General features: G+C 44.5%; 6 protein-coding genes and 1 long non-coding RNA gene across 9 annotated transcripts; 6 read left to right on the forward strand and 1 right to left on the reverse strand.

Moving 5' to 3' along the window:
* The first annotated feature begins 1,160 nt into the window (after window positions 1-1,160).
* LOC129385171 (uncharacterized) lies at window positions 1,161-27,212 on the forward strand. Of its 2 annotated transcripts, none has more exons than XM_055071412.2 (7): window positions 1,161-1,966; window positions 3,179-3,327; window positions 6,254-6,372; window positions 9,657-9,750; window positions 17,285-17,395; window positions 22,145-22,264; window positions 24,019-24,572. In XM_055071412.2, exons 2-7 carry the CDS (start codon window positions 3,309-3,311, stop codon window positions 24,036-24,038), a joined length of 483 nt encoding a protein of 160 aa, XP_054927387.1. In that variant the 5' UTR covers window positions 1,161-1,966; window positions 3,179-3,308; the 3' UTR covers window positions 24,039-24,572. The 2 variants fall into 2 exon arrangements, with proteins under 2 accessions (XP_054927387.1, XP_054927386.1); XM_055071411.2 differs by lacking the exon at window positions 24,019-24,572 and adding an exon at window positions 24,744-27,212 and having other exon boundaries at window positions 1,176-1,966.
* A 633-nt stretch (window positions 27,213-27,845) lies between these two features.
* LOC140218634 (uncharacterized) lies at window positions 27,846-64,163 on the reverse strand. 2 transcript variants are annotated; one of them, XR_011894851.1, is made up of 3 exons: window positions 62,399-64,163; window positions 36,752-36,957; window positions 27,846-28,971 (listed from the first exon to the last, which is right to left on the reverse strand). It is a non-coding gene; the product is annotated as an uncharacterized lncRNA (long non-coding RNA). The 2 variants fall into 2 exon arrangements; XR_011894852.1 differs by lacking the exon at window positions 62,399-64,163 and adding an exon at window positions 62,180-62,268.
* On the forward strand, window positions 29,868-42,475 carry LOC126531712 (uncharacterized). Its single transcript, XM_055071410.2, has 5 exons — window positions 29,868-30,021; window positions 30,472-30,607; window positions 36,828-36,973; window positions 37,957-38,080; window positions 42,174-42,475. Exons 1-5 carry the CDS (start codon window positions 29,985-29,987, stop codon window positions 42,418-42,420), a joined length of 690 nt encoding a protein of 229 aa, XP_054927385.1. The 5' UTR covers window positions 29,868-29,984; the 3' UTR covers window positions 42,421-42,475.
* Window positions 53,065-58,661, forward strand: LOC126531713 (uncharacterized). Its single transcript, XM_050179397.3, has 2 exons — window positions 53,065-54,994; window positions 58,099-58,661. The coding sequence occupies exons 1-2, from the start codon at window positions 54,937-54,939 to the stop codon at window positions 58,611-58,613; spliced, it is 573 nt and encodes a 190-aa protein (XP_050035354.2). The 5' UTR covers window positions 53,065-54,936; the 3' UTR covers window positions 58,614-58,661.
* Window positions 64,164-79,280: 15,117 nt separating the features above from the next.
* LOC126531716 (8.6 kDa transglutaminase substrate-like) lies at window positions 79,281-86,990 on the forward strand. Its single transcript, XM_050179399.2, has 4 exons — window positions 79,281-79,388; window positions 81,769-81,829; window positions 85,058-85,181; window positions 86,817-86,990. The coding sequence occupies exons 2-4, from the start codon at window positions 81,777-81,779 to the stop codon at window positions 86,943-86,945; spliced, it is 306 nt and encodes a 101-aa protein (XP_050035356.1). The 5' UTR covers window positions 79,281-79,388; window positions 81,769-81,776; the 3' UTR covers window positions 86,946-86,990.
* A 13,256-nt stretch (window positions 86,991-100,246) lies between these two features.
* On the forward strand, window positions 100,247-107,316 carry LOC126531714 (8.6 kDa transglutaminase substrate-like). The gene is made up of 4 exons (XM_050179398.3): window positions 100,247-100,346; window positions 103,743-103,800; window positions 105,977-106,103; window positions 107,009-107,316. The coding sequence occupies exons 2-4, from the start codon at window positions 103,751-103,753 to the stop codon at window positions 107,162-107,164; spliced, it is 333 nt and encodes a 110-aa protein (XP_050035355.1). The 5' UTR covers window positions 100,247-100,346; window positions 103,743-103,750; the 3' UTR covers window positions 107,165-107,316.
* Window positions 107,317-113,875: 6,559 nt separating this feature from the next.
* On the forward strand, window positions 113,876-118,133 carry LOC126531718 (uncharacterized). The gene is made up of 2 exons (XM_050179400.3): window positions 113,876-114,031; window positions 116,797-118,133. Exons 1-2 carry the CDS (start codon window positions 113,908-113,910, stop codon window positions 118,035-118,037), a joined length of 1,365 nt encoding a protein of 454 aa, XP_050035357.1. The 5' UTR covers window positions 113,876-113,907; the 3' UTR covers window positions 118,038-118,133.
* The last annotated feature ends 8,549 nt before the right edge of the window (window positions 118,134-126,682 follow it).

Here is a 126,682-nt window from a genome sequence, read left to right on the forward strand (position 1 = left end):
CATCATGATTTGGATTCACTTAAAAAAGATTGTACCCTTCTGCTGGCCGGAACACCACCGGGATTCCTTAACTTCTTTTGCGGGTCACGAATTTGAAAGGTTCTTCATCACACTCGATGGCTTCATAATCGCTTAAGTCATAGTTTGAAGTTCTGCCATTCTCCTGATTGGGTGTTTCATCAAGACGAGGTCTTTTGCTCTCACCTTCATGGGTTCCCCCAAGGTCATCGGAGGCGGGCCATCAGCGCCTTGATGTTTAAGGACTAGCTGTGCCGGCTTGATAATGTCATGCGCATGGTGTGTGTTGGCACAATCTTAGACACGCTCCTGCGTTTCACTCATGCGCCTCAAAACACGCTGGCGATCATAGAGCTCGTGCCACTGTTGAGAGTGAGCCACGTCCTGGGAGGCCTTCAACAAGCCATAATAATTAATGCGATTGTAGATGAAATGCGAAGCGTGGTAATGCGATATCGTGATTAAGTCTTAAAAAATTAAGTCGACTATATTGTGGGCACGAACAAAGATGCTGTGACTGCTATTTTAAAAACAATTTGGATACGCAGCGGATGCCTGCAAACTTTGTGCGCAGAACTTTGACGGAGGAATTTCAAGACCCGGCAACTGCACCAGTGTAATGGTAGAGGTTATTGTAAATGTAAAGGCAAAAATAAATGATAATGGTAATGGCAAAATTATGAAACAACTCGAAAGAACGCGCTGTTGAAAACGTGAGGGCATCAATCGTAATAAGGACTGTTTCGAAAAACGAAAGAACCACGAAACTGGGCGTATGAAAGAAGAAGGGCATTACTTCGACCATGAAAAGGAGTAACCGTTGCCAATAATGGTACCAACCTCGCCGTGATTTCATACGAACAATAAAAAAAGAAGAACAAAGCATACATCAGGCTGCTATCTTTCTTCTGAAAGCATGGTCGGATACTTTTCAGAGAAACTTCGAATAGCTATAGGCGGACGTCGTTCAATAACGCTTCAATACAAATGAATCCTTCCTCAGGCAAGGTGATCCTCTAGCAGCAGTGAGTTTTCTCACCCGTATAGGCTCTACCGGATTTTTCTTCCTTTTTAAAGCTTAACTGATGCTATATCGGACAGTCAATTTATAAGCGAAAATTGCCAGTGCTATCGGTTAAGATGACGTTATTCTTTCAAATGGAACATTGGCTCATGTATACAATTCAATAAGTCAACAACCCTCCTTTCAGAAGGTATATATACATAGCGTGACACACATGTCGACAAATACATTTGCAAGATCTTCTAACTACAATATTGAGCCACGCATATTTGACATTAAGAAACAAAGCCCTTGAGCAGGTTCAAGGTCGCTCGCTCACGCCTATCGATCAGAAAAGTCATTAAACGAAAATGTGTTCACACGCAATGCGGAAAACTTTCCGCATGCATGACCGTAATCGAACGAGCGCCCATGACACATAATACCGCGAATCGAGCACTCACTTTCTCCGAACTGGGCACGTGATCACTAGGCTGGTGAGTTTCTGCAAGACCGAAGGAGAGCGACAGAGAGATCGAAATGCCTGAAGAGTTAAAAAAAAAAGGAAAGAAGGAAAAAAGAAACAGAAAGGAAGGACAGCGAAGGAAAGAAACGGAAGAACAACGCCACAGCAGGACGTGTTTGTTCTACACTCGCTTTGGAGCGTGTCCGAGCGAAATCAAGCCGCCGCAGACTGCGTTGCAGCTGCGCCAAGAGCAAACAGAGTAGAGGGGCGAGGTCCTTGCTGTATAGTTGTCACGTCGAGTGGACGGGCTACGCGAGTCGTTTGGCAGCCTTTGTATTTAAAGGCGACCCCGAGCTAACAATGCGGCAGCAGCCAAGGAAGAAACGCCGAACGAGCGGCTCGACAGTCCGGAAGGCTAGAGGCGAGTCGATCGAAGTGAAACGTTCGGTGGCCACCACTGGGCCGCTCTTGCCGCCGAGGTGAGCGTGACGCTGCTAAGAGAAACCACGCCGCGCGTGCACACACCGTGCGTGGCAGGCGTGTCCCGCACAGCGTGTATAGAAGCCGCGCCCTTTCATTTATGGCGCTTAGGCACCCGTGGACATTCTGTGTGCCTATACGCTTGCACGTATACGTTGTGTGCTTTGAGCGCAGCTTCGGATGATGGTCTAAAGCGGCACGCGTGTAACAGACGGGCTACTTTACGTGGCAGACAATGAGGGACGCGGGCTTGCACAGGATCAATTTGGACATTGAAATAACGAGAGGAAGCCGTTGTCGTACCGTCAGAAACGAAAGGTGAAAAAAAAAACGACAGCGTAAATTCTGTCGGAGAAGGGCACGTCGGTGCACTGAGCGAGAACGCTAGCTGATAGACGGGCAGGTTTAGCGAACGCGCGTTTTCACGTTAGCGCCATGTGGCGTAACGTCTCTGCGTCCGGCGGGCGCAGAGAGGTGCAGTGTACATCGTCCATCCGCAGTAATTAAAAACAGGTAGAGCAGCTGTTGGCGACGTTGCTCCCTACGGCGATGTACCTAAGCATCATGTGGCGTGATGTCTGGGTTACTTGACTAAAAGAGAGATGCTAACAGTGCTCTGCCTGAATGTGTTTTAGGAGTTGTTATAGCGGACGCCAAAGATTACCACAATGCCCGTTCATCGTGTCGCTGAAGCTTGCATTAGTCAATCGTCTTTGTGGAGCGCGCACGAGCGTCTGCCTTTTGTTAAACCACTATTTATTGTTGCGGCTTGCGCCGGATGGTGAACAATGATGGTGCACTGTCACCACCACGAAAGTCGTGCGACGGCAGCAGGCCATGTTGTCGCGTTTTACTCTACAAATGTTCCTGATTGCAGCTTTCCACTTTAACGCGCCACGCAGCTGTATTATTTTACTTCACTTATTGACTGTACGGACAGAGAAGGCAGCCGCTTAAGTTATGATAATCTGCGCAACCCTATGACGCAAATTATTCTTAGACCTCATCGGCGCGGCGCTTGCTATACTTAACGGCTCGTCGTCGGACAGATGCCCACAGAGTTCTATATAAGGCGCACATGCTAATGAATCACACTGGCCGGTCAACGGCTCATTAGCGTCAATGTTCTGATGCATCTGCGCAAACTAGCCGGTCAGCCAACTATGGCGACCATTTTGAAACTTGTTCAATTTTTTTTTTCGTTGTTTCAGCGTTATTTTGAACCTAAACAACCTGTTATCTCAAGGGCTGCGACTGAGTACTCTGAGCTATAATGCCTATGAAATAATGACGATGCGAATGACGGTGCTTAATGAAAGCATGTTGCATGGACCATGAGCTATGAATAAAAGAAGAAAAGGTATGTACATCTTTTCACGCGTAGAACTTACACTGATCTAATGCCAACTAAAAAAAGAAAACTGCATTCCTTTGCTAAGTGCTTTTCATTCATTAGATAATAACCGCTTCTATATCGGCGAAATTTCAAGAAATATACTACAAATATAATTGTGAACTACATATAACTTCTAAATTTATATATACCAAAGCTGCTAGCTGGTTACGCTATTGTTCTTTAACGTGACGAAACGTGAATGGCATTTTGAAATGTGGAATTAAAATACATTGTGAGTTCATTCAGTCAGATCACAAAGCCTTGGCCGGCGAGCTGGGCTTTAGCTGTGTGTTCTCGATAATCAATTTTATTCCACCTTTTCGTAGATGGCGCTTTAATTCACGATAGTTGTGTACGAAGGATACGACCGCGCATAAATAATGACTGAACGCTGTCGAGCGCAAACACTAAACGTCTTAAATGCCGGATTTATAAAAGCCGCACAATTATTTGATTAAAAATGTTTTGGACAAAAATTTGTCTGTTGCCTGAATGAGGATTGTTTGCAAATCCCGACATAAAAATTGCCTGCAACTGTTTAAACTGTGAAGTAGCTTTTGATTTCTTATTGAATGCGATAGAGCCATTAGCTGTGTTTATCCTTATTGGGTGCGTAGCTATATTTAGAGTCGTGGCTACCTGAGCGACATCATTAGATACAGTTCCTTGTACTTATATTTATTTAAACGATAAACTATAGTTTTGTCATTATACTTCAAACGCATATTTCCGTAGCCCAGATTGTCGGTCGAACTTTTCAAAATGGTGGAACGACAGAAACTGAACAAATGTGTTCGTGCTGTATGTTCATCAGATGAAACTGAAACAGGTGCTTGACGTTTACAATTGAAAAGATAAATCTTTGAAGTCCGGGCGCAAATTAAAGACGACAGCTTAACGATATTTATCAAAGCTCTTCTTTGGCCTTCGCAGGTTCTCGCTGCGCTTATCGTTCCACCCCTGACAGTGTTTCCGTGGTGCTTGATTAATTGATTAAACGGCTTTTTAAGAAGTGTAATTTACTGCTTTGTGAAGTATGCTCCAAATCGAGAACGGTCACCATTTATTGTTGTTTATAAAATTCATTAATTTGACTGACCACAGCAACACGCATACTTGCGTAAAACAAATGATAAGTATCACGAGCTACGAGAACGATGTTGAAAAAAAAAACTTTAACGCTATTTTATTTTGAGAATGATACTGAACACGGTAGCGCCTCACGCTGTGCAATTAATTAATTATAAAACTGCACTTTGCTGTGAACAGACACGCGCCACAAATGTTTCAACACTGCAAGACGGAAACGGGGAAACAGTGTTGCGCTAGGTAAATGAAAACTGCATTGCAAACTTCGGTGAAACGGCGTCCTTTCGATTGGCAACGTCGTAAGGCACGCAAACAGTCAGAGAAAATAGTGCAACTCTAGTCCTGCATCAGCATCAAACTGCAGGGAAACCCGTCGGCTAATTCGCTCTAACCCTTCCAACACGAGGGCAGAAAGAAAAAAAATCAGGCGAAGGATGCGACGTTTGCAGGTGCGCCCGTTTACTCTAACTTCATCTGTAGTTCAGGCTAACTCAGTTGATACAAAGAATGCCTTGGTCAGGCAGGGATCCCGGCTACAACAAAAGTTCTTTTTTTGAAGTACCTGTGAGGAGAGAGAGGGATAGATAAGTGAAAGGCAAGGAAGTTAATCGCACTTAGCTCGGTTTGCTTCTCGGCGCTGCGGGAAAGGGAAAGGACAGGAAAGAGATTGTGTGTGAGAGAGAGAGAGAGAGAGAGAGAGAGAGAAAGAGAGAGAGGCCGTAAGGAAAAGGCAGGGTGGTTAGCAAGACTGAGCCTGATAGGCTACCCAAGGGAAAGAAAAATCAAGAATTCCTGTTCACTTGAGTTGTCAATGTAATTGTATTATCAGCATCGCGCCACAGACGGTCGCTCACGCCGGTTGACTTCAGAAAACTCAGCAGTACTGTTGTGGCCTTCAGTAGCTGTGATATACAATAGCATGTTCCCCTGTGACATGAGAGGCCTTGTTAAGTGATAATGGTCTCGCGTTTACCTGGTTTGAAGCGCAAGTTGTCTTTGTAGCATTCCGCCATTCACGTGGATAGGAACTTTTCGTTAGTTGTTTTCCCCCAGCAGGTTTCCGTAAAGGTTACTTAGGTAACAGATAATTATACGCTGTAGGTTGCATATTTTGAAAGAATTAAAGCAAGCTAACATGCCTGGATATTATCGGGTTTCCTTGCTTTTGGTCGCGGCGGAGGACAATGGTTAGCACAATGGCAACGCGATGGGAATTTTACGATAGCAGGCTCTTACGTAGCCTTTCTTGACACGTTTATGCACATAAAAAAATGTTTTTCATGTAGTTATATACGCGGCTCAAAAATACAACTTCGACGCGCTGGAACGGACTCGTCTTCGAAAATAAGAGCTAAATAAAAGCAAATATAGGGGATAAATTGAGGGTTTCACGCAGCGCACAAATTTATTCAGGTGTTTAAGAAGCTTTCCCGAACACAGTAAGCACAATGGAGAACAAAATCTGAGAAACCGAGAAAGAAGAAAAAAATACAAGTAAATGAGCAAGCAAAACCTCTACCAAACTACTTGTGCTCTTTGACGTCCTTAGTGTTGTTCTTCAAACCTCAGTCGCGATGTATGCCTCTAACTGCAAAAAAATTTGGTTGATTCCGCTTTTAGAGGAGCTGGCCGTAACACGAAAGTGAAACTTGTATTCCCGCGAGCCGTATAGCGTCTTTGTTGCACATTCACAAATTCAGGTCCACAAATGTGCACAGGATTTATTTAATTACACTTTCGGCTCGAAGGGAGAAGCAATGACATCAAAAAGCAAGCACGCGAGTCATATGCTGCTGCGCAGCGGGAGCGGCACACCGGAGGCTACGAGGCGCCCCAGGTACAGCCACGTGTAATAGCACCTGCAACAGCGGTGCCAGTGATCGAAGGGGCTTCAAGACTGTACGGCTGCGCAGCCACAGGGTAAGTCACACACCTAAACACAGCTTAAATTAGTGGTATTTATTAAACCGCCATTTCACATGTCAAAGCCTCCGCGCAAACCTGGAGCCCCTTCGAACATGAACAAGGGTGTTGCAAGTCATCCTGCACGCGACTGTACATATCCGACGCGATGGTAAGCGCGCGTAGCGAGTGGGCGTTTGTGGCGAAACTGCATCACTCACCTGCCCATACGCGTGTCCGAAGGTGAAGCAGACGCGCGGTGACCATCGGTGACTATTGTAGGGAAAAGCAAGGAATGCGCCATGAACGGCGTCGCCCGTGGACGCCGACTAAGACCGCAAAGAGTCAGTTCCAAGCGCTACCGTCTTTACTACCCTTATAGGCGTCCAGGCTAGCGGCCGTGTTTCTCACAGAATTATTTAGTGACAAAACAAATAATAGTTAACTATCTTCATTGCTATAGGTATGCGTCCCCAAGAACACAGCGCATTTAGTTAAGTAAACTTTTCTAACCTTTCTATGCCTATTTTCCCTAACCATTAGGTAGGCACATAACCATGAGGTAACCCATCAGGTAGGCGCATAACTCCAAACTGATGCCATTCTGTAAATTCATTCCTAGTAGATACGCTTTGCAAACTCACCGGCTACAATTCGTAAATTACAACATGTTCCGTAAAGTAATTAATTCAGAAGATACTTAGTGAACTTTCGTTAATTAGTTGAGTATATGTTTCGATTTCTTGTGCAAGTAATGTTCGCCTCTCGGAATATTCCAGCTCAAGGGCTAGAATTATGTTATCTGCAACAGGAGATTTAAAAAGAAAGAACTGAAAAAAATTATCACCCTGTATATGGGGTTTACACGAAAAAAAAAATCAAGAATAAAAGGAACACAGTGAGCCTATTCTAGAACAAAATAAAAAAAAATATATGAAAAGAAGAGCGCGCGGACACTCACACTTACAAGAGGTAAAAAAAAAAAAAAAGAAACGAAACACAATGTAAGCGAGCCATTGCACAATATCTTCCTAGTATTTCGAGTACATGCCCATACTTATGAAAAAGCTTTTTAGAGTACTGAATGCTATTTTTTAAAGGCCTCTAACTGGCCATGCTCCTAGTATTGTCCCAAAAGACAATGGACGATTTCTCAGAGCTACAAGTTAGAGCACATCTGTTGCCTTTGCTGGGCGTACCTAGGGTAGTCCAACAGCACGTGGGCTATGTCCTCGTTCGTCACTCCGCATGAATATGACGTGGAGCTTGCGCGATTAATTCCATAGAGAAAATGCTTTTTGTATACTTCGCGAAGGCAAAGGCGGTGAAACAGCGCTTCCACACTTCGCGATATTTTACCATATGCACTGAACTTCAGCTCAAGGTGTACGGGATACAAAATAATCTTGTGGACTGTTCATTTTACCATGTCGCAGATAATCTTCTTGTTGAGAGTCCTGGTAATGAGTTTCTAACTTCACGGCTGAACAGCGGAACGTTGTATTCTTCCCTATGTTTGTGCGCACGCTTCGCCGGTTCGTACGATCGTTAATTTCCAGTTAATGCCGCTATGAGCAGGAACCCACTATAATGCAAAATTCGCGGCCGCGAGTTCCCACAACGAGTGCAGCAATGTGCTCGCGGGTTTTGAAATTTAGCTGCGACAGTATGCTGATTTGAGCCCTTCAAATCAATCAATCAATCAATCAATCAATCAATCAATCAATCAATCAATCAATCAATCAATCAATCAATCAATCAATCAATCAATCAATCAATCAATCAATCAATCAATCAATCAATCAATCAATCAATCAATCAATCAATCAATCAATCAATCAATCCCGTGGTTAGCAGGTCAAACGGCTTGTCTTGGTTATTAAATAGTTGGCATTGCACGATAACACCGGCGCAATCCATAATTGGAGCTGACATGGATTTGTGACGGATTAGACTGGGATGATCACACATACAGCGTAATCAAATTCGTTGAAGGTGGGCTCGTCCTGATAACAGTGCACAATATGTACACCATGGACGCTACAACGCAAAGCTATTCCAAACTTTTCTATTCCAATTCTGAAATCAGTCCTCCATCATTGGTGAAAAAATTTTAGGGACACCCCCACTTCGCCTGTCTCTCCGCGACGTCACGAAAACAACAAAGACGCCCCATCTAACATTATGTGTGCACACTGATTATGCATGATTAGACCGAAGGAAAGAAAAATAATTATTTCTGATTTAACGCCTTTTTTTCGCCATAATAGCTGCCATTGATCAAACGTTTTCGGGCTGCGCCCACTTCGCCTGTCTGTCACGCGACGTCACAAAACCGCGAAAACTCACCGCGTCAAAGTGACGTGTACGCGTTAAAGAGGTATTATTATGCCGAACAAAACTGAATTTTTTCTGTATAGCCGGAGACTGCCGCGTTCCGAAAGGAATAGAAGATGGCTGCCCGCCGTTTGCTCTGTCACTAGCTACTCGGAGCTGCCTGCGAGCATGGGTTTATTTGCGTGTAATACACAATTTTTCGCGGCATGTAACGTTACTTAGCCATTTCGGAACGTATACGACATCACTTTGCCAGCTATTATTTGCTGAGGATCCGTTTTAACAGCATTTTTAACGTTCCGTTGCACGCCGCCGCGATTTTTGACCAACCACGGCAAGCTAAGCAAGGGATCAATCACTGACGCAGGCACCACCCTCCTTATTCGGTTATCTACTTTCACTGTGCTGGCTTGGCCCCACCAAAACCCTTTCCACTCGAGCGTGCCGGTCGTCTCTTGAGCAGCCATTCTGATAAGAAAGTCTCCTCAGTGTATACGCAATGCTATTCGCTCTGAAAGCAAGAAAGTGAACTCCTATAAACGAGGAGCGCGTCTGATTGGGCTTTTCAAACAGCGCTGCGGGTTACCGCCCGATGCTTGCGTCGGTGGTTACGTAAATTTGACATCCAGAGACTGGAATAAAACAGACTGGAATAGTTTTACGTTACGGGGCCCCATATCCTGATACCCGAGCGCGATGTAACAGTGCACGATGTGGTTTTAACGTGATTTGTAGCGCGGGACGGCCCCGGAGGCACTGCAACGTCACAGCCCTCGCACCTATGCGTCATTGCAGCAATCGAAAGAGCTAATTCCTTTAGTGTTCCCAGCGACATATTTCAACGTGTCTACTGGGAAGCTGTCACTTGACTTTGACAGTCAACGTCCCACAGTTTCTTCGCATATATTTTCACTATTTTCACCATGTGCATAGTGTATACACCGGTACTCTGCTCACCCTCCTAGGTGGCGTTTATGGCGCTGTTGCTGCGGGCGGCCTGCGCAAGCCTCTCACTTTTCCTCTGCTGCGCGGTCCCCTTGGCGCTGTCTCCTTCGAAATGTAAGTGGGCGCAGGATACTTCAAGGATCGCAGTACAAGCATATTACCCCAGGGTAAACTTACCGAGGGCGAACTGAATCCCGCAAATGATAGTGCGTTACCAGCCAGCAGCTCGTTCAGGGATAAAGGTAAAAAGTGGAGCGCCAGAGTCACTCATTTCTAACTCGACAAAGCATACTGCAGCTTATACCGTCACCTGTACGAAGTTTGCCGCCCTCTGCCATTTAACTCTGTAATGCCCAAAGATGTACACATCTAGGATAGTTAGAAGAACGTCCTCACCCTTATTTCTAGCCGTAGAGAGCACATTTGTATATATATAAAAAAGAACAGCAATGAGATTTTATTTCAGCTATAAGTTCTTTGTACATTAATTAATTGGTAGTTGGTTGAAACGCGACTGAAAAACTCTCTCCAGCATATCAGAAACGCTATTATGGACTACGTGTTAATTTCTCGTACCCAAGTCAAACTCTTTAAGTTGTGCAGGCGGCGCGAAGTAGCCACCGCGGCCACGATCCATTGACGCCGATCAGCCGCGGTGCCGATGGCTCCAGGGGGCGCTAGTAAAACACGGCCGCTCGGGCCGGGTGCGCTAGCGTGTTTTGTTGTTCTTCTTCTGAGTGGTTGTGGCATATACCAACAGTGGGGGATTAGCCATGAATCGGCTTGTTAAACTAGGTGTACAAGAACAAGAGAATAAACAATTTGAAAGTTGGAGCTTAGAAAGTAAATTTTCTTTTGTGACGGAAAAAAAGCAATAAGAAGAACACCCTTAATAAAGAAGAAACTAATAATAGATAAAAAGATAGATAAATAAATATATGTATAAATAAATGTATAAATAAATAAATAAATAAATAAATAAATAAAAGAAAACTACGGTGAGGAGGGGAGGGGGCAGGACCAGTCTAAGAAGGTAGTCGATTAGTTTCAATCAGGTAATTTTACATTGCCATGTAAACATTTTTGTGGTGCAACCCAATAATGGAGGCTCAGAAATCATAGGCACAGATAAATGTAGGCGAACATTGCGAAGCGGGCTTGCCAGTAACTTTTGTTTTTCTTATAACAGAAAAACGCCTACAAGAACGCGAGAAATGGTCTACTGTCTCCGCTTCGCCACAGAATGATCATAATGGTGAGGGGACCTGACCAGACCTGCGTAGATAGAAGTTTAGCGTAGGTATACGGCAGCTCAGCTTCGTGATGGACACTTAAATTTCTCTTGTTTTCCAAACATCAATGTGCCAAGGATGTAGAAAATATCAATAATCCATAGAGTTAGTTACTGCGGAGCCTGACATTGCCTGCATAATGGCACTCTTGTGAAATCTAGCAGCAGTGGCATGAGAAATCAAAGGACAATACGGGAGAATCAGGCCACTTATCGATGCCTTGGCATAAGAATCTTCAATTTAATTTATAATTAGTCCTTTATGGCGAGGCAGTCAAACGCACTTTTCAAGTACCCACGTACCAATGAATGAAACTTCCTCATTACGCGAGAATCACGAGAAGCAGTAAGGGATGAGCACAATAATAATGAATCAGTGACCATCACGGCTGACGTAATTGATGTGCTGAATTTGCATAGAGCCAGCACCCATGCCATGAATTCGGCTAAAAAGATAGGTATAAAATATGGCAACCGAAGAGAAAATGCCCAATCAAGAATCGGCGAAAATATACCTACAGCTGACTTTTCTTCCTATTCCGAAGCATTTGTCCCAATTACAGTGTTTGTTTGAAGGTTCTGCAGATGATCTTGTAATAGACCGCCTAGAATACGATGTGGAAGTAATTCTGCATCATTGAGAAAAATGTCATCAAGTTGAATATCCATGATAGGTGCTTTGTCGGGAATTGGAAGGACATCGTTTATGCGCACGTCTAAAGGGTCAAGTAATTTTTGCGCGAATGTAATTTTCGGAGTATGTAATGACGGCCAGATGACATCAAAAAACAACAAAGGCTGCGAAATAAATATCGTTTGAGAACGTCGCAGTAGTGATTCATAACTTCTCAAGAACGTCTGCACTGTCAAAAGGCGGAACCTGCACGAAAGAGGAAGAAGATGGGATTCTAAATAAAGAACACAATTTGCAACAAATTTAGGAAGCTCTCAACATAAACGTAATGCTTCTCTTTCTGAGAGGATCAGAAGGCTGGCGCTCCAGAGAAGAGCACGCAACCAAATTCTAATAGAGGACGAGCGTACATACCCTATGTCATTAGGAGTGTATCTCTTCTCAATCCTATTCAACGACTGCTCGGCCTACACACTATGCCGATTGCACGGCTACCTTTTCCAGTCACATGATCTATGTGTGCGCGGCAGTTGAGAGAGGCTCTATATATCATTCCAAGGTATTTAACAGGCTCTACCTGTGGTATGTCTTGAAGGTGGCAAGACAATGAGATGTGCACTGCGTCATGTATCGGAAAGACGAGAATGACACATTTGCTGGCATTGACTAAAAACTGATGAACATTTGACCACCTCTCCAGGGTACAAAGGTAAGTTTGCAGTCGTTGGTATAGCGTGTGGATGTCGTTTGCAGATGCGAAAAACGCGATATCGTCTGCATAAACAAAAGCAGTTACTTCCTCATGATGGGGAAGTGTTCTCATGGGAAAATTAAAGAAAGCATCGGGGAAAGGACTGAGCCTGGCGGTACTCCTCTCGTTTGTTTATACATAGAGGAAGAAAAGCCGCTTTCGTAGCAATAGAATTCTCTTTCGCCTAAAGATGAGTGAATCCACGCTGCTATATACCCAGGAACACCACAATATGTTAGCCGATATATCAATACAGTGTGCTCCACGGTATCGTATGCTTTAGCGATATCGAGCGTCACTAAGGCCGCGTATTGCTTATGAGGTCTAGCGAGTCGTTTTCGGCTTTCTAAATCGACGTGGGCATGTCAGATGGAGCAGCAGGCACTGAAACCAATCTGACAGGTACAAAGAATTGAATTATCATAAGCAAATTTTATGATACGAAGGTAGCCTCTCAATTAATTTTACTACGTTGGACGTAAGCGTAATGGCCTAATGTTCTCCAATGTACACCCTCCGCCTTGTTTCTTAAGCATCATTATTACTTTGGCGAGCGTCAACTGCAAATGAATACTAGCATATTTTATTGAATAATTTACCAGGTCTAAAAGGACTTGAGGCGATTCCTGTAACGATATCTTTAACATTGCATTTGCGACTCCGTCAGGGCCAGGGGCTGTATTCGGCAAGCATAGTGCAGTCTGATTTAGCTCAGACAGTGAAATTGACGTGAAGCAATCCCAAAGTTCTACTGAATAGCCGGAAGCCGGGCTGCAAATCTATTTTCTAAATCTTTGGAGGCGCTCATTTCTTGCGGGGTAAAATTGATCTAGGCTAATGCTAAGGGCGTTGGTAGCACCTTTCTAGCACGGAGAAATCCGAATAGAGCACGCTTGTATTGGTATTTCGATAGCTAATCGTAATGCCTGATATCATATTAATCTTTGGCGCGATTAACAGCACACCTATATACACCAGCACGAAACCGATAATTTTTCCGGTTTGTCGGGCATTGAATATGAAAAAACATTTTTCAAGCAGCTTCTTTTTCTATTGTCACGCGTACACTCATCATTCCACCAACGACAAGCAGTGCCTTTAGCCAAAGGGACGACAAATTCAGCTTGCTTCCGGGAACCATCTAGAACCGAACAAATGGCTGAAGCGATCTCCTTATCATTGGCATTGGCAAGTTTCGAAACGACTAAACGCAATGAAGCCTTAAATATATTGTGGTTCACAAATGTTCATGCCTGTAATCTAAAGATGTTCTTGGACAAATGATTTCTAATGACACAGGAAGACGATCACTGTTGGTTGCTGAGTGAGCCGCTGACCACGACGAAACGTTGATGCCAGCGCTACAAAAATGTTAAATCTATAACACCGAACCCAAGTGACCTCTAGCAAATGTTAGGTGTCCTGTGTTCCACTCCCATAGTCGCTTACTACATAAGTCTGTTTTTAGATCCCACGACACGTGATGCGAATTAAAGTCCCCTGCAAACAAAATTTCTTTTCTACAAGCAGCCACACCCCTATCAAGCTGACACGTACTTTGCACATCGTTGGGGAAATAAGTATTTATAATTGAAAATGAATTATACTCTGGGAGTCCTATACGGAACAAAAGAGGTCAAACTTTTATTTCTGACGGACACCTACCCACAAACGTGGCAATACCTTTAGTCGGAATCCTCGCGTTATTTGCAAGGTGGTTGCAACGGTAAATATCAATGATCGCTGCTGTGGAGAGCTTGTACAGTGTCTCAGTTTGACTTCAGCGGCAGTCTACGTCCCGAGCGAGATCCTTGGTGCACGCAATGTGAGGTGGGATAAAATCACTTACTGTGGTGGAAGCGAATGAAGTGCATTTCAGTAGTTTTTCAACACAAGTCTGGTTTGGTGACCGACACTCTATACGTCCCCGTCCGAACGCTCACACGTCACTCATGTTTTGGAAGTGGTTGGACATGGTCTTAAGTTCCTTCCGGACAGCTTGTGGGTTGGTGAGCCTGATGGAACCTCCATTGGTAGGGGAGGAGGAAAGAGAAAAGTAGAAGGCAGGGAGGTTAACCAGAATAACGTCCGGTTGGCTACCCTACACCGGGGGAATGGGAAAGGGGAAAACAAAGATCACATTGGTAGGCACAAGCGCAACAGGAATGGTGCTGACGCCATTGCGAAAAATTAAATCTAGAGGCAATTCATTCGGTGGCAGGGGTGCTGACCGGGCGGATCGCGCCTGGCCAGGAGAATTGTTCGACATCCGCCCAAGACGGCTAATGCAAGGAATGCTAATAAATCATGGACTAAAGGAAGGTTAGTGAGAAACCTAAAATCACCGTATACTCAGCCAAAACACCCTTTCAGGTCAACGAAACGCTTTCGAAACTGCTTCAATCCGCCAGCTGTTCCCGACTGTACTTCCGGATGATCGTGAGCCGTCGTCTTCATGACCGGCGCTGGGGGCAATAATAGCGCTAATAACACTAGGCATTACACTAGGCATTACAGAGTTAAGCCACGGACAAAAGGGTCCGTGGAGACAGCACCAGGTTTCCATGCACGCAATAAACAAAAAATAGATTCTGGGGTATTACGTGCCAAAACCATAATTTGATTATGAGGCATGCCACAGTGAGGGACTCCGGATTAATTTGGACCACCTGGGGTTCTTTAACGTGCACCTAAATCTAAGTACACGGACGTTTTCGCATTTCGCCCCCATTGAAATGAGGCCGCCGCGGTCGGGATTTCGATCCTACGCCATCTGGCTTTAGTGCAAGGCTATAGCCACTACGTCACCATGGTGGGTTTTCGTGCGCGCACACGAATGCAGTGGTTTGTATACGAGAGGAGTGTGTGGGAGGCATATATACCGTTAGCATTTAATGTCAGGAAGGAATGCGTCCACTCTATGATGCAGAAGCGTTTCGGAGAGGCTTAGCACTCAATATCACGAGTGTCTCCTAGTCATACTAACGCAGTCGAAATATTTAGCTCATATATTTTCCATTGTACCCTGCCTCTATACTGCATGCCCCGATGAAGACGTCTTCGTGCGAAAGGGGCCCTTGTAGTCTGCTCATTCAGATAACAGTCATTTGCCATGGTTAGTAAAGAAACAGATTCTCAATTACTCTACGTCTCCTGTTCTGTGTTCAGCTATTAGGCCGCGGAATCACGTGACATGGGTTTCGTTACACCTGAGCAGCTTTTAGCGAATGAGGCCATTGTTATTATCGACATTGCCGTTTTATGTCCAATGAACCTGGGCTTGACAGTTGTATTGTCAGACGCTATGTGAAAACGTCACGGCGGCAGCAGGTAAGACTTACGGTTTTTGCTTTCTTCTTCCATGCGACTGCATCGGAAGCACAATAGTTGTACTTTTCTTCTTTACACGAACCTTAGTTATTCATTATAATTTGCCATCCCGATGAGTAATCTTTACTGATAATATTGTAGGCAAATCGACTGTTTGGAATTTTCGTATATTGCACGAAAAAAATAAATAGATAACGTTGAAAACAATACGAATTTGCGAGTTGAAAATAAACTGTGAGTGATTGGAACAGAGCGCAGTAGTTTTGAGGCAGCCTCTCTTCGAAAACAAACCTCTCTCACGGCTCCGTGATTGCGTGGATATGAAGATGCCCGTTGTTATAAGTGAAGGATTGTTGATTTCACTAAGTTGATGGTTGGACTTTAACTTTGCATACGGTTTCAATGTTTTAAGTGATTATTTTAATTTCTTGCCCCATATGGATGTAGGCACTTTCGTATTTCTAAATGTCACACGAGGTGGAGCGCGTCACGCACCCCATGTGCCACAATTCAACGAACCATCTCGTCTGCACACTATTATGTCGCGTAAAATAGGGATAACATGTATCATTAGAGAGGATGTATACGAAGGAGAAGAGAAGGGGTTCGCAACGAAGACTACAATGCTGTAAAAATATTTTGATCAAAGGCGACTTTCATCGCAGCAGCCGCATCTAGTGTTGCGTGTGGCTCGGTCTATAGCAGCGCGAGTCACTTGAATGTGAAATGAAATTGCGCTGCACAAGAATGGCGAATCATAGGGGTTTCAACTTACGCATGATAGCAGCGCACGGCAAAACAAAGTAACAGAAAAAAAAAAGAAAATGCTGAGTTGTCCGTAATCGAGAGTAGATGTAAGCGTGAAATGGCTACCGGCAAAACAGATTGCTTGGAGATGATACTAGCCACAATCTTAAAATGGGTGTAGTGCATGTTCGCAATGGCACACCCCACAACACCACAACGCACCACACCGCACTACGCCATACTCTGCACTGGTTCATATGGACGCAATAGTTCCCTGTCACAGACGGAACATCATTACAAGTCTCGGCTCGGTCAAACAGCCATCCGCGGCGTGCCGGCGCTGCCTGCGCAGTGGTTCTCACGGACTGCTGGCGTTGAAAAGAGCGCAGGCAACCCTGTCTCAGCGCCAGAAGACGACAGTCAAGTGTATAGCGCCCTGTATCTGTCTTTTGAACGACCGCCCATTGGAAATGACAAATAAAACTTCAGCGTACTAGAAGTTACAGCTTGGGTGACAGTGAAAACAAAGATTAGGAAGGACTCGGAAGTAATATTTTTGTAACTTGTTCAGGCAGTAACTAGCGTATGTAATGCGGTCCTGTACAAAGGGGTGGGGGCCAAAGACCGAGTCTTTTAAGGATTTGACTGGTTGACCGGTTGTTCTCCTTCCATTCGCAGTTGGAGTGCGCGGATAAGGGCTCAGGATTTTTGCTCAATGTCTCTTGAAGGAGGCCGACAACAGGAGCTAAATCCATTCCATGCTAAAAAGTCTGGACAAGGCCTGCCCACTCTTTTTTTTTTGCCGTGCACTTCTAGCATGTCCATTGGGCCTTGAAACGATAGCTCCTGTGTGTTCGTGCTGAAGCGTTTTAAAATAAAATTTCGCACTCTGCAGATGCCGGGAGCATGACAGCGCGAACGCTTTACAATGGCAGCGTTCACCGTGAGAAGAGGCAGCTCTCGGAAATCGTGTACGCCCTGACTTCGGGAGCCAGGCTCATCATTGGTGCGTTGTTATTTTCTTATATAGGCATATGCGTATATGACACGTTCTTTATTACTCAATCAGTTGGTCAGCACAGGTCTGTACGGACCATTGGGCTAGTTGGTTCAACTTGCTCAAGGTGGCAGCTACGCAAAGCACTTCTACAGAGGCGCATGCGCAATCAGCTCTTTGGGGAGCAAGTCGCTGAGAGCACTGGCCAATGCAACTTTAATTTCTCCCCGAGTACAAGCAAGCCATAACAATGACCGATCAAAAAGGGGCCTGAGCGCCTTTCTCGTGAGATAATGAGATTTAATTGAAACAGGAGTTGTTTGCATACCTGTAGGCCTGACATGTGACAGCGCCGATGCAGAGTGGCAGGCGAAGAGACGCACGCAAAAGTACGCAGACCCACAACCGATGCTAAGACGTCAATACTACCTAGAGCATAGTTGGAAGTGCACACCTGTCAGCGTTAAAGTATTATGCTTCTTTGTCTATGCGCAACGTATACGAACGAACATCTTGACGCCAGACCGCGATTTTGCTACCCCTTTATCGCCACTTGACAGGGCCGCTGGTTTTAGGCAATGGAATGCTCCAAGTAGAGTCTGCCACCGCGGAGGACCCCTCGTAGCTGCCGCTTTGCTTTTTTTCTGCATTGTGCAAATTCTACTCCTTGTATGCCGTACCATGATTATACACCGCTCCAGAGTGCGCTGGTTCCATCTGGTCAGTGGTCCGGATAACTTGATTCGGAGCAAGCGTTACGTGATAGGCAAGCTTTCGTTACAGGCGCGCTTTACGTTGCATGGCAAAAAGGGCCACTGCTGCTTGCGACAGGCCACGCATGGCAACAAGGCGCATCGCATAACTTCGCAGTTGCACGGCTACCAACGTTCTTCTAGCGTACAGTGGCTTCGCGAAAGTCATCGCAGAGCGAGAGGGCAAAGGAGCTGCAGTGGCGCTGATAGGCCCACGCGCAGGGCAGACAGTCTCGAAACAGACGCCTGTACGGAGACGGCGCAAAGAGAGAGAGAATGAAGAGGAAAGGCAGGGAGGTTAACCAGATATGAGTCTCTGGTTTGCTACCCTACACTGTCTGCATTGAGCGTATAGCCTCGTTCAGGCGCCATATTCCCAATCGTGCGCGCAAAATAGGGCATCAAAAGCAAGATCATTCATAAAAATAATGATACCTAAAATGTGTCGCGTACATTCTGAATCACTTGTGATTGGAACTGCGCTGCAAGATTGCATAATATGTGTAAAGCGTATTGAGTAAAACGAATTTGAAGGTATAGACTGCTGGGTGTTTGCTGTAGCTGTCAGTATGTCGAAATTTAGCCGGTTCACTTCTTTCTTTATTCTTGACAATGCTTTTCATCAGGCACATTTTTCAAGTAGCTGGATCAATGCTTTCCAAGCACGTTAGGCGTCTTATAGTTGATGTTCCTAGATGTGACATTCCTGTAGAGTTCTCGCACAAGGTCGACTACCGTAAACTGGACAAAACTCACTGAAAGCTTTAAAAGTCATAATACGTTCTGCAGATGTAAGCTTTTCATAATTCTGAAGGCGCAAGAAATGTAGCAGAACTGACGTTCTGACGGACAGAATTACTTGGCACCTGTAGAGAGCTTACTGCCCGCTTATTAGAGGTACATGCCCATACGCTATACTAAATGCTCCACACAGGTGTGCTGGACGCTGCACATGAACACGCAGGGCATATTACAATATATTTTGGCCAGTCAAGGCGTACCTAAAGGATACGCTTGTCATCCGTACCGCTCCTCCCCCAAAATCTTTCTATTTCCATCTTTCTATCTTTTCGTTTGCGAGCGCTCTCTCTTTGCAATCAAAAGGGTGCTTTCTCGTGGCGGCTTTTATTTTCACTAAAGCAACATACACTTTGACACGAACAGACACAAGTAATAAGAGCAAGCAACTGAAGATCAGATAAAGGTGGACGATATATTGTTTCTGGGGCCATTTGATTCGCTAGTTTCATTTCAGTCTGAAGCGTCGCGTTAAGTTTGAGTGTCGACGAATCCACGAGGTTTCTCATTAGAGGCTTGTCCTTTTCTATCGCACATTTTCCTTTTTTTTGGACAGGGCTAAAGTTCCGCATCTGGAGCTGAGTGCCTATCGGATGCATCGCGAAAGCTAACTCGGCGCCCTATCGTCAGCGGTGCTCTTACAAGTCGGCGGCGCTGTATAGGAGCACAGGCTTTTAACTCTGCCCTCCCTCTTCCAGACTACGTGTTTCTTGGAAACCACTTTCGCAAGGATGTGGTAATCAGATGCGCCTAGTGCATTAGAAATGCCGTCGGCAGCCGTAAGGCACTGGCTCAAAGGCGCTCCCTTTTTAAGTCTGGAGTCTTTCACCGAGGCTGTGTTAACATTGTTACTCAAATCTGGTATGTTCAACTACGGCTACATGTAAGTTTGAGGTTCGCCTCGGGATGAAGACACCGCGTTAACGCTGGGCAGTACATGTGTACGTCGTCACAGCTTATGTTTGCAGAACATTGTCTTTTCCTGCAAGAAAAGGTGCATTTCAGGAATTTGGTTCTTTAGCTTTATATGTTTTCTTCATGGATGGGAGGGGTTCGGTAATGCGGGTGAGGATTCATCCAGGTATAAGGTTGTCCGGCGTTCAGCTAAAACAACATTCTATATTTTCTTAATATTCTTAATTATTGTGAGCGCAGTCCGTAATACAGCTGACCATCGCATTAACTAAAGTGCTTGGAGATATTGCTGCTTATTGAAAGGCCGTTAATGCTCATGGGCATTAACGGTCCATGAGCATTAAATATCCAGAACAGAAGAGTTTCTGCTAAAAAAAGAAAAAGAAAAAGATAATGCTGCAGAAATGCTTAAGCATTCTTGGCTCGGCTGCTACTTGGTTTTTGCTTACCAAGCTAGTTTTTGCATGGCTATCCATCGCTACCAATAATCTGCTATTACACTATTATAACGATTACATGAGCTGACTTGAGCAATATGTAATTATTTTGCAGATATATTGTATCAACTGAGCCGAAAAGCCGTCACAACCGTTTTTTCTTTTGCCACACCACAACTCTTTTTTATTTTCCTTCTCTTATTTTTTGTTGATGTTATGTTGATGTTATGCTATCTGCTTGCGGCAGGTAGCAGAATTGTTGTCCTTGAACTTGATTACTCCAAGAGGTGGACATTACTAGCGCGAAAAATTTAGACATGTATTTAACGAATTAGCAATAATTCATTAATTAACGGTTTAATTAATCACACTGCGGCACATATATCAATTTACGAATTGTAGCCTATGAGCTTGCAAGACTTGAAATGAAACTCCAGGATGACACCTGGAGTTTCGAGATAGTTTCGAGATATTATTTCCCAAATATGGGACGAAATACATGGGTGTTGCAGTTACCTTTGTGCTACATTGCATAAAAAAGTGGTTTCTTAAGAGAGTAAGTGGTACGACAGTGCATCTTTAGCGCAAGTTTGACGGCACATATGTTGTAAATGGTGTCATCGAGACAATTTTCAAATAAGTATGCCTTGCAGTCTCATCCGCTAGAATTTGTAAATTACAATATGTACCATAGGTACCTAGTTAAAGACTAAATTAGTGAATTTTTGTTAATTAGTCGATCATACAGTTCAACTTATTGCTGCAATCGTTTCTCTTGTTGCTATTTTTGCCTTAATTATATATATATATATTTTTCTGTACTGCTTCGTTATAGCATGTATATTAGTGTGAATTGTTACTTTTTGTTAACTGTACTAAACAAATACATACTGACATATTTTGTAAACAGTATATCATAAGAACTTTATATACTGAGTTTCCGTAATCATGACCTTATGCTCTTCTTAAAATTTATGTATGTAAGCTTTTTGATTTTCGTTTTGTTCTCGCGCGAATACCTTGCCATCTTATTATTATTATTATTATTGTTATTACTACTTCACTTCCAATTGACACTTGCTGTGTTCGGTTCAGTTTTCCTTGCTTTCGTGTGTTTACACTCCCATCAGTAGTTGCAGATATATGCTACTAACGTGTATTCTTTATTGGCAGGAAATCCGCCGCACTAAAGTTACCTTACTTCTAAAGAATTCTAAGTTTTGCATGCTCACCTTTATTGCATAGGTAATAATGAATCAAGCAACCAGAAATTGAGCATATACCTTCGAACTCTCCCACTACAAGCCGTTATTAAACATTGTCAAATCATGAACATCGCTGGAAGCTATGCAACTCGGCGAACTAAAGAAACAAAAAACGAAAGGCGAAGAGAAGCAGATATTTCACACTCTTCTATGATATGTACGGCTCTCGGGCACCATGCCTATGATATAGTTGCTTCTGCGAAGAAACCTGGGCCTTTTACATCGGTGAAGATTATACTCCTCTACGTGCGCTGTCCCATTCCAAGACACTTTCTTTTCTATACATCAGTGCACGTTGTATGCCAAAGGGCTACCATTATTTACAAGGTCAATCAATCAATCAATCAATCAATCAATCAATCAATCAATCAATCAATCAATCAATCAATCAATCAATCAATCAATCAATCAATCAATCAATCAATCAATCAATCAATCAATCAATCTTAAATACATTTATCTAAGACGTTCACATGGCTCGGTTAAGGTAAGTACTTCTATATATAAGTACATCAGTTTAATCACATGCTCTATGTTTGTGCTACGAAACATTATGCTGACACCTTGTTCCGATCACTTTTCTGTGCCAAGGAGCTGGCGTGGGATTGTTGCAGTCCATTGGCAGAATAGGAAAGGACGTGGTCGGTGAATCGGACGGCGGTCTTTTAGGCCTGCTGAGTTCGCTCTTCACTGGCGTTAACGTCAGCTTAGGTGAGTGGCTTTCTCGTGCTGCACTCTGAGAAACACCACTTGGTCAGCGTTAAACAATACACAGAGCAATGGAAAAACGCTCCTTTGTGTTGGAGGCCTCGTTCTGTGCATTTTTACTTATAATCCGAAGTTACTATTGTGCCAAAACTTCGCTTGTAGGAGAACTTTGATTCCCACTTTGGCAATGATTCTTCTAAATATTTCCTATTCTCATTTGTCAATCTTTGCAAGTACTTTGTAAGCACAAAAACAGCCCCAAAACCTCATTGAAACTCGCCCTTTTGTTTGCTTGGATTACTCGTTTCACCCGCCACCTACCTTTCCCTTTATTTTCCACTTCCCCTTTCCCCTGTGAAGAGTAGCAGGCTACAGACACGCTTTGCAGGCCGACCACTCCTCCTTTCTCTTCATTAAAATCTACTCCTCCTCCACTGTTTCTCATAGAGTTCGTACATGGGCGAGTCGGTGACTGCAAGCGACAAAATCAGCCTTCGAACAACTTCGGAATTTGGAGAGCGGACATTTTTGTTGCTCGTGCGTCCGTTCTCCGTGTTTCGTTGTCGTTCATGGTGTTTCTGTGATATCACCAGCCGCGGCTTCGCAGTGGTTGTGCTGTTCTCCTGCTGAGCTCGAAGTGATGGGTTCGACTCCCGGCCCGAATGGCTACAATCCTGTTGGGGCGGAATAAAGAAAAAAAAAAAAGCGCTCGTGTGCTGTCCCTCAGGTGCACGTTAAAGAAGTTAATGCTGCTAGAAATTAATTAGAAGTCTTCCCCTACGGCGTCTTCCAGAGCCCGTGTGTTGCTTTGAAATGTTAAACATCCAATTTTTTTTATATCTAGATGGTCGTTTCTTGAGGAAATTGAACTCCGCAATATTTTCGAGAGCGCCGTATTTTGGAAGGGTGCATTTTGCACTCTGTGAACAAATAAGACGAATGCTTTCTGAAGATTTCAACAAGGTGACGCATTGTGTTTTGTCAGGCAATACGGAATGCGGCGACGTTATTGTGAAGCATTTGACGCTGTGTACGTACATGCCTTCGCAACAGTGTCGTTGTGGGAATTACACCATTTCTGTCGACAGTCTAGGATGCTTAGATCGAAGTCGTCATTTTGAAACATGAAAGTGTACTGAAACATAATATGAGGTTATTTACAACTTAGCAACGAAATTGAGCTTTGAGGCAAGGCTACTGCGCTTTCGTCTTTGAGTTTCGACCATGGTACGCTGTGCTGTATTGAAGATGCCGGTACGCTGAAGGATGCATTTATAACTCTTGAAACTTATGCTAATCAGTTCTGCAGTACACCTCCGAGACCCTCAGGCTGACGTAGTTATACTTCTCTATAGGAAACAGGCGTATTGCTTGATGTGAGAAAACTACTTTGAAGGGTTGTATACATTTTTTGATCTGTGCTTAAGTTCCCCGAAGCATTTTTTGAGAAAGAGGGATGACAATTTCCTACCGTCATATTTGCAGCGCTGTTAGCATGTATACATTAGTAGAAAGCTGGTGTACCGAGGGTTACATGATGCATAGAAAGCCCCAGGAGATATGCAGCTGATATAAAAGTTTTCTTGACGTAGAAGTGACGAAAATTTATTTTTGTGGTGGCTTAGGCATCTAGAAAGGGTTCATTGTTGATGTATGAAAGAATGGTAAGTGCCCCGCCCTAAATGACACTGTTTTGTCTAATGCTCTGCAAACAGATTCACAGAAAATTTCGTTTTTCTCTCTTTTCGTGGCTTCAGGGTTCCGAAAGCTACTGTGAAGAGCTGTGCAAACATTCACCCACAGCGATGGACCTGATAGCTTGAAGGCCAAAAAGTTATAACAAAACAATAGAGGAAGGAAAATATTACAAAGCGTGAGATGATACTACTGTATGTGGAAGAGGCTGTTCCTGAGCTAGTTGGTTCATTTTGGCTTGTTCCGTAGAGACGTACGTACGGCTGCCTAAACCTAACATACTAATCAGTCTTGAACGGGAAAATTGGCATCCGCTTGATTGCAGCACTACTCTACAAAGGAAACCCACACGGGTTTCTGAAAAGGAAAGCATCGCAGTTGAGGAAAAAAAGAGGAAACTAGTCAGTTTTCAATCGTGTTCTGTTTCTTGATGTTGTTCTTGCTGCATTATGCTGTTTGAACCAAGTCAGTACTATATGATTTAGTAGGATATCCGCCCTAGAGCACTCTCTTACCACTTGGTGACCAAGAACGCAGTGCATATTACGTAGCGACGAACACGCATGGTTACAATGGTGTTCTTTATGCCTGTAATTAAAATTTCTCACAAACTGTTCATGGCTGAAGTCACTTTTTTCTTACAATCTGCTCATAGATGTTGTGAGGACATTTTACCGATCGATAATAAACAGCCACATGGCTCAGAAGTCGCAGTTTGCCATCAAATAGGGTGTTACCCACTGTTAGATAAATAAATATTTTTCGATGTCACTTTTTGACGTTCCAGACCTCGTAAGGAACGTTTTACTGGCTGTGCTCGGAACGAAGGACATTCTTCTGGGCACGCCTTCAAAGGACGAGCTGACCGCGGCGGCAGATCCTTTGGTCGACCACAACTCGTAGAGAGCATGGCGCTGCTGATGGAACGCCGGATGACGCGTACGCGGAAGACGCTCGTCTCTGGCAGCCCAAAACATGGCTTGCGTGCATTGTGTTTTATCCACCACTCTGCGGAGCCTATATGGAAGACACCAGCCATAGCTTTTGGTTTACAAGGAAGGCGTTCGAGCCCTTCAGGTCGCATGAAAGCTGAAACGCTTCTTTCTAGGCATCATTATGCAAGAAAAGGTGAGGCGTGCAGACAGGACACAAGAGAAGAGAAGTGGACAACACGAACGCCGACTATCAACGCGCCTCACCTTTTCTTGCATAATGAATCCTTACCAACTAGCTCAGCTTTCTGTCGTTGTAAGCTTCATTTCTAGGCATGTAGCCAAAATAAAAGCAATGATTTCTTTTTGTTAGCGACACCTTGTTGGTTTACATTCAAAATGCGATGTAACGAAGTATGTTATAACGAACTAATCAATATCACGAAGTGATTGTAATTTCCATAAATTGTTTTTAAAAACAAACGCACTTCAACTCTCCTTCCAAGGGAGCAAACATATTATTTCAGTGGTTGTAATAAACATGCAATAGTTCAGAATGAGAATATACTGAATTTCACGCTGTTTACGTATTGAGGGACACTACGTCCTCGTCTTCAATCCCGCGCAGTCCATTTTTTCCCTCGCAGTATGAACCAACTTGCGCAACAACAAGTCCTATTGATTACGCTAAAGTCTGGAGGCCCTCGACGTTGCTATACCCCGTTCCATACAGAGCAGTCAGCGCTGCGGAATCTGCGAAAGAATTTCGGCCAAGAAAAGCTGTCACTCCGTGCATTCCGCCCATGCTTCGCTGCGAGCCAACATCGTTTGCTCGCGCGAGCAGGCACGTAAGGCTCCTCGCGACGGGCTGCAAATAAGCAACCCGAAAAAAAAAACAAAAAACAAAAATAAAAATGATCTAAAAGGACGCATTAGCAGTCGTATACCGCAGTGTGTTTGTTTCTGAGGATTTAAACTTGTCTCATTCAATACTGAGCCTATATAAAAAATAGTTGCGCACAACTGCGGTCACAAAACATCGAACTATCTCCAATTGCGAACTAAGCCAGTGCAAGAAGTCTCTCTAACCTCCACAGCGTTGACGGCTATGCGTGGAACGGAGTATCGTCTGATGTAGCATTTCAAAACTTCCACGAGCTGTCGACCACCTGGCAACGCGCCAAACCGGACGCGCTGCCGCGTTGGCAGCGCGCGCACTGCAACCGGCCGCTGCCGTCTCGCACACCACGCTCCCGACGCCGCCGATTACCGCATTCGCTTGCGCTCCGTGGACGCAGCGTTGGTCGAAAGTCGGGTCAGTCGGGACCCTACAAGCCGCCACGAAGCGGGGACAGCGCGCGGCTCGCGCTGTGCGCGGGTTCTCGTACGCAATTCTTCAACATAATTATTTTCACTCTTGTCGCGGCCGCGATAAACTGCCATACACGTGCAGTCAACGAGCTTTCTCCGCATGCACTGAGGCCGTTTTCATGACAAGGCATTTCGTTTTCCATTCTGTTTACCTTTCCTCATCATCTCAGGCGAAGCCGCGCCGTCGTTATCGCCTTGATCTGGTGTTTGGTGCGAAGGATAAGAATGGCAAACGGAATCGATCGTTAAATATAGTACAAGCCCCGGGAATCGACCACTCCGCGCAACGGGAGATAAAGAAAGAAGGAGAATGAAGTGGAACGTTACAAATGCAGGCCCCGCTAGTGTTCCCGGTCACAGTTCTGCCACTCTACTTATCAGCTTTCGTGAAGCCTCCGACATTACGCGCAATGCCCGCCGCGTAATGCCAGCGACGAGCATGGTACGAAATCGAAGCGCTCCGTCGGCATGCTAAGCACTGATAAGAGCTGTTACAGCGCTACATGGGCGTGCGTGATGGCAGCAAAGATGGATTAACGTCGACAGCTGCAGCTGTCACCTCGTTCACGATTACGCGACATAGAACAACCTCTCGCGGCCGCTTTTGGCGGTGCGCTTGGTGCTTTTGCATCGTTTTACCTCGTTATAAAGTAATGCGGTGGCATACGAACATGTGAGCGCAATTTACTTCTCTACGCCCCTCCCTCTTAAAAAGAAAAAAAAAAGACGAAGATAAAGAACCGGATAAATTGCTGACGTGACTTATATGAAAAAGAGCCTTGAGCTGTGCGAAACGTGCCCATTAGGCTGCGAATTGTCCTCTGCTTGGGATACTTGAACCATGTCATGTTATTCTCAGTTTCCCCTTTTTGTGTGCTTTTTTTTTGCACCTTCATCACCTATGTGCTGCCCGTACATTCCATGCTTCCGAATAACATGTTTCAGTAGCGTTCGCCCTGTATCGTTTTTTCCTCGTCCGCCTACATCAATAACCGCAGAAAACCACTTACTAAAAGAAAATCACCCCTATTATGACTTCCGCTCATTTCAGACCAAGCACGCAACCAACCAAACAAGCAAGGAAGCAAAGAAGCAATAAACGAGTGTCACAGATCTAACAAGAGTACAGGAGATGCAGTTCACATGAATGAGAGGCCAAGAAAATCATTAAAGGACATAAAGTTGACCGGCCTGAAATCTTACGCTTTTTATTGTTTCCGACTTATACGGGGTGTGTTTTTTTTACACTATACAATTATTATAAAAACGTTATCAGCTTAGCGAACGTGTTGTTCTTGCTGAGAAGTTATTGAGCGAGGCGAACGTACCTTGGCACTAAGAATGTGTTTCAGAAGACTACTGACCACCAATTATTAATTCGCTTTTTTTGTTACAGCCTTGGGCACAGTTACGTAAATAACAAATTTGGAGGCTGTTACATTTTAATGCATTTCCACCTTATAAATATCTTGAAAAGCGCATCTAATTCGAATTGATGCTAAACGAATTTTAGCGCTCAACCTAGTTAAAGTGGAAACCGAACGAGTCCCGCTGCACATCAGACGGAAACGACTCATTACGAAAGGTGTGGCGAAGTTTGAATGATGGCATGCCGCGGAAAATACTGATATGGCAGGTGGTGGTAGATGATTGCCAGGCAAAACGTGCCGTATTAGTATCTGCCGCCGCTGGCAGTTCCATTCAGATTTACGTCGTGCTTCAGTCACGGGCCGTTTCCGTTTGATAGGATAGTATGATAGCAGAGGCGCCGTTTCTGCATTCCCGGCGCTCTGTTTCGATAGTGCATAGATTCAGCCCTTACGATCAATGATAACTACTTCGAATTAGGTGTGATTTTCAAGATTCCTCGGAAATAGGTATGCTTTGAAAATTGACTGCGTCCAAATTCGCCATTCAAGAAACTTCCCCCAAAGCCGCAGAAAAATAGTTAAACTAAATTTTTGTTAATTATTCTTTCAAGACTCACGTTATTAGCGAAAGAGTACGCGAGTCTCAGCTAGAAACCATCCTGAAAAAAAAAATAACGCAACGTTCGCTACGCTTACAATCTTTTAATAAAAATTTTGTACAATAAAAAAAAACTAATTTTGCAGCAATTCTGGCCTGTGAAAAAAATAAATGGTTCCTCTCGGAACCGAGAATTTCTTCCCACGTTTTCCAATTGCGCCATCTAGTGATTCCCGTATTGCCATAGTGCAGGCACATTTGTGCCGTTGAAAAGTTTCGTGAGAGTGCCTGTATTTTGATGAAAACAAACTCGTTTAAGTTCACCGCGCACGAATCACAAATAAATGAAAACTTACATATTGCAAGGACTAACACACTGCATTCTTTTGTACATCAAGTCCATATAGTTAAGGTTAGAAATTCTTCTCAAAAATATGAACTTTGCATTGTTGCGACTAGCCTCTGTTTTCTCCCGATTTAGTCGCAAACGTGCCAAGCCATCACGCTTTGTTGCATTTTCGATCCTCGTGCGGTTGCGCCCTCGGGAAGAATTCAATGGATCATCGGAACCTTTCCCCGTCGGCCGTCATTTATTCAGCGTCTCCGAGATCATTAGCCATGCTGCCGCTGACAGACTGCCTCGAGGGCAAAGCGCGCACCAATGGTGTCGGCCATACTCGTTGTCAACGAAGAAGTAATCAATACTTGCGCTTCCGTGCCAGCTGAACCAGATGTCTCCTGCGCCTGCGAGGACATAATAGAGACGGGTCGGAATTTTTTCGCAGCCGTGGCGCTACAATAACGACGCGAATTGATTGAAATTTAATAAAAGTCCCCCCCCCCCCCCCCCGCCAGAAGAAAGTAGAGTGGGATATATGAGCGCTGTATTGAGGAATTAAAGTGTTATAATGTAAAAGGAACGTTACATTATAGGATTGATATGCGGATCATTCTACCGATGCACTGCGTATCACTTGACTGCTTTCTCACAAGTGAGCAAAGGCCGTGACAACACGAAGAGATGAAAAACACAAATCAAGGTGCGCAGTTAAGCGCAAGGTCACTGGACGAACATAAATAATGCGTGTAGTAAGCCGGGAAAGAGACAGGTTCTGACAAAGATGAAAGGACGCCTAAAATTTTTTAAGTGTTCTACAAGGAGAAAAATAAGCTTGAAAAATATTCATATTGTGCAGTCTATGTGCACAAACTTACTTGAAGGACACTTGAAAGTCTAACATAGTGGTAGCTGTTAAGAGGTGTTTGCCTACATGATGATGTCTAGGATTATCACAGTTTTTTGCTAGACTACGCCAAAATGTAATAAGCTTTGCGTTTTTTCACTTATTTCACTTTATTTCTGCAACTGGGAATAGGGGATACCGGGGATTATGGTTGAAGTATTCGTTAGCAGCGCGCTTGTGACACGCATATTTTAGAATGCAACGAATGCACACCGGTACGAAAGCTTCTACACGAGACAATCACTCGTCGTACTCTATGGCCATCACTGTCAGTGAGAGCGGGGATGTACGAGTACATCGCCAATTCCGGTAATTGTATCGCACTCTCTCGAGTATCGGTTTCCAACGCGACGGCGCCACCTCAACGGCAGCTCGTGTGAACAGAGTCCTGCCTGGGACTCGTGGGCATCGGATCTGCGGTTTTCGACGACTCAGAAGACGTCTTACTTCCCGCATGTAAAGGACAAAGAGCCTGTAGCGAAAGTAGAACAGTGTTCCAATCTTCCCCAGAACATGAGCAACTTCGTCACCATTTTCCTTGCTGCAGCAGGTGAGTTTCCGCGAAGGTTTAGACTCAACAATTCAGTGTCCTATTTATCAACTGTGGCAGGAAGGTGTTCAGACAAAGTGATGAAACATAAGAGAGGTGTAGTATAGTAGCCGGGATACATGGCCCGTTAAGGGCTCAGTTGTCTTTACAAGTAACCCTTTCAACAAAAAAACAGCAGCAGTTCAATGTTGCTTTTGGCTGGTAGCGCAATTCGGACGAAGAACTAGGAGAATTACTTTTTCTCACGTGCGCATCCATAGAAAAAAGAGGCGATAGCCTTACGTGAGGAGGCGCGGAGATTGCACGATACTATAAGAGTTATTTTCGAAGTCGCTTCTTGGCGGAAACCAGACCTTGTTTTTGTACTCTTTAACGCGGCATTCCTTTCGCAAACGCCATTTATAAATAACAGCTCTATACTTTGTTTTCCATGACGTTCTCCATCACCAGCGCTGTCGGCGTTTGGGGCTGCCGATGCGTGCCAACCGGAGAGCGTGGACCGATGCGTGAAGGGAGTGTACGACAGCTCCAAAGGGGACCCGGCCTTCCTTCCGTTGAGCACCGAACAGCTGTCGCACTTTTGCACGTTCGTATCGGTGGGCTTCGTGCCATATTTTTCTCATCCTAACGTATTTATGTAGTGATTTGCAATCCAGTGAATCTAGCAGCTACTCCCACAGGTTGAAGCGATGGTCGTTGACAACTTAAGACAAAAACTATACAAACGATGAATTCAACCACCCCTCACTCGTGCGACAAGTGGCTGACGGAAACCGACAAAAGGCTGTGCAGAAAGCATCGACGATGATTGCCAAAGCAAGCGAGTAGCCGAGCGCTTCTAGAAAGCTATTCACCTTATTAAAGAAGTGATGCAGGTGAAGAAGTATATTTTTTGCAGTGACGATAATTAGGTGGCGTCTGTTGTTCCATTACGTAATTTCGCAAAGAGCCATTAACCAGCCCATCTGCATAGATAGCGCAGGCGGTTATACATATAAAATTCGTAAATGGGGGCTGTTTCTAGCGGCTCGAGCCCCGGAGTGAATGAAGACAACCATCCTCCTCTCCCTCCACCATAGGCCTCTTCGGCAGATGCAACAAGGGAGGGTGGCGGGAGAAGAGGAGGGTTGTCCTTCCTGACCGGTCCAGCGCTGCATCGGCCTCAAAGCTTTCGTGCGACCGCACATGCGTCTCAAATAGCTGCAACAGCTGGCATTCCGTGACGTGTGCGCCCTGTAACTCCTTTGCCTGAGGCCACGTGCTCGTTGCATCGGCGGTGAAAGACCAAACGCCACCGACAACCGAGGAAACGGGCGAGAGAGTCAAATAAATCTGTTCGCTGTAGGGACCACTTGATGATGCCAAATAAAAATCACCAGGTAGTGAGCAACACTGATTAGAAAATAAAATTAAGTTGGGAACGCTCGAGATGAGAGTAGGAAGATGAAGAGAATTTAGACAGTGCAACTGCAGTGCGTAGAAGAGATGGCCACGAATGGGAGGTGTCACACAGTAAGTCGCATTGCGTACTAAAGACAGGGAGGCGTAGCAGGAGGATACAGAACAACAAATGCAGTGACGTGAAGAGAAACACAGTGCAAGCCTTCAATGTTGGCGCTCTTCGGCCAGGCAGGCGCCATATCGGAGCAGATTATGATTTTGCGGTGAATCGATTATTGTCAGAGACACTATTGTCACACACAGAATTGAGAATATTCGGTCTCTTTCATGAGCGCTATGCCAGTGGCTTAAGTGCCGAGCCGAAGCATGGTTTAGAAAAGCTTGACAACGAACGGCAAGCAATTAAGGCGAACTGCAGCGGCTTCCAAAATGCGTTGCTACCATATGGTGTGATTTTTTGTCGATTTATAAAAACAAGGAGTTTCATTCTCGCAAGAAAGAAGTATTTGTTTCTTAGGCACTTCAGTGCTTACTTATATGCCTAGTTATCAAAAGCAAGAAAATGAAAGTCATGCATATCGAACGCACATTTCCAAATCTATGTGAAGGGAAGCTTTGGTGAAGCGGTTAATCAAATGCTATAAATTTAGCCATTTCATTCCTGCGTCTTTGGCATAACGGAACTGGCGCGCGCGCATGTGCTCTCGCGAACCCGGGCTACGAAACGTGATGTGACAACTCTTGCATTGCCTTGTACTTCTTCGTTCCGTCTTGTTTATTTTAAGTGTACCTCCCGCTTCCTTGCTTATCCCCCGATGTGGGTATGCGCCATAGTATGAAAATCACCATCATCAACACCCGGCGATCATCTCAAGGACGTAGTTGGCGGTGTACTTGAAGCATACATACGATTCTGTCTTAAAGGTAAGAAAAGTAGGCACAAAAAGGTTAAAAGGTCTGGCTTATTAAATCACTTGCACACTTCATGATGCATATTTGTTGCAATGTGGGATATTTAGGTATCATTTGCTTTATCGCTTAGTAATTCCGTAGAAAACAAGGCCAGCAGCCTGGACACCTATAAGGGTAGCTAGCCTTGGCAGCGGCAGCAGCAGTGCAGAAATTACAATCCTGCTAACCTTCTTGCTTCGCACCTACAGTTATCTACCGTGCGCTACCACAGCCGTATCTGGTAAACCCGCGGCTGCGCCACAACGTAAAGGACCGCTCTACCAAGGACAGCTGATAGGGTCTCACCGTCCTGCGCCTACTCAATCTCGGACGAGCTATAAAGGCCATCCGTTCACAAGCTCCTGCGCTCTTCGTAGCGGCAGCAGCAGTGCGGCAGTTACAAGCCTGTTAAGCTTCTTGCTCTGCCCCTACAGTTATCTACCATTCGCTACCACAGCCGTGTCTGGTAAACCCGCGGCTGCGCCACTACGTACGGGACTGCTTCTACCAAGGACAGCTGATAGGGTCTCACCGTCCTGCGCCTACTCGGTCTCGGACGAGCTATAAAAGCCACTCGTTGACAAGCTCCTGCGCTCTTCGCAGCGGCAGCAGCAGTGCTGCAGTTACAGGCCTGCTAAGCTTCTTGCTTTGCACCTACAGGCATCTACCATCCGCTACCATAGCCACGCCTGGGAAACCAGCGGCTGCGCAACATCCTACTGGATCGCTCTACCACGGACACCTGATATGGTCTTACCTTCCTGCGCCTGCGTTTGCTCTGTCTCGAACGAGCTATAAAGGTGACCCGGTATGTACCATCTGCTACCACAGCCATATCTGGTAAACGAGCGGCTACGCCTGATCATCATCATCATCATCATCATCATCATCATCATCATCATCATCATCATCATCATCATCATCATCATCATCATCATCATCATCATCAGCCTGGTTACGCCCACTGCAGGGCAAAGGCCTCTCCCATACTTCTCCAACTGCCCCGGTCATGTGCTAATTGTGGCCATGTTGACCCTCCAAACTTCCTAATCTCATCTGCCCACCTAACTTTCTGTCGCCCCCTGCTACGCTTCCCTTCCCTCGGAATCCAGTCCGTAACCCTTAATGACCATCGGTTATCTTCCCTCCTCATTACATGTCCTGCCCATGCCCATTTCTTTTTCTTGATTTCAACTAAGATGTCATTAACGCGCGTTTGTTCCCTCACCCAATCTGCTCTTTTCTTATCCCTTAATGTTACACCTATCATTCTTCTTTCCATAGCCCGTTGCGTCGTCCTCAATTTTACGCCTGACCATATCTGGTAAACCAGCGGCCACGGACACCTGATGGGCTCTCACTCCCCTGAGCCTGCTCTGTCTCGGAAGAGGTGTTACGGCCACCCAGTGAGAAGCTCCTGCACTCTTCGCAGCAGCAGCAGCGGTGTGGCAGTTACAAGCCTGCTACAGTTTACAGTTTGGTTGGCTTGCGCTTTTTGTAGCTAGATATATCTTTGCCGTTACTGCTGCTGCTGCTGCTGCTGTTACCGAGATACCCACAACCGCAGAACTTGCAAAACCCATTGATCGAGTAGAAAATGCGTTCAAAGGAAAGTTGGATGATGTATTCGAATGTGTTACTGTCAATGTTCATGCGAAATTTGGTGACGAGCCTTGTTGCCGAACCTTGTTTTGCTGTCCGTGGTATAAAGGAGGCAATTGAATTGGCGAAGAGCGTCAGTTTTTGAACGCTTGAATGGGAAAGTTGACGGCTTAAAACGAGGAGCTAAAGGCGGCCAACAAAGCTCCGAGCCCATGGAACGGGTCACTTGAATAAAGACAGCTTAACTAGAACAGTGTTTTAGAAAGAAATTAGGCAGATCCCACGCCCTGTGGGAATCGATGTTATGCGAAGCAGTGTGCGGGGAGCCTACCAAGTTAACGATACGACCATGAGAGCACCACGGCGTAGGCGGCTGTTTTGTGACCTACATGACAAGCATGTCATGACGTTCATGTCATGACCTATCATTTATGTTCGTCCTATACTCTTGTCATACTATGCCCGTGTTGGTACATACCAAGTTAACAAAACGACTATGAGAGGCCCCAAAACGTAGGCGGATAGATAGATAGATAGATAGATAGATAGATAGATAGATAGATAGATAGATAGATAGATAGATAGATAGATAGATAGATAGATAGATAGATAGGTAGACAGACGTTCGAGAAATGCTTCGCATTTAAATGTCACCGACGATTAGGATACTCCCTAATGAGAAATTTGAGCGTATATAGCTCTATACGTGTTCTCATTTCGTGATGTGTTGGCTGGCGCGGACAGTCGGCCTCGTGCGGCACGTTGAAAACGGAGCGAAGTGTGGCACGTCTGCATCGCTAATCTGAAGATCGCGAGCGCCAGCGCATGGGTGACGCGTGGGCGCGATCCACAGCAACCACCACCGACAGACCTTCCAGACGAGGCGTGTTACTCTGGCGCCATCTCGTAGCTATCGTCGCCACACTACGCTTTTCGTTTCACCCTTTCGCCTCCTCGGCTTTCCACATCATGGTTTCGCTGCACCCTGTTCCTCCGCTTTCCTCCTCGCGTCTTTCATCCTCCGCTGCGATCCGCGTTCGCTTTCATCTTTCGCTGTGTTCGTTCACTCGGTTACACCGACGCTCGTTGCAAAAATGGTCGCCCAATGCGCTCTAGAAATATATTTTTTTTGTTTACAGGGCACTATTAGACGCCAGAAATAGGACTTCCGTGTACGTAAATAAAGTAACCATCTCGTCATGTGTGATATAAAAGCAACTTCATTTTCATTTTCCTGTAATTTCATGTTGTTTGAAACGTACTTCATGAGTGGCTTCCATCGCATTGACCATATCATACCAACGGCCATATCAAATCTGCGTAACATTTATCGAAAGTTGGTTGTAAGAATATGTTCAAATCCCTTCCATGCAGTTCCACGTTCATCTGACATCATATCCGGGGTGATTACGTGGCGTAATATCTTGATAGTTACCTTGCAAAAGGACCGAAGGCATTGTGAAATATTATATACAAGGGTGCAGATTTGCCAAACCATGACATCTGCCTGTAGCACGTGTAAATCTGTTACATTTGCTCACATACTCAAAATTTCTTGTGCCGTGATAAGTTTCTCTTAACCTGAGAGCACTACTGGCGCATATAATGGGCCAATTTGTATCCCGCGAGGTTGTTTCATTGCTTGAAAAGAACCAGAACATGTAACACACAACGCCTTTCAACATTTCTTAGCACTAGGCGTGCGATGGACCGGTTGGGTGGGGCCCCTATGGTACTCGCGCGAGGTAATGCAAAGCTGTGGAATCTGATGGGGAAGATCTTGCTCACCTTGAAAAACTATGTTGTGCTGAGGGTTTTATATGCGCTTCGCTGTAACAACGCGAGTCATCATAAGGCTAATCCTTGGGAACTTTTGAATACTGCTGAACATGAATAGCTAAATGGAAACTCATTCAAATCACTGAAGCCGATGCATACGCTTAGGCTAAAATAGGTGAGCGTACGAGCAAACAGTACAAATATGGACTCGTGAGGAAGGGATACATTTTATTGTTCTAATCCTGTTACGTCTCCGAGTTTTCAAATCAAGTATATGGGCTGTCCAAGAGCCCACGATGCGGCGGTGAGGCTTGGCCTCCCGTCCCAACGTGAGAGAGGCCCGCGGCTTCATCACCTCCCTGAAAAGGGGGCGTCGGAGCCTCTCAGATCATCAATAAAGTTTCTTGTTTGTCTGTCTGTCTATCCTGTTATGTTACGTTAAAATACCACAATGCGACATACGTACTTTTCATACGCTTTGCAATTGCTTCTGTGTAATCTTTCTGTTATGCATGGTATAGCATGAGGTCCCATTGCAGTTTTCACTAAGTCACTTCTTCCTGTATGTTCTACTCCATCTGCATATTTCTAGAAGTCTGTGAGCAATAAACTCGTCAAAAAAGTAATCATGCGCATGGGGTACATAAAACTAGGCTGTATAAAAGGGCATGAATATTCCGAATGTATAGCTAGTTTCCATGCAAGCTGACAAAGGAGAAGGGAATATCACGAAATTATCGCACACATTTGAAAAAAAAAATCGCACAGGAAACCGAGGCTTCTAAATTGCCGCTCGCCGCAGGAAATATCGCCATGCAGGCACGGCTCAATTTACACAATTGTCTTTTCAGATGGTACTTAAAAACACCAGTCCTCTAAAACTCCCGTTATTGTTTCAGCAGACAAGAAAGGTTTCTGGCACTGCAAAATATAAATGTAAAAATGTATCCATTGCGTTCATATTTAGAATAAAACCTGGAAATTATAGTTTAGTCACTTTTGGGAAGTAAGCATGCAGATTCATTGTCGACGTGATGCTCAAGTATTCCGACGTGGTGCGCATGGTCTTCCAGGAGAGTGGTTGAGGCAAGAGGCTGCATCATGAGGGAATCAGAGGGTTGTCCGGACAGGGCGAGGTCATTCCTAGAAGCCACCATGGAAGGTCTTAAGGTCGCCTACGAAGACCTCTGCAAGAACCACCATCTGCAAAAGAACGCTGGTACGTCATTCCTGCATCGCCTGATGATCGTGCTTGATGAACAAATCAAGAGAACCATCCTATGTGCTGCTTTTGTATTCTGCCTTGCCTGTGCCATCACAGCTCTTCTTGTGCTGTGGGTGGAAAAGGCTGAATCATTGGCGAGACTAACTCAATAAAACATATGTGCGTGGAAACCGCAATTCGTATGTTTAATTTGTTTACTTATTTAAACGAGCTAGTTTGTTTGTTGTAGGTGGTACAATAGAGGTACTGTCCAGTGTCAGTAGAATAAGTCGCCCAAGTGGCCGATTGATCAGCTCATCTTATAGGAACGACATTCAATTCAATCAAATTAGCACACTGAAAAAATTAAACTGTCCATCGATTTACATGCAAATATTTGTAGAAACTGATACCAGTGAGAAATTTTTTTGTGTGTTTTCTGTACACAAGTGTATACAGAGTAATGTGTAAATAAAGGGCGATGCCGTTTGGTTTGAAATGAAGTCAAGGGGGAACGCGCGCCAGTTACTCTGTGCTTGCAGGTGTAGCCGACGTGGTTACAGGCCCAGCGACATAACATCTTCTGCTGGCCGTGCAACCGTTCTTCTTAGTATTTGCTTTCCTCAATCCCGACAGAGGCTTCCCTTTTGATCTATTTCATGCTGTAGCGTGCACGATTTATGTACCTTGCACATTGGTGACCACTATGTTAAACTATGGAAGGTATGCTATGTACGTTAAGCTGTTTTCATGTCATCTACGAAGATTATTTTTACTTCTTCAATCTTGTAGAAATGGGGACAACAGCGTACCAACAGATTTAATAAATGGAGATTAAAAAAAGAACGAGTTTAGTTAATAAACGACGTTCATACCAAGGTGCAGTATGTTTTCTGCATTTACTTAATATAATATAGAGATGAATATGCAGTCAGAATTCTCAAATTTGTTTTGCGCCGTGGACTCTACTGCCTTAAATAACCTTTCTATGTTTCCAGTGTATCTCCGGACGGCGCAATGTATTCGCCAGAACCCTGCCTCGCATTGTATGTACTTGTACATCAACCAGCTTGACTCAATTGTTGGCTCCAACGTGACAGCCAAAATGCAGATGGCCTGCTGGTGGGTCGACATTTTTGTACCCTTTTTATGACGACTTTATTACCATAGTGTGTATGTTCACTAGAAACTCTAAGAGGTGGAAAGACAGCAGCAATAATTAGAGAACTAACGGTTAGTGGTGGTATTCACACTAAGATTAAGAAGAGGAGTAGGCTTGAGCAGGACACGTCACACATAGAGGATGTATTGGAGTTAGAGTAACGGAAGAAAAACGTAATATTAGGTCGCAAAGCAGCAGTGAAGCGAGAGAGAAATTCTCACTTTTGCGTCGTTGGTGAGGCATCAAAGAATAACTGGCTACTGTAAAGAGTGTTGTTGGGTTTAATGGCAATTCGGGGATGACATTAGCCAGGCTGTTAACCCGACATGTTGCTGCAGAATTCAAATGGATGACGTGTGAAAGAAGTGGCACGAAGACTGCGATGGATTTAAAACGGCTGGCGGCGTATACTACGATCGTCATTACGAGGCCAAGTTCCCTGTACGGCGAAGGTCTTTGCCAGCGATTTCCAGTCGCATTGGCTCTGCTTCGCCCGACCCCATAGGCCTCTTTCTGGCACGTGAGCACTACCAAAGGCCGCGCAAGTGCTTATGGGAAATGTGTGTACGCCTCAGAGACGGGCGTTGCACTTCCTTTAGTGGTGCGTCGTGGGAGTCCCTCTCTGCAGTCATAACTGAAACATGTTTGACAAGGTGGCGCCCGTTAGTGCCAAACTCATATAAAAATGACTTGTTTATTGTTTAGCTCCGACGGCCACTCGTCTGTTTGAGATGCCAACCGTCTATATATAGTGTTCCCGCGTGTCGCTGTCTTTTTTTTTTTTTTGTTACAGCTTAGCTGGGAACCCTATTCACCTATTTAGTGCGCACACCCTTCGACTCTGAATATAATTCCGGGTGATGGCCAAAATGGAAAATTATGCATTATAAACATTGTACAGATTGAATACTAAACCCAGTACCATACTAATGGCTGCAGAGACGACTTTGATGTAGACTTCATTTATGGTCCGCCTTGTTTATTATTCCGTTTTTAGGAGGGAACATTATTTGACGTTTTAATGCGAGATGGAGGAAGAGAAGGTTGCTTCACAGTTTCTTGCACAATTTTTACAAAACTTAATAAAAACAATTCATTTCGTTCCGTGTTTGTTGTGCGGTAATGCATAAAGTGCAATATTTCGTGAATGCCTGCGCAACGTCTCAGAGAGAAAATGTTGTTTTTTAATGTGCTATGCGACGTTGTGCAGGTGGTGTGATGAAGCATATCGCTTAGCTGCGATTAGTGGTTCAATGTTTGAACCATGCTGCTCATAGCACGTGCCCAAAAACTCAAGGAAAACGCCCTACTTAGTTTTTTGAAGCAGTGTAGCTGAATAGATTCACTTTGAAATTGACTGTCCCATGGAAGCAGCAATCTCGAAGCAACATCGAAGCGACAGGAGAAGAAGCATAAACACCTTTTCCTTTAGGAAGCCACAGTCTCTTTGTTTACGTGCTGTCCGGCAACGCGCCATTCTGTAAAATGAGTTTTAAACGATGGTGGCGATATGTTTGCGGCGGAGCTTAGCTCTCCGCGAAAGGGCGGCACCTCGGTGATTACAGCCTAGCAGGCGTTATTTATTTCCAATTTCTTGCGTAGCGACATTAAATAAAGGGATAGAGGTAACAAAATGAAATAAATATAGATGCTTATGGGCGTGTGTACTTATGTCGGGAGCCTGCTCTCTCGACGTACAGTCAACCACAAAAGTTTACGGACCACGGGATCTCGGAAAACGTTCAATTTCTGAGCAGCCTGCGACAGTACTAGTGAGTAAAACCGAAAATCACAGTGTTATTTATGTACTAGTAGAGGCTCTAAACGCGAGTACTAGGCTCTATTGTGAGGCTGTGCAGATGTTCCGCTTTCCTCAGATCTCGCGTTCCGTAAAATTTTGTGGTTGACTGTACACTCTTTCCCTATAGTGCACCGCGTGCGCACGGGCCACTGCGGGATTGCCTGAAAAAGGTCCATTGCGAAGTTTAATTGTATATATAATATATATATATAATTATATATATAATAATTAATTATAATATATATATATATATATATATATATATATACGAGGTCAGTTAAACAAGTATCCAACCTTATTTTTTTTTGGGAACACCTGATGGATATGAAACAAGTGCGCTTGCATCAGCCGACCTTGCACATTCGTGCGCATTCGCGAATTTTTTCCCGCCTACCGATAGCGTCAGTCGCTGGGACGGTTTGAGTGAGGTAGTGTGCAGTTCTCTCGTAGGTTTTTCATTCCAACGAAAATGGCGGAGCGACTGGAGCAGCGCTACTGCATCAAATTTTGGGAGGAACTGGGCGACAGCCAAGTGGAAATCATTCGGAAGATTCAGACGGCTTTCGGTGACGATGCTATGAGCAACACACATATTAAGGAGTGGTACAACCAGTTTAAAGACGGCCGCACATCGGTGGAGAGCGAGCCACGCTCCGGTCGGCCATCAACATGCCGAAATGACCAGGTCATTGCCGAAGTGAACCATGTGGTGATGCGGGACCGTCGTGTGACTATCCGAGAAATTGCGGAAGAGGTGGGCATCAGCACATTTTTCTGCACATTCCATTATGACCGAAGATTTGGCGATGAAGAGAGTTGCGGCGAAATTCGTGCCGAAGCTGCTCACGGTGGAGCAAAAGCAACTACGTGTTGAAGTCTCACAGGACATGCTGGATTCCACAAACAGTGACCCCGACTTCATGAACACCATAATCACTGGTGGCGAGTCTTGGGTGTACGGGTACGACCCGGAAACCAAATCCCAGTCGTCACAGCGGAAGCATTCCACGTCACCAAGAACAAAGAAGGCCGGTCAAGTGATGCTGCCTGCTTTCTTTGACTCCCGCAGTGTGGTACACCACGAGTACGCACCACAGGGTAAAAAAAATCACCAAAGAGTACTACAGCGATGTCTTCCGTCACCTACGTGATGCTGTGCGGCGCAAGAGACCGGAGTTGTGGTCAACAGGAAATTGGCGCATGCATCACGACAATGCTCCTGTACATTCCTCGCACTTGATTCAGACTTTTTTGGCGAAAAACCAGACTCCTGTAGTTCAACAGGGTCCTTACTTTCCTGATATGGGCCCTTGCGACTTTTGGCTTTTTCGCAAAATCAAAAGGCCATTGAAAGGAGCGCGATTTCAGACAAGAGAGGACATTATGGCTGCAACGACAGATGACCTAAACTTTATTCCGAAAGAGGCCTTCTAGGAATGCTCCCAACAATGGCAGCACCACTGAGAGAAGTGTGTGGAGTCCCAGGGAGACTACTTTGAGGGTGATTAGGTTTCCAACGCTTCAGTTATGCCAGTTTTTTTCTTCGCCCAAAGGTCGGATACTTGTCTAACAGACCTCGTGTGTGTGTGTGTGTGTGTGTGTGTGTGTGTGTAAAGAAAGAGAGCGAGGGAAGGATAAATGAACGGCAGGGAGGTACCCAGGACTGAGTCTGGTTGGCTAAACGGCACTGCAGGGGTAAGGAGAAATGGGAGAAAAATATTAAGAGAAGTATAGAAACACCACTGATGATATCGCCGACGTAAAGAAATTTATCTGCTCTATGTCACCTGTGGTCGTTATGTCCGGTAGCCTTCAGAAATCGCAGCAGCGCTTTTGCGGCCTTCTGCAGTAGTGACGTGCGAGGTCATGGTCCCAAGATCTTGTCCAACGAGAAAGGTCTTCCGTCTAGCTTGTTTCTTGTAGATCAGTGGGCCTTCCCAGCATGGTTGTGTGGGATTGTTTTGTATCTGTACCTTTATTTAGTCGTGCGATTCCCTGTGCCATAATGATGGTACCTTTAGCCTTATAAATCTAGGGGGATAGGATGGATGTTCAAATGGAGGAGGCCGAGTACAAAGACTTTCTAAATTTACCTCATGCCGGTGCCTCAGGTGTGATAAAACGTATCATGATTATAATGCTGTGTTCAGCAAAACGGAAAGGCAGTTTTCATCTTTTCTCGACTTTTTTCTGCATACTGTGCAGTTTTTCAACTACAAATTCGCTTCATCTCGTCTTTTTTATCCCGACAGCAACATGCAGTTTTATTCTCTGTGCGCCCGTGCTTCTATCACTAAGTCATGCGGTGAGACCGCAGCCGACCAGGTGATGGACCTGATCAACGGCATGGCGCAAGCACCCATCCTGGCCAGCTGCGGAAATAGCATACCCGGCTCGGAGCAGTGCCGCAATGCGCCGTACATCGCAGCCGACAAAGTGACGGTGCCTAAGGGCACCGTGCTTTCGCGCCAGCTCAAGATTATCCTAGAAGAGTCGTGATCAAGTTCGGAGAGGAATAAACTGGCCCGACATCTGTGACGCACTGGCGTTGAAAGCTATTTCTTATTCACTTTGTGCCAAAGAATGCACACGCAAATCTATTTTTCAAGGGAATCAACGGTATTAAAAATGGGAAGCATGCATTCGCTGGAAAAGTTCCCAATGTTCCCAGCCAAATGCACATGTATCACCACACGCGTCTTTTTTTCCCATTATCTTTTTTTTTTGATAACTGCGTGAAGCGCGGAGCCTAGCATCTGCAGTATCGGTGAATCATTCGCCGGTTCAACGAAGCGTGCCATTTAGGCCACTGTTATAACTGCTAAGTGCCAAGAGCTACAAAACACGGCCGAAATTGACAAATTTGAGTCGCGAGAGCTGTTTGTCGGTCGACGGCCACCTTTGGTAAGAGGAAACACCAAGCCGCCATGGTGGCTTAGTGGCCAAGGCATTCTGTTTCTAAGCTCGGGGTTGCAGGTTCGATTCCAGGGCGCGGTGCCCGTATTTGAATGGCGCCAAATTCAATCCCGCTTACTGAACACTTAGATGTATGTTTAAGAACTTCAGCTGGTCCTAAATCATCCAGAGCCCTCTACTACGGCACTTCTCGTAGTTCTAACGCTGCTTTTTGGATGTTATGCTTATTCATGGGGAATAAGCAGTGAATCCGACATATCGGTGGGCGGCTGCTTGCACTCATGAACCGTTTAGACGCAAAAACTGCTTTGCAAGCACGAGTCCGCGGGTCTTTGCGTCGAAAAGGATTAGTGTTCAAGAGCTTTTTGGTCGTACTAGCGTGGCAGATTTATGCAGGAGCCAAGAATATAACACGTTCATGTTAACGTGCGCAAGTAGATCGCGCAGCTCTCTAAACATTTTCACAGCCTAAGGGTCTTGGGTTTGCCTGTTATTATTGCGCACACTGAGAACAAGCTCAATTTACACGTACGATGAGCAGTGACGTAGTTCAGAACTGTGTGTCAAGTCTGGCCTACCAGTGCACACAGAAATATCTTACACGAGAATTTGACAGCGACAGTTATGAAAATTTATTTATTGCACTATTCATATAATCTGTCACAGCTAACATTCTTATTTGCCCACAAGAAGTCGCCAATAAAGAAAACTTCATTTATCTCTATCAAAGAATCAGTTTTGTCATTAATTAATTAATTAATTAAGATACCTTATAGGCCCTATGGGGGCATTGTGTAAGGGGGGTTACAAAATCAAGGCAAAAAAAAAAAGAGTAAGCAGCCTTCTAAAGTGTAATACAAAAGATACGCCTCAATGCAGGGCTCATCAACATTACTACCAAGATCAAAACATGAACAAGGAACAACTTAATTAATAAAAGGCCGCAAAGGTACACTTAAGGAAATAACACGAGTAAAACTTAACGTAAGGCACTAATACTAGAAAGTAAAGTACACGAAAAAGGAACATATCAGGGAGTACAATTCTTGAAGGAATATTTAGGGAAAAAGACGCAAGAAAGCAATAATATATACAGGGCATACAAGTGAACACGTGACGCAGCATAAAATAGCAATTCATAAGAGCGAGATAGCAATGCATCAATATCACAAGAAGTTTGAAGCATATTCTCAAGTGTAAGAAACAAGATAAAGTGATTTGTAAGTGCTATTATGAAAAATGCTCGTGTAGGAGATGACGAAATCTTTCTTGATCTGACTCGGAAGCAATGTGATCAGGCAGATTGTTCCACAAGCGAATGGCCGTAGGGAGTGCGGAAAAGTTAAAAGCATGTGTCGTACCGTACATGCGCGCAAAACTTAAGTGGTTATTTAATCGGCGAGACGTGTTCGAGGCGATCTGGATATGTGGTGTGGATCGTGTGGCATTATAAACATATTTGTGAAACAAGGATAACAGAGCGATATTATAGCGAAGAACTAAAGGCTGTATGGAATGATCGAGTTTCATTTGCGTTACGCTGGAGTGATGGCTATAATTACGTGAAATGAAATGGGCAGCTTGGTTCTGGACTGATTCAAGGATGTCGATTAAGTATGTAGGATGTAGGGACCAAATGGATGATGCATACTCGAGCTGTGGACGAACAAATGTCTGATAGGCCAATTTGCGGATGTTGGAAGGTGAATTACCCAGATTACGACGTAGGTAACCTAATGTCCTTGAAGCTTTTGCGCAAACGGCTGCAATGTGGTCTGTCCAGGAGAGGTTTTCGGTCAGGTGAACACCCAAATATTTATACGATACTGTATGCAACAATTCTTTATTATTGACGTTGTATAAAAAATGTGAGTTGTCACGCTTACGACTAAAAGACATTACCTGACATTTTGATACATTTAAAGCCATTAACCAGGTGTTACACCAATTATGAATTAGGCTAAGGTAATTTTGAAAGGCCAGGTGGTCGTCAGTACTGTTAACTGATCTGTAAATAATGCAGTCGTCAGCGAAAATACGTAAGCGCGAAGAAACGTTAAGTGGCAAATCATTTATATAAATTAGGAAGAGTAAAGGGCCCAAAACGCTGCCCTGAGGCACACCAGAAGTAACGTAAGTAGGAGACGAAGCTATATTATTAACTACTGTGAACTGTTAACGATTCGAAAGAAAATTACGAAGCCATGTTAGAGTGAAGGAGTCAATTCGAAGTGCAGTTAATTTTGCAAGAAGGCGACAATGAGCTACATCAGATGGTTTGGAAAAGTCAAGGAAAATGCAATCGGCCTGCTGGTTATTGTTCACGTTAAGTTGCAGGTCAGTCGTGAATTCAAGTAACTGTGTCTCACATGCTAATCCTTTCCTGAAACCATGTTGATGGGTAGAGTGAAAACCAAATACACTATACTAATGGGCGACTTTAATGCAAAGGTAGGCAAGAAGCAGGCTGGAGACAAGGCAGTGGGGGAATATGGCATAGGCACTAGGAATAGCAGGGGGGAGTTATTAGTCGAGTTTGCGGAACAGAATAATATGAGGATAATGAATACTTTCTTCCGCAAGCGGGATAGCCGAAAGTGGACGTGGAGGAGCCCGAACGGCGAGACTAGAAATGAAATAGACTTCATACTCTGCGCTAACCCTGGCATCATACAAGATGTGGACGTGCTCGGCAAGGTGCGCTGCAGTGACCACAGGATGGTAAGAACTAGAATTAGCCTAGACCTGAGGAGGGAACGGAAGAAACTGGTACATAAGAAGCCGATCAATGAGTTAGCGGTAAGAGGGAAAATAGAGGAATTCCAGATCAAGCTACAGAACAGGTATTCGGCTTTAACTCAGGAAGAGGACCTTAGTGTTGAAGCAATGAATGACAATCTTGTGGGCATCATTAAGAAGTGTGCAATGGAAGTCGGTGGTAACTCGATTAGGCAGGATACCAGTAAACTATCGCAGGCGACGAAAGATCTGATCAAGAAACGCCAATGTATGAAAGCCTCTAACCCTACAGCTAGAATAGAACTGGCAGAACTTTCGAAGTTAATCAACAAGCGTAAGAGAGCCGACATAAGGAAGTATAATATGGATAGAATTGAACATGCTCTCAGGAACGGCGGAAGCCTAAAAACAGTGAAGAAGAAACTAGGAATTGGCAAGAATCAGATGTATGCGTTAAGAGACAAAGCCGGCAATATCATTACTAATATGGATGAGATAGTTCAAGTGGCTGAGGAGTTCTATAGAGATTTATACAGTACCAGTGGCACCCACGACGATAATGGAAGAGAAAATAGTCTAGAGGAATTCGAAGTCCCAAAGGTAACGCCGGAAGAAGTAAAGAAAGCCTTGGGAGAAATGCAAAGGGGGAAGGCAGCTGGGGAGGATCAGGTAACAGCAGATTTGTTGAAGGATGGTGGGCAGATTGTTCTAGAGAAACTGGCCACCCTGTATACGCAATGCCTCATGACGTCGAGCGTACCGGAATCTTGGAAGAACGCTAACATAATCCTAATCCATAAGAAAGGGGACGCCAATGACTTGAAAAATTATAGACCGATCAGCTTACTGTCCGTTGCCTACAAAATATTTACTAAGGTAATCGCAAATAGAATCAGGAACACCTTAGATTTCTGTCAAGCAAAGGACCAGGCAGGATTCCGTAAAGGCTACTCAACAATAGATCATATTCACACTATCAATCAGGTGATAGAGAAATGTGCGGAATATAACCAACCCTTATATGTAGCTTTCATTGATTATGAGAAAGCGTTTGATTCTGTCGAAACCTCAGCAGTCATGGAGGCATTAAGGAATCAGGGTGTAGACGAGCCGTATGTAAAAATACTGAAAAATATCTATAGCGGCTCCACAGCCACCGTAGTCCTCCATAAAGAAAGCAACAAAATCCCAATAAAGAAAGGCGTCAGGCAGGGAGATACGATCTCTCCAATGCTATTCACAGCGTGTTTACAGGAGGTATTCAGAGACCTGGATTGGGAAGAATTGGGGATAAAAATTAATGGAGAATACCTTAGTAACTTGCGATTCGCTGATGATATTGCCTTGCTTAGTAACTCAGGGGACCAATTGCAATGCATGCTCACTGACCTGGAGAGGCAAAGCAGAAGAGTGGGTCTAAAAATTAATCTGCAGAAAACTAAAGTAATGTTTAACAGTCTCGGAAGAGAACAGCAATTTACAATAGGCAGCGAGGCACTGGAAGTCGTAAGGGAATACATCTACTTAGGGCAGGTAGTGACGGCGGATCCGGATCATGAGACGGAAATAATCAGAAGAATAAGAATGGGCTGGGGTGCGTTTGGCAGGCATTCTCAGATCATGAACAGCAGGTTGCCATTATCCCTCAAGAGAAAAGTGTATAATAGCTGTGTCTTACCAGTACTCACCTACGGGGCAGAAACCTGGAGGCTTACGAAAAGGGTTCTACTCAAATTGAGGACGACGCAACGAGCTATGGAAAGAAGAATGATAGGTGTAACGTTAAGGGATAAGAAAAGAGCAGATTGGGTGAGGGAACAAACGCGAGTTAATGACATCTTAGTTGAAATCAAGAAAAAGAAATGGGCATGGGCAGGACATGTAATGAGGAGGGAAGATAACCGATGGTCATTAAGGGTTACGGTCTGGATCCCAAGGGAAGGGAAGCGTAGCAGGGGGCGGCAGAAAGTTAGGTGGGCGGATGAGATTAAGAAGTTTGCATTGACGGCATGGCCGCAATTAGTACATGACCGGGGTTGTTGGAGAAGTATGGGAGAGGCCTTTGCCCTGCAGTGGGCGTAACCAGGCTGATGATGATGATGATGATGATGATGTTGATGGCGAAAAAAGAAATTATAGGACTCTAGGTGATTATATATACGATTATAAATATAAATTTAAGGCGAGGGTATTAGCCGTGAGGCAATGAAGAACCCTTTATGCACCGATAAAGGTATTAAATCTTTTAGTTGTGGCGTCTGTGGGATGTGTCGGGTGCTGCTAGTCACTAGCGCTATAAAAAGTAATGCCATGAAACCTATACGGCAGCGGAACGGGTCAGATGCGCGGCGGAATTAGTGAGTCAAGACGCAAACTCGTCCTGGTGATGATGAACACTTGCACAAGGCAAGTGCAACTTCGATTTCGTCCATAGTGAAAGGAATGTGCACGCGGGGGTTGCGTGAAATCGGTGAGTGGTCGAGTTTCGATGTTCCAGCGGCACTAGTTTCGCCAGCAATCCACTTGCAGAAACCTTCAGCGACGCCAGTCTCTCTGCATTGTTGGTGAAGGGCCCAAGACTTGAAAGGGTTGGCCCTGCTGAGGGTCCAACAGAGATCACGAACATTTCTCCACATGTGAGACGAATGTCTTCTTGGATCCAAAGACTCGTAGAACGACATCCATCTTTGCAATGTCAATTAGTCCATGCGACGCTGAATTTTCCTCTGAGTCGGTCTGGCCAACCTTAAGTCATGTACGGACTTTGTACACTTGTATCTTTGCTAGGCACGGCGACGAATTGCATGAAGCTTCTGCAGCTCAATGTCGTATTCGGTGCGTGTAGACGTTGACGAAAGCGAATGCGTGGCAGTCTCTAGGGCACCAGTTATAGCGTCCTCTAGGCTAGAGGACAAGTCATCAAGATGGCCGTCTTCGACAATTGATTTGGACATCAGCCAGTCGATACATTGGGTGACGCCGGGAAACTTGCGAGTCTGTCAGCACTTCAATCCTATGATAAGTGGGGAGGTGGTCACTTCCCCGCGGTTCCATATCCGAAAACTACTTAACCTTACTGGTGAAGGAGCGTGAAACAAACATGAAGCCCAGGCCGCTATTGTAGACATCTCCACGCAGAAAGGTGGGGCTTCCATCATTTAACAAGCACAGCTCTTGTTCAGAGGCAAATGACACTGAAATAGCATTCATGAGAGACCGCAAAATGTTGATGGCCTGTAGATTATGAGCTAATGTCGCTTCAGCAGGTTCCGCAGCCATTGCGGTTGGTGAGGGTCGGGGCAATCCAGCCACGTGTTTGGCCTTAGCTACCGAGGGCACTTCTTCCGGACGGGTGAGCCTCGCCGCTTTGTTTTCCTTGTATTCGTCTTGGTCGTGCTGTGCGTTGATGCGGCAATCCCCTTCTGAGCGAAGATGGCTTGCTGCTGCCGTTTTTCGTGAACGTCTTCGGTGTCGATGCCCACGTCACCGAAGAGTGGCAGCAGCGTTTCGACGCGTTGAATTGTCCCATAACATTCGCTTGAGGATGGCGAATTCCTTCCGCACCCGCGGGCAATCCTTTGATGAGGCCTTGGGAGCAACACTGCTGTTAGGGCAATTGAGAACATCTGTGCGGCAGGCGTCTTCTTAATGGGACACAGAGCACCACGAGTACACGACGTTGTTCACACTGACACCCTTTACGTGGCCATTGCTGCATCATTTGAAGCACTGGAGGGGCTTCGGGTCACATGGTCGTACTGGATGGCGGACATGTCCTACTTTGACGTGGGAAAGAAAGCCGTCTCCTTCAAACAAAACAGTCACACAGCGTGTGTTTCCAAGTCTGCAACTCTTCGTAATGAAAGTGCCCTTCGTCGTTGGTTTGATTAGTTTTGGCAAGTTTTCATTCGGGACGGGAACGTCCACGTCATAAATGACGCCCTCAGCACAATCACCACCTGTAGGGATCACTGATCGTACCTGTACATTGTCGATCTCAGTTATATTACATAGGCCTTGTAGGGCACTGCGGTGTAACACGTCAACTGCTAGGACATTTTTCCGTGAGTTCATTCTCGCGTCTTTATTCTCATTTGGTGCGATTTTCTCGAGCAACGAAGAGATGACATGCCTGTTTAGGAGCCGCAAATTGGTTGTTGGGTCCACGGGCATGAACAGCGCAGAGTGCGGCCAGCGCTGCGGTGCACTCTTCATGGTAGAGACACTTTCCGACAATTATGCCTGCAGTAGTCTTTGCTCTTCGGCTCATCACGAGTTTGAAGTCGTCGTCCGAGGAGTCGTAGCTATCCAAGCATATCTCAGTGGCCTAGCTGCCTGTATCACTTGATGTGCTTCTATGCTTCCTGGAGGTCATCCGGCCTGACGGCTGCGCAACAGGAAATTCCTCGGGGTTCTCTTTATCCCTTGCTGCACGGAGGGAGCGGCAGCTCCCAGAATAGCAGGGACGAAAGCGAAAAATTAGAGACAAGGGTACAATCATTCTACCAAAGAATCACTTCATCTTCCTTCCTCGAGGTACTCTTACGCAACCTAAGACGTAATATATAAGCAATGGAACAAAAAAATTTAGCGATATGATAAGCACATGAGCGGTTAGCCACATTAGACAGGCAGACATTGGAGTACGCACACGCACACACACGCGGTTGGTAGGCTACCTTGCACTTAGTGTACCTACAACGTAAGTTGTCTCAGAAGATCTTAGAAAATATCAAAACCGAGGCTGCCCCAAATACGTACAGCAGGCTTCGAATAACAAACGAAAGTACCTTGACCATGAAGCCGAGTGCATGATCAAAAAGGCTGGAAGAAGATATAATGAAATCAAGGTTTGACCACGACCAACGCGACCGCAGGAAAAGGTAAAGAGTCCGTTCCAGCGTATGAAAAAAGGCTAAATACCTTTAATTTCGCTTTGAGAGGCTTGGGGAATATACGCAAGAGTTGATAAATGGTCTTTCAGGCATGAAAAAGGTGGCATAGGGTAGCGCGAACAGCTGCGTTTACGGCTGTTGAGCTACGCTCGTGTGCAAGCAGGATCCAGTGAATAATGGTCTCCTTCCACAGAAATCTTTGGGTTGCGCAAACGTGGCACGCACTGGCACGAAAGCCGTTAAGGTGATGGAGCAAGCGGCCTGTTTGAAAGCAGGGAGTCTCCCAGCTTCTATCAACCTAACGAGAACGCATTGGCGCTTCGTCAATGCACTATTTTTGAAAGCTTGTTGCATGGAACGTTTATGCAGTGAGTTGTTTAAAAGAACAAATTCAGTCGAAAGCTTCGTTGGTCCGGCTTTATTCAAATCTTTACCATTATAAAATATTCTCGGGCTTTACACGCCCGAACGCCGATCTGTGCACGAGGGATGCTGTAGGAGGCGGGACTCCTGGTTAATTGTGACAATCCAGTGTTCTTTAACTTAAACCTAAATCTAAGTACACGAGCGTTCTTGCATTTCGACCCATCAAAATACGGCTGCTGTGGACGGAATTTCACCAGCTACCTCGCGCTTACTAACACAATGGCATAGCCCATGAACTGTCATGGCAGGTTCCTTATTTTGTTAATTTCAAGCTGTTAAATGTTTTATTTGATAACGCACTCAAGAACCTAAGATCCGACGTGGCACCAATTGGCTTGAAACAAATTTTGTTTGTAAAACGCTTCAAATTGGCCTCATTATAGAAAAGCACCGACATGCGGAACTTTTGAGCCAAAGTTAGGATATAAAAAGCCCCCCTCGTAGTCAGACAGAGCTCTCCTATCATAATCTCTTGTCATATCATAATCTATCATATTCTCGAGATACGTTCAGCATTAACATTAAAGGAACTTGGAATGAAAATTAACACTAGTAATGAACATGAGTGAAACTCCACGCTTATAATGAGGATTAGCTGTCGTACCGTTAATGTTTTCTAGAGATGTTCGCCTACGAGGCCCTTTCACGTGGGCATGATGGAGGGTTTATTTATCGCTATTTCCCTGTGTGCGTTCAAAAACCGAATATAACAAATATTTGACGTAAGCAAAGACGACCGTAAAGTGAACAAGGACACAACAGAGTAGGCACGTTGTTTAGAACCAATGACGTACTCTGCTATCTGATGTTCAGTATATTAGAGCTTCTTTAGAAGTCGCGCTTCCAGTTTAACTACAATGAATTTCAATGCGCGAACAAATGCGACAAACGACTAAAGTGACTTCTTGCTGCATTGTAAAAATGAGTAAGTTCGCTGAGAGCCCGAGAAAGAAGGGAGGAAGTGGACTTCAGTCACATTAAAAAAAGAAAAACATACAGCGAATCCTAAAATACAACACGGGGGGATGAAGGCTTCCTTTGCCGCGTGAAGGCTTAGACCAAATGTTAAAGCTTTGAATGTCTTAGCGCGCACCCAACGCACCAGAAATAAAGGAGAGAGAGCGCAAGATGGCGGCGACGTTTACATGAAAGTTAATGCAGCTAACTGTATCTCAAGAGCATTCCATAAAAGGAAACTTCTAAGCCGCTTTTCTCCGGTTCATGAAAATGCCGGCATCGCAACTCACGCGCGAACTCCAAGCCATGACGCACCAATCTATTGCAGCGCGCTTCTGTCACAGTCGTGCAGAAATGACTGCGTAAACCCGCACTGCTTACACACGCTCTCGAAACTGAAAACGCACATTCGGCGATTGTAGCTGCTCTGCGGCGACAATGTGATGGCGAATGGCCATCGCATTTATTCAGGAAAGGTGGCTGAAAATGTACTGTGGTCTGAGGCAAGTGAAGCTTCCACAGACACGACTGAAAGTTCAGCAGATTATTCTGGAGAACGCTTCAATGTGACCCACGTACATCACCTTACAGATCTTTTATTACTGGACGTGGCCACAGATAAAGCTTCCCGGATATTTCTCAGCCTTCTTTTTGAATGTTGTGGCAATCCAACCATGTTACTGTCTGCTTTGCTTGATTACTAAAGAGCCGCAGCCATTTAGAGAAAGTGAAAAAAAAAAAAAAGGTCACAAGAAAGGTTGTGATAGCAAAGCTGACTTTAGCGAACGAGACTTTTCTGTTTCGTTATGAGAAGCCACGCTATATGTGGCTTTAGCATCGGTAAGCTTTAGTAGCCAGTTCCCATGTTATGATAAAATTGTACATTGCTTTTGTCAAGTTTTGTTCTGGTTGTATCACGTGTTGCAAAAAATGTTTGTGTGGCTGCTCGCGCAATGTTTTAACTGCATTCCTTTATTGATTCGGCGTGTTTCCACAAGCGTTTTAGCCTGCGAAGGTGTTGTTCACTGTTGGGCTAGTTGGTTGAAACTGTGCTGAAAAGATTATTGAGCGCGAAATCAACATAACGGCCGAGGTAGAAACTATCTCTATCTATTTTGTTGGAAAATGTTGTTGGAACTTGGAAATGAGCGCTTGTCCTTTATGTTTGTCCTTACATTGATTTTCATTTTCATTTGGTGCTCATTAATCTTTTCAGTACCAAAAGATCTTGAGAAAGCACAAAGGGACAAAAGAAAAGAAAAAGACAAATCATTACGTTGGTTGTCCATTATCAGGGCCGTATGGCAGTTGTCCATCAGCCACCGACGGTGACAATGTGTGAAACTTGCCAGCGCTGATGAGCTTAGGTGAACGTACTATTGGGAGCAATATGAGCGGGAACAGAGGAGTGTGTGCCAGATTGCGTCGAACCCTGCTATGGGCGATACCGGGCGTCCGTCGTCGGAAACGGTCGCTGTTCTAATAAATGTTGGCACTCTCACCGTGCGTCTCTTTACACAAAGTGCGGAACTTCGCAGCGCCAGCGCACATTGATAAAGCTGTTTGATATTGCGTTTACTGATAACTTTGTGCATCGAAGCGTGGTCAATAGCAGCACTCTTTTGAAGCGTAAACATACGAGAGCTACTTCCCTGGGAAGTCTGTCCGACTATCTGGAACGCATGACACTATGCGCTCCGTAAGATATACATTAGGTCGTATGGGGGTATATCTGCGAACACCTTACGCTACACGCAGGAACGGGCGCCTAAGAGCTGCGCTCTCTCAAAAAAAAAAAGAAAGATGAAGAAAGCATGTCTGAAAGAAAATGACTCGCTGTAAGTTACTGTGCACGTAACCGTCTTATCGGCTATCCGCCGCCAGTGAAATGCCGTAAGCTGCCGTTTTCGACAAACCCAGGGGCGGTGGGAGTGCCAACAGTTAGCGGAAGAGCGTCCCCCCTTTCCCCTCTGCTTTCGACAGTGCCATCTGCGCATCGCTCTAACTCGGTTTCGGGGCTATTTGCCACGCGTTCGCGTGTTCCCGCTCATATTGCTCACGATAGTACTTTATAGTACTAGCTTCACAAGAGGGATGTACTATTGCTGCAAGAACAGCGACAACACAGAGCACAAGAAAAACGGTAGCTGCGCCAATAGCCGCAATGCAGTGATCTAGTGCAGGGAAACGAGAAACTACGATACTGCATAGTGATAGCTCAGTCGCCTTACTACCGCCCTCCACGCGCGCTCCCTCCTCTCTCTCTCTCACTCACACATACACACATAAACACACAGACGCACGCACGCACGCACGCACACGCGCCTTACTCATTTCTTCTCTTTCCCAAAACAACAAATAAATAAACGTGCGTAAAGATGCCCTCCTTACACAGCATGAGGACCGTTCAACCACAGGCAGTAATTACCTGGACATTAATCTCTCCTAATCATGGTATTAGGCCCTGCGACAGATGCACGAAGGCACACTGAGAGGTCTAAGGCCGAGATATTGCAGGAGTAGTAGCAGGATGACCAAAAGCAATGCCGGAGTAAACAGTCGCATGCCTGGCCAGCATGAATGCAATTAATGTGGCTTGCTTGCAAACGTCTATTTCTCTTACGCAAGAAAAAAGAAAAAGAGAACGCTCACTGGATTGCCAGACAAGGTGGTGGTGCTGGGAACCCCGCGAAAAATAATCGCTTCGTTCACGCAACGCCAGTGGGCACACGGCGAAATACATCCGGCGATTGCGAAGCAGGTGTGCACTATCGCCCAAGAAAAAAAACTGAGGAAAAAGTAAAAAAAGAAAGGAAATAATGGAACGAGAAGAAAACGTGAGAACAGCTAGCCAGGTGGAAGTAGAAGCCGAGAAAAGGTCACTGACCCCTCCCATGCCTTCTCTAATCTGGGTTGAAAGCGACGCAAGAATAAACAAAAAGAAGCAAGTGGGTCCCTGTTCAGAAGCGGGAACGGGCCTCGCCATTTCGGGACTTGGCCGAACGATGCAAAGCGGCTGCAGCCACATGTGAAAGGCCCTGCAGTGCTTGAAAACCGACTGTGGACGCTCGCTATTTCCAAGATGAGGACTCCCTGGGTGTGGTGGATTTCCAGTCTGCTGATTTCCTGCTCGGTATTAGGTGAGTAAAATGCTTCAAGTTGCGTCATTACCACCTTTTGCGTGGTATGTCATAAGAAATTTTACTTTCGTGCAACTTTGCTAGTTATTATATCGTAGCCCGTAGAATTAGAGCAACGTAACGGGGAGAAAGGAAAAGAAACCGCACTGCAAAGTATAGCGGTTACGACGGAGTGAGGTGAGAGTACTCAATTTCACACGAATAGAAGGCAGCGATACGAACGTTAGAAATACTTCTCACATTTCTCGCACTCGCAACTAAAAATAGTACGTCCCATATGAACAAAAGATACAGGCATGCGATATCTGTTTTGACGCAACATTAAGTCTTATACACTTATGTCGCAAAATATGACCCGATTGTTACAGGGAATGCGTCAGAGATCTCAATCTATTTACTACCGAACGAGCGGAGTGACGTTTTTGCGTGCAGTGGCCATAGCGTACCGCTGGCGTTCGCGAACAGAACATGATGTCTCGCATATTGGAAGCATAAAATAACCAGTGATATTTCCGGGAACATCCATAAAGACAGCATATGTTCTTCTGCCTTTCGCAAGTTTTTTTTTTACGCGTAAGCTTAAGGATTCATCTTCGAGTACTAAACTTCTCGATTATTTAATGTATGAAACACAAACTTGATTATTATGGCTTCGTATGGGTTCCTTTTACTAATGGTAATATCAGTAAACTAGAAGCTATACAAAGAAATGAACTGGAGTACGGTAGGTAACATGATCTTGGCTTCTAGCGCGAAGTGAACACGGACACAGAAAGGAGCAGACAGGACAAGGTCGTCCTTTCTGTGTCCGTGTTCACTTCGCGCTAGAAGCCAAGATCATGTTACCGTACCAACTCGCCCAGCTGTCTACCCTTTTGCATTACGGTAGGTAGCTGGGCGAGTCGGTACATCTTCATAACTATTACACATAGCCCACACTAAAAGGCACGGACGAAGTCTCGTGCGTGTTTTTTTAGTGCGCGCTGTGTGTAATAGTTATCCAAAGAAAGTCTGTAAGCTTTATTTATTCTACATACAAGCTTTTAGACCGAACAAGTGAGCTCATGACAGTCAACAATATCGAAAAACTTGAAATACGACGGACGAAGGACCATCTAAACTTTCTTTATTCACTTCTAAATGATAAGCACGCCCTTGACCTCAGAATTTATTTATATCCTCTATCCACGAGGCATACAACACATCATCGAGCCTATTCTCTAAATCCGTATTTTGCTAAAACTAACACGTTTAATTGGATAGGATAAATTTTATTTAAGGTCCTGCAGGACGCACGTCAGCGCGCAGAAGACGTTGAAGTTTTTATTTTTTTCCACGTACGCTATCTGACTGGAACCGCCTAACTGAGCGTTACGAAGTCTATGTTATTTAGATTTTTTATTTATTCTGTCCCGTACAATGCATTGCATTAGTGTTATATATTCAGTTTTGTTGTTTTATGATTGTGTTGCAATTGTGTTTTCAATTGTTTTATAATTCTGTTTAATTTACGCTGTCCACAATTGGGCTTTATACTTATCTGCCTTTTGTTAAGCATGCCTGTTTTATAAATAAAATAAATAAAGAAATAATAAAGAAGAATTCCCACAAATGATACGCGATTTGCCACAATCATACGTCGACAACCTGTAGTTGTAATGTATAAAGCAGCTGCGCAGAAGGCGTCTCAGATCGAAAACAGCTGCTCCGAAAAACGTGCAGAAGGAGACTCCTATGACTACACCACTTTCGTAGCTTCCGCGGCTGTGCGCACTAACTGTGAAACGGAGCAAAAGAAGCTTTAAGGCATGTGAGTAATTAGGTTGACGCAAGACAGGATGCACTGCAGATCTCTCGCAAAGGCTTCCCTCTTGCAGCACAGTCAAAACAGGTTGACAATAATGGCAAATATAGTTTATCATGGCGATTGAGAATTTGGTTGTCGGAAAAATAGAAAACAATGAGAGCAGCTGGCATTTGTGATATTTGCCGGCAAACATATCTATGCAGAAAAAAATAGACTGGTGACTACCTGGGGAGAACTTCCAACGTAGTTTAGGTCTGGCCAACACAAAATGCCGGCAAGTCTATTCTACACCGCAGTACGCCCATACAGCAACTGCAGTTGAAATATGCAACAAGGGTTATGTGCCATAATCGATAACTATGTAGAATGTACTTTGGTTTAGGGTGATGGAGCGGCCACTGTGATGCCGTAGCCAAGAATGCTTAAGAAATGCTCTCCATGTACTTGTAGCTCAAATACGAACATTAAAGAAAACTAAACTAGGGAATACTGCCGTTTGTCAGCTCTTTCAGCGTTTGTCTTCAAGAGAAAACGACTTACAAGGAAATAGAAATAAAGACCAAAGACCCCTCTGTCAACTTATACCGCACAAGACCCACATGAATGACGACGTCAGAGATTTGGAGCGATTTTGAGTATTTAGTCAATTTCTTTTGTAGAACCGATCTCCAAAAATTGACACGTCGGATTTGTTTTCTTCGCCATCAACTTCTCTCACGTCTAGCAATTACTTGATTTCCGCTGTTAGCTGCCGCAGATAGTGCCTCCGCTGCAGACGATTCGGGAATGTCAAAGGCGGCACGGTCCCTACACTTCTGCCTCTGAGAGCGCACGCGGTCTCAGTCAGAAAAGCTAACCAGTTTGCTGTTTAAATTAAGGTGGCTAAATTTTATTTTTCTTCGACCATGTTGGTTCGTATTTCATATATGGCATTGCTGCATTTGATGATTCATCTTAAACTTCTGGTAACATGGCAGGGAAGTGTCTCGGTCATGCTAAAGAACACGTTATGCTGGAGATCGAGCTTAAATACATCGTGTAACGTAAGAAAGATGTGTATCGGTCACATTACTACGAAGTGCTTACACGACTATTTCGCCGCTTTTTTAACTTCGTAGTGTGCAAGACTGCCGTGTGGAACCCGAAACCTTGACATTATTCAAGCTTCTTATGGTCGGTGTTAGTCTTCATCATTCATCATGTCCTGTCGCGACTCGATGGAATTCAGTTATCATATACTCCCACCTTCGCCCTTCTAACGTCAATACCGCTCTGCGCATGCGCAAACCACGCGCAGCCGGAGCCGCACCGGCCTCTCAGGAGTGGCGTCTGCGGTATGCGGCGCTGACCACGAGGGACCCGGAGTCGTGCCGGCTGGAGCCCGAGCGGGGCCTGTGCTACGCGGCCTTCACTCTCTACTACTTCGACGCCGCGGCGGGCACGTGCGAGGAATTCCTGTACGGAGGCTGCGGTGGCAACGCCAACCGATTCGGCTCACTAGAGGAGTGCCTGGCCACGTGTGCCAGAGCGGCTGCTCCTGCCGCTGCCGGCAAGGCGCAAAAGGCGGCACAGGCAGCGAACCACCGATCAGGAGGCGACGCTGCTTCGCCCAGCGCCGCCTCGCATGCAAATGGTGCCGCGGGCCTCGAGGCACAAGCGACGAGATCGCGGACGACGCCGACACAGTCCACGCCGGAGGAAGAAAACCGACGAGTGGGGCCTGCCTCGATGCACGAGGCGGCAACTTTTATTTCCTCGGATTTGTTCGGGCCACTCGACGGGGACCAAGTGTGGGATGCTGCGCGGCTGTAGCTTCGCTTGGGTGACACGAAAAAAAAGAAGTCGCACTCGACTAAATTTGCTCGGTGTCTGTGCTTTGAATTTCAGCGTCGGTTCAGTTTACCTTCGTGTTCATGAGAATGGGGCGGTGTGGGAGATTTAAGCAGCTTTTGCGAGCAGCTTGACGCGCTTGCACAGCCGTGCGCGGGAAACGGAGCAATAAACGTCGCGTGTTGTGCACTGGGACAAAAGATTGGGGAAAATATAACTTGTCCAACCTTCGCAATGCGCCACGCTTGCTACAAGCCTAAACAGCAACCTCAGTCAAATCGATGGTGGAGGTGGGACATCTAGCGTAAAAACTTCATAGAAATATAGAAGTCGGCGTTACACGTAGTCGTAAAAGCGAAAAAAGAAGTGAAAATGAAACTGGTTTATAAGTGCAGGAAACTGGTCACACTTTCTACGCAATTTCTTAAGCATTGCTGAAACAATTCAAGTTGCTTATTTACAAGTTGTTATGTCCACTACATATTTACGAACTTACTGTACGCGAATACTTCGCAGTAGAATCACGTCGCAATGCCATGTGTATAGACAACGATGGCGATCTGTTTTCGAACAACTGTAGATACGCGTCTAATGCCACTAACGCACATGCAGGCTCAAAGGCTTGTGGGAGGCAGAATCTGAAGAAAGAAAGGTTTCCTGAAGCAGGACACGAAACCGGCATTTCAAGTGCGCTGCGAGGTCTGTATGTAGGCGACCAACATCGTGTTATGCTGTTTTAACGGCTTCAAGCTAAAACACGGCTGACATTCGGCTTTCTGGCGATACCCACTTGAATTAAAATATTTAACCTCGTGTAACTAAGTGAGCACTTAATCGTAGAATTCTGGATCTCAAATAGGAAGTTTCGTTGATAAGCGCAAATCGTGCCGGTTCGCTGTAATCGTGAGCCACAGATATGTGCATCAACGTTCATGGCGATGACAACTGTTGGAACGACTGTTGGAACGGCGCACAATCACTGTGGCTTTTCCATTTTTTTCCGCTGTAATCGACATCGTAAGTACAAATGTCGGTGATAGGTGATAGGTGAAGTAGTTAGGTGATTTGCAAATGCCTACGTAAAAAAAAAAAAAAAAGAACAGGACGTGGATTCTGTTTACCTGAAGAGTTCTGCATTTTGTATATAATAAGCTGAGAACACTAATGATGGCTTTATCGCATGCAACTGGTATTAACTGTCAAGAAAAGTATTTTTGCATATGTATATAGTCCGACGGTGTAATGTTATGGATATACGAAGAACTATAAACTACGTTTACTCTACGGATATTTGTATTATAGGAACACTGGAAAGCAGCACAAACGGTCCACAATTGCAAGCATGACGCCCTATCACTGTAAAAGTTATGTGATAGCACGTTCACGTATTCTTCTAAGTTTGGAGTTGACTGTACTAGAATAGCTTTATGTAAATTACAAAGCGATACGCACGAAATAGCTATAAGTAGTTTTGTCCAGTAGCCACACGAGTTCATTTGTGGCCTGCACGATCAGCTTACGAAAACAAGTCGGGTCCATAAATGCAATGGGGGCGCACTATCGCTAAAAGCTCTAAGTTGCGTGACGTGCAGCTGTTGCTGCACCCCCTCTACTACATATTCGAATAGGTTTATGGATTCGACGTTTCGTTGGCATTAACAAATTCACGTCTGTTCTTGTACCGCTGGCGTGCACTCGTATCAGCGGCGAGATCAACGGTTCATGCATTGTGCGAAAACATGCGCGCATGACTCTATGGATCTCTGTAATATAGACGACGTGCGCAAAAACAAACTGCAGTGACAGATTTCTTGTCACGGTCAGTGCGGTGGGGCCGGGGTGGATCTATTTACATATGTGTTGCTACGAGAAAGCAGTGTCAAAGCTAACCAACCCCACATACTTAAATTTGCCAAATTTTCACTAAATGTAAAATGTAAAAAATGAGCAGTCACTTCTCGTTAAGGTAGTGGCCTCGCTTAAAACATAGCAGGCAGCCACTGATACCCGTACTTGTCCGGTGGAAATACCTTCATACTTCAGGGTGGTTTCTGCTGTACTTCGCCGGAGGACTCCCTAGAAGAGAGCGCTGTCACATTTTTTCTTTCTTTTTCTATTTATCTGCTTCCTACTGCACTGACTGATTCCAGGGAATAGCTGATGGTTTCTTCTGGAGTGATTCGCATTAGAGACGTCAAAACACGTACGCATCGCTCGTATCCACATATGGCCTTAAGCGCAGAGTAGTGCAAGATGTTCGCGGTCGTGCATGGCATAATGAGCGCGCCGCGAGGGTTGTAGATGTGCTCGAGCGAAACACGAATGCAGACAAGAGCTGCGATTTGAGACAGCCACAGTCCAGAAATTCATGCACTGGTTCAAGCAACGTAACGCTCTCCGCTGCCTGTATACACGGCTGCTCACGTCGAAAATATAAGTGCAGTCCGTGCACTGTTTCCAGACAACGCTTCGCGATCAGACTGCTCGTTTGAACGAGATAGCCCATACTGGAAGACATAGAGCTAAGCTCCGGGCCCATTACTGTCCATATATCGGGGGCTGGCTTCCCCTTTCACTTATATCCGCCGGGGTGGCTTAGTGGTTGTAGCATACTGCCACTGAGCATGAGGTCGCAGGTTCGATTACCGTTCGGCGGCACCGCGTTTCCACTTGGGTGGAATGTGAAAACGCCCGTTTCCATTGAATTAGATTCATTGTTAAAAACTTCATTTTAATCAACAACACCCGGGAGTCTATCCCTAGGTCGTCATAGATGACCCTTGTGCTACTTGGGATGCTAATCTCAATTTCTCAACTTTGTAAAAAACAAAACAAAAACCAACATTGCCTGCCAGTGCGTAGAGCACGGAAATCGGCGGTTTACCTCCATCGCTAATGGACCACGGCCACAACCCTTTCAGAAGCAAGTTTTCCGTTCGTCGTTCAAGAAGCCGAGCACAACGAATATGCGCTTGTAGACACAAACACACACGCGTGCCCTTTGTATGTTCTCCTCTGACAAACTAAAACCCACACGAGCCGTATTCAATTAGAGCGCGTATTTGTGTCGTACTTTCGTTACTGGGTGTGTGTTATTAGTGGAATTCACGCTCACAAACTTAGTTTCGTGCCTACAACTCCTACAGTGTGCCTACAACTCCCACGACACTATTTCGCCCTATCGAATAATCACGCGGACGATGTGCTCACATTCGTTTCTGTTGCTGTTATAATTCATATATGCGCATTTATTGATCATACGTCACATTACTTTTGTTGCAACTCAATATTTGTTTTATTTACTTAGCCTGTTTTTATGCTTAGTTGTGTATGTTAAGTATCGCTACCCTGTTTTATTCATGGTTATGTCCCCCACCCTATGTAAATGTCTTTCTGGTTTTTACGATACTTGAATAAATAAATAAATAAATAAATAAATAAATAAATAAATAAATAAATAAATATGATAGAAAACGGCTTAAAGAAACTAAGTCGAATATTTAAGGCATTGGCATTTTTGTGGGGTACGAGCTACGCGCTTTACTTACAAGAACGGAGCGAGCCCACTAGGGCCACAACCGTAGATACGGTGCCGCCGGATACGCTGCACAGACTGATTTACTTGCCTGCGAGCTCCAGTGCAATGTGGAGTTCCACGAACTTCAAGGTTACACACTTTCTCGATGGCACAAGAATAACACAGACCAGTGCTCGCGATCAATTGCTCAACTAAGCAACCACGAGGCTGAAACACAATGCGCACGTACCGAAATAGAGTCAGCCAGCTCGCGTTCGTCGTATCGAAAAGACTGAAGGAGAAAGCACTTCATGAAAAAGCTGAGTGGCTCACCACTCGTCACTGTAGTCCTCGGCCTGTCACGCTTGTCGTCTGCAATCTTTATCCGTTCGCTGCTTTGTGTTGCCTTTTTCGCCGTGCTTAAAGCGTCCTCATAGCAAGGACGGCAGCCGCCTCTCTTTTTGTGCTTGTTGCTACTGTTGCGTTCTCGGCACGTGGCCCTTTCTGTCTCGCTCGTCATCTATACTTATTCGGCCTCTCTGTGACAGCAGGGGTTAGCACGTCGCTTCTTTCCGTCGAATGGTCTCAGAAAGCGGCATGCCGAAGTCTGTGCCACACCTACAGCGGGTTTCAAGCGCCATCGCCAGGCGGCCAGATTGAAATTGAAATTGATTTATTCAGTATAGATTACAGGTTATAAAAAAGAATAATATACAGAAGGAGGTGCCATAGTCAAAGACTGTATCGGGACCACCTGTTATTTATAAATACGCGTTTTCTAAAGCAACGAGGAGAACTACATTAAAATCATATATAAGGAAACATGGAAGAAAGTAAGTACTGGAGAATGCAAAACAAGATAAGGAGTTACAATAAATCTAATGAATGAAATTATACACTTGCAAGGAGCAAATTCAGCAAAGCTAAATGAACTAAACGAAATGACAGTAACGGACAAAAAATTTTACCCGAACATGCAATACAAACAACATCAAGAAAAAAAAGAATTTCAAAATATATATGACCATAAATGCAACAATAGAAAAAAAATCGGAATATACATGACCATTAATAAAAACGAAAGGTATCAGAACAGCGGAATACTTGAAGTAGTAAGTGTGAGAAAAAAAGAGAAAGAAAAATAAGAAAAGAAAGTTAATGTTAAATATTTTCCGTTAGAAGAAAATTCTTCAGAGGCTTTTTTTAAATATGGATGATGAACGCGAAGTTTTGACGCAAAGTGGTAAGGAATTCCAAAATGAAAAAGCTGAAAAATGAACTGATTGTTTGCCATAGTTGGTGCGCACCTGAGGTAAAATGAGATTAATGTATAAAGCAAATCTAGTGACATTAGCGTTTATCACGCATGTTTTAGCAATTACACATGCAGGAACTTGATTATTCAGTAACTTAAAGATAAGTATACTCAAATTATACAACACAGTTTCTTTGACAGACAGAATGTTATTAGAGTGTAGCAATGGGAGAGCGCTAGTATTATAGGGACGAGAGGTGACTATTCTAATTGCTTGGTTTTGCAAAGTTTGAAGTGAACTGAGGTGAGTATTATATGTATTTCCCCAACATATTAACGAGTAGTTAATGTGTGAGTGTATAAAAGAGTAATATAGCGAGGCAAGTGTAGAATTGGCGGGCTCTAATCAGTAACCGAACGCCGTAAGCAACTTTCTGTTTAATATTCGAGACATTATCATGTCTCGAATATTAGTATAGTATTCGATACACCAAGGGCTCACTTTTTGTCGCCCCCTACGTCACAACATTATGTTGGACCCCACGTAGACTGTCTGCATGCGTTATGAATGTGGTGTACTACTCGAGTTAGAATTAGCGTGTCGAAAAATTAAAGATAACAATAAATGCCAAGGTATTTAGAAAGAATCGTCTGCCCTAGAGAGCACGTTAAGGGGAAAAAAAAGGAATACGAGCAGAAGGCATTGTGACAACACGATACGACTCAGTTTCTCCTCGAAAATCTGCAGCCTCTAGTTTTCCGAACTGGTGTCTACAACATGGGAAGCAGCAAGCAAAAGCGATGAGGCACGGCGGTAAGGCGAAGGCGAGAGACGCCGGGACGAGAGAGAAGCTTGAGTCATGTCCTGGGAAGGCGAGGGAAAGCAACCACAAGAGGTTGTGTACGATTCAAGAACGTAGGAATCTAACCTAGGTGTCCTGTCTCGCTCAAAGGTAGCGTAGACTCGTCTTTCATCCTGCAGACGCCCGATAACGAAGGAATCAAACTTAGGTGCGCTGTCTCGCTCAAAGGTATATAGCGTAGCCGCGCCTTTCTTCTTTGCGGACGCCGGCGGTAGTAGCGAGGATATATGGCAGAGAATACCGCAGTATAGAAGCAAACAAGGCGCGACGAGCGCCACGAAGAGTAGTAATGCTGCGAAGGAGTATTCGCTGCCATAAAAGCCAGGTGGTCGCAGTAAGCTTCTGCAGGTGGTAAGTGAATGGTTGAGGTAGGCCGGGAGGCAACGTCCGAATAACTGGGCGTACGAAATGGTCCAGTGGACTTGTCAAGTGCGGCGCTTGTCATCGACACCAGTTTCTCCTCGATGATGTCACGCAGTCCAGAAGGAACGGGTTGAACGGTTGCAAGCATCGCCGGTACAGAAATATGTCCCTGAAGTTTCTCCCTAATAAGGGCACGCACCAGCGCTCGCAACTCAGCGTCACCGTTCAAACGAGTGTCGTAAGAGGCACGTGGAAGGCGAATGCACTGGAGCGTGTCAAGACGTTGGCATGCTTTGATAATATCACGAACGCTGTTTGAGTTCTGAATGACGAGAGCATTGAAGCCGGTTCAGTTGATGCCCTTCAGTATATGGTGAATACGGTCAGCTTCCGCCATATTACTTTGTGCGCGGTGGCAGAGAGCGGGGCGTCCTCAATGTAAAAGGTATAGGACGCGTCAAATTTTAGTATGCGCGTTGCCAGCTTCTGTTTCGCGACTTGGATGCGTTCAGAGGACACGCGAACGATCTGGCGCAATTGCTGGGTGATTCTCGACTAGTCTGAAAAGTCCTTTTCGTGGTTAAATAACCAAGTATCGGCAAGTTCAGTAAGGCAATAAGCGACGTACCGTAGCTTGTACGTGTCGTCGAAATGGTTGACGTCGCTTGCCCTGTTGTAGTGCTCGAGCCAATCATCCACGTCGTCTCCGCGTAGTCCGGCAAATACAGGAGAGTCTACTGTCGCCAATCTCTCCGATGTTGTGCCAGTATGTCTCGTCACTGTTTCGCTTTTCTCGTCCTTCACGCATGGTATGCCTGCAGGAGGCCACTCTGATGCTATGAAGGCCACCTTAATTTCAAATCTCGATTCGGCCCAGCCCAATCCTCTCCTCACCATTTTAATAAAGCATAAAAATTAGTTTTGACGTTTCTTCGCGAGCCTTGGGTCAGAGCTCTGTTACCGCTCGTGGAATTAAAACAGATGGCTCTTGCATCATTTGCCGTCACCCGTACGGTGTGTCATTTTGGGAACGAAAAGTTATAGGACAATAAGGGAACGACATGCTCACACGCACTACATCTGCAGGCTTGGAGTTACGCCTGACACCGGCAAAAGATGCCGAGAGCAAGTGGGGCTATACTAATCCACGTACAACCCAATTAGGAAGGCCCACTAAGCTTCTACAAAAACACTCCCTCACCACAACAGGAATTGGCCTCCCTGGTGCAGTATTCAGCCACTACCTCCCAAATGATTCCTTCAATAAACTCATGGCCCTCAATCCCCAGCAGCTGCGGAGCCCCTGACCAAAGCGGCGGTGGCAAGACCTGTAACGCAGCAGAGGGTGCTAAGTATCTCTGGGTCCGGACCGACTGCCAATGGAAACTGACACTGTCAACCTTTATTTGTCAAACTCTGTCGAGTGAGGCTAGCTTAGCAGGACTCTTTGAGCAACTATCAGAAATTGTTTGGGATATCATCGGCCTTAGTGAGATTCGAACTGGTAAGGCTTATACATTGCTGAATAACGGCCATGTCCTCTGCTATAGATGTCTGCCAGATAAGAAGCAATACAGGGTAGGATTCCTAATCCATAAGGATATAGTGGGCAACATTGACGAATTCTACATCATTAACGAGAGGGTAGCTGTAGTCGCAATCAAATTTATTAAGATGGATAGATTAAATGTTGTGCAATCCTGCGCTCCAACATCCAGTCACAATGATGAGGAAGTAGATCAGTTTTACGAAGATGTTGAATTAGCGACGAGAAAAGTGCGAACTCAGTATACTGTAGTAATGGGAAACTTCAATGCAAAAGTGGGGAAAAAGCAGGCTGGTGAACAAGTCATTGGCAATACCACGTCGATTCTAGGAACGCTAGAGGAGAGATGCTGGTAGAATTCGCAGAAAGGAATAAACTTCGAATAATGAACACCTTTTTCAGGAAGCGTAGCAACAGAAAGTGGACCTGGAAAAGCCCTAATGGTGAAACAAGAAATGAAATTGACTTCATACTTTCTTCTTACCCCAGCATAGCGCAGGATGTAGAAGTGATAGGTAGGTTAAAGTGCAGTGATCATAGATTAGTGAGGGCTAGGATTCACCTCAATTTGAAGAGAGAAAGAGCAAGATTGGTCAAGAAGAAGCAGGTCAATCTAGAGGCAGTAAGGGTAAAAGCAGACAAATTCAGCCAACTACTTGCAAACAAATATGCAGCCTTAGAACAGAGAGATGAAGATGACATAGATATAATGAATGAAACCGTAACTAGGCTGGCTTCAGAGGCAGCAATTGAAGTGAGAGGCAAGGCACCAAGGCCAACAGTAGGCAAGCTCTCCGAAGTAGCAAAGGACCTAATAAGGAAACGACAAAGACTGAAAGAGTCCAACTCAAGAGATAAGATAGAATTCGCAGAACTGTCAAAACTGATCAACAAGGCGAAAATAAGTGATATTCGAAACTATAACGCGAGAACGACTGAAGAAGCTATAAAAAATGGGCGCAGCCTGGAATCAGTGAGAAAGAAACTTGGCATAGGACAAACCAACATGTATGCGCTCAAAGATAAACCGGGTAATATCATCAGCAATCTCGAAGATGTGGCAAAAGAAGCGGTAGAATTTTATACTGACCTGTACAGTACCCAGAGGAGTCAGGATACCTCCATTAGAGACAGTAATGAACAGGATACAGAAACGCCTCCTATAACTAGCGATAATGTCAGAAGGGCCTTGCAACACATGAAACGAGGAAGAGCGGCAGGAGGTGAGGAGATAACAGTAGATTTAATCAAAGATGGAGCAGACATAATACTTAGAAAACTGGCGGCTCCAAGTGTATTGACTGCAAGGTTCCCAGAAAACTGGAAGAATTCTAACATTATACTAAACCACAAAAAGGGAGACGTTAAAGAATCGAAAAAATTAAGGCCGATTAGCTTTTACCCCAGTATTATATAAAATATTTACCAAAATAATCCCTCATAGAAAAAGGGCAACACTGGACTTTAGCCAACCAAGGAAACAGGCTGGCTTCAGGAAGGGTCTCTCGTATTACAACCGCATTACAATGGATGTAATATAATAGGCGAAGGAAAACATAAAACTACGCGCTAATAATTTTATTTTTGCGGTTACCGCCTTATTTTAGTAACAGGGAAAGTCTTAAGTACGAATTATTTGCAGCCTCGTGGAGGAACAGTGGTTGGCAGTTATGAGGGCGTGGGCGGGGCTTCACTGCATACTTAAGTTGCATCCAACGATAATAGGGTTTTTTGAATTCGCTCTGGAGGTATTATAGAGAAATATATATTTGCGGAACAATCACAGTTCTTTTGGATCCCTCGTTTTCTGCTCTACCAAGCTAAGTACAACAACTGACTCGTATTGTTATTTGGCAAGTTGCGTAACGATGCGTGGCCACCAGTCACGTACAACCGCGTATAGAGCGCAGGACGCTGTGGTTCTAGACGTACTGCGCCCACTACGAAAGGTTAGAAAAACACCCGCATAAGTACATCAACGAAGTGGCTTCGTCAGGCGGCTCGACCGGTAACTGTAGAAGCGTCATTCAAAACACACGGAATTGTTCTCCACTTCCGGCGGCATTTTCTCTATTTCCTTTTCAAATAGAAAGATGTTGAGCCATAAATATTTTCATGAACAACGGTTAAATTTGTTAATTTTGCTTTTCCTTCCTTGCAGGCTGTTGCCTTGGCTCTCTCCCTTAGTAGATCGCTTAATTTCTCAACTTCTTGCGACTCTTGTTTCCATTGGCAATATTGCACGAAAAGTGCTGTACAAATAGGGAAAGACCAGACGAGGTAACCTATCACAGTCATATTGCTTACGGGCTGAAGGGTTATTGCAGGGGTTCATAATGGACGCCTCGCATTATTTTATTTTCCACCTTATCTAACCCATATCGCGGGTATATCGTTCCAAGGATCTGCCAGCGTCTCGGTGAGCCGTCACTCCAGGAAATTATGAAGCGATAGGAAAAGTTAGACGCAACTGGCGTCTCCTCCGGCCGCAACTCGTTCCACGAGCATACGGACCAGCTGACCACAAACCGAATCTATTTCCTGGTGCCTGGATTAATCCAAACAAAGAAAATTGATCTAAAGAAGCAACAGCCATGCGCGTGACCATTGAATAGATGGTTACAACTGAACGCATCCAGAGTTAATCGCGCGGGCACCGACTCGATTAGAAAAACTGGCCTTCACGCCCCAGGAGATACCGAAAACTACCATTCAAAAGGAGTAAAAAAGGCGGCAAAATGTTGACCGCCGAATATCTGTCGTCTCAACATTGATTTGGCGGCACTTTAGGAATGGTTGTGAGGAGTGGTGGCGTGAGCTGGCAGGGGGGGCCCGGCTCCCCTCCCCCCCTCCAGGCCGGACCACCCTCGAGTACGTGCCTGCATGCCTGATAGCCTTTTCTAGTTTAACGTGGTGCCTTTTGGACTGCGCAATGCGCCAGCTATGTCTGAACGTATGATAGATACAGTGTTCCGCAGCTTAAAATGGAAGGCATGCCTTTGGTACTTGGACGACATTGTCATTTTTTCGTCGACTTTCTCTACCTACACCGTCTTAACGAAGTTCTTACGTGTCTAGCAACGGCCGGTTTCCAACTGAATACTAAAAAGTGTCCATTTGGCCGGAAGCCGAAGCAATAAAGTATTGGGCCACGTCGTCAGTAAGCATGACATTCAGCCTGCTCTCGATGAGATCGCTTCAGTGTTGCGATTTCCGCCACCAACCACACTTAAAGGCGTCCGCAGCTTTCTTGCACTAGCGTCCTATTTCCACTGTCATGTCCGTGACTTGGCCACCATCACCACTCCTCTGCACAAACTTCTGACTTTGAGCATGTCTTTTGTGTGGTGGTATGACTGTGAAGCCGCCTTCCAGACCTTCAAGCGACGTTTCACGTTAGGGCCAGTGCGACGTCATTTCGATGCAACCGGCTCTACTATTCTACACAATGATGCAAGTGGGCATAGAATTAGCTCTGTCCTGCTGCAGGGGGATCAGAAGTCTGAGGAGCAAGTCGTGGCTTATGCAAGTTGCACTGTTTCTTTTTCTGCCGAGCGCAACTATACCATCACAAAACAGGAATGCCTCGGCATCGCGTGGTCAGTGGAAAAATTTCGACCCTATCTTTATGACCGCCATTTCGCAATTGTGACCGACCACCATGCTCACCGTTTGTTGTTGTCCCTGAAAAAGTTCGGACGCCTCGGCCGTTGGGTGCTGTGCTTGCAGGAACATGACTTCACTCTCACGTATAGGTAGGGCCAACAACATCAAGGTGCCGCTGTTTGTCGAGCTGCCTGCTGTCTACCAACGCCCATGCGTCACCTTCGGTCTTCACGCCAGCATCTAGCCAAACGTCCGAGCACACGCCCAGCAGCCGGGTACCCAGTCGGTGGCCTCAGTTGACTTTCTTCCGTCTACTGACCTCGCCTCGCTCCAACGCACTGATCCATACTGCGGTACGCCAATCGACCGACTCACTGAATTAGAACAACCCGGCAACAGTCGCTTAAGACGACAACTTTAATGTTTTCAACTTTAAGGTAACGCATTATTTCGATTAATTTACCATCCTACCGGCAACCGATGGGTTACAGTCATACCTCGCTCACTTCGACTCCAAGCTTTAGAAGCATTTCACGACGACGTGATGGCTAGCCACTTGGGCTTTCACAATACTTATGAACGCATCAAGATGGGCTTGTTGCTGGCCTGGGCTTCCCACATCTCTCACCAAATACATTAGCTGCTGCGCGTCATGCCAACACAGAAAATGCTTGGCATCTCTTCCAGCGCGCCCTCTTCTGCCTCTACGATGCCCGTCTACCCCCTTCAAACTTGTGGGCATAGACTTATACGGACCCTTCCCACTCAGGCCCGCTGGTCACCGCTGGATCGTTACTTCAGTGGCCCATCTAACGAGCTGTGCTGATACAGCAGCTCTTCGCTCTGGTACCGCTTCCAAAGTCGCCGAGTTTTTCGTGCGCAGTATCATTTTGAGCCACGGCGCATCTCGTGCCCTCGTGAGTGACCGTGGCAAGAAGTTCCTTTCTCATGTGCTTCGTGAAGTCCTCCAGGCCTTCGGCATCGCCCATAAGATCACATCAGCGCACCATCCACAAACAAACGGTCTTACAGAGCGTTTCCACCGAACTCTGTGCGACATGATGTCTATAGATGTTCGATCCGATCGCACAAACTGGGACACCATTCTCCCCTTCGTGACGTTCGCTTATAATACGGCCGTCCAACGCAAAGCTAATTACAGTCCCTTCTTCCTCGTGTACGGTCGCGCCGCAGCTTACGTCTGGGACACCACATTCCTTTCAGCAATTGCTGCTCCATCCGTGTCCCTTTCGGAAGCATTTGCTGCTGGCATCGCCCGCTGCTGTGAAATCGCCTGTGCCAACACGGCTACCATTCAGGACACAACGAAAGTTCGCTATGATGCGACGTGTCGTGTTGCTTTGTTCCGTCCAGGCGAGAAATTTCTTTTGTGGACACTGGGGCTCTGTGAAAAATTTCTTCATAGATATCTCGACCCATACACAGTTTTGCAAATAACTTCAGCCGTTAACTATTGCGTCACTCCTGTCAATTCAGCTACTGACCGCCGCCACCGCACTACAGAGATCGTTCACGTCTCTCGTCTGGAACCATACATTCGCCGTACCTACCTACTCTTTATAGATTGGGGTCTTGCTGACTGCTTTCGTGAAGGGCAGGGGGGGGGAGGTTGGGTGAGTTAATGTGAGCGTTATATATATGGCTAACGTATATATCTTTATGAATATCGTCGTTGTCATTTGTACATACGACTCATCATCATCTTTTGGCTCATGTGGTGCTTCGGCTCAGTTTTGTGCGGCTGCTCTGAAATAGAAGAACCACCTCGCTCGACGTGTCCCAAGATGTATTTTTTACTTATAAGTTGCCTGTAGATTAATAAATATGGTTAGTTTTCACGTGTTGTCCTGAACACCTACAGGTGATCAGGGATCCGCTTTTACTGGTTTAGTATGGTATTTAAAAATAGTCTGATGAGACTTTTTGTGCGACATCCAGTAGCTTTTCCAATGAACGTTGAATGCTATAAAGGTGTAGAAGAACGTCAATCAAGAAACTTAAACGAAGCAATATACATAAAAAGGTGGCTATGAATTTAAACAGAACTAAAAAATTACGTTGGCACTATAAACACTAATATTTATCACTGCGCGTTGCTGAAATGTCAGTTACATTGACGTATTACATAGGCTGGTAGTCTGGAGAAGAACAACGGGAGGCCTCTACGGTAGCCAAAGCTAAAGTTGTAAATGCTCTAAATAGACATAAAAAGAAAAAGGAACAGGATACACGAGGGGTTGTAAACTGGCAATATAACTGAATAAGACTGGCCTGGCTCGATATACGTATAGGAAGCTGGCGATGTTTCGATGATTGTACTCATCCTTATTCAATTTTTCAATTCAAGTTTAAAATAAATATAAGAAATGGTACATAGTTGTGAACATACAAAAGTTGCGCATATAGTTGTGCATACACATATTGTTCTTGGTCTGTTACTTTCGCGCAGTATTTGCCGACGCCTTACGTGGTTTTGCTTATGACGGTGACGATGCGCGGTGGGGTTAACAGGGGATGAGTAAGAAATTGCGCGCGCAATGCCTTCCAAGACGATACACTCGTCAAGAAATGACAAAATTCTGCCTCACCAAACCATTTTTATTTTTCTCTCTGCCCCATTTCGTTCCTCTTCTTTCACGTCCCTAAGTCGGGTAACGAACAGAGAACTCATTTGACTTGTATCCTTGCCAGTACCTCTCTCTCTCTCTCTCATTCTCTCTCTGTGAAGACAGACTCTTTCCATGTGACTCCGTATCTGAAATGTTGTGGGTGTTTCGTTTGGGAGACCGTGGTTAAGTGGCGCAAGTCTTAAATAAAACTAAAATAAAATTATAATAAAAAAGACCTGATCTCGTGCCGCTAAGTATAACGGGAGTTAAATGAGATGAAGTAGGTTGGATAACTAGATAAAAATAATTGAAACGTGTATAGTGAAGAAAATAAGGAAAGTGTGCGATTCGGCAAGACTACCAGCGCGGGAGCGGGCAAAATCATCAACAACATATATTTGACCTAAGAAAAAAAAAAAAAAAGCTAAAAAAGAGAGAAGGTGTTTTTAATGCGAATGGGAGTAAGACAAAAGTCCAAAGCAAAGAAACATAACTATGGCTAAGGAGAGTAATTGGGATAATGTAGAAAACTTCCCGATTGAATGGACCTCCGCCTTCTACCCCTCCGCCCTCCCTGAAAAGAGACAGGAAAAATAAACAAAAATAAGTGGTAGAAGTTGAGTCGTGAGAAGACGATATCTGTTAGCGCATACTGCTGTTTAAGTTCTCTTGACTCGCACGACTAAGGGCCTACTTCAGAAGAAGGAGGCACGGGGTTTCGACTAAAAGTTGTATGGAACATAGTGATATTTTCTGTTGGATTATCGTGCACTCTCTTGCACTTACCTTGTATATACCAGTACGCAATGTACGTTGACCCAAATTCGTTCTTTGTAAGCGAATCTATTTTTCGAGCCCAATGATTTTCTTGTAGTGGAGATAGCAGCAGGCTAGTATTATTGAGAGGGGGTTCTTTACTCATAATTTTGTTCCTTTATTTTTTGCTTACTTTATCAACCCGACTTTTAGTTAGATTCATGAACTATGTTACTAACAAGATAAGGTACCTATACATGACAAGATTTTACCAAACCTTTTAGTAAGCAATATGACGATATTTAATAGGTGCATACTTGTGCAGCGTATATCTTCCTAATGTTTAAAAGAACTGCAACGAAAACAAGCTCCTTCCAAGCAGCCTTATCAACACTGGGCTCGCAATTTAAATACACAACACATACAAAACATTCCTTTGTGTTGAGCGTCGACCATGTATATTGCAATGCCATCATCGTCATCGCTGTCCTACAAGAAAGCCACATTTACGAGGAACTTTTTACGTTGTTGAACTTAGTTGCACGAACACGCTTGTTATGGGCGCTCAGTCGTTCCTATTAGAAGGGGACTAAGCCTACATTGTCATGTGTACTCTCCGCTGACTCTAAAAATTCGCGTAAAAGGAACATATTTCGTCACGGGCCAGTAAGCTATCGAAATCCGGCTCTCTGTGACAGTACTCGACATTTATTTATTTATTTATTTATTTATATTCGTAATGCCTAAAAGGTCCCAGAAACGGAACATTGGATCCGGACAGTGGTAATGCATCGGAAGCGTAAATAAAATAAAATTTCGTCATTAGTTGGGTTTGGTTCAACAGTCTGACAACGGCGATACAGGCTGTACCATTTGCCCGAAAGCGCATTGATTTGACAGAAAGAGAACATGCGTTCACCTTACTCTCAAAACTGACAAAACAGCTTTAACTGGTCACATTAAAGGTAGCATCAGAACATATCAAATCCTATATTTCGTGATCGAGATGAAACCTGAAAGTTACTGTCAAGCAAGATGGACTATACTCTTGCTACTTACGAGCACCATCAACGATTGCGGCCGTCTTGTTTGATGTGTCCCCCCCGCTCCCTTTCTTTTTGTCGTGTATTTAGCGCACTGCCCTGTTTATACTGTCGGAACGAACAAACTAGCCCCAAATCAAGATTTCTTAGCTAGGAAGAAGTCGGTGGAAAGAAGCGTTAGCCGAAGTCACAGTCTGGTGTGTCTAGATGCATGCGCCCACGACCTGCCCTTCCCACCCTTCTCCTTTGCCTCTCCAGGTCAGTGAGCATGCATTGCAGTTGGTCCCCTTAGTAACTCAGGGGACCAATTGCAATGCTCACTGACCTGGAGAGGCAAAACAGGAGGGTGGGTCTAAAAATTAATCTGTAGAAAACTGAAGTAATGTTTAACAGCAGTTTACGATAGGTAGCGAGGCACTGGAAGTGGTAAGGGAATACATCTTCTTAGGACAGGTAGTGACTGCAGATCCGCATCATGAGACCGGAATAATCAGAAGAATAAGAATGGGCTGGGGTGCGTTTGGCAGGCATTCTCAGATCATGAACAGCAGGTTGCCATTATCCCTCAAGAGAAAAGTGTATAACAGCTGTCTCTTATTAGTACTCACGTACTCAGTACTCACGTACTCAAAAAAAAAAGAAAAAGAAAACCGTGTGTTGAGAAAATTGCACAAACAGGCCTGGAGTGCGGCCTGATCCCGGTGACCAGAACCGGTAACGCACTCTCTCACCAGAGCAGGATCGGCCACCCTGGTGCAGTACTTGGCCACAACCTCCTATATGAATACAACAATCAAACCCCGGCCCTCAGTCCCCAGCAGCCGCGAAGCAACTGACCACGGGGGCGGTCAGATCTGTGACGCTGCAGAGGGTGCTAAGAATACCTGGCTCCGGACAGGCCGCCATTGGAATCTGAACCTGGCAACGTTTAACGTTAGAACGCTATCTAGTGAGGCGAGTCTAGCAGTATTATTGGAGGAATTAGAGGGTAGTAAATGGGATATAATAGGGCTCAGTGAGGTTAGGAGGACAAAAGAAGCATATACAGTGCTAAAAAGCGGGCATGTACTGTGCTACCGGGGCTTAGCGGAGAGACGAGAACTAGGAGTCGGATTCCTGATTAATAAGGAAATAGCTGGTAACATACAGGAATTCTATAGCATTAACGAGAGGGTGGCATGTCTTGTTGTGAAACTTAATAAGAGGTACAAAATGAAGGTTGTACAGGTCTACGCTCCTACATCTAGTCATGATGACCAGGAAGTCGAAAGCTTTTATGAAGACGTAGAATCGGCGATGGGTAAAGTCAAAACAAAATACACTATACTGATGGGCGACTTCAATGCCAGGGTAGGCAAGAAGCAGGCTGGAGACAAGTCAGTGGGGGAATATGGCATAGGCTCTAGGAATAGCAGAGGAGAATTATTAGTAGAGTTTGCAGAACAGAATAATATGCGTATAATGAATACCTTTTTCCGCAAGCGGGTTAGCCGAAAGTGGACGTGGAGGAGCCCGAATGGTGAGACTAGAAATGAAATCGACTTCATACTCTGCGCGAACCCTGGCATCATTCAAGATGTAGACGTGCTCGGCAAGGTACGCTGCAGTGACCACAGGATGGTAAGAACTCGAATTAGCCTAGACTTGAGGAGGGAACGAAAGAAACTGGTACACAAGAAGCCAATCAATGAGTTAGCGGTAAGAGGGAAACTAGAGGAATTCCGGATCAAACTACAGAACAGGTATTCGGCTTTAACTCAGGAAGAGGACCTTAGTGTTGAAGCAATGAACGACAATCTCATGGGCATCATTAAGGAGTGCGCAATAGAAGTCGGTGGTAACGCCGTTAGACAGGAAACCAGTAAGCTATCGCAGGAGACGAAAGATCTGATCAAGAAACGCCAATGTATGAAAGCCTCTAATCCTACAGCTAGAATAGAACTGGCAGAACTTTCTAAGTTAATCAACAAGCGTAAGACAGCGGACATCAGGAACTATAATATGGATAGAATTGAACAGGCTCTCAGGAACGGAGGAAGCCTAAAAACAGTGAAGAAGAAACTAGGAATAGGCAAGAATCAGATGTGTGCGTTAAGAGACAAAGCCGGCAATATCGTTACTAATATGGACGAGATAGTTCAAGTGGCTGAGGAGTTCTATAGAGATTTATACAGTACCAGTGGCACCCACGACGATAGTGGAAGAGAGAATAGCCTAGAGAAATTCGAAATCCCACAAGTAACGCCGGAAGAAGTAAAGAAAGCCTTGGGAGCTATGCAAAGGGGGAAGGCAGCTGGGGAGGATCAGGTAACAGCAGATTTGTTGAAAGATGGTGGTCAGATTGTTCTAGAGAAACTGGCCACCCTGTATACGCAATGCCTCATAACCTCGAGCGTACCGGAATCTTGGAAGAACGCTAACATAATCCTAATCCATAAGAAAGGGGACGCCAATGACTTGAAAAATTATAGACCGATCAGCTTACTGCCCGTTGCCTACAAAGTATTTACTAAGGTAATCGCAAATAGAATCAGGAACACCTTAGACTTCTGTCAACCAAAGGACCAGGCAGGATTCCGTAAAGGCTACTCAACAATAGACCATATTCACACTATCAATCAAGTGATAGAGAAATGTGCAGAATATAACCAACCCTTATATATAGCTTTCATTGATTACGAGAAAGCGTTTGATTCAGTCGAAACCTCAGCAGTCATGGAGGCATTACGGAATCAGGGTGTAGATGAGCCATATGTAAAAATACTGGAAGATATCTATAGCGGCTCCACAGCCACCGTAGTCCTCCACAAATAAAGCAACAAAATCCCTATAAAGAAAGGCGTCAGACAGGGAGATACGATATCTCCAATGCTATTCACAGCATGTTTACAGGAGGTATTCAGAGGCCTGGAGTGGGAAGAATTGGGGATAAAAGTTGATGGAGAATACCTTAGCAACTTGCGATTCGCTGATGATATTGCCTTGCTTAGTAACTCAGGAGACCAATTGCAATGCATGCTCACTGACCTGGAGAGGCAGAGCAGAAGGGTGGGTCTGAAAATTAATCTGCAGAAAACTAAAGTACTGTTTAACAGTCTCGGAAGAGAACAGCAGTTTACGATAGGTAGCGAAACACTGGAAGTGGTAAGGGCATACATCTACTTAGGGCAGGTAGTGACCACGGATCCGGATCATGAGACTGAAATAACCAGAAGAATAAGAATGGGTTGGGGTGCGTTTGGCAGGCATTCTCAAATCATGAACAGTAGGTTGCCACTATCCCTCAAAAGGAAAGTGTACAACAGCTGTGTGTTACCAGTACTCACATATGGGGCAGAAACCTGGAGGCTTACGAAAAGGGTTCTGCTGAAATTGAGAACGACGCAACGAGCTATGGAAAGAAGAATGATGGGTGTAACGTTAAGGGATAAGAAAAGAGCAGATTGGGTGAGGCAACAAACGCGGGTAAACGACATCTTAGTTGAAATCAAGAAAAAGAAATGGGCATGGGCCGGACATGTAATGAGGAGGGAAGATAACCGATGGTCACTAAGAGCTACGGACTGGATTCCAAGAGAAGGGAAGCGTAGCAGGGGGCGGCAGAGAGTTAGGTGGGCAGATGACATTAAGACGTTTGCAGGGACAACATGGCCACAATTAGTACATGACCGGGGTAGTTGGAGAAGTATGGGAGAGGCCTTTGCCCTGCAGTGGGCGTAACTAGGCTGATGATGATGATGATGATGATGATGATGACGGGGCAGAAACCTGGAGGCTTACGAAAAGGGTTCTACTTAAATTGAGGACGACGCAACGAGCTATAGAAAGAAGAATGATAGATGTAACGTTAAGGGATAAGAAAAGAGCAGATTGGGTGAGGGAACAAACGCGAGTTAATGACATCTTAGTTGAAATCAAGAAAAAGAAATAGGCATGGGCAGGACATGTAACGAGTAGGGAAGATAACCGATGGTCATTAAGGGTCACGAACTGGATTCTAAGGGAAGGGAGGCGTAGCAGGGGACGGTAGAAAGTTAGGTGGACGGATGAGATTAAGAAGTTTGCAGGGACAACATGGCCACAATTAGTACATGACTGCGGTAGTTGGAGAAGTATGGGGAGGCCTTTGCCTTGCAGTGGGCGTAACAAGGCTGATGATGATGATGATGCCCACGACTTCCCGCGTCTCACAACCGCAGAGTAACACCATCTCTGTTTTCAAGCCACAGAAGACCCCGCCATTATCTCGGAGGACACGAACATCGGGACTCTTTCCATCGTGCAGTGGTGTGAAAATACCTTAGCGAAAATGTTGGTCCTGAAACTTTCTTTAGTTTAATTAGATTATTTGGTGATGCAGCGTTCTCGCGTGATCGCACAACACATGAAATCCCGCAAAAAGGCGGAAGGCACTTGTACATATAATGCATTGCTAAGCATTCCTTCCAAAACATCGATACAGACGCCATAGCTACCTACTTTACCAGCCACAAAGCCATTCACACATTTATCCAGAGATGAGGCAGCTGAAACAGACAGTATAGATAGGCTAGATGTATGAGGAACACTGTTACATCTCTGCATGTACCCAGAGGCGTATTCTAAGAAAGAGTAGTGCGAATGCTAATGTCAAGGTCAGCGAAACCTTCTCGTTATCCATGGGTCCGCCAAGGCATATGACTTGGGTTGGTATATCATGCACGTTAGGGGTGGGCATAAAATTGAATTTGCTTAGCGCGGTCACTGGCCCGGGGATGTGGAATTTGTCTCTCTTTCTCTTCTTTTACAAAACAAACTTGCCGGGGAAGTCGCACCATATGCCTGATGTCGCCGCAGTTTGCTGACAAGGAAAGTTGCGACGTTGCCGATGTAGAAGTAAAAACAACTGGATTATACGAGCGTCGTTGCCAACAAAAGTGCGGGAAAAGAAACACCAGCAAAAGTGCGCAGTCGACGAGGCTTTGGCGGACAGCAATGTGTGCGGCCGCTTGTTTACGACGTCCATCATGAAGAGTCGACGTTTCAGGTTTGGCCGGATTGGAGGGGGAAGGGAATTTGCACGAGCACGTGCCGTCTGGAGCGCGTTTTAGCCTTCTTCGCTCGGCTATAAGACGACGACCAGCGTGAAGTTTTGCACGACAGCGGACGACGAAAGGCTGCTGAGCTGCTTCGACTGAGGTAAGCGAAATCGTCGAAAATTCCTTTTTTTGGAATTTCTGGCATACGAACACACGCGCTTTATTGAAATTTGGATATAGTAGGGCCTAAACTGCTGTTGTATACAGAACCGATTTACTCGATTCACCTCACCGTGACACACTAATTACGTGACCATCGTCATTAAAGCGATCATCAATCATCTGCTCGTGTTTAGTATATATATATATATATATATATATATCAGGAGGAGGCAGGAGATCTATCGGCCATTTGTTATTTGAAGCAATGGTGGCCCAAGGGAGACGTTGTGTTAAACGAAAATTTAGAATTATTCTTTGCCAACAGTTTCGAGAGGAACTCTCTTCGTCAGGGCAGTTTCAAAGTTTGTGTGATGTGAAAACTCGCTGTCTCGGCCGAAAGGCGAAGAATTGTGGCACGCTACCTCAAGCAGAAAGGAAAGGAAGAAAAAAGCTCATCAAGAGTGAAAGTGAGAGAAACAAAGATGATAATATATATATATATATATATATATATATATATATATATATATATATATATATATATATATATATATATATATATATATATATATTCATAAAGACAACTGGCCGCAGGTGGGATACGAAATTACGTCTTTTCATTACGCGTGCGGCGCTCTTACTAATTGAGCTACCGCGGCGCCGTTTTCACATCAACTTTCTGGGGTACTTTTGTTTTTATTACTAGAACTAACCCTGGAAGCGTTAGCCAGCGCCACCACTCACACACCTTGGCGGCTGATGCGGAACATCCCTTCTGCCGCAGGCGCCACGAGGACGTGATCTATATGGGTGACGGCAACTTGTCAATAAACCCACACATGCTACCTGAAGGCATCAATGTTGGCGGATTAGGGACCCTCGTAATGTAATGAACGATAAGGAAGGGAACCGAGGGATACCATTTAAAAAAAAAATGATATCATAAGAAGCCAGCGAACGAAGACTCCAAGGACAATATAAGGGAAATTACTTGTATTTGCTAATTGAGTGAAAGAAGTGACAAACTAATTAGATAAATTAATGACAAATTAATATATATATATATATATATATATATATATATATATATATATATATATATATATACAGTCATTTAAGGACTCGATGAAAAAGAGCAACCATCATTGGTTAACGGCGACAACTCCTCTGTCTGTCTTTATGGGAATAAAAAAAAGACAGAATGCTCAAACAAAAAATTGTGAGAACGAAATAATTCACAGACATTAAGCGTATACAGACAGCTGATGTGTCCTATGAAGTGTGTTACAAGGTTGATGCTTCCGACTACAGTTCAGGAAACGTTTCTCTACTACCACTTTTCAGGTCTGTCTACGATGTTGAAGTCAAATCTCCGTTAACATAGAAACATGCAAACGGGATCACTTGTAGTTTAAATGCAATAACGAATTGTAATTGCTACAAGCAGGCGAGAAAACCACTATAGTTGAGTTAATAAGGCATATAAGCCCCTGTCTATGTAAAAAAGTGGGTGGTTTACATAAAACGAACATTTTAAATGGTGCTGAACGGGTCGTAGTTTGACATACCCGATTCACCTTGTGCAAATGCGGTACTTTCCTAGTGTCGGGCGGTATATTGCGTGGTTCAACAATACACTGACATTAGTACATCGCCACTCCAAACTTCTCGATGTACTATTTACAGAATCATCTACAAGGTTTAGGCAAAATACATTTGAGCCATTCAAAATGAACAGGAACTGGGACACAAGAACATGCGGCCGGAACCAAGGCGATCACCTGCAGAAAAAGGCTCGATATTAGAACTCCAAAAACGCTTGAACGAAGCAGCAGCACTGAAAAATAGGGCTGTTACAAACTTCAAACAAATGCACGCAGATTAAACGTAAGCCCTGATGTATCACAAACGCACTCACGCACGCCGAGTGGGAGACCTTTGTAGTAGGAGTGGCTCTCCGTTCCAGCCCTTATTGCTGGTGAAACGACACGCTTTGCTTTGAGGTTGGGAAATTTTGCAGATGAGCTGGATGTTCTATAGGTCTGATTCCTCTGCGTGCAAGAAAGATTTCCATAAGTTCGCTGGCTGCACACATCTAAAAAGATGGAAGCAGAAATGAGAATGGATGTATGAAGACACGGGCCCACCGAAAGGAGAGAAAGCGAATTATCGGGCTCCAAATATATATATGCCGTGGTAACAACTACACACATGACACTGAGCGCGGAAGTTCTGGCTGTAGCGGCGAAAATCCTTGACTCACAATGTATTCAGTTCACGTCCGCAGAGCCGTCATCAGTGGTATTTCTGTGCCGCAGTGATTTTGTGGACGCGCTGGACGTACTAATGGTCCTCGCTGTATTTGGCGTGTTGCGCAGGAACGAAGATGAGGACCTCGCTCCTTCCCACCCTGTTGGTCGTGCTGGCGGTGGCCGCGTGGTGAGTAGTAGCGACCAGCTGTTGTCACGATGGCGATCCAGCTCCGCCCCTCGATGCACCGTCATATGAGCGCAATGCTAGAAGTCTTCGTAGCTGGCGTATCACTTTTTAGTTCCATTATCGTAATGAGCCTTACGTCTAATACCCCACATAAGTCCAGTGCAGGTCAAGGGGATCTCCAATTACGGCTGCAGGCTATTGCCGCATATTGCTTATCTCTTTACGCTTCATCCATTCCTATGTTGCCGCCGACTGCGTTTGTCCTCCACTGACGTTTGAGCTGTTGCTTTGATACACCCAACCTATTATTCGCTCTAAAGGTTTCATGCGCTGCACAACTATTCGTCGCCATTTTTATCCAAGGATTCATTGATATCTCTTAATCGAAGAAAATCCGCTGCTCGCGGTTGCTCTGTAAAGGGTAATGTCGTTTTCCAAATTCTTAACAATACACCTATCATATTCTTTTTAACCGCTGGTTGCGCTGTATCTAGCAACTTTTCAAGTTTCTTTGCATTCTTCAAGTTTAGGCAATCTAGTGATTTCTCGTAATGTGTAATAAAACAAGTTCAGCGCTAATCGAGTTTTTTTGTTTGTTTGTTTACGCTTGTTGTTTTACAATACTGTGCGTCCCTCCTTGCTTAATGTTTCTTTGTGGAACCTGTAAGGTATCGTAAATATATATTTACAGACGAATACCGTTGTACAATGACTTGTAGCGGCCCACCATCCGCGTTATAACGACGATTAAAATTGCAGTGCGATATTTACTCAGAACAGAATAGAACATAACAAAGCGGTCGTTGTACTACACGGGTCACAGTAATGAAAAAAAAGGACGTGCTTCTACACATTGCCAGTGAGCCTATCAGCGTTGTCCAGGAGTTCCCAAGAAATCCAATCCCTCTAAGTTTTCCAAGGCTTCAAAAGGATCTGAGCCTGAGCTTGTCGGTACTGTTTCATGGTGAAAATGGAGGCCTAGGAAGATGGGGCACGGCGCAAGCATACTGCGCAGTTCTTCTAAATATCATGTGTAAGTCTGTAAATGTACCGAGCACGAATGTATCGAGGAGTCTACATGTACCGAGGAAAAACTGCTTTTATTTTAACATGTAATTTCACCTTCCGGCAGCACTTGCTCTATAGCTGTCCTGAAAGATAATTTGTCGGTATAACTTGGAATTATCCAAACATTTTTTGATCAATCACACATGATGGATACTTGTCACTGGTTGCTTTGGCAACCACGGCAACGACTCCTCGAACGGTTTTCAATCTATGCGATGTTGCGACATATTGGCGCGCTTAAGCACACAAGACGACTACTGCTGGGTAGGAGTAACAGCGCCCTGGCAGGTACGAAACGTCTCTTCCACGCCTGTAATTCTTAAGACTGTTCTATTCTCCCTGCTAAGGCACACGGCATACCAAAAAAAAAAAAAGAAAGAAAGAAATAAGCTGGTCGTGTAATGGTTAGTATATGTGGCTTCTCTGTTAAACGCCCTTTGACTTAATGCGACCATCAAACTATTTTATTGATGTTTATATATAATATGAGACAAAGTTTAGGCCGTCAGGCTCTTCTTTGTTCTCCTGAGCGAGAGCCTCATGACATAGGCCCAAAACCGTGATGATGAGTTCGTACAGATGAGAAGCTGAAGCGCGTGAATAATTCTTGGGCTAATTTTCCCGTGCGCTAGCGGCCTGGCAGACTGCAACTTAGCAAGGAAGAAAACACCGAGCAAAAAGTTTTAGACTTGAAACGCGAATGATTTCCGAGCCCCGGTAATGACGGTCCGAGGAAACCCCGACGGGAGTAACATGATGGTTAACTGCGGTGTTTGTTCATTAATAACGTAGGGCCCAAGGACGCGTGATTCAAACTTCTCACACAATCCGGGTGTACGAATGGGCGTCCAAAGAACTTACTCTCGAGAACGAAAGGAGATGTCTCGACGAGAGATGTCGTAACGTTGCTTGCGATCTAGCTGACGGACTTTTGTGTAGAAGTGAGCACGTTGCCGACATTCATCAAGCCTCGAGACGAACTGTTCGGGTATACTGGTCGAGGTGTTCGCTGAAACATTTAAGAAAGCGGCGTCGATGGTGAATGCCGGCGAGGGGCCGTAAATGACGTAGAAAGGAGAGAGTACCCCGTAGTTCGTTGCACAGCGGTGTTGTGAGCAAACGTCACGAAAGGTAAAAGTTTGTCCCAGTTGTGGTGGGTTGGCCCGATATACATTGATATCATATCTGTTAGTGTGCGATGAAATCGCTCTGTTAAGCCATTTTTTTCAGGGTGGTATGCGGATGTGGTCTTATGAACTGTGCCAGAAGCTCTGAGTACTGGTTCGATCGATGTTGGCATGAAAGTTTTGCCGCGATCGCTCAACAGCACCATGACGCAGCACAATGGCGTCTGGAAAGAAGGCAGCAACCTCTGAGGTCGAAATAGAGCGTAGAGGAGCGGTCTCTGTGTACCGTGTGAGATGGTCGACAGTTGTCACGATCTATCGATGATTTGCTGGCCTTATGGGAAGAGGTCTGACCAGGTCTACCCAAAGGATGGTAAAAAGTGTCACGGGACGTGAGATGGGCTGTAAAAGGCCTGCAGGAGGCGACGTCAGTCGTTTCCGCCGTTGACAGTGAACGCAAGAGGCGACTTGGTCACAAAGGCAGACATGCCTGACCAAAAGAAATGGCTCCTATCGCGGTTGTATGTTTTATGGAAACCCAAGTGGCCAGCGGATGGGTTGCCGTGAAAGGTTTCAGGAACTTGTGTGCTCAGCGAACGCGGAAGAACAGGTACCCAGCATCTCCACCACTTATGAGACAACCTTAGACTCTTCTTCATCCTCCCGAGCGAGAGCGCCACGACACAGACCCAAAACGGTGATGATGAGTAAGTACAAATGAGAAGATGAAGCGTGTGAATAATGCTCACGCTAAATATATCCAGAACACCACAGTGACGGCAACGCCGAAAATTCGCCTGGAGTGTCAATGTAATTACAATCACAAGAATATAAACAAAAACTACAGAGAACTATAAGCAATAGAGGTCGTTGCAGGATGCTTTGAGAAAGTTTGAAACAGAGCAGGGACACCAAGCAAGCTTTGTACAAGATTGCATAGCATTCAGGAAACTTTATTTGTAACTGTTGGAGCAGTATGTGAACCTTTAGGAACCAGAGGAAATCATTGAATCTCGTTTTGTTGATCTTTCAGTATATCTGCCACTAGCCCTCCAAGATGCGATAATGTGAATTGCGCGGAAGCGACATGCCAGCCTGTCGACTGCAAGTGCGGGTCTTACAAGGGCAGTTGCGGCTGCTGCGACTTCTGCTACAAGGTATGTATGTCTACGAGTATTCCTGTCACGCATTTGCTGATTTATCGGCTGCCACACGTTCGTGGAAGAAATAAAATTCTTTCAGATTTATTGACTTATAGGGGGCTTAACGCTTTAAGGCGGCACAAGATATATGAGTGAACGCAGTACGATGGAGCTCCGGGTCAATTTCGACTGCTTTTTTTTTTTTTTTTTTTTAAACGTGCTGTAGAGGCAAAGTATTCGAGAGTTGTTCAATTCCGCCTCAATCCTAATGCGGCCGTCATGGCCGGGAATCATCGGCCGTCAGCAGCAGTAGGCCGTAGCCACTAAGCCAATGCATACATTGTTGCGCTAACAGGAAAATAAAGACTTATGAGAGCAAATAAGAAGCGATATGTCGAGAATTAAACTTAGGAGGGCAAGTAAGTATTCATTGTATTCCTCGCAACAATGTATTCATTAGATCTCAACCAACTCGCCCAGCAACAACTTGTACTCAGCCACTAGGCCAGCGTGCTAAGTATGGATTATATGAGAAAAGCGAATTCCGTGTCTTTTTACAGCAAAGCTGTTAGCCTCTAGCTGGTCGGAATTTCTTGCGGCGCGTCCTCCACCACACACACACACAAAAAGAACCTCCAGCGATTGAAGCAAAAAGTACATACATTCATCGGTACCACGCATTCAACATACAACATACGATTAGTTTCAACAAATAAGAAACACAAAGCAAGCATCCAAACCACACCATTGATGATAAGGCGCTTCTGATAAGAATGCGAAGCACGTAGCCCGCCCATGTTTCCCGTAAAGATTACTGTGGGGCACGTAGTTACGGCAGCTTGTGACGTGGGGAGTGATGCCACTAGCCTTTCATATATCAAATAACCAACCTGTCAACTGATTTCATTGTTGTTGCGGCACCGCTACGGGTAGGCAACGCATGGTTAGGACTCCCAAGAAGTGCTAACCATGAATACGAGGAGCGGCAAAGGAAAAAAAAAATGGGAATACGACCAGCGGCGTCGTCGTGCCAACATTAATTACCATTACTCACATTGCCAGTATTACTATAAATTGCCATTACTACCATTACTTGAAAGCCATAAAGCATTGCATACCCCTCTCAGCAGTTGTAGTGGTGCTTTTCAACAGCTTCGCTGGACAACCACTCTCACAGGGATGAGATGGCGAGTCAATTTATTTTTGTCTCGTGCACTTTGTCGCAATGTTTTCCAGCAGAGTTGCATGCCTTACTTTCACTTTCAATTAATTTTATTATGTAATTTTGAAGTCACAATTACATCGCTATACTTGTAAAGTCTAGCCGATACTTTGACACTAGTGTTGGCAGTGGTCTGATTATTTTGGTACTGTAAACAAACATTTTTGATCGTACCATTATAAAAACAGAGCAGTGAAGAATATTAGAGGATGAGCTTGATTAATAACTATGCCACAAAAAAAATTACAAATGAGCGTCAAAAGCGTACTAAAAGAGACCAGAAGGGGTAATTAGAAGGTCCCTCGAAGAATATCGAAGCTTACTCCAATGCATATCCTGTTCTTGTGCGTCTGTTCGTAGGCATTGCAGAAAACTTCAAATTTTGGTCGGTCATGCATCGTGATTGTAATATTCGTGCCATGTTTCAGTGCCCCGGAGACGTGTGCACTCCGCTATTTCAAGAACGCTGCAGCGATGGTCACACTTGTGAGTTGGACGAGCCCGGCACCATCGCTTTTGGAGGAAAGGGCAAATGCAAGCCACCATCGTCTTCCTAGGATGTAGCTCGGAAAGTAAAAGTAATCCTCGTTTTTTAAAGCGAAGCTTCGTTTGCCTCTTCCTTCACTTATTCGGGTGCTGGCTGCTGTTGTTTCGCCGCGTATACAACAACTTGGCCCACAGGGTATGTGCAACTGATCACGTGCCGCTGGGTATGAGAGCATTCTTGGCCAATCCCCAAGATTGGGTAGGCGCCTGAATAGACAAGCAGAACAAGAGGAAGGAAATGAAGTCGGCGAAATAAAATGGAACAAGTCGGCAATAAAAGTAGCCGAATGTGCAGTAAAAAAAAAGTAAGTGAAGAAAATAGGCCCAGAGCATGTAATGAGCAAAGTGTTGACCCACATAGAAGTGAAAATTGTAAATAATTAAAGCGAAGCCATTTCGGGAAACATCGAAGAATGCATTGCTTGTAACCGATTGCAACATACGCGTGAGATGGACCGTACGTTTTAACGAAAGCAGTGTGCGCTAAATTTACATTGCCAAATCAGGTAATTTTATTTCGCACCTTTGCGTCGGTGAGAACTTTGGTTTCGCCCTTGAATAAGCTTTCATAGAAAGTGCTTCTGTATAATAAAGAACACGTTAAACTGCTGGCACTGTGTTAATTGTTGCTTTTATTGAATAAAAACATATGGCGCAACGGGCGACGCAAGAATCGACATCGTAAGATAGTCGCAAAAATATTTACGTTTAAAGGAGCAGGTAATTGGGCAAGTTCGTTAGGATTTATGGGTGGGGGCAGCGCTGGAGACGAAGACGAATGAAGCGAGACGATAAACACGCACCGTGTTTGCCATCTCGCTTTTTTTCGTCTTCGCCCCTTGCTCTGCAATAATGAAAATAAAATGTGAATAATGGTACTCCTAAAGAAACACATTCATAATACTGGAAAGTACACACAAATTAGAGCGCAACACACTAAAACAATAAAAAGATGCTTGCACAAAAAGTAAGCCATCTGAGAGGCACCGCATATACGGGTACGCAAGTTACCAAAGGTGATGCAGTGGACGCCATGAATATTGTGCCAGTTAGGTTCCAGGTGGGATAAATTTTTTGTGTGTTCTATTTTTTACCCCTTAAGTAATAAGAACAAGCGTTCCGCTTAAAATGATTCTTCATGCATTCGAAGCAAGCTGTGACGAACCCTATAGAAAGGCATATTCCAGAGAGCCTAATGCTTAAGTGTAAATGCATTTTTAACAAACTAGTTAATAATATGTGAAAAAGTACACAAGTGTCCCGTTACCTAACTGCACCTGAAACATGCTGATGTGTGTAATAAATGTCCTACGCCTTCAACATGCAACTGTGCACCTAGATATATTGAGAAATAGCTTAAATAAACGGTTAAACTACCATTTCACATTACAGGACATACAGCCTGTGCTGCAAGCGAAAGTACATTTGTATTGAGCTAAGAGTTCTTCACATGCTTTGCTGTTCTGTCACGGCTACAAATGTATACCTTAGGTAGAACACAATCAGACAGTTTAAGCAACTGTGCCGCTTACAAATGCGGTTTCAAGTAAAATAAAACAATTCAATCTTAAGTGCTGCTTCAGATTTCATGAAATGTATGATTGTCTTTATGGAACGTACTACGTAACAGGTACTGCAGAAGAGACAAGTCGTCTAAGTGACAAACAACCCTTTTGCTAAAAGAACCCGAGTTAAAAATGCAAGGAAGACTTCTCTAGCTTTATATACATAAGCTCATTTTACTAGCAGTGCGTCAGTATGGTCATGCTACGAAAATTCTGAGACTGCATGGTTCTTCAAGAACTGTGTGCACTGTCGGGTATAGACCAGGGGCTGAATTAAAAAAAAAACATTTTGTTCGTAAATGACTTGGTTTGATGTCTGCTTGCATTCGCTAATAATTCCAGTATCAGGATTGTCCGGGGTGTCTCGTTAAAAAGAATTCCAGTGTAAAAGCTTTTTGTGATAACAGGGCCAGAATTCTCAAACGGTGGCAATAGCGCTCAGCCTGGTCGTACCAATTGCTTTCAGGCAGTTTTTGCTTGCCATCAGCTGTCATGTCATTAAACCCGATGACCAAACGTGGGCGGCGCCGACAGAAAGTGATTGGAGTATATACTATGTACGCTAGCTCTAAACCAAGGTCCGATCTTTAAAAAATCTGGACCGGTATTCACAAAACGTTCTTTAAAAAACTAAACTACAGGGTTTTACGAGCCTAAACCACGATATGATTATGACACACGGCGCAGTAGGGGACTCAATAAATTTGGAACACCTGGGGTTCTTTAAAGTGCACCTAAATCTAAGTACATCGGTGTTTTCGCATTGCGCCCTCATCGAAATGCGACCGTCGGGGTTGGGAATAGATTCCGCGATATCGTGCTTAGCAACGCCGCACCACAACCACTAAGCAACCGGTGCAAAGTGTTCACAAAGTAGAATTTTTATTGTAATATTAGCGAAGGGGGCCGGTCAATGGCAAAGAGCATTAGTAACATCGTTGTGAGGGCTAGTTAGTTCATCTTCAGAACTGTACTAAAACACACGGAAACACTAATTCCGAACAGTCAAGCGCTTGTGTTCTGGTATTCGTGTACCCGTGTGTTCTTGTATCAGTCGCGCTGCTTGGGTAAAGTTCGATGGCAAAGAGCACCTAACGGACGTAAAGCTTCGTGAACACGGGCCTTGGGGTCGAATTAAAAAAACAAACAAAAAAGACTTTTCGTTCGTGAGTGATATTTGTCATTAGTCAGGCGCCTTCGCTAATTATATGTATAGCATCACGATTGGCTGGAATTTTCGCTTACGAGCAATGCCAGCGTAAGAAGATTTATGAATACGGACCCTTTTTTTCAGAAGGCACTCAATAGCTGACAGAGTTTGAGATAGTTTAACTGCGAATCCTTTTTGTTTCTGACACATGCTACAAAAGATAATCAGACTAACATACAAACATACTAACACACAAAACGATGCGTTATTGTTTTCTCTTTCGTATTATGTGACGTGAATGACAATGAGTGAATATATGAGCCCGCGAAAAAGTGAGACCGATCGCGGATTATAGGATTGACCGAATACGACGAGTTTCACCGTTTTTTTTTATAGCGAGGGCTTTCACTGGTAAAATTTACGCCACTACTCAGGCGTTCAGCTATTGTCAAGTCTTAGGGTTCCATTTCGGCAAACAGAATTTTGACATCTTTAAGCAAATTTGGGTTTGCTTTGCGGGGAAATAAGGGCTTTGTTGAGCAATGTAAATCTTCTGTTCATAGTATAACTGTCTTGCTCAAAGTATAAACCTAAACTATTCCGTAGCAGAAGGGGAGCTATGACATTAAATGGTGGTCGGCACCCTAAGGCCCGAACAAGCCGAATTCCGCTTAACTTCAGTACTCTGACAAAGAGCATTGTCTTCCAGGCGACTTTGTTTAAACTTGCTTGCTCATTTTCAGAATATCGGGTCGGGTTACTTGACAAGCTGTTGGAATTGCTATATCTGCACATTAGAACAACCGGATTATATATCCACATCGCCTTTATTTTAGATGCAACACACTGGAAATTATATTACACAAAGATACCAAGTGAATCTTTAAGAAGGGGGTTCACCGAGAGGCCCAATTTTTATTAATTGTATCATGAAAAGCCAACAAAGCATCGCACGCGTAATGCGTAGACGTGGGATCGTTCCCCACCTGCGGCAAGCTGTTTTTTCATCCACTTTCATTGCCATTTATTTATCAGTTCTTTAACTACAAGTACAAGTAATTACCCCTGTGTTTTCCTTGGTGTCATTGTTGGCTTTTCACGATACAAATGAATTTTTGTCACATTTCTCCCTTACGACTTCTGTCTATTTTAGGGTCTTTTGATCTAACATCTCCCCATGCAAAGTAGCATGTAGACGGCTGTACAATAAAAGGCAGAAATTGCTGTGATTTAATACAAAAGATTTACTGTCGCTCTCTCCCTCAGCGAATATATAACACAGGAATTTTAAAGAGCTCTTATAATTTTATTAGAAACAGTATACTCAATATTTTCTAGGAAGCATTGATTATATTATAGTCTGGATCGTACGTATCGAGTGGTAGATGAATTCTCTAAACCAAACTCGAGAAGCTTGACTAATAAAAAGGGTAAACTCAGGCAGAAACAAGAGGCAAAATAAGGTCTATTTGTATTTGTTATAGCAGAAGAAGAAGGAGGAGATTTAGCATATATAGCTAAAGTTACAACACATGGCAGTGGTTCGCTCAGGACAGTGGGTTAGATTCTGAATCGTTCATTCAGGACACTTATAACACTCCGGAGTGCTTATATACGTAAATTACAGTAAGGGCTTCAATTAAAGAACACACTTTGAACTTTGCTATACACATCGCCCATAGCCTACTCTCCCTCTTACATAAAGTATAGCTGATTTGAATCCTTTAATTCACATAGGACGCGGCAGGCGCCTCGTATAACGCATGAACATATGGAAATGAAAACAAGGGTTCAGTAATAATTTGCAAAGTTTATAATCGAAGTGCTAAAGAAACGTTAAAGTTTGGTCAACTGCGGCACTTCAGAGGAAGCTTCAGCTCGGGACTAATCCTGTGCCAGGCATTCAAATACAGGTAATGCACCGAATTGCTTTTAATATATATATATATATATATATATATATATATATATATATATATATATATATATATATATATAACAGCTGGAACAATTCGAATAACTGTTTGCATATGAAAGTAAAAATTAAATTCTAACTACGCACGCAAGCAGAATTTGTGTTTGTGTATGGAAAATTTTTACAAATATTTCAGAACATCCGTAAGTTAAAAAAAATTGATGTAGGAAGTTTACAAGTTTGCAACTGTGCATCAAAAACATATACCGCCGTTCTGGAAACTGCATCTGTTTAAGCATCCAAAACGAATACAATTTACATATATATTTACAGCATACGTGACATTGTTACAGTGTGAACGTGGGTTTTTGTAAAAGCCCTACTCCTAAATCAAAGGTATATTTCAGAGCGGTCTATATCATATCGCGTTTGACCACCTTAGACGTATTATTAGGAGCAGCTTAGAGAATTGTGATATCGTTTTTAGTTCTGCGTTAGAGTTGTAAATCTGGTGGTCGACTTTCCCTTGTATTTTGGAATTTTCAAGTATTTTCTTCAAAAAAAGAAGCCCTTGACTGCCTAATTGAAAAATCTGCTTCGTAAATCCTCCAGATTTCAACTTTTTCTATTAAGTGCAACAAACCTAATCAAAATTTGCGGAATGGTTGCTGAGAAAATGATTTCTCCATTCTCATACAGGTAGGAGCTTCCGAGTTAAATGTTCCTTTTAATACGCCCTCAATTTTTACCACATGTGAATTCGCTCTGACGTAGAGTTTCCTTGGTATTTCACGAAGCAATGGATAACAGGTGAATAACGCTTTCGAGCACTTGCAGAATAATTTTTTTTTTACAGAACAGTATTCCAACAACACACATTTAGCTTTACATGCACATTGACTATAATGTTCTCCAGTTTAAAGCACATTATATATTGGCGGTAGTTAGAGCTCTCCCAGGACAGCGGGCAAAATTCTGCGTCGTGCGTACGACACAGATTGCATGCCTAATTTAGTGCAAAACTGACTCAAACACTTTGAATATGGCCTACACATCTGCCATAAACTTCCTCTTATTTTGCCCAAATATATAACCCAGGTGCTTCGTTTAGCTCACCGCGGACATCAGAAAAACACATTACGGACATCGCACGAAATTAGGCGGTAAACGAGTATTCCCCATTACGTAAACATTTACACCAACCATAATCAAGCCGGGAGCAATAAACTTACCCCACATCACCCCTAAAACCACTTTTCTTCCTTTTTGATATCCACTAAATGTGAACTTCGTGACGCGTTCACTTCGCCTGAGACTTTGGGAGATATTGAGGATAACGACTGCCTAACACATTTCAGCAGCTGCATAAAGAATTTTCCGCGCAGCCCGTAATCATCAGACGCTCTTGAAGCTTTGCCCACGTATTACGGATAGCACACCCATGTTTAAAAAAAATGTGAAGATTTAGGCACATTGAGTTCTTTGAGAACATTGAAAAAGACATCCTACGTGGTTTGTAAAACATGGTTATAAAGTTATGAAACGCTATCGGTGGTAATTTTCTACAACACCTGTGATTAGCCTACTTAGTTTAAAGTTTAACCTAAACCAGCACCAGCAAGCTTTTTATTTCGTAAAACTATAAAAGACATGCCTTATTTCACCGCTTAACCACACATAACTGACCACGCACCTTGTATAACGCATGAATATAAGGAGAGAACTAGCCATCCGCCATGAACGTAAAATCACAGAATTAACCTTCAAACTTCTAACTTTAGGTACGTGTAAACCACAACACGATCTCTGTTCTTTATATCTATGATAATGCTGTCATCACCGATTTTCCCAGGGCAGCGGGAAAACCTTGTAAGCATTCCATACAACGCCTCTAAACAGGCAAGAAACAAAGGTTTTGCAATTAACATGTTGTTCCTAATTCTCCGGCACTTCATAAATGGCGTGAACATCACCTGATGTTCAGGCAAGTAGATACATTCCACACAGAGCTAAACAGAGGAAAAAATAAAAATAAGAAATCTACCTGCCCTTTCTATACTTTATATTGAATCAGCAAAATTATCTGCGTAAGTAAGTGAAGAAGCTTTGCTCTTTAGCTGTGCGAAAGAAAGCATCCATAGTGCTGTCACTTTATTAAAACTGTGCCAAATTGAGCTTCAAATACAACCCAAATATGGAGCTAGAGCCAAGCAAAAGTAGGTCATTTGCTTTAAGAAGAAGAAAAAAAAAAAGAACAGTGACGCTAATTACCTTTCTACAGAGGTTTCGTCCTGCTACTCTGAGAAGACGGAAACACGAATGTTTGCTACGAAGCAAGGTCAGGGTGTTGCGATCGCTATCTGCTCAGCGAAACGTACAAGTCAGCCAGCGGAAGACAAGGTAGCTTTTTGGCAATGCAACGAGAACGGTATGCCACTGTCACCGGTGCCAATGCACATGCTAATGTGGCAGTACCGGAGGCTGCGAAAGCGACCAAGAAAGTGCGGCGTCTTGCGGTAGAGAAAGCTATGAAAGTCGCTGAGCTAAATGTTAATGAGACAGGAGAATGATCGAAGAAGGCGTTTGCTGTGACAAAATTTAGGAGGGGTGTCGTGTCGTTTGTTTGTTGTTTGTCGTGTGTGTTTAGGAGGAGAATCGAATAGTGTCCTATTCGAGTCGGTCTTGGAATCGAATAGTCACTATTCATAAACTGGAATACATTTTGAATACTTTTCACGTATTTCAACACGTCAACTGCGCCCAAATAAACACAGAATTGGAGAAAAAGTACGGTAAAGATTTAAGCCAGCGGGGTAGTATAGATATCAATCATGAGAATAACTTGCGTGGTGAAGCAGGTTACGTCATTTAGGTAGCCACACTTTAAAGGCAGTACGGACATAATTCGCACTCTCTGGAGAGCCCTGTGCATGCGCAGACACTACTTGTTTGCTCACAATGCTCATTTGTGCTTTTATTAAACAACGCTTCATAACGTACTAACTATTGACAGAGACTTGCTAACTTTAATACTACTGGAATGTGAACATCGTTTTACATTAGTTGTGATAACGGCTATTTATTATTAAAAAACTAGTCGAAAAATATTCGATATCGATGCGATTCGTATTTGCTTTGGTCTCAAAAATCACTATTTGCACAACACTAAAAATGAGGGCACGTGAATTTGAGAGTTATAAGAACGCATAATAATACCAGAAATAGTGATCCTAGATAGTTACCCAGCTCTAGATTCGACATTTCCTGCTCACATTTGATGCCATGCATGGAACAGCTGGCAGATTTAGTTTTTCTGGAGTTCAGCAGTGCAAATTCTTAGCTACTTAGAATTGCAGAGCAGCTGGGTCTTACAAATTCAATAAGCATGAATTCTTCAAGGTTCCGGACTTATCGCGATCGAGAAACAAAAGAGCGACGTCTTTGAAGAGGCTACCGTGATACCACAGAAGTGTTGTAGAGAACTTGTTTTTGGTAAAAGGAATTTACAAATCGAGGAGGCATTACAGAAGGAAGGGAGGGTATGGTAGCTTTGGTTTCTATATTGACTAGCCACAGTAGCATTGAAGTGTTCTTATAAGCACCGAGTTCTTCCATACTTGAATAAAAAAGCATAGAATGAAGAGCTGAAATACGAATAAGAAGCTACCATGCATCTTCTAGTAGCATTACCTCACACGCAGTAAAGTCAATTGCACTTGATTATAGGTCACAGTATGGCACCCTGGTAAGTAGTGGTGTGAAGAGTGCTCTAAAATTGATTTGTTAAGTATTTCTGTGGCCAAGTCGATTTAATATCCCAGCATGACGTCCGAAGTAAACAATTTCATGAATTACTGCAAAAAATATAAAAGAAATGGTTAGTGAGCCTATAATTGGTGCATGTTAAAACAACAAGTTAAAATGGACACTACCTTGTTGCGTTTCATTGTCTTACATTTTTTTACGGCATACACTTCTTTTGGGTTGGTTCTCATGTTTACTGATTTATTTGTATTGAATTAGAAATGTTAGCAACTACTGCATTGCTGGCTTCCCCGAAAACTATAAAATAATCGATGATCAAAAGAGGAAAATACAGGTGATATAAGAAACGTTCTAGCAATAAAGCACTTCTTACACACCTGCTTAAATATCAATAAGAAAAGAACTGCAACAAGACAGGAAATTCTGCAGTTTCTGCGGTTAGACGCAAGTCAATTAATCAAGTCGATTTGTTAATGCAAAATAAAAAAAGAACACATACAAAACATTGTTAACGCCTAGATACAATGTCACTGTCAATAGGGCAGAATATCGCGGCTTTTATTGAAATAGAACACGGGTACGGCAAGCTAACACCAAGACGTAAGCCATAATCAGCTATCAAAAATGACATCTAAATAAATGCGCTCGCTAAGTTAGCAGATTTAGAAATCTGTGTAAGACGCAATGCCGTACGAAATATGGTAAGAAACGAGTTCGAAATATGGGCGGATGCTAGTAACTGGTATTTCCGGCCAGGCTTGCTAAGGCAATGACAAAAAAATAAAGAACGAAAGATAGTTACGCTCCGAAGAGGTTCGACAAATGAAATACAAGGCAGGGAAATCAAAGCAATAGCGACCAAGAACACGCCCGTGGGGACAGCATACGTGACGTGACTTCCTATATTATAAAGCTCATGGCCTAACTGTAGAAAAGGTTCATTTATTTGGCTTGCAAATGGTGCAAGTCCTGGCGATGTCGTGGCCAGCGGCATGCATAAACCGACGGAAAAAGAAAGAGAACACTTGCGCTGTCGTACTAAATAAGCGGAAATAAAACTGATCGAGTCGCCTATAATTGCAGCTGGCAAAGCGATGTAGATGCAGCCTAACGCCACAGCTGTAACGGCAGGGGATACCATTGACTTGTGTTGCATAAAGAGCACATTTACAGCGCAGCAATCAGTGACGTCTCTTGTTTTGTGCTCCAGTCGTTAAATGAATATATTCGTGGCGTGCTTGAGGCATACGCAGTTTTCCGGTTGTTTATCACACGGATCCTTCTGTATGCGCTCTTTCCTCTAGTAGCATTGCCTCACACGAAGTAAAGCAAATTGTGTTTGATAATAGGTCACTGTATGACACCCTCTTACATAGTGTTACGTACGTAGCACCCTGTTACGTCGTATATATATATATATATATATATATATATATATATATATATATATATATATATATATATATATATATATATATATATATATATATATATATATATATATATATATATATATATATAAGAGTGCGGAGAAAGCAAGTAGTTATCTCAAACCTGTTAGCCATAGTATTCCGATACCTGTGTGAGGCTTGTGGCCTCTTCTGACTGCTCGCTTGGACCACTAAGACGATATGTTGATATCAGTACGCTCAGTACTGAGTGGAAACAGGGTTGAATCAACGTACAGCCTTCCACACATGTTGACGCTAGAAAAGTTGAGATCGTAATTACCACGTCATGTTGTCCCATGAGCGCGCCAACAATTAGCTTTGACCCTCCAAGGATCAGTGCCACGACAAAGATGCATTCACGTTTCCAAATGCCGGTTTGAGGACAGTATAACTGAAGCTCGTTTTGAGAGTTTAGACTTTTTTTTCACAGTTTCTTTTTATCCTAATTTTAGATCTAACATTTCGACTAACTTTTGATTCTACTGTTGTAAGCAGAGTCACGTGCTGAACTATACTTGTGAGCTGTACGTACATAGTCCATTGTTGTGAGCGAATGTCCCTTTGAGCCAGGAATTACTTTCAGAAGTACACCTTTGTGCTGTGTTAGTCTTATTCTAGCTCAATAAAAGGATGCGATGTTTAAGGTGAGATTAAGTATAATGAACGGACGCTAAAATGTTCGCCGCTTGGGATTGAGATTAGCCAGACTACATTGTATATTATGAAAAGGTTGCTTCATACAGGAAGTTCCGGCTTCTGTCTGGCATGCTACATCAGTCTTAATTCTTTTCGCATGCTAAATGCTACAATGCTTTGTTATTCTACATGCGTACCACCTATATGCGAACCAACTTTGGCCTTTAGACTTGTTTCTTGGAAGAGAGAGAGAGACGCAGCAGGGACCATGACGGGTTGCGGTTTAAAACGATGACTTATGGGCAAGTAATTTGTTATAAAGGGGCTCACAAGCGCTGCTCAACTCGATAGCCAGCACCCGGCCCGGCCATCGGGCTGGGTCTGGGTAGCTCGACTTTGTCTAGACTGGGGTTCGGTACACTGTATTGCCTTGTTGGGGGAGCCGAGTCGCACACAGATCTCGACTCTGGCCAGGTGCATGAATACTGTGGCATAATTAACAGCATCAAGAGCGCAAACATTCGTACCAGTAGAACCATTACCTTGATCCACTTCCACTTCATTGCAGTTATCGATGAAAAAAAGTCCGACGACAGAAAACTTGCTCTGCTTGCCAAGAGAATGTTCGTAGTTCCGGCTATGTGCGAAAGCAGCGAATGAAACAGCGATGTCTATAAGGCACGAACGTCGTGTTTGTCTGAAGCCACAATCAATTGATGGCTTGTTGTTTTTCTGTAGAATAGTCATCGTCCAAACAAAAACAAGGATGTTTCGGCGCGAAGGAGACTTGAAGTGTTCAACAGTTGGTGGGAGAAAGGAAGTCCCATCCTGGAGCGAACGTTTAAAAAAAAGTACTAGTCTTCGTCAAGGGTCCTGATGAAGAGAAGTCACCTTGTTGAAAGGTTGGCTCTAGGATGAAACCATTATATCGCACACATAGTAGGTCTAACACTTTTATTTTACTTGCAATGGATCACGTTAAATAAAGTGTTGCTTTGTCCAAAGAGGTGCCCCTTTCCGTCCTTACGACAGCAACACCTTGATAGTGCCAGGCCTGGCCGGGCTTGCTTTTCTTGAGCTCCGGGTTTGGCCAGGCTTTAAGTTGTAAGCAGAGGACCAAATCTAGACAAAGGGTTGGATGGAGGCTGTGAACAGATGTAGGCGGTTTTTCTCACGTACGCATTCGGTATCGAATCAGCGTGGACAAGACGTATAACCTGTGAAAAGTAACAGCATGCTTTAAACACTGCAACACCGACTTGAGCAGCGTATAGCGGAGATTTGTCTATATGGCGTTCATAATTGTGTGAAATGGCACATCAATATTCAAATCGAATAGAAACTCAGCCAAATGTACGATTGGAAAACACGTATCATGCAGCTTGAATTATGAAGAAGAAATCTTTTGCAAGAGGCTACCACACAATAAAAAACAAACAAACTTAATTACCAGCAAACAGCACGAATATATATTTGACACGACGCCACGAGCACAAAGGAACTAGCGCCGCCAGAGCACAGCGGCCTGTGTGCACAGCGACCAGCATTCTATGAAACGAAGGTTCAAAACCCAACAATTAGATGAGAAGGTGGCATACATTTCGAAATGTCTTCTTTTAGCGGGTCCCTATATGCAGTCTTTGTCGATAGCGTGCAAATCAAGGCGTGTTTTACGGTGGGATTCTGTGCCTCTGTAGTGCAATAACTTAAAAACCACCGTGGGACAGAAGCTGACCTATGGATTCACACAGCGGAACACTGGAAACTGACTCTTTTTAGCCCAGCTGTGCCAGCGCAACTTCCATAAATACTGTGTAATACCAGAAGAGTGTATACAAAACATATACCAGGAAAGCGCACACCAAATACTTAGAAAATTCCAGATTAAACAAATGTTGGGCTTGAGCACTCATCGTGTCAATAGTGGCATAACAGAGGAGTAAGCCGTAAAGCTTAGGCGCTTTATTATTGAGCGCGTGTTGTCGTGGTCACCTTGTTTACTGTATGCAGAGGAGCGGGAATCGAAGCCATCACGCACAGGGGAATGAATAGTTGAAACTTGCTTTGCACCCAGAAGACTAAACAATTTGCGGAAAAAAAATTTTTGTTGAACTTCTTGTTTCTTTAATATACGTTAAACTGAAGGTTGCAAACTTTTGTTACGGTTGTTGGGGCGAATGTGAAGCGCGAACCAAAACTTGAATGTAAGCAAGAACATCGCTGACTCACTAAGGAGTAAATGCATGCGAGGCGTTTGGTACGCATGTGGGTTCGAGTGCGAGAAAATGGGAGGAACGTTTTAATGCTTACTGGTTCGTTTTGTCTATCGGACGATGCTCGAAACAGCGATTCTGCGAATAACCTTCAGACGGATCGGTCAGTTTCCATAAGTTAACATAACGCGCAATCGCATCATCCAGAGTCCGATCACGGGCTCTTCGGCCAGCGCGATTAACAAGCGCGCATATCCACGATTCCTTCCACGTAACACTGCACTCGCTCAATTTATTGCACGCGCGAGGCCTCTGCGTTGATCCCGCGGTTTTCTCTTCTTAACTTAGCGAAAGCAAGAAAGTGCATCCGTGCGCGCGACGCTGGAACATGCTGGATTTCGAAGCGGACTGCGACGATCACCTGAGATAGGGGCCACGCTGGGAGGGCGGGTTGAGCTCTTTCTTTAGTTAACATTGGCGCGTTCGAAACCAGTTCTCACCCATCGCATTAATGAGGCGGCAGTGCTTCCAGTGAATGGTGCCACCCCGAGAGAACGTTCAAGGTTTTGTGAAGAGGAGGACGCTTGAAGCTGGACTTTGTTGCTGATTCAGGCGAAGGAGAGGGCGACAGGATCTGCCGCGTATAAAACCCACCCACTTTTTCTGTAGATACGTCTTCGTTTCAACCAACTCTGCACTTGTGCCGCGACTGCGAAGGTGAGCCCCTGAGCACCGGGATGACCGCTTTGCTTCGCGAAGATTGCGGATACCGAATCGCCCAGTTTTTGGAAGAGGCCCGTTGTCGCGACGTCATGCCGTGAATCTTTGTGCCAGTAGTATTGCCTTGTTGTCCTCGTTCAAGGCATCCTGCAGGTTTTAATGGCGTGGCTCACAGATTGTTTTAGCACCCTGATTTTCATACTACAGCGCACGGTTTTAGCCGGAGTGTTGGCTGCATAAATTGGTGGACACTTACGCCTGGCTAAACCATTTAGAGTATCTGTAACGACAGGAAAACAAAGCATTGTTTCCCACGCAGTGAGTTAGCACTACGAAAATACTGCACACTGTTTGGCTGATTAGGTTACAGAAGTAAGAATAAATTCAACTGGATAAACCAAAGTAGCGCACTCATCGAGTGGGTCTAACACTCTGTCATGTAGGCATCGTTAACGTCTCATGGGTAGCCGCGGAGGTGAGGTGGCACCTGACGTGATATTATTAAATAATGACCATGGAGTGAATGCTTTAGGAGATGGCGATGTCCTCGAACGTTTTTGTCGAAGCTGCCCTTAACTTGAATACAATAATAAGCCCCAACATCTCAAGTGGCTGAGTTATACATGAAAAGGCGTTCTTAGTTTTCTTGCTTGGCAGGACTTTCACTATTCATTATTTGTCATGGCGTTCTTTGGTCATTTCTGACCGTTGCGCCATTGAACACCGCACATCCCCATCAACATTCATCATTAATTGCTAACTCAGCATGACTCAGAGTTCTACTAATGGCAATAAGTCATTTCATTTAAAATCGCACCTTTTCAGTGCACGCTGTATGCTATACTGTCTCTGGCAGAAGTTTGTTCGAACAGCTAGAACTCCCTTCGTTTAAGGAAAGCGGAAGCATGAAATTTTTGGATGTCCGGTTTTTCAGCGAGATAAATGAGTAAGCTTAAAAAGAGCAACTGAATGAGAGCAACCATAATAATAAATGGGAGCGATAAGTGAGAGCAACCAAGAAGCGGCACAGCCGCCAGACGCTCACTTTTTTTTTATTTCACCTAGAGTAAGAAATATGAAAGTAAGCTGCGCTTAGCCACGCGTGCAGCAGGGTTTACTCTTAAAAGGCAAGTGTGAAGCGCGTGCTGAAGATACACATTGAAATATTGTCGAGGCAAGAAAAATATTAATACGTTAAGATGGAAGTTGCACTTGCGCGACAGGTGGAAAATTAATATTTTGAGTAAGTTCGCCAGAAGAATCTACTTGTGTGGCTCCAGGATTTTTCATTTCTCTGTTACTGTTCTTTATATTGGCTGAACTTTGATGCTTCTAATAAGCGAGGGTTTGGAAAATGACAAATCTTTATATAATTAGATGGAGATGTCGTTCGTAGAGGAAACGAAATTTTATTTTTTGCATGGTTAGCTCTCTTCGTGCGGCGCTTCTGGGGCCGGTGCTCCAAATTTCGTTGTCCTTGTACGCAAGCGAGAAAATCGCAATTTCTGTTCTTCTCCGTTCCTTGTGCCTTGTATGCACCCATTGTTTGACTGTCCGTTCAACTTGTCATGAAGCCTTTAAATTATTAGGCAAAATAGGGTAACAGGAACGGCAAGGACAAGAAGCAAAACCGTGGCTGCAAGACCGATTCTGTAGCACATGAAATCCAAGTATAACGTTCTTTCTAGCTTTATACGGGCCAAATATGCTTTATGTCTGTGCTCTAATAGCTCTGTTTATGTTCGCTAGCAGAGTTGGCACTCAGCGTGAGCAAGAGGGAGCTAAAGAAAGACGGAGGAAGAGGAGAGGGGGTAAAGAGAGAGAGAAAGACAGGGAGATTCGCAAGAAAAATAAGGACGTATAGAAGGGCGCAAAGGTTAAGAAGAAGTAGTTGTGGTTGGCTACATTGCATGCACAGGGAGGGGGGATGGGATAGTAAGGTAAGGGGAGAGAAAGAGAGAAGGGGAGCATAAAAGACGACGTAAAATACGTGCATAATCGAGCAGTAGCAGGCGATGTTTCGAAAACCTATTATGCGGTCCAGTAGAGCTCAGGAACTTGAGCAGCGCATACATAGCCGTCTATGCGGAATTGGTTTGCAAGCACTGGCCTAGAATTTCCTATTTTCATAAAATAGCCTGCTGTAATAGTGATAAGCACTTCTGTCATGACTCGCTCCTCGGCACGATAGCGTGGACTGACACCAAATGTGTGTGAAGGTCTCGTCGCAGCTTTATGCTCGAGAAACACCATGGGCGAAGTATGTGACAGTTAAGACACTGCAATAACTTAGCACAAGAACCTGGTGGCTGCACGTACCTGCTCGCACCGAGAAGACGCAAGTACTCGGAGCATTTACTGTCTTAGATGTCACTACAAGCAGTAAGAGCAGCGTTAGGAAAAGTTGCTATAGGCTCGAAAAGTTTGTAACTGCTGATGCCCTACGTTTGCGGAGCTGAAGCAATAAATAGCTGAACTAGAAACTGTTGCCAACCTTGCTACAGCGAAGTCGACATGGTGGACAGCAAGTTAATTAGGTCTTGGCCGGCCGGACTCTTTTTTGAGCGATGGGGCACGTGCGATGTACTAGTGCTTTTCTCATAATGCTGTAGCTGCACCTCAGCACCCAAACTATGCAAAGTTACTCGAACTCAGCGTGTATTGTACTGTGAGATGCCAATGATGGTTATGGTGTAAATGCTAATTCAGTAGACACAAATAATAACTCCTATTTTTTTATAGCTGACTCAGGAAAATGAAAGACAAGGATACAAAAGAATCGACAATGATGTCTTTGGGATTACACTGCGTAATCACTGGGTTATGTTCAATGCAGGGTTAGGCTGTGGCCAGTAAGCTGCGCAGGACACCAGGCAATAAAGATCAATGCAAGAAACAGCGCTTCAAATTACCTACTTCGCGACACAAAATATTTTATGAAATAAGGCCCAAATGCTCTCATTGCGACAAATTAGGAAGCATGGAAGAGACCGTTTGAGATGTTTCAATAAAATAGGTACGCATACTTAGTAAATTATCGCATTTACCATTTGCGAAGCCCTTGCGGCTCAAACAGAAATAATAGCCTAATAATAGAAGAGTTACGACATGAAAGTAGGGACTAAATATTAATTAACTAACTTGAGCAATGAAGATTGGGTGTGCGCACTAAAAAAGGCTATGATAGCTGACAGCAAACTTTTATTGTATTTGTACCGGCAAACATTTGATTGCATGTTATGAAAAAAAGAAACCGCCAGTTTAATGCCCCTTTTCGAAATATTTAATATAGAAATACCCACACACCTTGCAGTAGATATAACTGCCAAGCCAATGAAGTGGCAGTATTGTATAACTTGTTCTCACGTTCTCAACCTCGGTGCTTTGTTCTAGAAACGAAGATGAAGGCTACTCTGCTGCTTCTGGTGGTCCTCACCGTCGCCGTCATTGGGTATGTTTCATCTCTAAGAAAACAAAACATGACAGCTAACAAAAGTTCACCACATGACTTCCTAATTCAAAATGAAACCACTTAGTACTTTATGAGGGAAAATAAATTCCATCGCGTATGTTTGACTATGTTTTCACGCGTTATAAACGCTATCAACGCATTTAACTATTATGGTGCATTACGACACTATTTGGACGGAGTTCAGGTGATTCCTTGTGATTTATTTCAGTTTAGTTGTTTTCATCGCCTTTCTCTCCTCTGCAACCTTGCAGAGACGCCACCATGTTCAATAGCCGTTTCGTGCACTAAGGGATGTGCTTTTTTTCATCTTAAGCCTGCTAATATTTGTAGCGAAGGCAAAAACCAAGGGCAATTTCAAGGAGGAAGATACGAACCAGGGTAATTCTGATGAACATTAAACCGAACACGGTCTTTGCGGAAAATACCCACGTATTCCGGACTGCTTATATATCTGCAAATTAATGCTCAACACTGGCGTCTGAGCTCGCTGCATTGTTTGACGGCTGTTACGCTTGCCTAAAAGAGTAAGCACCGACGTAAGGTATTTCTTGCGTATTATCATCGTGGCTTTATCGCATTTATTTCGAGTCGCACAGTTCACTTCATGTTCAAAGCTGAATTGTATTCTTTTCTGCTATGACAACCGCATGGAAAACTTTTAGGCTGTGATTATACCTGGAAGAAGAAGAACAAAACTTTATTGGTACAAAGAACTTCGTTGCCCCTAAAACGGGGTAACGTCGTGTGGTCGGGCCCCTATTCCAAGGCACCGCTGGCCCTCGCCATCCTTTATGCCCTCCGGACGAGCCTGAGCTGATCCCCAAGGGAGGAGCTGGATAGCAATGCCTCCCACCTCGCTCTCGTGTTATTATCTTCTTGTTCTTCTGAGTGAGCTGTGTACTCCCATGTGATGTGGTAGAGCGTTGGTGTGCTCCCACACCACGGGCATATGTCCTTGTATGCTGTTGGGTAGTATATGTGCAATTTATGTAGGTTTATGTATGTGTCCGTTTGGAGCCTGCGTAACGTCGCTGAGTCCGCGGCTGAAAGGTTCCTATGCGGGGCTGGGTAGAGCCTTCTGAATTCCCTGTAGTGTTGCAAGATCGCGTGTAGTGTTGCAAGTGGCGTAAAATAGACATGAGGCACGATGCTCAAAATGTGCCGAATACGGGCTACCTGTGTGTCGCTTTATGTGAAGGCGGACTTCAGCCCATTTTAGCTTTTCAGTGTCATGTGCCATTGAGATAGGGCGGAGTCATTGAGACTCTGGAGCAGCTCCAGAGGGCATGGCTCGCTTAATGGACGTTGTTTGTAAGGAAACAGTATACGAGTAAGTTGTGCAATACTAATAGAAATCGCTAATGCAACCTTGGTCAGTACAGAACATACTGATGCAAGTTTTAGTCCTTGTACAAATTTAATGTTTATTTGCTTCAGCGCTGTGATGTAACGTCCAGTGAATGTTCGCCGGGAAAGACGACCAAGAAACCAGTCGTTACGAATGCTGTGCCTCCACGCATTTGCAGACAAGGTACAGGAGACCCTCGTAGTGGACGACTTCGCAAGTTATATCGGTAGATGAACCAGTGCGAAAAGCAGTCATGAATTTGTCACACATGGAGCATGTAGAAAGCACGGAAAGAAATTGAGCCCTGCAATGGTTTTTCTTTTCACTTTATATTTCACCCACACGCTTGGCGGATTTCAGCATGTTTTTGGTGGCTGGTTCTTAGCCGAGCTAGTTGGCTCGTACTTTTTGAAAATCGGCAGACACTTGTTTTGACAACATGGAAGGAAGACAACAACGAATGTAGATACATGTGTTGCCATCTTTTTCTGTTTGTGGTTTATATGCTCATATGCGCCCAGCGAACGTCATTAAAGGCTCGGTTGGTAGCTCAATAATGCGTCGTCTTCCTTCCCCGTTGTCAACGCAAGCTTATGCAGTTTCACGATAAGAGAAATGTTTTTAGTAATTTATCAACAGCGGAATGAACAAGGTGTCTTTTAAAAGGGCGAACGCTCTATTAGTGCACTGTATTCTAGCGTCATGAATTAATCTATTCCTGCAACCTCTGTATTTTCGTGTATGTGCGTCTTTGTGCGCGTCGTGGATGGAGTGACACTTGGTGTATTTTGTTAACGCTACGAGCAGCTCCCTGGCGACCTCTGCCCCGAACTGTGACGCTAGCGCCTGCGACCCCAGCAAGTGCCCAAGCCCTGCCAGCTGCAAGTGCGGTACATACAAGGACGCTTGCAACTGCTGCGATGTCTGTTACAAGGTACGCATGTCGGCAGCCGAACATCTCAGTTTCATCAGTTTCCTGCAGCAATGATTAGACCGTACAAAGAGGAAGTCAGGGCAGCCGGTCGTATTTATTATGAACTGGTAATTACCGGCAGATATGTGATGTGATTGATGACTAATATAATTGTGTTTCTCATTGGGCACGTGCACTAATACCGACAAGAAAACAAGAAAACAGAAAAAGTTGTGCGCTCTAATGCCCACACAAACAAAAACAGCGAAGGAAATACGATCCTGATGTACCCTTGAAAGCCAAAATCTGAGCCGCAGCACAAAACTGCAGCAAAACAACCAAAGCCTTTACGATAGCAAAAAAAAAAAAAAAAAATTGCCATCCATTAGAAGTAATAACGCTAACGCAAATAAAATAAAAAAGAAACGGAATAGAGGGAGCACTGGAATCTGCAGGCAGCTTTGGCACGCACTTCATATCGACCGCGTCTATTTAGCTGTTCTTATTTCTTTTTCACTCCTCAAGCTACTTGACGCAGTGTTGACTAAAATTATACAAAGTTGCGTTTAATATCAGATACGGTGTATAACATAATATACGAAGGACGGAAATAATAGGAGTCGTAATTAAAACTAGTACTGAAAGGAAAAGTAGACTGCAGCTCTTCCGGCCAACCTGTTTATTTTACCCCTTGGCAAGCACTTACCATCTAGTCAACGTTCTGCTGCACCCTTAAGCCTTTGCAGATTGAGAAACCCCCTCGTCCTTTTCCTTTGGAGCTTACAAGCAAGACAAGTATCATAGGCGTGACATAATAGAGCCAGGAATGGGTGGAACCCATGCTTTGATATTTTGGCTAAGGGGTAGCGCTCCTCTAACCGAGTCATTAATTCCTGCCTTTTGCTTTCCGCCATACTGTGGTGCAGTGCCCCGGAGAGTCTTGCGTGCCAGTCTTCCAGGACAAGTGCTCCGGCAAGAACACCTGCCAGCTAGAGCCTGGTGCAGCCATCCTGACCGGCGCCACCGGCATCTGCGCCGAGAAGGGATACGTCTTCAACAGCGAGAAGGGCCACCATGGTTGAACGAGACAGCGCCTGTCTGCAGTTGTGATTGGGGTTGGCATGTGCGCCCCGGCCAAGTGTGATATATAACTTTCGTTTACTCTTTATCTATTGAGTTACAAAGTACGTTACAGGTATTCGCAATGTAAAATAAAATGCCTTACGTCTTTCAACTTCTGCTTTCCTCTTGAATTCATTTGCAAAGGCCTTGGTGCCTTAAAGAAAGTGACTGGCTTTATTTCTCCTCCATAAACCAGAAAACAAACCAGAAAGTCACTCAGAAAAATAGGGTTTCATGCGCACCACGTGCACAGTCTCAGGTAGGTCCTGACGGCGCCTCGAGCAGGATGGGCTGTGAGGAACGACTTCATAGTTGACGTCACTAAGGCATCGTAGAACTTTGTACGGTCCGAAGTATCGGCGTAGAAGTTTCTCCGAGAGGCCTCGGCGGCGAACTGGAGTCCAAATTCAGAATCCTTGGCTGGGCTGCTAGGCGACACATCGATGGTGTTGATTGTAACGTCGGGCATCATGGTGTTGCTGGCTAGTTATTCGAACATGCGCGAGCTGTCTTCCTTATTCGGCGCGTTCTGTAAAATCTGCGGCGTCAGTCTCGGAATCGCTGGAATCATGAGGCAGCTTAGCATCCAGCATAGCATAGTCGCCTCTCGACCGTGGAGGAGACTGAATGGCATCATTCTCATTGTTTCTTGCCGACCTGTATTATAAGCAAACGCTACATAGGGCAATATTTTGTCCCAGTTGATGTGCTCCGCATCGACATACATGCACAGCATGTTTGCCAAAGTCTTGTTGAGGCCCTATCACCCGCCAAGCAATGGCCTTACGGAACGTAAGCCCATTGTTTTCCGGGTGATAGGTTGTCGTCATTCTGTGCGCCGTGCCACTGAGCGTGAGTACAGTTCGGAGAATCACAGCCGTGAACACGGATCCCCTGTAGGCTACGATGACTGCTCGAGCACTGTGCCTCAGGAAGACGTTTTCCATGAAGAGTTGTGCGGCCTCAGTTGCTATGCTGCTCTGAAATGCCTTGGTTTCCGCATATGGCGTGAGGTAACCTGTCGCAACTATGATCCCCTTATTTCCGGTAGCAGATACTGGGAATGGGTCTGAAAGGTCTATTCCAATTTGTGCAAACTGCGTTTCCGGCACTGCAGCGGGATGTAATAGTCCGGCAGGTTTCTCAAGTGGCACGTTACGTCACTGGCCGTTAAGGCACGTTCGAACGTAGTGCTGCGAGCCATGGCCAATAGCACTTCTCTTTGATCCGTGCTAATGTTCTTGCGTAGTCTAGCTGGCCTGAGGTGGCCTGAGATAACAAATGTAAACAATTTTTTGTCGCCATATGTATGTAAGCATGAGCGGACATGAGCGTGACTTTCAGTGAATGTGACTCAGGGAAAGTGGACATTAGTGGACGCCTGAAAAAAAAAAAAAAAATGTGAGCGTGAGCAAGTGCTCCCTAATGCTAACGTATATGCCCGCCATGTGTTTTTTCGAAAATTCCGTTTGATGAAAGCTAAATGCAAAAATGTTCCGTTAACGCAACACCTTTGTTTGTGGTAGGTGCTATAATTCCCCATTTTATTTTAAGTTGGCGGGGAAAAGAAACAACAAAGAATAGCACATGAAAGGACAGAATCTACAGCCAAGCAAAGAAAATGTTATTCAGGTGGTTCAGTGTAGTACGTCTTTCTACAGTGCTTCGCTGTGCTCACAAAACACAGAGCTGATCAGCTTTGAATACAAAGGTTCAAGCGAGAACGACATAGCTGTCGGTTTACAACAGGGGAGCAGCCTCACTCAACGATGTACGCCTACAGCAAATTTAGCGTAATCAGCTTCGCACCTTTATCTACGCTTACCCTATTTATGTTTGCACTAAGGATCGCAAGAAATAATGATGCCCCCTAGAAGCGTTCTCCACGCTGTTAACTAACTTCAGTATTCTACATGTGTGTTTTAGTTGTGTTTGTTTTGGCATCCTGCTTTCAATAACACAGGATTCGCCGAAGAGAGAAATCTTAAGAACAGCGACCAAGCGCAAGTGGCATCGCGTCAGTTCACGAATGAATGCACAGCGCACAGTGATTGGAGTGAGGAAATCACATCAATCAAATTATGACATTTAATGTCTCAAAGCAACGCATGGGCTGCGAGAAACAACGCCTTTTTGCGATATTGATTTTACACACTTTGAAAGTGACATTTTCAAGCGCATATTCTGCAAGACGTGTCGCATAAATACATAATACGTATTTTGCTTACGCCGCCACTGTACTGTCGGCCTGGCAAGGCATATTATATTCCCCCTGGCGCGTAATATATATGTCCCCGTTTTCACGTAAAGAAATATTTTTTTAATAAATTACATAGACACTGATAGTAATAAATTCGCCACATTCAACAAACAATTTTGTGTATTTAAGTGCTGACGGCGCGAGGTGCGCGCGACTAATCAACATTATTTTATAAGCTGCACAGATGTAATCTTATTTTGCGATGTAGTTCAACGAACACGAACGGAAGACTGACATTTGCCTGAAGAGTCTGTACTCTGCTTGAGTAGTACATTTGTATGTTCTAAAGATGAACAGTGACCTTTGTGGCCGCCTCTTTTTAAATGTTTTGACCATTGTACAAGTGCACAAGGCTGCCACTGGCTAACTTGGCTGTTTATGCTTCCCGTAAGTGTCATTTCTTCAATGCGATAAATACCGCGAGAGAAGAAGAACAAGGCGCGGTGATCAGAACGCTCTGCTTGAAAACGGAAGGTCTTTTTTTAAACAACACATCGGATTGCCTTTCCTAGAGGCATTTTTTTCAAGTGAACTTTCAGCCTGAAACGACACTCTCAGCTGAGCTCCACTGAATGGTCAGCAGAATGGTTTTCATCGTTAAAAACAGACTAACACATCTAATTTGCATATTTAGCGGAAATATGCTTTTGCAAATCTCGTCCTGCATACGAAAAAGCAAATGAATAAAAAGGACACATTCAGCTATTTTGTGTTTTCCTTCGTTTATCTCTGTGCTTAGTGCATGCATACGCGGTATACTACATTATGTGTGCCAAGGAATAAATATGACGGTAAGGCATAGAAAACTGGTAGAACAAAGAAGTATTTAAAGCATTTTAGAAAAGTGTACTTTACGCTTCTAAAGATTGGGTGAGGGAACAAACGCGAGTTAATGACAACTTAGTTGAAATCAAGAAAAAGAAATGGGCATGGGCTGGACATGTAATGAGGAGGGAAGATAACCTATGGTCATTAAGGGTTACAGAATGGATTCCAAGAGTAGCAGGGGGCGGCAGAAAGTTAGGGGGGCGGATGAGATTAAGAAGTTTGCAGGGACGACATGGCCACAATTAGTACATGACCGGGGTTGTTGGAGAAGTATGGGAGAGGCCTTTGCCCTGCAGTGGGCGTAACCAGGCTGATGATGATGATGACTTTACTAGACCTCTTGGAGTTAAAGGCTTTCGTATTGCTTTCTTGGCAAGTATTCTTAGGCGGACTTCTATCGATATTCCCAGCACAACAAAGCGTCATGTGCAGGTGTTGATTGATTGTCACATTCTGTGTGGCTGAGTTTCGGAATATCCAAAAGTCTGATACGCACCATATAGAGCTGATCCGACGATTAGGAGACTCCCTAATGCGAAATTTGAGCGCAGCTGTATGGGATTTTTCTTTTCGCGATATATTGGGGCAAAGAATTTGAGTATGAAATTCCCGCATCGACTGGCAGTGAGCCAGTGTCGTCAGCGCCTTCGCAGAGGGAAAGGCAGTATGGGAACGCTGGCGTGATGAGCGGAATCGGACCCATCTGTGAAAGAAGACGACGACGACGAACGCGCGAGCAGTGGCATGAACACGTTCGCGCGGTTACGCCGAGGGACGGTGACGCAACCCAGAAACGGGCGCCTAAGAGCTGCGCTGTAAAATGTTTCAGCGATATCCTGAAACTAACCCCTATTGTATATCAGAATACGCTAGACGGCAGGTTTCTGTCTCCGTTACTATGCTGTAGCAACCACAATCGGAACGCCATTATTTCTAAACCTTCTTGGTAATACAGAGGGGCGACGGGACATACGCAGTAACCCGTATATTTCATTGGCATTTCCAGATTGCATATTATTACCAAGCAAGTAAGAAGCTTTAATTTGCATTATGCATAAGTTTATACAATGGTAGCTATGTACTCGACAGGTAGAATGACGGCCTAACAGTATGGCGCAATATTGATGGTAAACAAAGAAAATGACTCCATAACCGATCGTCCTTTGTCATAGGCCTGGTGTACATACTATTTGAGTAAATAAATAGGAACCAAAACTGGCAAGCATAAGAAGGCACATTCGCATCATATGACGGCTACTTCGATGAAATGCGTAAGTCTACGTAGAGAGTGAGATTATAAGTATATGAGGCGAAACCGAAGGTCGGCTTTTAGAACGCATACAAGGTAGCGGTCCTGCGCGACAGAATGGGACACAAGGTAAGAAGGGGACGGACGAGCTCAGACTTACAAATGAGTTTATTGAAAAACAAAATGAAGATCTCATATAGGTCTGCTGCCAGAGAGTCCTCTCATCATCATGGTTTGCAAAGATGAAAACATATGAAGCAAACATGAGTATACACAGCGGGATTCGATCGAGGGTAATGCGTGGAGCGTAAATAAGTATACTCCTTGTCTGACAGAGTAATTGAAGGGTGGCTAATGCAGCCCTCTTCCCTCCTTATGGCATGGAATGCCTTAACGATTCTACATCCCATAAATGTACACTCTTTTGAAGGGACTGCTGCTTCCTGGAGATCTGACAGTATATGAGGCGTCCGCAGTCTCGGCAATGCGCTGGCAAATTTAATCTTGACGTCCCGGAAAGAGATCGTTCGTGCTTCCTTTATCGCTGGTTAATGTATAGGTACAAACTCGTCCAGTTATCAACTATCTTTTACCCCCGTTTCACAAGACTTTTCTATTAAACCAATTTAAGCCTCCATGACTGACTGAATTCTGCATTGATAACAGCTGTATTTATTATAAACAGGCGTACATTGTTTATCACTGAAGTTGAGAGTATGACGGAAGCCCGTCTGGTCGGGATGATGCATACTTAAAAGGAAGAGGTCTGGAAACGTAAATAACTCTTTTAAACCATTTTTGGTCGGTGTCCAGACCTCTTCCTTTTAAGTATTGTTTATCACTGTATATATCATGATCCTCACCCAGCACCTCGAGTAGCATGTCAGGCGAACAGACAGGCCAGCATCTCGAGCATATCATTAAAGCTTCTTTATCTTTGTCTGTATTTTTTGCCGATTACCATTTTCACCGGCTAACCGTTACTGATACGAAGTTATCGCTCGACGCAAGAAGCGTGTATACGTATTGGAATGCTCCCGAAATGTGTCGCCGATTCTACAGAAAAAGTACTTTTTCTAGCCATATTGCACGCACGACGTGAATTGTGGCGTAAATTTTAGAAAGTGCTCATTGCTAAAGTCGCGTTTTAAACTTTACTCGTTTTCTTTTGGCACAAGGCCACCCAAAAACCTTCTTTGATCCCGCCTTTGACAGGTTTTTATTCTCCTCAGACCCGAGAAGGCGACATATGCTCGGATTAGATGCTGCGTGTTGATATTGACTAGTGCTTCCACAATAGCGGCCCTTAGGGAGTCTTTAGCTTAGGGTGGCTGTTTGACAGTATCCGTTACATTTACGCCTCCACGCACAACCGGGCAGCAGACTGAAGTATTGCGAACTGAGATGCCACATTGAGGGTGACGTGGGCGCACAAAGTCGGTTAGCCACTTCTTGGTCGTGCAAGCCTCGTGAATGGAAGGGACTCTATTAGTTAGGAGTGGAACTTGATAAATTCGTGCTCAGAAAGCCTGACTGTTGATTCTCCCGCCTGAAACTGCACGCTGCACAATGACTATCATTGGCTTTTCACGCCTTCTCATTTACAATAGCCTCCTCCTGGACATAGGGAAAGTGAACCGCCCGATAACGTCTGACCCCAGGCCTATTTTTTTTGTCACACGTGACACTTGGCCACGAGCTCTTGCTTCACCCAGAAAATAAAAAGAAAATGTCCCAGTAAAAAAAAGCGGTGATCTTTGAGTCACTGTGGCCTGCGTGTAAAAAGACAAGGAACGCATACGACTTCATTTCCTGCGTCAGATTGGAAGCTGCTACCGAGATATTATTGCGCTGTATTATTGACAGAGGGATCAGTGAAAGGACAGTAAAGCCCTTAGGCATAAATACCGATAATATTAATGCTTGGGGTGTTTCCAATTTGTGTACTTGAATACCTCGCGTACCCTTAACATATAGGCGCGTTTCTGGCATGGTTGCCATTACTAAATTCAGGTATAGTGAAAGCGCGAGAGATTTCCCTAGAAAAACCAGCTGTAGGCAAATAAGTAAGGGTGAAGCAGACAAAGCAAGGTGAATTTCTTGTGCTCCATGCTTTGCAGCGGGCCTTTGTGCTTGTAATAAAACCGGTCTAGAACGCACGTCGCCGCAGTCTCGCAAAGTCAAAGCAACGCCACAGTATAGTCCTCGGATACAATAGACTGCAGAAACGGCAAATGAAAATGTCCTGTCTGAGTTTTACGAATGCCTGCATTGTGTTTCCCTTGGCATAATAAACCACTGTCTGCCCGTGCCTCCACAATTATTTCGTAGCTGAGTGAACACCGACCTTGAAAGACGGAACCAAGATGTTTTTTCGTGACCGTCGTACTCAGCGGGCGGCACTCAAAGTGCGTTCAGCACTAGTCGTGATGTCAACACTCGAAATTATTTTACTAATATGCGGCGTATGCAACGTTCAGGCCATTGGAGGTGACGTATTACCTTTGCATTTTTAAAAGGAAGATCACATTCAGGAGATGCTAGTGTCTTTAGGTGGCGCTGGATACTACCTGTCACATCTAGATGTTTCTCCCCGTAGTTGCAGTTGCAGCAATCATTAAGCTTTCTTCAACAATGCCGACTGACGCAATGCAATATAAAGATCGCTGCTCTAGCTTTTTTTTTTAAATCTTAAAACTGACGCATTGGGTTTAACTTTACAAATTAACACTGAGGCTGTGAAAGACGCCGTAAAATGAAGTGCTTTGGAATAATTTTGTCCATCTGGGGATCTTTAACGCGCATCCAAAGCACGGCATGCCTGGGCGTTTTTTCAGCATTTAGCCCTCATCAAATTGGCAGCCACCGCGTCCAGAATTAGGACCCGTTAACTTGTGCTTACAGCTTAGTAAAAATGACACTAAGGTAAACCGTCGACCCGCGCAGCAATACTTATGGGTACACAAACTAAGCCAGATTATACTTCGAAGCTTTGCCTGAAAGGGAGGCAGTCACTACTACACGAATTAATTGATTCAATAAATTTGCATTGTTTAGCTCTTGATTTAATACGAAGGAGGATAAAGGGAAGAACCTGTCTTGAGAGGAGAAGGCACGTTGGAAACAGCACGATCTACAATCGGTCCAAAATTCCGGGTTTCCTGGTAAAAGCCACGAGATCTAGGGTTGTGCTACATTTTTCTAATCCGCCCTCCGGTCGGATGCTTCCATTGTAAATCGGGAACTCGGGCAGAGGTGTTTCTTCGCATAGTTGTGTGCGCCTGAGTACCACATGAGGTGTTTTGCTACTGGTATAATAGGATGGGTTTGTGCATGAGACTTGTTTTTTTTTCTAAGCTGGGCGCGGCTTGTGTGTAACCATTGGCGTAGCCATCATACTAGCATATGTGCTCTGAGCAGACATCTGCGACATCTAGGAATCATTTTAACTTGACCTTCGGGTCTGCTGGATAAGGTTTCGCTGATGTAGTGTTTTTTGTTTGGGACTCTGCATCGTGGTTGTCTGGTAGTAAACATTCCAGCACTTAGTATTCTTCGGTGCGGCAGCTCTTTCCTCACTGAATTATCGACTGGTACGTGAATAGAAAAAAAAAATTAAAATGTAAAATACCAGACAGAAGATATTTAGCTTGCACACCTGGTGCACCGAAGGCTTTACAAAAAACAAATGAAGTCGTAAATAGCAAAACTGAAGGCAATGCTTAATGCAGACTCTCTAGAAACTTCCATTCTTTACCACAGTCTGCGTGAGTATCTTGTTAGAAATGAAGAAGTAACACCGTTAAGATGTTATTTAGTGACAGTGGGAGAGAAATTTCCGCACGACATCCGCATCAGAAATCAACATTCACGCCTGAAAATTTTGGTGCGAGGGAGGGGGCATGTGTTGCGGAGACACTACGGTGTAACACTGTTGCTGCTTTTATAAAAGGAACTGTGAAGTCCTGCTGCTTCTATAAAAGAAACAATGTACAGGCGCCTTTAATCTAAGCTGCAACACGCTGCCGGTGGTCGAAGAGCTTCGAGACTGCACGGTGGCGCCGACATACGAAACATTGGAGCACTAAACATCGCTCGAATTACTACTGGTAGTTATTATAGCACTTTCCAGCCAAGCACTTTAATTCCAGAGGTATAGAGACTGTCATGTATATTGAGTTTTCTACCTGCACTGAACAATAAAATATCTAGTAATATATAAGTAACATATAACAACGTTGGTTATTTTCACGCGAAGAAAAAAAGACCATATGTGACAAACGCGTTGCGTGGGTCAGTAGTGATACTTGATACCCTCCCTTTAGCCCTTTACAGACAAAAGACCCACAGAAGACAATTGAAACATGGCTCTATTTTTGCAAGCAACGACTTCTATTATACTAAAATGCAAAATACTGAAATTCACCTTGTGTTTTTCGGTGGTAGCAGGTAGTAAAATATTCGTGCGCCAACATTGAGAATATTAAATTGTAGATGCCGGCAGTTACGCCTGTATGTAGCTAACGTTAGCACAGCTGTCATTAGAAAACAAGGACGAAAAGAAACGCTTTGTAAGATATGGTCATAATAGCTACAGTGCTATGTCGTCTGATCTGTGATAAACGAATATTGTAAGCTTTATATTTGTATCTCGCACCGTGTTTTTTTCTTCATTTTCTTTTGTCAACAGCTTGGCTAACGTTAGCTGGGATGCACGGTGTGTGTCAAAGGGGCACGACACATGCCCTCCATTCTGCATTTAACAAGAAAAAAACAGTGAAATGATTACCGAACAAAAAAAAAAAAAAATGAAACGTTTTCGTCTTTGCTATGCGGAAGTCATATCGACATAAATTTTTTTTTGCGCTCTTTATATGCTATGTTTGCTGTGTAAAGGGGCCACTGTGGGCGTTCGCAAACGTTCACAACGTCAGGTACGGCATACGAAAATGTAGCTCAAGCGGAAAGCTCGTGCTGATGATGACCCTTGAAAAGTTGTCATCTTCTTTACTATACAGCTGGATTCAGTCGAGATTCAAACGGACAATAACAGCTGATGTAGGAATTCGGAATCAGCTACATGCCGTGATAAAATTGAAAAAGAAATGGCATGAACACCTATGAGTGACGCACAGCCAAATCAAAGAGTGAGAATCATAAAATAAAAAAAATTCTTTAAAATACACTGACAATTGCACCAAAATCACGTAAACATTTTGTGGAATTGTACACTAACGCTGTTTACTTCATTACAGAAATGCGAGAAAGTGGCGTCTACTTGACACTATCGTCCTTCAGTGACCATGGAATTTTACCCTTTTTCGAGCTGAACTGGTTCGGAATACCACACAGATACATCGGACTTGTATCTATCATGTTGTCGACAAGGAATCCGCCACAAAGTCCTTCCGATATTCTCGCCCGCCAGCCTATCAAAAAACCCACCGAATCGTACGTTACACGTATCAAAGCACCGAACTTCAACGTCACTACTTTGATGAAAGGAAAGTGCCTCGGGTACTGGGCCCTTGTAATGGAAACATCGGGAGATGTGAAATCGTCGAGGCCAGATAAAGTGCTGTATTCATCGTGCTTGACTCCTCAGCCTCGATGGATGAGAGAGAACTGTGCTGCCCTGTCTACGATCAAGCTAACCGATATGCTAATCCCCGGAACGCACAATGCCGGAATGTACAAAGCAGGGTACACACACCCGCACGAACAGTTGATATTTAACCAAGATCAAACCACCTGGCAACAGCTCGCGTACGGTATTCGCGGCCTGGATTTGAGGGTGCAGTATTGCAACGGCGACTATTATATTACCCACGACATTATGCGAGGGCAGCCGACTGTACGGCAAGTGCTAAGGGAAGTTCGTAAGTTCGTGGAAGAAACGGGGGAATTGGTGCTCTTGGATTTCCACAGGTTCCCCAAAGGTTTCGAGCAAGAACGCAAGGTCGCCACCACACGACACGATAAACTTGTGGATCTCATTGTTACAGAACTGAAGGGTGTGCTTCTGAAGAGGTTCGACTACTTGAAGACAATGGGCGAAATATTAGGGACGTGTAGGAATGAAGGGAGAACGCAGGGCGGTGTCATAGTATTTTACAATTCCAGAGACTACCATGGACCTTACCAAGAGTTCTTGGCTCCCGGAGTATGCCAGAAGTGGCCTAACGCGCAATCCAAGGAGGCGCTGATGGAGTACCTAAAAACAAAGGCATGTGTGCGCGGGGCCGGTTATATGGTCGCTATAATGGCGGAACTCACACCAAAATTTCCCAAATTCGTTGTTAGCACACGCAAGTTGGCAGAGTGGGTAAATCGCGACATAACGGAGCTTTTCAGGCGCCAGCCGCAGAAGTACTCGGGCATTATTGCGACAGATTTTTTTCTTGGGAACGGTTTAATTGATGTTGCAATTGAAGCCAATCTGTTGAGGGGGCGCCAAATGTTATCAAATGAAATGTTTGGTCAACGCAAGAATTGAAGTATGAGTGACATGATGCAAACAAAAATACTTGGGAGCTATTTTGTATGTACGAATGCCAATGCTCTGCTACTTCCAAAAATGTATCAGTAGCATTGCAATGCGAAGACGTCTGTACAAGACGGAACTTATAATGTTTCTGCTTTCGCTTTTATATACGAGGTACATGAGTGTCTACCTTACGTTCCAGTCGGGTAATACTTTTGCCATGCTAACCCTCACAAACTTTGACTTGTTGCCTAACGTGCGTCCTACAACAACTTCGTACTCTTGTAGTTTGTACGTTGCCACGGTAAAGAAAAGCAAACTTCTGTTTTCCCTTGAGCCAGGACTTTAACAAGGCAAATACGGTGTGCCTATATGACTTTCAGGCATTTATGGACATATACAATGACGGGCTGTGACCGATCAGAACTTCACTTCAGTATAAAATTGGTAACAAGTATGAATCTGTTTCGAAAACTACCCATGCTATTTTGAAGAAAGAAATCGATTACATCAAAACTATTCATCAACTCAAGTAACTTGGCAGCGCCACAAGTGTATATACAATAAAATACATTTTTCAAAAGGTATTGTGTCTTTTTCAGCATTTATCAATAGGTTGGTCAGTGGTAACCAATGAGTGAATGTTAAGTGTGCTGCTAAGTGTCTCTTTTTTAATTAATAATTTTCACTGGATGTCATAGAGTTTTCGAATGGGGGTGTGGAGACGAGGAGATTGGTCAGACCATCGTCATTTATTGAGGTGTTTCGAGGCAGGTCATGAGCTATGAGAAAAAATAAAGAGACAGTGCATGGGTTGTCGTCGCACCGTCCTGGAGATCGCTTGGTTCTCTGCGTGTACCTCGCGTTGCGTCTCGAGCTGGTGGTAGTAGAGATGCCACATATGTTCCCCACCCAACGCGAACTTCTGGAGAGCGCGAGGAAGAAGCATGCACTATACCGTGGAGGAAGGAAAATGATAGGAGGGAGCTTACCGCAACGCGATTGAAGCAAACCTGGTGGCCGCACACATGATCGCACGTCAAAGTTCGCGGTTGCTTTTAGTGTTCCCGCTCTCCAGGCAGAGCCACGGCAGGGCAGCTGAACAAGCGCACACCGAATTAAAAACTACTGGCATAGCTACTGGGAACCAAGCGTCTGAGCAAATCTTGGTTCTTCCTCCGCGATCTCGACGGAAGAGGTCACGTGTTGGGCCCCCACCGTGGCTTCACGAAGCGTTCACTTGTCAAGACTGGCTGCGTGATGTAGTGCTCCTTGCTATATATTTCCTTCATCCATGTACTATACTCCGTCCCTGGTATCAGGTGCAGCGCTATCGAAGCTACGCAAGAAGTTCGGTGTTGAAAGCGTATCACTCTGCGCGTTCCGTCCATGCTTCGCTGCGCGCCAACGGCATTTGCTCGCACGGGCGTGCACGTGAAGCTGCCGCGACGGGCTGCCAATAAAAATGCCCGAAAAATAGCGCAGCCATAAAGAAATTGACCTGAAGCAACATGATAGCCGTATACCATACAGTGTTCGGTGTTTCTAAGGATTAAATTTTTTTTCATTCAATACTGAGCCTATATAACGAACAGGGCCCGTATTCACAAACAGTTCTTACGCTAGTAAAGTTCGAAAGAACAAGAAGCGTCCGACAGGGACAGCAAACATATTAAAAGTAGTTCGTGAATTCGGCTCCAGTTTCTGACAACTGTGATCGAGAACATTGAACTATTACCAAGTTCGGACGCAGCCACCAAAAATATCTATCATCCACAACGTTACACTGTCTGAAACGGAGCACAGAAAAAAGACAATGACAGAAAAAGCGTGGGAAATTCAAGGAAAAGGAGATGGTGCGAAAAACGTTGTCTTAACGAGAGTTCTTATAAACAAAGTTAGTGACATTTGTATGGTTAAGCAGCATGATTATTTACAGTCTACGTACATGGTCGGCAATTATGTGTGTCCGTCAGAAAGTCCAGGTGGAGTTTGCGTTGAAGTAATGGGGTCGACCATAGTACTCTGGTGGTCATGGCTGAGAGTGGCACTGCGGGCGAGTGTTGCACGGCAACGAGCCACGAAGTGTGTGAAGGAGGCAGACGCGCATGCTTGAGGTGATGTGGGGTTGTGTCGTCAGCGTTGGTGTTCCTACACTGTTGTGAGTAGCGTTGGCTCACGACCATGTGCGCGTGTCTGAGTGCACACCATGAAGTGAAGTGTGGTCTCGGCAGGGCAATGATGCCCATACGTGGTGTCACTGAAACCCGTGTTGAGTTGTGGGTCTCGTCGGCACAGTCGATGGTTACCAGTTTTCGGAAACGGCATGCAAAGGGGTGCCTTGGCAAAGCTTGAGACACCCTGACGAGCGCGCTGAAAATGCGGTAAGGTATTGTGACGTGGACTAGGTGTTGATTGCGGTGCTGTCGGCGCCAGAGTGTCGCACGCATTGTTGGGTGAAGCTGTGCCGCTCGTGGCGTCGGTGTCATTGCGACCAAAACGCGTGCTGTTTGGTAACTCGTGCGATGGTTCGTCTTGTGCGCTGAGGCTTAAATATGAGGACGCACCGTGGAGACTACAAGACAGGTACTCAACCGTGCGAGAGTAGTTGATGGTGTGCGTCTGGTCGCTGTGACACGTCGAACACAACCTCGCTGGAAGTATAGTAATAGTTGAAGTTGCGTGGAAACTTCGGCGTGTCGGAAATGCGTAGTTCAATGGGCACTAATGACATTGGTCTGCAGTCCACGCTTTGAAGGTTGTTGGACAGCGAAGCTGTAAACGACAACTAGAACGATTACCCATTGCGACGTAGGTTGAAATTACTCACGTGGCGACATTCAGGTGCACTTTATCTAATTATTAACTTAACCTAACGTTTCGACGGCCTGCGACTTGGCTTGCGCGGCTACTTCATGCACCTACAAACAGTGGACTACAGCTAAGAGAAATTCACCGCGCGTCGTAAGCACACTGCTCTTTAGGAGTCCCCACTAAGCGTAAACGTCCCATAGCACTGTCACAACACAAATCAATTGTTAAGCGGGTTCTTCTTTTAGTACGTAAGTGTAGTTACGTCGCTCCTGACTTCGTATGCTACAGACAAGCTGCCACGGCCCTGGCGGCTTGCGCAACAGTAATTCTTACCTCTAAACGTATGCGGAAAGCGCTACGTGCTTGTATTGCATGTACGCGCAGGAGCGTCTTATCAATTATGTGATCCGGATGCTTGTGTTGAGCTTGTTTTTTATCAAAAAGTATGCTGTTCTGTATGTTGTACGCATGATTCCAAAGAATATATGCATTGTCTGCTTCACTTTGCTGAGTGCTTGTAGCCTGCACCTTACGGGAGCATGAGCCATTGCATTAAAGGGCATGAGTCACTGATAGTTTTCTGTCGAGGTTACGCCACAAAGAAATCCCGCGATCCTAGCCATAGACTGCTTCGCTGTAAAAGGTGGTGATGGTTGAGCGTAGCGGCAGATCCTTCTGGCCAGTGAAAGTTGAGTCTTTGATTAGCGCGGTCTGCGCAGACTATCTGCAGGTATTGGTTATGTTCTGTTGGTCTTCACCGTCAGAAGTGCGTCATCAAGGCGGAGGTCGGGGCTTGACAGGGAGTCGACCAAGTGAAAGAAAGGCACGCCAGACCGCGGGTGGTCAACGCTGCCTTCTTGCTGGCGCCGGTGTGTAGCCGCCTTAGTGTGGCCCACGAGTGAACCTCAGCGGCATTGAGGCAACCCGTGGTAGAGACCGAAGTTTAAAAGGCGCTGGTGCCTTGAACAAATCTTGAAGCGCACCGGAACACAAACCAAACTTTACAGTTAACGAGACAGCACATCGCTTGTGCGTTTTGGTGCGCTTCAAGATCTGCTCAACACGTACTTTAACCAACTAGCTTGAGTTGCTCCCTGGTTGCCTTCTGGTGACACAAGTTCTTTTGGGTGCTGCAGCTGAACATCTTTATAATCGGTCGTTATGGTGGGGGACTGCGTCGGAAGCGTGTTGCCTTGGTAAAGCGTGGAAACTGTACAGGCGTGACAATGACAAGACCGGGGTGCAGCCTTGGCCAACTGGAGCTTTCGTATGTGTTGCCGGGTACATTGTGGAAGCTATAGAAAAGTCTGGTGGAGGACCACGGTTGGACGCGAAAGCCGGCTGAAGTGACGAATTGCGAGGAGTAATGGCTGTTGGGGGAGGACTCGACGTGGCTGGTGCTGTGATGGAGGAAAGTGCGCGGATTCTGGCTTCACGCAACGAGAATGGGGTGTGGCACTGTCGGTTCAGATAGGGCCGGCATGAATGCCCTGAGTGCGTCATAAGCCTGTGGCGTTGGAGGTAGGACATCAGGACGAAGAGCAGGAAGATGCACATCTATCATGATACGGTGCTGGTCCTGCTGCGATGTGATTGCATGGAGGCAGAATACTGCCTCGAGCTTGAGGAGCCAGATGATCGGGCTTCCGGGCGAGAACTGCGAGAATGGTGGTGGCTCGAGGATGCAGCTCCCCGGTGCGGCAACAAGCGAAAGCATCATGCTGCTGACGTGCGGGTCACCAGTGTGGATACGGCGACGCTGGTTAGACCGCCTTCATTTACGTGCTTAGGGAGTTCCGATGCGGGGCATGGGCTCTGAGAAGAAATGAAAGAGATGGTGCAAAGTTGCGGCCACACCACTACGGAGCGCACTTGGTTTGTCTGCGAGTGCCTCGCGTTCCACTTCGAGCTGGTGGTGGTGGGGTTTGCCACACGAGCATTAAGGGTGTGCAGAATGGTCTACCAGCTGCGGCGGCTCAGTGGATATGGTGTTCTGTTGTTGAGCAAGAAGCCGTGGTTTCAGGTGTCAGCCGAGGGCTGAGGCATCTCTATGAGGGCTAAATGTAAGAACGGTTGTTTGTAGATTTAGACGCACGTTAAGAAATCGCAGGATTTCAAGATTTACCCGGAGTTTTACATTAGCGCATTTCTCATAAATGCGCTAATGTCTGGAACTTCTAATCCAATGAATGAATGAATGAATGAATTATTGTTTGAATTATTAGTGATTATAATCAGTCGATTATTCGATCAATACATCATTCAGTTTTCAAAGGATATTGGTGTTGCATGCGCCACACAGCAGGTGCACCTAGAAAAAGGAGAAACGTGCCCTTTTGAAACTAAATTATGCTTTGTCACTGCATCGCAACTTTACTTATAGTGCGATATTTTGTGTTCATATTTTCTCATTATTACATAATTTGCAAGAAACTAACAAAACACCACACTCTGGTCTATATGTTGCTGAACTCTGAGTGACGTAGTGACAGCAACACTCACGATATTAAAATCATTGTTCGGGCCATAGTGATCTGAAAGGTGTCTGTTGGTAATAATTATTGCTTGAACTAAATTGCAGCTAAACATATTGGCCATGAGAAGTGAGTGTTAAAAGACATGAAACAAGAAATCTATAAGGACGTTCAATGCCAAGAAAGACGATGTTTAGAACAATCCGCAAGTTACCCATTACTTCAACGCTGCATGTGCACGGCGCTCCTACGGTGCTGCAGTACAATAGAACGTTGAAAACCTAAAGGACATGTCCAGTCGTTACATATGAATGCATTGTGCTACATATGTGACAATAAAATGGCGTGGGACCCCGCAACCATGCCATTGTTTTACGAGAAAAGCAAACTTCGTGCCTATGCCGCTAGGTTTTAAGCAAATGGTCGACATCGGGCGTGTATGGCCACTCACGGAGCTGTGCGCTGGGTGCGAGCCATGAATACTGCGTTGTTGATTATTTTTTTGACATACGCTTTTGGCAATGAAAATATTTCTCCAGGTGAAGTCTACTACATATGATTTTGCTATAATTGAGGTATTCGCTGTTGTTTCCTTAATGCACAGTAATGCACTTATAACGTTCTTTCCAGTTTATTGGACTATCTGTACTTTTAAAATTGAGTCACTGCAACTGAAACTTTTTGTGTCTGTTGGTTATACTGAGAGAATGCACTTGTAACGTATTTGTCCGCATGAACCTTAATGCGATAAAAGCAAATTTGAAATTTCTAAACATTTCCACTTTTATGCTGACTCGGATTTTCTTGACTGTTCATCTTGTTGATATGTTTTTGAGTCAGATGATTAAATCTACCGGTTTAGGAAGCTTGTTGTAGGCCAGGACGAAAGGGGCTTAGCCGAGGGGCCCGATATTTATTATTCATATTATGAGAAGCCAACAAACAAAGTCACTAAGGAAAACAGGGGAAATTATTCCTACTTAATAATTGAAATAAAGAAATGATAAATCAATGGCACCCTATTGAGAGAGCATCGCACGTGTAATTCGAAGACGTGGATCGTTGCCCACCTACGGCAAGTTGTCCCCACTTTCATTGCGTTTAATTTATCATTTCTTTGATTCAATTAGCAAGTACAAATACTTTCCACTATGTTTTCCTTGGTGTCTTTGGCTGTTCTCGGCCAGGCATTGTCCCTTTTCATATGCGGTGTTACGACTCTTACCACGTGCAATACTACGTAAATTTGTAAGTTTCTATTAAGGCTTGAGTTGGCGTCCCCGTCTCCTTAATGCGTTTTCCTTGCTTCTGAACAATATTTGCGCAATAACGTGCTAACTTGAAGTGGTTGGTACATTTCTGAAGAAAACAAGTAACAGTGCTGGACAACGCTGGACAGCGCTATTTCAGTCACGTCCCGTTGTCCAGCGATGTCACTCGTTTCCTTCAGACATGCACCAACCAGCTCAATTTAGCACGTTATTGCAGCTTACGTCCAGCACATCGGGCGCCGGTATACCCTGCCCTCTTCTTCGCTCTTCACTTCTGTCAGCGCTTCGCTTGTCTCAATCGCGTCCCGTTGTCCAGCGCTGTAACTAGTTTTCTTCAAATATTTGCGCACTGACTCGAAAATACGAGCGTATTTTTTGAAGAACAGTACATCTCAAACATATTGCTGATAATGCGCTATAGCAGACATCTTGAGCATGTGTTTGGTAGAGCGACAGAACGCATACTTGAGATGTGGATGAAATGCTTCCAGTCGAAAGTGTTACATTGTTTCAGTCTTTTGCCCACAATGATGGAAAAGGAAAGAGTCTGGTTTATTTGCTACAATTACCCAGCGTTCACACATTGTTCTATTAGTTTAGTCATAGATTGAAGCAAGCGCGCGTAACTTGCCATATATTTTTTTTTTTGCAATTGCAGGGGGTCTAGAATGCTAAGACGTTTATAACAGTACTTCGTTTAGATTCGAAACGAATGACTTTTACGCTTCTTGGCTCTGTTCATGTTGACCATCCTAATTGCTTTTACGATATTGAGAAATAATTCAAAATGCCGACTAAAACAGCCGAGAAACCAACTGAAGCTTCCTCTTCGACAGGACTATCTGAGCAATTTTGAAAATTCTGGCTGTGGGGAAGTTCCCCAAGAAATTTAGGGCTCTGCTTAAGTTTTTAGAAGTCCTTATTTGCCTAAGGTTACCACAGTAAAATGGCACCGAACTAAGCAAAAAAAATATATATATTTGGTCGAAAAACATGCGTCATTTTTCCCAGAAATGAAAGAATGGGATTATCAATGATTTTATTTATGAAACAAATGGTAGGGTTTCATTTGCCAACTTTTAGTTGTGCTTGCACTATTGATACAGTATGTTACTATTATAAATGTGTAGCTCTTGTATATTGACTTATACAGACGTAAAAAAGTTGCATAGCGCTACGACAATCTTCAACATACATAGCCGTTAGCATTTATGTGAAATAAATGCAGTGAGAAATACGGCGAGAAAGAGTTTTTCCGCATCAAATACATGAATGATAAAAATATCAAGTAATTTATTCAGCTGAAGCACAATACAATCTGTTTTGTTTCAGAGATGAGAAAATCGGGCATCTACTTGACAATATCCTCCTTCAATGGACTCGGCAGCTACGGTTACTTCGAGATGAACTGGTTTGGCATAGGAGAAGAATACATCGGAGAAACGTTCAACGCGCTAACGACGAAAAATCCACCAAGAAGCCTGTCTGACATTCTCTCTCTATGGGCTATCCGACGTCCGAGTGGCAGATTCACAACAGGCGTTCTAGCCCCAAACTTTAACATCAGCACTTTGATGAAGGGACAGTGTCTCGGTTACTGGGGCCTCATAATGCGACAAAGGAATGTATCGGCAAATGACAGCTCACGGGATTTCGAAAAGCTAAAGAGAACACAGGGCTTGAGTGAGAAAGAGAAAAAAAGCCTTGCCCTTGTATCCAGTCTCTTGCGCTGCTTTCCGAAAGATGTCCAGTCACTAGCCAGCCCTACTTCAGACTGTTGAAATACTTTACTCTTCGTGCTTTACTCCCAAGCCTCGGTGGATGCGAGATAATTGTGACGTGCTCTCTACCCTCACACTGATGGACATGCTCATCCCAGGTACGCACAATTCCGGAATGTACAACTTGGGGCTCACCCTACCATACGAACATCACGCTTATAACCAGGACAAAACTGTAAAGCAGCAGCTAGCATATGGAATCCGTGCCTTAGAGCTGAGAGTGCAACACACTAATGGAAAATTCTATACTACGCACGACAGAGTTCGGGGATGGCCTACCATACGGCAAGTACTCCAGGAGGTTCGAGAATTTGTGG

This window comes from Dermacentor andersoni, chromosome 5, assembly GCF_023375885.2.
Source record: "Dermacentor andersoni chromosome 5, qqDerAnde1_hic_scaffold, whole genome shotgun sequence".
NCBI lineage: Eukaryota > Metazoa > Arthropoda > Arachnida > Ixodida > Ixodidae > Dermacentor > Dermacentor andersoni.

Coding starts and splice junctions, on each gene's coding strand:
- LOC126531712 (XM_055071410.2), top strand. CDS start 29,985: ATGAGCAACTTCGTCACCATTTTCCTTGCTGCAGCAG. Junction 30,022..30,471: donor CATTTTCCTTGCTGCAGCAG/GTGAGTTTCCGC, acceptor CTCCATCACCAG/CGCTGTCGGCGTTTGGGGCT. Junction 36,974..37,956: donor CCATCTGCAAAAGAACGCTG/GTACGTCATTCC, acceptor CTATGTTTCCAG/TGTATCTCCGGACGGCGCAA.
- LOC129385171 (XM_055071411.2), top strand. Junction 6,373..9,656: donor TACGGCTGCGCAGCCACAGG/GTAAGTCACACA, acceptor TCACCCTCCTAG/GTGGCGTTTATGGCGCTGTT. Junction 17,396..22,144: donor GGGAGCCAGGCTCATCATTG/GTGCGTTGTTAT, acceptor TTCTGTGCCAAG/GAGCTGGCGTGGGATTGTTG.
- LOC126531716 (XM_050179399.2), top strand. CDS start 81,777: ATGAGGACCTCGCTCCTTCCCACCCTGTTGGTCGTGCTGGCGGTGGCC. Junction 81,830..85,057: donor GTGCTGGCGGTGGCCGCGTG/GTGAGTAGTAGC, acceptor TTGATCTTTCAG/TATATCTGCCACTAGCCCTC. Junction 85,182..86,816: donor GCTGCGACTTCTGCTACAAG/GTATGTATGTCT, acceptor GCCATGTTTCAG/TGCCCCGGAGACGTGTGCAC.
- LOC126531718 (XM_050179400.3), top strand. CDS start 113,908: ATGTTTTTTCGTGACCGTCGTACTCAGCGGGCGGCACTCAAAGTGCGT. Junction 114,032..116,796: donor CAACGTTCAGGCCATTGGAG/GTGACGTATTAC, acceptor ACTTCATTACAG/AAATGCGAGAAAGTGGCGTC.
- LOC126531713 (XM_050179397.3), top strand. CDS start 54,937: ATGAGGACTCCCTGGGTGTGGTGGATTTCCAGTCTGCTGATTTCCTGC. Junction 54,995..58,098: donor GATTTCCTGCTCGGTATTAG/GTGAGTAAAATG, acceptor AACCACGCGCAG/CCGGAGCCGCACCGGCCTCT.
- LOC126531714 (XM_050179398.3), top strand. CDS start 103,751: ATGAAGGCTACTCTGCTGCTTCTGGTGGTCCTCACCGTCGCCGTCATT. Junction 103,801..105,976: donor CTCACCGTCGCCGTCATTGG/GTATGTTTCATC, acceptor CGCTACGAGCAG/CTCCCTGGCGACCTCTGCCC. Junction 106,104..107,008: donor GCTGCGATGTCTGTTACAAG/GTACGCATGTCG, acceptor ACTGTGGTGCAG/TGCCCCGGAGAGTCTTGCGT.